General features: G+C 45.0%; 5 protein-coding genes across 17 annotated transcripts; 4 read left to right on the forward strand and 1 right to left on the reverse strand.

Annotated features, from left to right (window-relative positions):
* Window positions 1–9,525: 9,525 nt before the first annotated feature.
* LOC117962357 (rho-related BTB domain-containing protein 2-like) lies at window positions 9,526–33,217 on the reverse strand. 5 transcript variants are annotated; one of them, XR_009319796.1, is made up of 12 exons: window positions 32,938–33,217; window positions 32,085–32,182; window positions 23,740–23,941; window positions 22,689–22,792; window positions 22,049–22,234; window positions 20,676–21,649; window positions 19,611–19,729; window positions 18,451–18,601; window positions 18,223–18,311; window positions 17,666–17,771; window positions 15,685–16,745; window positions 9,526–15,637 (listed from the first exon to the last, which is right to left on the reverse strand). XR_009319796.1 is itself a non-coding variant. In XM_033996762.3 (11 exons), exons 1-11 carry the CDS (start codon window positions 33,133–33,135, stop codon window positions 16,531–16,533), a joined length of 2,442 nt encoding a protein of 813 aa, XP_033852653.3. In that variant the 5' UTR covers window positions 33,136–33,217; the 3' UTR covers window positions 9,526–16,530. The 5 variants fall into 5 exon arrangements, 4 of the variants coding, with proteins under 4 accessions (XP_033852653.3, XP_058869643.1, XP_034768312.2 ...); XM_033996762.3 differs by having other exon boundaries at window positions 9,526–16,745; XM_059013660.1 differs by lacking the exons at window positions 32,085–32,182; window positions 32,938–33,217 and adding exons at window positions 30,215–30,397; window positions 30,784–30,898 and having other exon boundaries at window positions 9,526–16,745.
* Window positions 33,218–36,616: 3,399 nt separating this feature from the next.
* Window positions 36,617–75,777, forward strand: LOC131720968 (vinexin-like). 3 transcript variants are annotated; one of them, XM_059013564.1, is made up of 22 exons: window positions 36,617–36,815; window positions 40,178–40,245; window positions 45,387–45,504; window positions 48,661–48,740; window positions 51,134–51,424; window positions 51,532–51,637; window positions 51,992–52,224; window positions 53,495–53,558; window positions 54,423–54,461; window positions 54,900–55,026; window positions 56,635–56,758; window positions 58,358–58,411; window positions 58,913–59,020; window positions 60,363–60,418; window positions 63,031–63,208; window positions 64,749–64,795; window positions 65,290–65,404; window positions 65,850–65,975; window positions 66,545–67,273; window positions 67,953–68,056; window positions 71,536–71,642; window positions 72,517–75,777. In XM_059013564.1, exons 4-22 carry the CDS (start codon window positions 48,699–48,701, stop codon window positions 72,576–72,578), a joined length of 2,712 nt encoding a protein of 903 aa, XP_058869547.1. In that variant the 5' UTR covers window positions 36,617–36,815; window positions 40,178–40,245; window positions 45,387–45,504; window positions 48,661–48,698; the 3' UTR covers window positions 72,579–75,777. The 3 variants fall into 3 exon arrangements, with proteins under 3 accessions (XP_058869547.1, XP_058869549.1, XP_058869548.1); XM_059013566.1 differs by lacking the exons at window positions 40,178–40,245; window positions 45,387–45,504; XM_059013565.1 differs by lacking the exons at window positions 36,617–36,815; window positions 45,387–45,504 and having other exon boundaries at window positions 40,045–40,245.
* Window positions 75,778–77,908: 2,131 nt separating this feature from the next.
* On the forward strand, window positions 77,909–107,827 carry LOC117397826 (PDZ and LIM domain protein 2). 2 transcript variants are annotated; one of them, XM_059013647.1, is made up of 10 exons: window positions 77,909–78,398; window positions 84,388–84,543; window positions 86,105–86,256; window positions 92,281–92,350; window positions 92,469–92,605; window positions 93,085–93,163; window positions 102,564–102,691; window positions 105,759–105,898; window positions 106,176–106,287; window positions 106,934–107,827. In XM_059013647.1, exons 2-10 carry the CDS (start codon window positions 84,451–84,453, stop codon window positions 107,124–107,126), a joined length of 1,104 nt encoding a protein of 367 aa, XP_058869630.1. In that variant the 5' UTR covers window positions 77,909–78,398; window positions 84,388–84,450; the 3' UTR covers window positions 107,127–107,827. The 2 variants fall into 2 exon arrangements, with proteins under 2 accessions (XP_058869630.1, XP_058869631.1); XM_059013648.1 differs by having other exon boundaries at window positions 93,088–93,163.
* Window positions 107,828–110,430: 2,603 nt separating this feature from the next.
* LOC117397825 (charged multivesicular body protein 7) lies at window positions 110,431–119,228 on the forward strand. Of its 4 annotated transcripts, none has more exons than XM_034912444.2 (11): window positions 110,537–110,708; window positions 111,403–111,695; window positions 112,524–112,695; window positions 112,965–113,150; window positions 113,765–113,898; window positions 114,621–114,669; window positions 115,396–115,515; window positions 115,931–116,029; window positions 116,292–116,346; window positions 118,353–118,469; window positions 118,654–119,228. In XM_034912444.2, exons 2-11 carry the CDS (start codon window positions 111,406–111,408, stop codon window positions 118,719–118,721), a joined length of 1,290 nt encoding a protein of 429 aa, XP_034768335.2. In that variant the 5' UTR covers window positions 110,537–110,708; window positions 111,403–111,405; the 3' UTR covers window positions 118,722–119,228. The 4 variants fall into 4 exon arrangements, with proteins under 4 accessions (XP_034768336.2, XP_034768335.2, XP_034768334.2 ...); XM_034912443.2 differs by having other exon boundaries at window positions 110,555–110,708; window positions 118,651–119,228; XM_059013675.1 differs by lacking the exon at window positions 110,537–110,708 and adding an exon at window positions 110,967–111,226 and having other exon boundaries at window positions 118,651–119,228.
* Window positions 119,229–121,058: 1,830 nt separating this feature from the next.
* Window positions 121,059–128,676, forward strand: LOC117962349 (D(1) dopamine receptor-like). 3 transcript variants are annotated; one of them, XR_009319805.1, is made up of 2 exons: window positions 121,059–121,483; window positions 127,557–128,676. XR_009319805.1 is itself a non-coding variant. In XM_059013761.1 (2 exons), the coding sequence occupies exon 2, from the start codon at window positions 122,275–122,277 to the stop codon at window positions 123,691–123,693; it is 1,419 nt and encodes a 472-aa protein (XP_058869744.1). In that variant the 5' UTR covers window positions 121,059–121,483; window positions 122,252–122,274; the 3' UTR covers window positions 123,694–124,575. The 3 variants fall into 3 exon arrangements, 1 of the variants encoding a protein (XP_058869744.1); XR_009319806.1 differs by lacking the exon at window positions 127,557–128,676 and adding an exon at window positions 122,199–122,231; XM_059013761.1 differs by lacking the exon at window positions 127,557–128,676 and adding an exon at window positions 122,252–124,575.
* Window positions 128,677–142,070: the final 13,394 nt, after the last annotated feature.

The following is a 142,070-nucleotide window of genomic DNA, read 5'->3' on the forward strand; positions in this document are numbered from 1 at the left end:
CTCTATACTGTAACAGAACCCCCAACTCTCCCTCAATCTGTACCCTTATATAGCTCACTGTAACACTGTTTTAAAATTGCTAAACTTTTTTTTTCTGTCAGTGTAGAAATCCTTACAAATATTTAAAAGAAAGAAAAGTAATGGAGAATACTCCTCTATGAATATGAAGGCTTGGGTTAATCTTGTGCAAATTTTTGAGGTTGGATTTGAGTTGTAATAAAGTGGTTGGAGACTGCTGTGCACCCAGTCCAATATCCAGACACACACACACGCACACGCACGCACACGCCTTAATAAAACAGACTGCACCATCTTCACTGCCCCCTATTCCTAAACCACAGCGTGACGAAGTTTAATTTCTGTGGCTGTTTTTATCCCTTAGCAGTCTCCTGCGTGGCCCTCCTTGGATGAGCATTTCAGCTCGCTTTTATGAGCTGGGACTATGCCAGGGAGAACATGGCTACATTTTTAATGAATATTATAATTGACAGTGTTCTGTGATAATCAGGATTTCTTTTGATTCTTGCAATTTCATTGTAATCTTCAGAGTGCAGAGTGCAATGCAGTGAAAGAGAGATACACATAGATCCCAAGTTTCATCAAATTGAATGCTGGTCCAGTCTGCAGTCCTTTATTGATGCATCTGTTTTTCTTCTCCAGGATAGATCTCTTGTGTAGAAGACCCATGAGAGATGCAGACAGTTTGTTACACATTCAGGATGTTTGTTGAACAGCTCTGGCCAACATTTTTGCATTACATAAGAACATACGAAAGTTTACAAACGAGAGGAGGCCATTCGGCCCATCTTGCTCGTTTGGTTGTTAGTAGCTTATTGATCCCAGAATCTCATCAAGCAGCTTCTTGAAGGATCCCAGGGTGTCAGCTTCAACAACATTACTGGGGAGTTGGTTCCAGACCCTCACAATTCTCTGTGTAAAAAAAAGGTGCCTCCTATTTTCTGTTCTGAATGCCCCTTTATCTAATCTCCATTTGCGACCCCTGGTCCTTGTTTCTTTTTTCAGGTCGAAAAAGTCCCCTGGGTCGACATTGTCAGTACCTTTTAGGATTTTGAATGCTTGAATCAAATTACCTAAAATTTTAGGATTGAGACACCATTAAAAAAGAAAACTATATGAATATAATTGAGATATTTTAATCAAAGAAACTACAAAATGACGTCGCTAAAATTCTACCGGAAGCCATAATAGCAGTACAGTACTATTCAGTGTTAGATTTCGAATGGTCACATTGTCCGTTTAGTATATGGAAAACTACAAAGCGGTGTGCAATTCAATATGTTAACATAGTCAGATCTCTTTACAGCTAACATCACTCTCAGTGTCTCTTAACTATTACACCTGTGTCGTGCATTAGGGAGCTGATGAAATATCCATGGTGTAAACAGTTAGGTGATCTATTTGTCTCACGTTTGGGCCAAAGCCTGTCTTCCAAAGAGCCCAGTTTTCTCAGCATGCCACGATAATCTCGTTGAACACATCAGAGCAAATCTGAAGAAGAGATTGGTTAATAACACCTGCAACTTATTTAAAAGAGTACCTGATCCTGTCTTCAACCGGACGTTACCCAAAAGTCAAACAATCGCCCAAATGCATCTTTTTTTTTCAATTCCTGTTTTCACTGACCCCCATTATTTCCTTGACAGTATAAATAATTCTACAGACTGACTCCAGCGATCCTCGGACAGGACACTCATTAAGATTCTCGATCAGCGCGACTTGGACAGACGATCTAACCGTGATCTTAACAAAATAATAACTGGTATAAAAAATAATAACAAGGCGATTTCAAAGACAAAGAAAAAAAATGCAAATCATTCTGAATTAAGTGTGAGAAGACTGAATGAATTACATTTTGATCAAGTGCTTGCATTTTTTTTTGCATATCAAATTTGTGCTTTTCATGTCCCGTTTCTGAAAATATTTTGAATTTTTCACATCTTTGTCTCTTTTGCAATTAATCGCTTGCTTTGTTTTTGTCAACTGTATCTAAACCTTCAAACGGTGTTTCCATGGTAGCAGTGTGCAACATAGAGGGCTTGAGTAGCTCAGTGGTTAGAGTGCTGGGCTGCAGTGTGGAAGGCAGTGGGTTTGAGTAGCTCAGTGGTTAGAGTCCTGGGCTGCAGTGTGGAAGGCAGTAGGTTTGAGTAGCTCAGTGGTTAGAGTGCTGGGCTGCAGCATGGAAGGCAGTGGGTTTGAGTAGCTCAGTAGTTAGAGTGCTGGGCTGCAGTGTGGAAGGCAGTGGGTTTGAGTAGCTCAGTAGTTAGAGTGCTGGGCTGCAGTGTGGAAGGCAGTGGGTTTGAGTAGCTCAGTGGTTAGAGTGCTGGGCTGCAGTGTGGAAGGCAGTGGGTTTGATTAGCTCAGTGGTTAGAGTGTTGGGCTGCAGCGTGGAAGGCAGTGGGTTTGAGTAGCTCAGTAGTTAGAGTGCTGGGCTGCAGTGTGGAAGGCAGTGGGTTTGAGTAGCTCAGTGGTTAGAGTGCTGGGCTGCAGTGTGGAAGACAGTGGGTTTGAGTAGCTCAGTGGTTAGAGTGCTGGGCTGCAGTGTGGAAGGCAGTGGGTTTGAGTAGCTCAGTGGTTAGAGTGCTGGGCTGCAGTGTGGAAGGCAGTGGGTTTGAGTAGCTCAGTAGTTAGAGTGCTGGGCTGCAGTGTGGAAGGCAGTGGGTTTGAGTAGCTCAGTGGTTAGTGTGCTGGGCTGCAGTGTGGAAGGCAGTGGGTTTGATTAGCTCAGTGGTTAGAGTGTTGGGCTGCAGCGTGGAAGGCAGTGGGTTTGAGTAGCTCAGTAGTTAGAGTGCTGGGCTGCAGTGTGGAAGGCAGTGGGTTTGAGTAGCTCAGTGGTTAGAGTGCTGGGCTGCAGTGTGGAAGACAGTGGGTTTGAGTAGCTCAGTGGTTAGAGTGCTGGGCTGCAGTGTGGAAGGCAGTGGGTTTGAGTAGCTCAGTGGTTAGAGTGCTGGGCTGCAGTGTGGAAGGCAGTGGGTTTGAGTAGCTCAGTGGTTAGAGTGCTGGGCTGCAGTGTGGAAGGCAGTGGGTTCAAGTAGCTCAGTGGTTAATTCCAGGACAGCAAAGATATCGCAAAAGTCTACCGGAAGCCATAATATAGTATTTCATGTTAGATTTTTAAATGTCACATTTTTCAATTTTTGTCAGGTTTTTGTGAAGTATATGGAAAACTACAAAACGGTGTGTAATTCAATATTTTTCTCAGCATATTCAATATTCAAGGTAACACACACACACACAATCTCTCTCTCACACACACACACACAATCTCTCTCTCTCACACACACACACAGACGCTCATGGGAAAACAGACTGCAGTAAATTGAAACAGGAGAGCGTCGAACCCAGGCCCCTCCCTCAGGGGGCGCAGGGAATCCCCTCAGAGACTCCAGGGTGAGAGCGCCACCAAAGAGATTTCATTCCAGCTCTCGAAGCCTCCGAGATTCATCAGACATCTATCAAGCTTCCAATACTCCTGCCTGCCTACGTCCCGCCCCGGAGCCGGTGAGACTGGCTGGCTATCTCCTTCTATCAATAATAACCCCCTTACTGCTGATAAAATATATTTTCACGGTAATTGAACCCATATTTCACTCTCCCACGGCAGCACTCGTCACCGGTTTTATATCCTGAGCTCTTCCCACTCCTGTGAGCGTGATCCTTCAGGCTTATAACTGCTTGTTTAGTGTCTTTGTGTGGAGGGTTTTTCCCTCTCATGACAGCTTTCCTTTTAAACACTGGTTACTTTATAAAGCCAGCTTGTCTTGCAGGCTTCATGAAACACTGGGACCTGCTCACAAGACATTTAACTCTGGAGTTATTTAAATCTTTTTTTTTTTTTTACGAAATTAAGACATTTACCTTGGCCAAAAATCGCTCTGCATGTCATTTTCAGTTTCAGTCGTCGCATTCTGACTTTATCAGAAGTTTAAAACACCTTTAAACGCACGGTACAGCTGGCACACCAGCGTGTACCCGTTAACCCGTCCCCCTGCAACACTCTCCCAGTATGTAGTGTTCCTTCCTGAAGTATTTCTTCCATCCTGTTTCATTGTCACTGTAGCTCATGTATTAGAACGCCCCTTTGGTTCTGTAGTTCTGATTTGTTGTGCGTATGAAATCAAACCGCTGGAACTGGAAGATCTTGGAAGATTGTCAAAATAGGCAAATTAGTGCGATTGTCTAATTTAATCAACGACTTTAATAGGCCACACATGCAATTAATTTAAAATAGTCAGAGAAAGGGAACACACAGCCTACACATGGTAAAATGGAGGAGACTCTTTAGAAATTGTTTAAGACGCCTGATTGAAGCACAAAGCGGTCGAACATTTTCACACGAGGCCCTATTGTTTCTACATAACTGATTACTGAGCAGAAATTGAAATTCTCCCACCCAGAGGTTTTCATGCAGGCGGGTATATAAAGGATATCAATGACACATCTTGAGATGTTTTAATAGATGTGCACACTGCTGGAAATCTGTGTGTTCAATTGTATATAAATTAACTTAGAAAAGGGGATATTACTGTGTGATAAAGGCTTTGTAATGTGGTTTAATCACCTAGTTGATGACCCAATTGGTTGCATATGTCACAATGTTTGTAATTAATGTTAATGAATTAAGTAATGAAGTAATTAGGCAAGTCGGTTTGGTAAATCGCTTGTGTAACGTTGTTTAGGGGGGAAAAGGCAGTTTGTCTCCAAGTCTGACTCCGTTTGTCTTTGTTAAATGAAAGTATGACTGGATGAAACGCAGGCAGTGTGTGAATTTTATTGATGTGTTTGTTTATTTATTGATGTATTTATTGTTCGTTTTGTTTTGTTTTTGTTTGTGGCTTGGACTTCAGGCCCCGCTGGCCGGATTATCATTTGTATTTTTTCTCCAGGATTTAGGAAATAAGGACAGATTTTATAAAAAAAAAATTTAAAAAATCCTCCAGATGGTAAGTTCTGCCCATGTGTTTTACGTTTTTTTTTCCATGTTTGAAATTCTAAGAGAAGAACTAAAAACAGTACCTGAGAGTCATTTGGTTTGAGTTTAGTAAAGATTCAATTATTTTGACAGAAATGTTCAGTTCTGTTGGGTTCTCAGTTAGTCATCTCTCAGCCATGCTTTATTTGCAGATTTATAAATCCCTGTTGTGTTTTTTTAATGTCAGGTTAGGTCCTGGTTTAGTGGCCGCTGCTAATCTTTTTCTGTATTGCTCTGTTGTGGAGTTGCATGCGAGGTGGAGCCCTCTCACTAGCGATATTTCATTCAGAAAGTCACCTGGGAGGCTGCCTCTCACACAGTGACTGTGTGAGACCACTCAAAGTGAACATACTAGAAATGATGAGCTGAACCACACAAGGGGTGAAACGACTGGATAACATCTTATAAAAACAACCCAACACTGGAGGCAGATTGGGTCTTTGTCGACCGGAGTGCATCTGCATTTACCATTGTTTTTAAAATATGCTTTACCATACTGTGTTGACTCTCTGCTCTACCATGCGTTCCCTTTGCTTCATCAGATTGCTGTGCTCTGACTATGATTATTTATTTCTTAGTAGACGCCCTTATCCAGGGCGACTTACAATTGTTACAAGAAATCACATTATTTTTACATACAATTACACATTTATACAGTTGGGTTTTTTACTGGAGCAATCTAGGTAAAGTACCTTGCTCAAGGGTACAGCAGCAGTGTCCCCCACCTGGGATTGAACCCACGACCCTCCAGTCAAGAGTCCAGAGCCCTAACCACTACTCCACACTGCTGCCCCTGCTGCTGTGATAAACTACCATGCGTTCCCTTTGCTTCAATAGTGCTGTGCTTTGACACTGGTAAACTTGTACAAGTAAATAAATACTCAAGTCTTGGTGGAGCCTCCTTAAGAGCTTTCTGAGGGAAACGTTTCAGCCTCACGGTGTCTCTTTGTTGAATCTCCCTCCGCCTCGGCGAAACTGGCTGCGGAGACACTCCGTGGGAGAAAACCTGGAGGCTTCCCTCAAAGTGACAGGGCCGATCCGGCTCGAAATCTCTTCCCCCGTAAGGAGAGGCAGCTCGGTACAAACAAAGGCAAGGAGCGCTCTGCCCAGAGAGAGTGGGTTGCAGAGAGAGCCCTTGCTCCCGTGGGCTGTGCTAGCTTATCAACGCTGTTTCATCAGCAGCCGCTCGTAGGAAGGGAAAAGGGGTCACATTTAAATCTCTCTCTCTCTCTCTCGCGCTCTCTCTCTCTCTCTCTCTCTCCACCCCCAGACGTTTCACTAAACCATACAAATCACTGAAAGAGAGTGAGGCACAGAGAGAGAGAGAGAAAGCTATTAGCAGCCTTTATCTGTGCAGCGTAGAAGAGTTTGACAGAGATCAAGGTAATAGATCTAATCTCAATAATGGTTTAATCCCCTCTCCCCTTGCCCACAGGCTCATCACCGCTTTAGACAAACGCTGCGGCTTATTCCTAATCCGATAGGAATATCTGAGGAGGTGTTTCAACAGGTCCGGGATCCAAACTTCCCGTGGCTTATAATTCTGCTGCAGGATATTGATTGATTTCCAGGACTGCCACCCTCACAGCAAACCCCTGTTCATTGCAACAATAGCAAAGCAAGGCAAGGCCAATTAGACATTGCATTTGTATTCTGACAAACTGTTCCTGTTTAAAAAGCAGCTAGGAAACTCCAGCTATTTGAACTATACTATAACTTTGTTATTTTCTTCTTCTTTAGAAACACTCGGTTATATTATTTTCTGTTTCAGTCATCCCGTAAACATTCAGAAGTTTCCCAGATTTCTAACATGTGATCTCTCTAGGTACAGCTGGCACACCGGAGTGTAACCGCTAAACTGCTCCCCCCTGCAACACTCTGCCCCCAGCGGATGGAAGAAATACGTCAGTAAGTAAGACCACGTAGAGCAGTGGTGATATTTTCATGCATTCTCGGAGTTGCAGGGGGGGAGCAGTTTAGCGGTTACACTCTGGTGTGCCAGCTGTACCGCGAGAGAAGACGTGTTTGAGATCACTGTTTATTTATTTATTTATTTCTTAGCAGACGCCCTTATCCAGGGCAACTTACAATTGTTACAAGATATCACATTATTTTTACATACAATCACCCATTTATACAGTTGGTTTTTTACTGGAGCAATCTAGGTAAAGTACCTTGCTCAAGGGTACAGCAGCAGTGTCCCCCACTTGGGATTGAACCCACGACCCTCCGGTCAAGCTTGGATACCGCAACCCCCGCTGCATGTGGTCACTGCTGGTCAGAAGCAAGGAATACATTGCAATTGATTGCTTTGGATAGCAGTTAACAGGTTTCAACAGAGAACTCAGTTGGCTCAAAGATATTTCCCACACAGCTGGAAAGGAAGTGGAGAGTGGATATAGTGTAGGAGACACTTCTTCACACACAGAGTGGTGAGGGGCTGGAACCTGGTTAGGAGGCTCACGCTGAATCACTGGGATCCTTTAAGATTCGACTCAGCTACTCAGAACCGGACGAGGGCAGATGGGCTGAAGGACTTCCTCTTGCTGGGAAAGGTTCTTCTGCTTCTACAGGATGTTTGTGTAAATCAGGGGTGTAAGTGGTCCACTTGAGCTGCAGTGACGTGGTTTGTAACCTGAAAAGCCCCAACGTGACTAATATTCAGCCAGGGAGGAAAGCTTTTTATTAAGATATCAAAGGCACTTACAAAGCAAAATGATGCAACGCTCGTTAACAAGACATTGTAAAAAAGAAAATCATTGTCACAATACAGTGGAAATATGTAAATCAGAAGGCTATGAACCACAAGCAACAAAAACACGGCAGCCATTCCTCTGGGGAATTCGCTCTGCTATACAAACGTGTCTTCACAGGAATTCATAGAGAGAGGTTCATAACACAAGCCAGAGCTAATCTGCAGGTTTAAACGGGATTCAAAGAACAAACGAATGGCCGTGTAACTGTTTAGCAATGACTAACACAGGTGTTGCCTCAGTGACACGAGCAGCCTTATCGCTGGACCCCCTTTCGCTGTGATGCGTTGAAATTGTATCGTGGTTTGAACTGGATAGGTGCCGTGATAACCTTCTGTATATAAAGGCAAAGGAGTTTTTCAGCCAAGCCGTACTGACAGAGAGACGGACTCCGTATACCTTGAGAGGAATCATTTGTGCTAAAAAACAAAACAAAAACGGTCACACAGATGCAGTGGCAGGCCTGCCCCAAATATGATCTCTTTACTACCAGTGAAAAACGACTGTATATTTTATGATAGTATTGTAAAGTAACATGCAGCAGTATAATAAAAGCCAATTAAAATGCCCTAATAATAATAATAATAATAATAATAATAATAATAATAATAATAATAATAATAATAATAATGCATCATGTATTTGATCACGTCTGGTGCTTACCAATGCTGTTACAGTAACAGTTTTGTGTTTTGGACTTTTAAATAAAATCTGAATTCATGTTCTAAAATGTTATTTATGGACCGTTCTGTCCACCTGAAAAGCCCACGCTTCACGGTGACCCCACAATCGCGTGACGTGCGATTAGTCGACTGTCAGTTTCTGAGGTCGGTTGTCACTTTTCTATCGGACTGGTCGACAGTTCAGTGTTTCTCTTAATGGACAGCGAACAGAACCTGAGAGAGAGAGAGAGAGAGAGAGAGAGAGAGAGAGAGAGAGAGAGAGAGAGAGAGAGAGAGAGAGAGAGAGGGGGGGGGGGATAATAATAAAACTACTTTGATCGGAACGAATGCATCGCCTCAGCAATACCTATGTTGTTAGAAACCGCAATGTTGTTTGAAACTCCAAATATATAAGTCCCATTGTGTTTCAGAGGCGAGTAAATAAAGTTCCTATTGATTTTGATCCGAAGCGTAATCTGTTTTTCTGTCTGCCAACAGCTTTGGCAATAACAGAGGATAATGCGCGACGGCACTGCAGATAATTCGACTATATATCACGCCACGGTTAGGACTGGAAGCCTCCAAAGCGATAGATCATGTTTCACCCAGATTGCTTAGCGATGGAATTCAGAGACCGGCTCCCAAATTCAACTAGCTTTCAATTTTGGTTTTCATTTTTATATACAGTATATATATTATTATTTTTTAGTTTACTGAAGCAATTTTAAGGGCCACTGTTGGCCGATCTTTCTCTCATTTTAAAGGGTTTCTACACCGCTTATCGGCCGTGCTTCTCGCATTGAATTCATCCAAGGCTTAATGGAATCCATCCTGCTGTTCTGTTTCTGGAACTGAAGTAGCTGACTAATTGGTTCCATGCATTTACTGAAAATACACGTGTTAAGAAGCGGATAGATGAGAGACCTGTGCGGGCTAATGGAGGTGTAAAATGGGTCAGGTTTACATAAAGACTGTGTTTGAAAGACCACACTGGGGATTAAAAAAATAAATAAATCAATCAAAAATATATATATTTTTCTTTTAGATTATCAACCGCACAATATATATATATATATATATATATATATATATATATATATATATATATATATATCCGTTATTTGTAACACATAAATAAATGTTATTGATTACGCTGTTAAGTTACAGAACATTATAACATAATAAGACTACCATGATACACTTTTGCCATTGTTTGTAATCAGTTATAACGGATATAGTCGGTCTGCCTGTCTCTGTCTGTCTCACGGTACACACTCTTGCCATTAAATTAAATGTTAAATTCGCGGAAAACGTAGTGCAATGGCGCCATCTTGTGGCTAGTCTGAAGTGCAACAGCCACTGCGTTCAGCGCTAGTTAATAGAATGACTCTGTCAGTGATGCAGTGCGTGGTCCGGTGCTTGAGGTCTGGTCCCCACGGCTTTGTAGATATTATAGAATTAACTCCCAATTCTGCATTACAGATAATTGAGACAATAACAATAATAATAACAATAATAATAATAATAATAATAATAATAATAATAATAATAATAATAATAATAATAATAATAATAATACTGCGAACATGCGAAAACTACAAAGAGGCTGTAATTCAATATGTTAACAGAACATTATTCAGCAGGTTTCATTCATAAGAAGAACATAAGAAAGTTTACAAACGAGAGGAGGCCATTCAGCCCATCTTGCTCGTTTGGTTGTTAGTAGCTTATTGATCCCAGAATCTCATCAAGCAGCTTCTCGAAGGATCCCAGGGTGTCAGCTTCAACAACTGAGACCCTGGGAAGCAGAATTAATTCATTCTATCGGGCGACACAAATCTAATGATTGCTGCTGATGGGCTTTTTTTGAATGCAAATGCTCCAGGCTTCAGCGGTCAGAGCTCTGTGTTTGCTGGGATAGCGAGTAAACCTGGGGAGGAACAATCTGTGCGGAAACCACAGCAGACCGTGCTGAAGAAAAACACGCAAGATAATATTAAGCAGGAGAGTCAAGACATCTTACGAGCATGCAGATGTGTTAAAGTCGATCTTTAACTAGCCTTTCGTTGCATGGTGTTGCTGTGTGCGCTCTGAGTTGTTAAATGTAAATATTATTTGCAAATTTGCAGCAGGATTTGCAATGGCTGTGTCAGCCTGTTCTCTCTGGCTGCTAACCTTTTGTAAAACCAGTGAACTGTGCGAAATCATTTTACAAGGAACACATCTTGAGACGCTACACAGATGCGCAGTACTGGAGCGCCCTCTCGTGGTGTTTAAGTTACAGTGGTTTGTTTTTTTAGCATCAAAATCTGATTGCAAACATTTTAAATATTGCATAACTAATTGCATATAAATCATAATAAGGTAAGGGGCATAAAAAAACAAATTGAACCTAGTTAGTCTTTAAAAAAAAAAAAATCCTAGGGTGGCAGTATTAAGATCCGCCACTGTTTAGAGCATTAAAATAGAGCCCAGTGCAGCATGTGTACAGTGTAAGACTTTTGGAAATCATGGTGCACGTGAACACATCAGCATTGTACTAATTTATAGAGTAACAGTGCTTTATGGGACGGCTTCTCAAGATGTCTGCTAAATAAAAATATAAAAGAAATGCATTTAATTTAGACAGAATCTACAAGCAATCAAACCCATCCGTGTTTTTGTGCGCGCGTGCGGTTAGAATCGAGCTTGACTCTGAATAAGCGGGACGTCTAGTGAAAAATAATGAAAACGCTGCTTAAAAATGTAATGAGCCGCCTTGATAAACGACTGGACCAAAACCATGCAAGGAAAACCAACGCACCAGCGAGGTCTCAAATAAGCGCACTTTGCAGGTGATGGGGATCTCGCGTTTATGTCACTCCTGAGAGATTACTGTAATGCTGAAATGAAAGGATATTCCCTCCCATTTGGACAGAATTTTCAACCATGAAAAGCTCACTGCGTCAATAAAACAGCCAGGCAGACAGTTTCTCTCTAACCCTATTTATTACATAAACATTACAACTCCAGTACAACGCAGACAAAACATTCCATTTTTTTTGTAGTTTTTAATTTGAATTCACAGTTCATTTATCATCACAATGTTAATACAGTATTGTGACTGTTTAGCTAAAGCGTGTCCCGTCTCTCTGCGTATCTGTTTTCTCTACAGCAGTGTACCGTGAATCTTTAACACACACACACTGATCATAGACACGCAGAACCAGCTCCTAAGCTTCTGAGCGTCTTATTTTTTTTGCAGTTATATACCTGGATACGAGACCTGGTTTGTGGTTTGCACTGAAAGTTGCCCTGTCTAGCTAAAAATCCTACCTCTAACGCATCTCAGAAGAAGGAGCTACCAAACAGGTAACATATCATGCTTAAAACACTGACAGGAAATGCAGCGTTTTCCTATACCTGAGCGAGAGAGCACCCAAAAACGAACAGATAACTAAATAAATAAGCTCAAGTTGTCTGTTTTGATGTCGTCATTAGGTGACTTGTTTATTTTTTTTAATAAGAATGTTATGTGCTTCCTGTGCTCTGGGTCTGATCACGGAATCGGTCGTCCAGGCGGTGCGGTGCTGTGCATGGGAGCCTTGGTGATGTTTATCCAAACCGTACCAGGGGTGGTTTATCGCGGGGTAACAGGATTTGGAAAGAGAATGGGAGAGATTCCTCTCTTTCAGTAATAAACTCTAATAAGTTTTACCCCAAACCCCCTTTTTTATACAAAGCTTCTATTCATGGCAATGTTTGTCATTGTGTTTTTACATATTTCTTTTAGTGTTTCTGAATCACTATTAAAGTCAGCGGGTGGGTTTGTTGGCTGTTTTGGGTGACCAGTTTGTTACATAAATCTACGACCCTGTCTGTCTGTTTTCCCTACCGTTGCGAAGCTCTGTATACGTTTTCAGATCAGTCCGACAGCGTTTAGGAGTTAGAAGCCTCACAAGCGTTCACTGAAGCAAAGATCCACACAAGAAAACGTATATAAAAACAGCACAAGAGCAACACAAGCAAGTCTGAGCTGCACTGCACCCTGAGGAGGGCGTTCTCAAAGCATGGGACCTTACGCTGTCCACGAAATCAAGATCTGGACCTCAATGAAGCAGATCACACCCTGCTCATAATCAAAGCATATCTTCAAGTAAAACATGAAATACATTCAAATAAAAAGCAGATTTATACTTTTGAAATTTGTAAAAGCGAGTACATTTACTCAAAAAACATTTTGAAAACAACATTGTGACAGACTGACACATCTGACTACCATGTTATTTTACAGTACCACTGTACAGTATAGCACGACTCTGGTTAGCTAAAATAATAATAATAATAATAATAATAATAATAATAATAATAATCATCATTTTATAAAGCACCTTTCATGACAAGTCATCACAAAGCACTATAGATAAGAACACAAATAAAAATAGACAATCAGAAAATATCAAACATTAAATTAAAAAAAGCCAGTTTAAACAAACACGTTTTTAAGGCGAGATTTAAAAACACCCCAGGATTGAGAGTCCCTCATTTCATTGGGAAAGGCGTGCCACAACCTCAGGGCACCGGAACAGAAGCCCGATCACCCACAGTTCAGAGTCGGGTCGTGGGGGGGCACATAAGAGTCCGACATCAGTGGACCGCAAGTTGAGCCAATGAAAGGATCCCAGAACAGGGGTCATAGTGAAAACCCTGGCCGACACTGTGCTCCAATCACAGCAGGGGTCATAGTGAAAACCCTGGCCGACGCTGTGCTCCAATCACAGCAGGGGTCATAGTGAAAACCCTGGCCGACACTGTGCTCCAATCACAGCAGGGGTCATAGTGAAAACCCTGGCCGACGCTGTGCTCCAATCACAGCAGGGGTCATAGTGAAAACCCTGGCCGACGCTGTGCTCCAATCACAGCACTGACAGCACTGGGTCCATTCAGTGAACTCTTTCGGAATCCGTGCATTCCGACTGAGCATTCTGTCACATGTCTGGGGGGTGTGATGTAGAAATGGCATAAGCATGCTGCTCTGGAAAGGCTCCTGAGAGTTACTGGACCTGTAATAACTCTGAGCAAACATTTCTAACTGATACTGGTGGCGCACATGTTCAAGTTCACTCTTAACAGACTTCAGAAATGTTTGGTTGAAGCAACATTAAATGGATACTCTATACAATCTAAATGTTTCTGATATTGAATTTCTTACCTGTGTAATATTCAATGATATGTGTTCTGTGTAAATATCTAGTGTGGATTTTGCTTATTTGCCATGCATATTAACCAGTCCAAAAAATGAGCCAAGGTGCTGCTTCTGAAAAGACTCCTTAAGGGTGCATGGGGAAGCATACCAGTGCTGCACAGGATTTAGGGGACAGTGCTTCACCTATGGGGTTCAGCGTAAAGCGCAACGCTAATATTCTTCCCCAATCTCACCTCAGAAAATCAGCTTTGAGGAGTTTTTATTTTTTTCTGAAACAGAACCAGCGGCTGAAAAAAAGGAAAATGTTTTCTGGAATAGTCCGAAAGCATGCAAAATACCGACGTCCCAAAACGTGAGTGTAATTCTCTTTCGCTGTTTCTCCTTAGATTGTGTGCCAAGTTCACGAATGTCCTTTCTCCATTTCTGTCCAACCACCTCACTTCAGTTTTAAAAACAGCCTCGCTGGTTAAAAAAAAAACCTCCCAGGGATTGCTAGTAAGCCTGGTCAGCAAAGAACTACAATAAAGAAGCGTGGAGAACACACACATGTGTGTGAAATGAATTAGGACGTGCAGTGCCCTGTAACTGCAATTCAAGATGCTTAAAAACATGGCATAAAGCCACCATTAAATACAAGATTTCAGTGTTTGATGCGCTACACACTGTGGGAAACACCAGAAAACACCTAAACTCGCATGCAAGCCACACAAGACCTGACTTAGCAGACAACCCTGACTTCTCACGGGCACAGAAAGTGTACCGACATCGTGCTGCACGTCAACAGGATTCGAAATACAAAGCTGCGCAACTACCGTGAATTTACAATGCAGGTGACAGTCCCCAAGCCGAGATAATATTTCAGTTCACTGCCCCAGGTATCTCATCTTCATTTAGCACTTCAGTTTAATTAAGGCTTTCAAATTGAGCGTGGTACTGTGTAGTCAAAACATTTGCAAAAGATAGCAGGTGCTGTCCAAGTCTGGCATTTTAATGAAATCTCATTCGTTTCAGAATCTCCCGCTGCCTTGTCCTTAACTCTAACAGCTGAGCTAGGTTCAGGTGGCTCAGTTTTTCACATTCACAGCTTTGTAAACATGAACTTCAATACCCTGTAAAGTCTAGATATATTCACACTTTTCCACTGGGGCTGGCCGTTCCATGAACATTTTACATTTGGTTAAATTGTTTAAGTCAATATCAGCCCACTGGTAAGACTTTCTGATGATCAAACTTCAGAGCCCTCGCCACAAAGATCTTTAGCAAGATACTCACAATATATCACCAACTGCCTAGCATAGACAGGAAACTGAACAATTCTACACGCAGTGATAAATAGGGGATGAGGCTTCCCTTCCCAAACGATGTTCAGTGGCAAGGCAGTATTGACCTAACGACAGCTCCAGCACTGGGGCAGCTACTGTGGGATGATGCTGCCATTGGTGGAATGGCTTCCTATTGTAACATGCTACTGCTCTCACAATAGCATGAACACAAACACACTCCAGTCTACTCCATGCCACCTCTGCAGGAGCCCCGCCCATTGTGTCGCCATGGTAGTATTTGAAATTCTAATGGCCACGCCTCCACACTGTGATGTTCCATGTGACTCCATGGCTTGTATTTTGGCTGGCGGCGTTGGAGCAAGGCAGCGGTGACTGCGTACGGCTAGACAGGAAACGGCAAACAACCCAGAATCCGGGGGAATACATCCAGCGAGGGTCAGCCATCCAGCTGTGTTCAAATCCAGCGCGTGATAATTCAGATCAAACGTTACTGTGGGCGGTCCCATAGCTTGCCCCCTTCAGGGTGGTGCAGAAGGCAGTGGACCATGAGAAGGGGCAGCTTGGCGTGGGTATGAACTATCCCAGTGATCTCAACTAACGCATTATTTTTCTTGTTTAGAATCACTCTGGATCTCATTTTCTGTTTAATCGCATCCCGGTGACTTTGTTTTAAAACCTAAAGCTTCCCTTGTTTGGCCTCTATGGTGCTCTGAAACCTGTATCCTGTCTTGGTTCAGCCGGCACACCAGAGTGTAACCATTAACCTGTCCCCCTCCCGCCTGCGACACTCTGCCCCTAGATGATGTAAGACGTGATATTTCTTACTGACTGATTTGGGGGTCAACTCAAGGCTGCGCCCCCTGATAAAAGGAGCAAACTGATCCCTACTATCCTCTTCCCCGTAGTCTACTAACACTGCATAACTGGCAAAGAGTTCTTCCAATTGTCCAACGCGCCAGCACTGTCTAAATAGAGGCCCTGGAGTAGAATGGAACTAGCTGGCCTTCTGAAAGATATTGGTTTGGAAAATCGAATTACTAGCAAACTGTTAATATAATTACAATCACAACAACCCCCTTCCTAGAATTGAACTGATATAATTAAACAGTTAAGAATGCCCTTTCTCTATGACAAAGGGGGAGCCAATGAGTATTTCGCACAAAAGGACAGGTCACCAGAAGCTGTCGACGGAAACGCTTAGAGAAATAATGGTCGTGCTGTAATCCCAACACTGGCTGACACACTGACACTGGCACAGTGGGACCCAGATACAAATGTTTCAGGCTTGGGGGTCCAAAGGGTGTCGCTGTGGAGGTGGGATGGGGGGGTTTGGGGGGTATGGGAAGGCTTGGAGTTTTATTATGATGTATCTCCACAACTTGGAAAGCACTGTACATTATCAGGATGTCATTCTTGAAGAAATCCTTTCCAGTAACCAGGGCTCCTGTTACCCCAGTACACAGACCTCCAACAACACAGACCAGCTGCACGGACTCTCTGAAGAGTGAGAAACACCGGCCACAGTCACGCATTCGCCACAGATCTCAAAGCCCAGGCCCTGTGAGTGGCATTATCGCCATGGCTACCAACACGCCCCCCCCATCCCCCACCCCCTTTGGAACGTCTACCAGGAGAAGGCGGAGCTTCTGAGAGCCAATCAAACGACGGCAGAGGAGCTGTGGGAGGAGGAGGAGGAGGAGGAGGAGGAGGCGGGGGAAGGAGAGCTCCAGAAGAGCCACTTGCGCTTGGACTGCCGTTTCTGACAGAGGTAGTCCTCTTTCTCGCGCTCCCGGCGGGCGCGCTGGTAATGGTCATCTTCCTTCAGGTACCAGACCGGCGGCCAGCGGTGCTTCTCAAAGTGCTCCTGGTTCTCTGGAAGACACAGACGTAGAGATGTGCTATGAAAACGACCAGGCTAGGCGTCCGAGTCGTGATGGGTCTATCCTTATACAGTGTGATCATCACACAAGTCCTGAGCTTGCTGCCAGCCTTATACTTGGACCAAGGAATATGAAATAGTTATTCCCCTGTCATACCATATCTATACATTTTGAATTTTAGGGTTTTAGGTAATAAAGCAAGATTTCTTCCACTATTATTATCTGTTTCTTTAGCAGACGCCCTTATCCAGGGCGACTTACAATTGTTACAAGATCTCACATTATTTTTACATACAATTACCCCTTTATACAGTTGGGTTTTTACTGGAGCAATCTAGGTAAAGTACCTTGCTCAAGGGTACAGCAGCAGTGTCCCCCACCTGGGATTGAACCCACAACCCTCCGGTCCAGAGTCCAGAGCCCTGACCACTACTCCACACCGCTGCCCCTGCTATATAAGGATTTCCACCTAAACCTATTAAAACCAACAGATCTCTTTGGTAATGCCTTTCAGCTATTATAAACCTATTAGCTGATGATTACAGTAGCTTAAAAGTTGTGCCAACTTGAAATAGGAATTAAGAATAATTAAAACCGATTAAAAATCACATGCAATTCTCTTGGTTGTTCAAATAAAGCCTGGTTTGAACGTCAGCTTAAAAATGACAAACTCTCACACAGTAAGCATTACCACAAATCAACCTTACCTTATTTACAATATAACCCAAAAAGGCAACTATATGAACTATTTACAGTGAGAAATCCTGAATCGTGTAATCTGCACTGACCTGACAGCTCCACAAAGTTCAAATAATGCCTTTATATTTGTGCTTCGAAACCCATTTCCCACGTTGCACCCACAATCGCAGTCCAAGCCGCTCCGCAGCGCACAGTGCAAAGCGCGGTACGTACCGGACGATTTGGCCTTCATCTCTCTTGGAAACTTGCGGCAGACGTTGTTGTAGTTGGTGCAGATGTGATGGAGGCACCAGTCTGTGAGCTGGTGGGCACAGTGAAACTGATGAGACAGAGAAAGAGAGGGCGGGATGAAACGACTACAACTGTTGAATCGCCCCCCCAAAAAAACGAACAATCCCACTAGTCATGTGACAGCCGGTCACGCAAATAAATAAAAACAACACATCAAGGCACAGGCACGTTCCACGTACCCAAAATAGCATGCCTGGACATTTTAGTGTATGTATAGCAAATAAGGGCTGTGCTTCAGTGCATATACCGGTTCAAATCATTTTGCTCGATGCATCTTGAGAAAGTTGGTTGCAGCAGGAGCCCTGTGATTGAATTCAGTTCAATGTAGTTTCTCGTCCTGACGATGGGATGAAATATGCTGCACTCCTATCTAAACTGCATGCGTGTCCCTTAACGTTTCCCCCAGGATCAACCCCACTGTGCTGATACAGGCCGAGCCCCTCCACCCGCTCCCTCCCCCGAGACACAGCACCCCCTACCTGTGCCATCTCCAGGTACACCAGCACATCTCCATCAACGTCGGCTCCCATCAGCGCTGACTCCATCAGCACTGTCACTGTGTACAGCTCTGCAACATTACAAAAAACACTGTGAGGCTGCGCACAGGTCTCCAGCACAAATCACACACCATCACGAGACAAGCACAGCACAGAGATCTGCAACACAAGACCCGCACACATCACACACGCCACCACAAGACGCTGTACCTGTGAGCGCAACGAGGTGCGGCAGACACAGGCGGTTTGCCAGCACTATGAGCTCCATGGCATCGAGGTCGGGCCGCGAGCAGAACTGCCCCGTGTAAAGATACTCCAGCACGGCCCGCATGCAGCTCTGAGTGGTGTTGGGGAACAGCACCTGCAACACAAACAACAGCATCGCACTGTCCCTCTATCACAGACTCACACTTTTAGCGGAACACAACTTTAATGAACAGTTGTGAATACAATTGACGATGGGAAAATGTTGAAATGACCGCAGTGGACGGATTCGATTTGTGGCGTCTTGCCCACCGGGCTTAGTGAGACGGTCGCCTAAGAGATATTTTAGGGGCAACAGGAATTTATACCATGAGAGAAGTGACATAGCCCTGGGGCTCTCTCCTCCACCTCTATTATTATTATTATTATTATTATTATTATTATTATTATTATTATTATTTATTTCTTAGCAGATGCCCTTATCCAGAGCGACTTACAATTGTTACAAGTTATCACATTATTTTTACATACAATTACCCATTTATACAGTTGGGTTTTTTACTGGAGCAATCCAGGTAAAGTACCTTGCTCAAGGGTACAGCAGCAGTGTCCCCTACCTGGGACTGAACCCACGACCCTCCGGTCAACAGTCCAGAGCCCTAACCACTACTGTGTTATTTCTTAGGACCGGGTGTATTATCGTATAGAGTCAGTGACCCGCCACAATAGAGAACAAACTGTACTGAAAACCTTTAGATAGAAGAAAAAGGCTTAACACAAGAAATGTATTGAAATGGCAGCAGTGTGGAGAAGTGGTTAGGGCTTGGGACTCTTGACCGGAGGGGTGTGGGTTCAATCCCAGGGTGGGGGACACTGCTGCTGTACCCTTGAGCAAGGTACTTTACCTAGATTGCTCCAGTAAAAACCCAACTGTATAAATGGGTAATTGTATGTAAAAAAATAATGTGATATCTTGTAACAATTCTAAGTCGTCCTGGATAAGGGCGTCTGCTAAGAAATAAATTATAAATGCAAGCCTGGTGGTTATTATTGAACTGTTAATACATAACCATTGATGCATTAGTTTCCTTTCTTTTTGATACAGTCGTTTATAAATTCTGGAAATGCTGAAAAGAAAGTTATTGAGTTTGGGGGTTGGGACTCACCTCCTTCGTGGAGCTCTCCATGAAGGGACCCCCGAACATGGCAGCCATCCAATCGCAGCTGGAGATTAACAGGGGTTTGTGAGCGAGGATCGTCCCGTCATCCAACTTGAACACCACGTCTGAGGAGAGGGGAGCAGCGAATCAATGCTGCCATTCCACAACACACAACGAGCGCCAGGGCTGCTGGTTTGAGTTTAATTTCAACGTTTTAAATGTTTTAAACTGTTTAAGGAATGTCTGTAACCAATCAGAAAAATCATTTTAAGAAGCCTTTTTGCAGCATGTATCTGTGTGTGTAAGACTATACAGCTCTGGCCAAAAGTTTTGCATCCCCCTCTACATAGAATGAACTCATTTTGCTTCATAAAGTCGAATGAAACCTGCTGAATAATGTTAACATATTGAATCACACACCGCTTTGTAGTTTTCCATATACTTTAAAATTTGACATTTCGAAACCTAACATGAAATACTGTACTACTATTATGGCTTCCGGTAGACTTTTGCAAAATCATTTTGTAGTTTCTTTGTTTACATAATGTTTAATAAAAGACCGAAATGATGTTCATATTGTTGTTAAATGTTCTCAATCCTAAAGTTGTAGGTGATGCTAAACTTCTGATCATAGCTGTACATACCCCCACCAAGGATTTATATATAACAGTTCCAGCAATGAGCATCAAGCAGCTCTCTAGCTATGCATGTAAAATGTAACCACCTCCATACATGTCAAGCAGACAATGTGCTATCTATGTATCCATCACAGTAATGACTTTCCTAGACCGCAATTTAAATACAACAAGGATTTTTCTGTTTGTTTGTTTTAAGCAAAGTAAGCGTCGCTTCTGTATAAATTGTGATTGGTAGCCCAAGGGGCAGCTACAATGGCACAATTGTACCACAGTGGTAGCATTCACATATTTTGACATGGCATCAGAATTGTAGCAGTGCCCGTGTTCTGCAATATTTCTCCTAAACCCACTGCATTGCCTTTGCTGGCAAGGTCTGCTGGTGGGCGTGCTAGCTAGGGTTTCTCCAGCGATCCCGGTGGGGTTGCTGCCTCACCGGAGAAGGTTCCCTTGGCCAGGCACTCCTTGACCCGGTTGGTGCGGCGCACGTGGAAGGCCTTGGTGATCTCCTGGTTCATGAAGCCCTCGTTGTTGAGGATGTTGGCCACCATCATGCGCAGGTCAAACACCTCCAGCAGCTCTGCGATGTGCGCGATGTGCATCAGCCTCTTCTCGCGCTCGTCCAGCTGGCCCGTGTACAGGTAGCGCAGGACGGCACGGAACGGGGCCAGCTGCACCGAGGGGTCCATCTTCACCACAGTCATCAGACGCGGGCTGTAGGTCATGGGGTCATCCACCAGCTCCTCCTGGATGCTCACGAAAGCCCGGCTCCAGGAGGAAAGCAGCCGGCCCCTCCTGCCGCTCTCGCGGCCGTCCCCGATCAGCGTCCCATCGCTGGTGGAAATCCTCAGGTTGGAGCGGTCTCCTTCGTCGCTGCTCTCGCACACGTCGAAGCTGGCGGCCCTCATGAGAAGATCCCTGCCAGTCAGGGTTTGGTTCTGCAGCTGGGTTTGGAGACACCCCCTATTGGGAGAGCTCGCGGCCCCTGGGCTCAGGTCCATGAGGAACAGGTCATAGAACTTGGAGGAGGAGGTGGAGAGGTAGATCTTGTGTGCGAAGATGCGCTGCTGGTCCTGCAGGATGAGGATGACGTCGGCGCAGAGAGGGTCTTCCAGCAGCCTGGCCGGGTGCTCCTCGCTGGTGGAGGGAGGCTTGGGCACGGTGATCACGGGCGGAGGGGGCTTGGGCGGCAGGAAGGGGGCTTGCAGCAGGGGCCGCTGGACGTTGCGCAGGTGGGACTTCCAGAACTGCAGGTGGCGGCGGGAGATGAGAGCGGCGCGGATGGCGTTATCGAAAACGTCCTTCACCCCAAACTGTGCCACCACGCTGGTCTCGTAGTAGGGCACCCCCAGCTCCTTCGCCACCTCTCGTCCCTTCTCCGGGGCTAGGATCTCGTTGGACTTGATGGGTCTGGGGTGGGGCGACACACCCGATTTCATTATAAGAATACATTTACACAACACATCCATATTACAACCGAGCATCATTTTTTGCAGTAAAGAATAGGAGGAACAGAGAATCTGTTTTAAGACTGGACGACGTTTCAAATTCCATTCAGTGCATATGCTGTCATTGTTTTGTGAGTGGGAATGTGCAGTGGAGGGTTGGCATGTGGTAAAGATGTGATAGTCGTAGCTTAACGCCATGTGCGACTAGCTCAGGTGACCCTTTACAGGTGCACCTTCTATTGCGTTTGGCCAATGCACTTGGAACGGTTTTTATCAGATTTGTTCAGGTCTGTCCACTCTCATGAAACAACGACTTTAGCGGCTCCCAGGGAACCCATGACTGAATGCAATACCAGCCCACCTGGCTAGGGGGCGTCGTGCCCGGTTGACGGCCTCCAGGTCTGCGTAGCGGAGATCCAGTTGGCAGCCCACCAGGATGACAGGCGCTCGGGGGCAGAAGTGTTTGATCTCGGGGTACCACATGGTCTTGACGTGGTGTAGGGAGTTGGGGTTCGCGATTGAGAAACACAACACCACAACATCAGACCTGGGGGGAGACGGAGCTAGATGAATGGGAAGCTCAAGAGCTCTTACAACCCCTTCATTTTTATAGACTTTTAAAACTATTATTTAAAATCTTACAGCAAAATATGAGCAATGGGAGTTCTCCATTAAAATGTCAAAAGCACAACATGCAAATGCAACATTCATAACAAAATACTCCCAGTGGAAATTAGAGACTTATTTCTTTAGTTTAACCGTTTCAATACTCTCCCGAATTCCCAGTACTTAATCCTTTATCATTTGTAATATATTGAGTGGGCTTCAAAACTCCAAGAAAAGAAAAAAAAATGTAGTTCTCAACACATCATTTACTTCCCGGACCACGTCAAAATATAATTTAAGAGCTGCTTACAATTTGAATCACCCCCCCCCACCCCCCCCTCCTTTATTCTCACTCCATCACCACCCCAAAAACATTTTCGGAGAGCCGGCAATACCTTCCGTAAGCGAAGCGCCGGTCCTTGTGGTGATCCCCGAACGTGTCCCAGAGACGTAGGGACACGCTGACTTCATCAACCACGTCACGGGACCGCTCCAGGACCTGGCGAACGCAAAAAAAAAAAACGATTTAACATCCCCAGTTCGAATGTCATTGAAAGTCACCCCAATTTGATCGAAGGTCACCTCTTTACACCTAACTTTACCAGGCTCCTCGACGCTGGAGTCAAGGCCCAGGCTGGACTCGATGGGCATTTCACCAGCAGGGGTCGCTGTAGTGAACAATCCCCAGCCGGTTCTCCTCCCTAACCCTCAGAGCGTACCAGGCCAACGCAGAGCCAAGATTGTCAACTTGTATCTGTTTATTTGTTTTCAGATGTACGGACTTCAAAGATATACATCTTTTTAATGGCTTATAAACTTTTTCTAATCCCTGATCCATAACTATGAAACACTCAATAGTGCTGAATTTAGAAATACCTGACGGACGTTTCAACTAGATTGAGGGACTACAGTGACGGACTCCGCCCGATTGAGAAAGTGTGACAGGTCTCTTAATGGTCACATTAGGATAGGTGGGCAGCAGTGTGGAGTAGTGGTTAAGGCTCTGGACTCTTGACCGGAGGGTCGTGGGTTCAATCCCAGGTGTGGGACACTGCTGCTGTACCCTTGAGCAAGGTACTTTACCTAGATTGCTCCAGTAAAAACCCAACTGTATAAATGGGTAATTGTATGTAAAAATAATGTGAGATCTTGTAACAATTGTAAGTTGCCCTGGATAAGGGCGTCTGCTAAGAAATAAAAAATAATAATAGGTGAGCATGTGCTAATTATCAAGGAATGGGACATTAAGCTTTCAGAGGTGTGAGGGGCTAATCAGTTAAGTTCTTGGTACATGTAATGAGTCTCAAACCATTCCAACATTTGAAGACATTGAAAACGCCTTCTAGTCAAAATGTTTGTCATTATTTTTTAGCCTACAGATCAGTGCCACAGTCTGTGAGGTAACAAGCAGGCGACCAATGGGAGGGTTGTGGGCGGGATACTGACCTCTTGGCAGACGCGGTATTGGTCGATGGCCCAGACCGTGGGCACGTGCGTGGCGAGCATTTGGTACTGAGTCAGCGTGGCGTTACACGCCCGGGCACAGATGAGGCGGGTCTTTCCGACGGCGTTGTCTCCGACCACCACGCACTTGATAGTTTCAACGTTTGGCCTTTCATAGTCCATGTTAGAATCCATCAATTGGGACCTGAAGGTTGAAAAACAGGAGTGGAAACCGTCAACAGCAGCAGAAACGCCCTCTGAAGAACTATAAAGAAAACAGACATCCGTGACACTCTTCTGTGCCGTTAGTGGCTTCACTAACAAGCGTCTTGGGGATATTAAAGTCAAAGAAAACCCGAAGTAAAATTTAAGAAAGGCTTTTGAATATTGATGGTAAAAGGTAAGAGAAGATTTTCTGTAATAGTGGTCTTTCTGTCTTTCTCCCTGTCTGTCTCACTCTACATGGTGCTCACAATAACTGCCTTGATTTTCCAGGCTTCACCGCACCTTGATCGCCCCTCCTAGCCTCGGACCGACATTGCGGACGCGTTTGGCTTTAATCTGCAAAACTGTTGCTTTTCTACACCCGGTGTATTTGTACCTTTCACATACCGTGCGATTGTTACACGGTTTCGAGAGCCCGCTGCATGGGCGTGCTTTGTTTTTTTTTAATTCTGTGTCTGATGTCTGAGTTTAGTTCTCTCTAGCCTTTTCAGTTTAGCGAGAGGGAAAAAAAAAAAATCCAATCTTCAGTGTCCGTTTTGGTTTCTATTGCTGCAGTTAAACTGCTGCTGCTATCTCTCTGTGCGCTCTGCAGGGATAAACTGAAATCCCTCGTGCCTCCTCCCACTCACTGCAGTTCAGTGCTGTGTCTCCCGGAAGGGAAGAGCCATGCATTATTCAGCAGGCTTGAACAGTCTGTGCTCAACGCTGAGCAGTGCTGCCAACCGCAAAGGGGAACCGAAAAAATAAAAACCATGCACTTCCAATGCTGCCTAGCAACAGCGTGCCATTGGCCGGAATTAAAAGCAGGCTCGTTCCCATCACAGGAGGCCTTTTTATTGTATTTCAGGTGTCACCCTGGCAACTGTCCTTTCTATTCTCAGGGACAAAAGCCCCTGCATAATTATAATGATCCTGATTCCCAGGTATCCATAAAGCAAACACCGTCCCTCAAAAGAATGGTAGGGTGTGGCGGCCTGTTGGTTATGAACCTCTCTCTACAGTAATGAAGATACCAAGACGTGGGGTAGACCCTTATCACAGCGGCAGCCCATTCAGACTCGAAACACATTGTTCTCGTTCGAAAGTAACGTCTGCGTGGGTTTGCAAGGACCGCCAGCCTGACCAAGCTGAAGCTTCATTGCTTTGCAGCACTGTGAAACTTTTACATGACTGTATTCTGGACAGACACATTCTTTAAATGATTTCCTTCTGAATCTCGTTGTGAAACATCAGTAACTTGCGTCGGATTAGATTACGGGCAGCAGTGCGGAGTAGTGGTCAGGGCTCTGGACTCTTGACTGGAGGGTTGTGGGTTCAATCCCAGGTGGGCTGTACCCTTGAGCAAGGTACTTTACCTACATTGCTCCAGTAAAAACCCAACTGTATAAATGGGTAATTGTATGTGATATCTTATAACAATTGTAAGTTGCCCTGGATAAGGGCGTCTGCTAAGAAATAAATAATAATGTGGAAACACCTGCCAGCCAAGCACCTGCTATCGAAGTCTGTCAGATTTACAGTTGTGATTAAAACAGGGAGATTTGTCCATCAGGGTTTCCGACTAACAGAAGACTCAAAATGCTGCTTGTTCAGGTTTGCCAGACTTCATTACTGAGCCCTGCTTACTTGGTTCTTAAGAATTATCTTGAGGATGCTGTTTGAAAGAGGAAGGTTCAGCTAATGGTTTCTCCGCTCGGGGCAGTTGTTTTAATAATCACCCGCTTTTAATTAACACCCGTTCTACTGTCCTTTCTTTAACTGGGAATTTGGTGGGTAATTTCTCGTGTAATAGAGTAGGAATTATACTTTTGCTTTCCAGCTAATTCAAAATGAAATAATATTTCACTATTTAATTTTGAAATCCAATCTAAAAAGCCATGCTTGTCCCAGCACTGTTCATTTAATGGGTGCAGGTAGGAATTTAACCCCTGGATAAGCCATGCAATGGGATAACTGACACCTGCACAAGAAGTCACTACAGATGTGTTCAAGGGGATTATAAACCCAGACTGGCATTTACCAAGCCCATGTGCCAATCCAGTTTACTGCTGATTTTAAATTATTAAAATGTATTTATTGACTGGACCTTTCTTGCACCCCAATGGAACTGGATAAGGGTGTCTGCTAAGAAATAAATAATAATACAAATAATAGTACTGGTATTTAGCACTGAACTCACACGTGGAAAGAAAATACTTTTTTTTTTTTTTTTTTAGAAATATATTTTAAAGATAAATGCGTACGTTATGCAGAATATATATGTTTATGTTGATTTCACATTGTTTAAATTCACCTATTGTAAAGCTATAAATATATAGACCCTATAAAACATAATGAAAATATATTTTCTTTTAAAAAAATAATAGGTCAACAATACAATATTGTCCTTCTGGACGTTTCCCTTAGTAAAAGCATTGCACAGAGAATAAATAAATCACAGAGAAAGCAAGAGCAAGGGGTAGGTAAGCATTGTAAAGCACAGTGAGGTATGGTTAAGCATATTACCTGGCAGATCAGTGTAAACTAAATGCATACTATAAGCATCCACGTACGTAAATACTGCGGTAAACCTGCAGAAACGTCATTCCGTTGTTATATAAGGAGGCTGTGTGGTCCAGTGGTTAAAGAAAGGGGCTTGTAACCAGGAGGACCCGGGTTCAAATCCCACCTCAGCCACTCATTGTGTGACCCTAAACAAGTCACTTAATCTCCTTGTGCTCCGTCTTTCGGGTGAGACGTAATTGTAAGTCGTCTTGGATAAAGGCGTCTGCTAAATAAACAAATAATATATACAAAATTCTATTGCTCTTTTTTTAAACCCGGGTTTAATAGATAAGAAAACTGAGCAATACTTGAGTCTATAGCCCTAATAATTTATGTGCCGACTATGCTGTAGTTTTCACTCCACTACAGAATTATGACGCCGGCTTTATATAACACCGCCTTATTTATTCTCTGCTAATTTAATTATATTGTTGTTGTTTTTAAATAAAATGGCAGACTGAAAAAAAAAACAACAAACGGCGTTTGCTTACCTCGTCCCGGTGAAGAAAATGGTGGTGGTTTTCTGTTCGTTTTTGATGTCAATATTATTCCAATATCTGGAGTTTCCAAGGAAACGGATTTTATTTCCTTTCTTTAGATGGTCGCTTAGCAACCACGAATAAACCGCTGTATTATAATATTTAGCATTCTGTGAACAGCGGCGGGATAATCTGAGTCAAAGAACAAAGATTGCTGCTTCCTTCAGCCAGTTAAAATAGTTATTTCTATAATTTGCAAAATTTAAACACAAGCCACTACCTATAATAATAATAATAATAATAATAATAATAATAATAAGCTATGTGCTATGAGCCTCTTTTTTTTAATCCAATCTGTAATCGATATTGCTATAGATCAGCGGCCAAAAATCCAAACATGCATTTGCAAAGTGATCCTCTGGTGTTTGTTGAGAGCGAGTCTGTTTGCCAAGGTGACAAACGCCATTCTGTTATTTAAAATAATTGTATCTGAAGCAACCCTGTTCCCGACAACTATCTATAATAGCGCAATTCATAAAACCACGACAGTAAACCAAATGCCGTCCGAGCAGACACAGTAATAATTTAATTGGTTATTAATAACTGTCGCGTTCTGGTCTTTGAACGGAAGGATTTAGAATAATAATTGTTTTTCAGTAAATCATACATCTTATTTTTATTTATTTTAGCGAAAATAAATAAAATAATTTCTGAATCTCCCTCCGTCTACCTCGCCTAGCTGCTGTAAAAGCTCTATTGCTGCAGAGGGACGCCACAGTTCATTCATAAAATATATATATACATATTCCCCGCCCCTTTAGAATCCAAGCGCACCGATTAGTTGAAATGAGCCCCCAGTCTGCCACTGATTGGCTTCCGTGGTTGTCCGTCACGGGCGGTGTGACAGGTGTAAGTGAAGGTGACGCGGGCTGGTCAGTTCAGCTGCAGATGATGTCGTTTTAAAATGAAATCATTCGGTGACCATCATCGTGTCGGATATTTTTGGTCAATGCAGAATCGTTTCCGATGCTGTTATTAGATACTTTAAAACGCACTATTTATTATATAGAATATAATTAGAAAGGAGACAGAGCTTAGACTAGTGATCACTATTAAAATAATTGAGTACTCTATTATTATTATTATTATTATTATTATTATTATTATTATTATTATTATTATTATTATTATGTGCTTTGATTAAAAAGATGTGTTGTTTTTTTTTTACTATACACTGGGACCAAGGTGATGTCTGTGGTTCTAGCTGTCAGTCTGTCCGTCCTGTTTGTCCCCCGAGCCAGCCTTTAGTGCAGACAGCAGCAATTTCCAACGGCAAGCACTTGGACTTAATGTGACAGGAAAATCCTTTCCCACAACAACTCCGTCTTCGTACTAGCCGGCTGACTCAGCGTTTCCCATCACGCGTGATCTTCAGTGCCCGTGTATTTGAAGAGCCATTTTTACCCTCCTTCTTCAGTCTCTCTCCGCGCTGCCGCTTAAAGTATTCGCTTAGACTTGAACGCTTCTTTACTGTAAAGACCCACTGCCGTCAGCGCTGTGTTCTAATTCTGCTGTTGCTGGGTTACTGGTGAGCTAACGTCACCTCTGAAACCCTTTTTAAATTGGGGTGGCTGGTCAATAGGGGTGCATTGATTCCTTGCTGTTGGGATGAGTGGAGATGCTTTCTTTACAAGACACGTGGTCTCATCAGAGCGGTCTGTATCGCGGAAAATAAGTGTGAACACTCTTCTCTCACTCATTAAATACGGTCTAGTAACAAAATAATCCTGCATTAAACGATCATTTGATCTAATTATGCATCATTTTACCGCATTTAATCCTGTACTTTAGAGTACTGTAATCTGTCAAGTGTTATTTAATCTGTAGTATTTTGTATTTAATTATATCCTGGTGTAACTATCACTGACACTGTTATCTGCTCCGATATTGAATCGTATTTTGTCATATTCTTGTACTTGCTAGAACCAAAGTCATTGTATTTATCTTGCTCTTAATTGTATTATTACTTGTACTGTGATTCTTGAAATGTATTTTTGTTTACGACTTTAAGTCGCCCTGGATAAGGGCGTCTGCTAAGAAATAAATAATAATAATAATAATAATAATAATAATAATAATCATGCTAGCAGCCCATCAGCGCCCTCTCCTGTATAGTGACACATATTGCACCTCAACCTGCATATCGCGATGCACATCGAATCGGGACAGAAACGTATCGCTCCAGCCCTATTGCTCAATATAAGGAAGAGACTGGCCCTCCATACTGTGTCTCCACCCCAGCTCTCTGTGTTGTGTTCTTTACCCCAGCAGCTGCACACAGACATCAAATAAGCCAGTGGAGCTGTCTAATCTCCTGACCACAGCAGAACGCATTCCCCCGTCAATCGATACTGGCTGAAGCTGCAGGCAGCCTTGCCCATTTCCTGAAGTCCGCAGTCTCACCCTTATCATAGAATAACAGCTGCAGCACAATTCAGGAGCTCAGGGAATGCATCACTTTTAATGGGAAATAATCATGTGACTGTTACAAGATGAAAAACTAAACACCGTCAGCGTGCTCAAGAGAACTCGAAATACTTAGTTGTGGTTTTGTGAAATGGACAACAACAAAAAAAAGAGTTTAAACTGAAGAAAACACTTTGGAAATACAGTATCCAGGCGTGTTACCATTACCAGCAATGAGAACAAAATGTTGCATTGCCCAGACAGCGGTTCTGGTCCGTCAGCACACTGAGATTGAACAGCGGGTAGAAGTCTGTCTGGCTTGCTTGTGGCACTGTGTTTCAGCCTGGCCTCCCGTATACACGCCCCTGACCCAGGTGAGTAGTGAGAGAGAGGACGCTGTCAGAGTGATCCCTCCAAAAACATTAATGTGTAGCGTCTTCATAAGGTCAAATGAAACCTGCTGAAAATCTCTCACATACACACCTGTACATACATGCATATAGCTACAGAGAGGCCCCCACTCCTGGACTGTAAACCTTTCCAATCTATCCTTCACACAAAGACCTCTGGAAAGCCCTCTTTGTGAGGACTCATTCACAGCATACTGCTTGCAGCCCTGTATGCTTTGCATAGCGCATTTTCATAATGCTAATAAATCTGGCACTCTAAACACCGACACAGGCCAGGGTTTCCAGGTGCTACCCGAGAGAGATCCCCAAGATGAAGCAAAGCCGATGGAGAGGAGAGATATGAGCATCACGTACCGTGCCGTTGTGAAGGGCTGCATTGGGCTGACTGGAGAAGCGAAGCGAGACAGACCCCTCCGGCGCGGCGCGGGGATCAACACAGAGCCTCGTTTCCCCGGCAGGCGGTTATATAAGCAGGAAGTGACTGATGTCAGGACCGAGGTTACAGATTAACAGCAGCTCATGTCAAACTGCTGAGGCCTGTGAAAGAGCAGAGAGCCACACAGCTTTGTGCTGTGCAGAGCAGAGTCTCTCTCTCTCTCTCTCTCTCTCCGTCTCTCTCACACTCTCACTCTCTGTGTCTCTCTCCCTCTCGCACTCTCTCTCTCTCTCTGTGTCTCTCTCTCTCCCCCTCTCACTCCCCCTCTCTCTCTCACCCCCCTTCTCTCCCCCTCTGTCTCTCTCTCTCTCTCCCTCTCTCTCTCGCACTCTCACTCTCTCTCTGTCTCTCTCTCTCCCCCTCTCACTTCCCCTCTCTCTCTCTCCCCCTCTCTCTCTCACACACACACCCACCCACCCCCCCCCTCTCTCTCTCTCTCTCTCTCTCTCTCTCTCTCTCTCTCACACACACACACACACACACACACCTTGTGGAATCACACTGGTTTGATGCAGTACAGGAAAGCAAAGCCGGAACCAGCCTACTCCATAGAGACAGCCCAGACGGATTCAGAACAGGTATGATCATCTTAGGGGTTTCTTTAAAGACGCAGGGATAGACACAAAGAGAGCATGACACCCGAATGCTTAACTTGAAATCAGTGTGAATAGGAGATAGTGCATGCATGTGGATACATAACTGGTTAAAACTTAGAAAGCAGAGAGCAGGGTGAGGTCAAATTCGAGGTGGGTATTTCAAATATTTTAAAAAAAAGTTACAAGTAAATAGCATGTGGCTATAAGGGGTTCAGGACTTTACTAAAAGACTGATTAGATGCCATCTTAACTGAATGTCTCTTAGCTCAGAGTATTGATCCAGTAAGAGCCTTACAGTTTCCTGGCTTGATCTGCCAAGAAAAGCATTTTCAATTGGATTGATATCAGGTGAATTGGGGTGGCCGAACCTTCACTGAATTCGAGTGAGTCTGCCAAGAAATCCCTTGATGGTGGTAATACCATCTCCTCCCAAGCAAAACTATCTACCGCTATTTAAACAGGACAACCCTGCACTCTCCAGACGAGCGCCTCAACCACAGAAGAGCCAAACAGCAATAGAGCTTTTACCGTCACTGAGGACATGCAAACATGTACACGACTCCTCTGATAGATTCGCATAGTCCAGCCAGCCTCTCCAAGCCCAGTGACTGTTCATTCGACTCATCAAACAGTTAAACCGAGGAGGCAGATCGGTCTAGACTAACTATAATCATTTATTTGTGACTTGCCATCACGCAGCGTTGCGATCTTGTGAACCTATAAACTGTAAATCCAATAAGCAGGAGTTAACAGGTCTTAGTGAGCTCACAGTTCCATTATATCAGGAACTCCCGCTGTGTCTGTAAATCAGTTACCTCTCAGCTTTGACACACACCAGCCAGCGCGTAAATGTCACACGATGAAGGACCCTCGGTTTGTATAAAGATTAACCCCGAGTAAAGCCCTGCTCCTCTCCCTCCCTCGCTCTCATCTCCACCTCCCTCAGTTAATGACGCAATGCACAAAGTCTGACACATGGAGATAGCCCACTTCTGTGCTCCGTCCTTTTAAAGAAATCAGCAACATTATCACTGACCTTTACCCCCTCGTGACTGTCATCTTGCTTTTTGCTTCCTGATCTCCAGAAATCACGTGACCGCATAGAGTCGAGTTGAAAGGTCATAACATCACGTGATTTCTCAAAATCAGGAAGCGATCAAAAAAAAAAAGTTCCAGGTGTATTTGGACTTACCTGAGCAAGCCAGTGGCCAGGAACATGACTGATCTGCTTTCAAAAGCCCAGTCGATGTGATTAATCAGTGGCTGGGTGGTCTGCCTGCGTTCAGGGCTCTGAAAAACCAAATGCATGCAGCCATTTCACAAACTGAACAGTACGTTATGAACAGAGGCTTTCCTTTATCACCGGCACAGCCTTAAAACACAATACCTGCTGATATTTACTGTAAACAAACAGCAGATTAAAAAGAATACCAAACACAGTGTGGGGAACAAAGACCAAACTAATCACATCACCAGTGTGCATAACTAACCCTTGCTGAAGATTACTGTGGTAAAGTGTAGTACAGCCTGGGCAGGTCAAAACCACGATAAAGGAACAGCTGCATAGCAAGGGAACAGCGCAATGAAAACTCAAACTAGGTCACAACACACTTTGAATTGGAAAGCTGCAGTTTCCCACAATCCTGTGCAAGTGCACGCTGTGGGCTGGTTTCACAGGCCCCCGGTTGACACTGATCTGGGATGGCCCAATGTTATTTTAGGTTTAACCAGTCATGAATTAGAATTCCCTTCTCCCTCCCCTCCCTTTTGTGAAACTGCTTTGTATTGCAAAGCTGAGATTTTCATCACAGGCTTATAAGGTTACAACCTTCTCAAGTCTGTGAAATATTTTAACCTTTTCAACAGCTCACCTGCTCCCTGTAAAATGTTGTCAAAAAAACACCTTGTGAAAAACAAGTTTCACTTTAATACCCTTTTAAAGTTTACCAGCGTAAAAAAAAAAATAACATGGCACACCAAGTTAAAAGAAAAAACTAGGGAACGCTGCAAAATGTGCAAATTTAGCATGGTAAACTTTTACCAACCTTTTCAGAGTTGAAATCTTGCCTGCAGTTGTTCTCTACAGGATTCGTTGTTGAGCAGCAAGCTGGTCTTTCTATGTTTCCATGTACAGCAGGTGCATTCCTGTACTGTTCATGTGACCTGGGCAGCTCAGCCACCCTATGCACACTCACACACACACACACAGGCACGCACACACACGCAGGCACGCACAACCACATTGCCTTAAGGATGTGAAACTCAGAAGCTGCTGATGGAAATGCTGCTGCCTGTGAGGTAACAAACCACACCTACTGCATCAGCAAACACAAGTTGTTTAACTCGTTAGTTATTATTATTATTATTTATTTCTTAGCAGACGCCCTTATCCAGGGCGACTTACAATTGTTACAAGATATCACATTATTTTTACATACAATTACATTATTTTTTACATACAATTACCCATTTATACAGTTGGGTTTTTACTGGAGCAATCTAGGTAAAGTACCTTGCTCAAGGGTACAGCAGCAGTGTCTCCCACATGGGATTGAACCCACGACCCTCCGGTCAAGAGTCCAGAGCCCTAACCACTACTCCACACTGCTGCCCTTAGTTAGTGCAGATAATTATATATATAAAACACATACCTATAATGACATTAATATTCTTTATATATATTATATTAATGTCGTTATAGGCATGTGTTGTTACCTTACCTAGGCATTGCAGCCTAGACTGAAGTCTGTTTGCAAAATGCTCAAGCCGTTTCTAGTTGTGGCTTACAAGACATTTTTTTACAGAATAGGAGATTAAGATTGTACAAATGAATTAGGCTATACCAAGTCTGCACTACGTAGACCTACACTGGCAATTTTCAAAAAGAAATTAAAAACATACGTTTTATATCTTTATAATATTTTTTTTATATAGTTTTATTCCTATTTAGTCGGTTTGAGTTCCTCATGTGTTGCTTTTCTTTGCTTTTGTCCCCCCATGGTTATAGTTTATCTTTCGTGAGATTCAGATAGCTACAGGCGCTGTGGTATTTATACAACTTGTCAGCCTATAAAACTGATGTGATAACTCATGCAATCTCAAGCTATGGAGATAACAGCATGTCCAAGGTAAACTTGCACAGGGGTTTCACAGCTTTCCCAGAGGTTTTACGATGCATATTCTCTACCATGGTTTGCCCTGTTTTGTTTATTTTTTAATATGCTATACCACACCTCTCTGGGCTTTACTGCCTGCCTGTGCTTTACCATGCTTTTACTACACTTAAATAAGGGAAATGATGAGTGCATGGACAAGGCAGCAGTGTGGAGTAGTGGTTAGGGCTCTGGACTCGTGACCGGAGGGTCGTGGGTTCAATCCCAGGTGGGGGGCACTGCTACTGTACCCTTGAGCAAGGTACTTTACCTAGATTGCTCCAGTAAAAACCCAACTGTATAAATGGGTAATTGTATGTAAAAATAATGTGGTATCTTGTAACAGTTGTAAGTCGCCCTGGATAAGGGCGTCTGCTAAGAAATTAATAATATTCTGGGGAGCGGATTTCAAAGTCCTCTTTCAGATGATCGTTGACACTGTTATGGCAGGTGTTTTATTCCAACCCCTCTGTGTTCTAGTGAACTGAAGCACAGATCTGCGCATTTATTAGCTCCCATGACTGTTAAGTAACTCTTTGTTTTGATGAATATTTCAGTGAGCTCTTTCTGAGTTACGAAACAGTGTCTCTGCATGCTCCTAGTGTTCACTCCAATGCAGTGGAAGAGAGGTCGTTTTGGAAGTTTCCACGGCAACACAACACCGAGAGAAGAAAGATCTCTCACCGCCTTATTAGTGGAATGGCCTTAATGCTGACGGGACATAGTCAAAAACTTTGTTTAAGAATGTTATTTATTTTAGTTTTGCTCTATATAATTTATTTTAATATATTGTTTTGGTTTCTAATATATAAATATTGAAATGATTGCAAAATTCATATAGTAAGCTGATCCATAAAGAAACAGGTGTATTAAAAATGAATTGTCAAGCTCTCCGGTAACTGTCTGGCGTCCACACAAATTTAATCTATTTGTTGTGCGTCTTGTCTGGGATTTGATACAGAAGCAGCAGATTGCCCAGTAAGAGGCTAATCAATATCTGATCCAATTCCCAGCTGGTCACCGGCTCACTGGGGCTGTCAGCGAGGAGGTGTTGATTTCCAGGGCCAGTGAGCGAGTCAGCCACGGCACTCAGCGCTCCTGGTGTCCGTGTCCGTGTGCAGGTGTGTGTTATTAAGGGAAAAGCAGTCGTGCGCAAAGTCTTCAGTCACATGCTTTAGTTTCTGCAGGGTCAGTTTTTTTTTTTTTTTTTGCATGCCGAAGAACAGTTACTCAGTTACTGCAGAAAGCCTGCTGAAGCATTTAACCAGGACAGGAGAACTGAAGAGAAGTTTGTGTGTTTGAGATTGATCCGCTGTAAGGGGGGGTCACGGTGGTTTAAAGGGGGTACTCTCTTGCTAAAACCTCCGCTGATTAAACCCCATTTTCTACTTCGAAAGCGTTGCCTGGGATGCAGTGTCTCCAGTTTAGTATCGGATCTCAAGGGCAATGGGTTGTGAATGGAGGGTTTCCGTTATTTCAGATGCAGGGTTACCCCTGTTGATTTTTCCTATGATCGTTATGGTGGTATAAACATTTTCCACAATAAAAGCATAGCGCAATAATAAGTCGCAGTGAAAGCATGATAAAGCATAGATAAGCCTTGTAAAGCCCAGAGAGCTACGGGAAAGCATATTAAAACATGACAAACCGGGGTAAACTATGGTAAATACATAGTATATCTACGGGAAAACGCATTTAATGTGGGGTGGTGACAAAGAGATAGTGCTTGAATATATATTTCGCATCTAAATCCATTCCAAAAAGATGTTTAATTTTGTACTGCAGAACCCTTCTCTCCCACTAGGTGGCACTGCAGGCAACAGTACAGTAAATGGATCAGACAATAAATCTATGGAACTTAGCCCCGCTGAAGGGCCTGATTAATGCTGCTGTTTTTTCGTTTGTATCCCTTAAATTGTTGATAGTTTTGAATGACTTTATATTCACTAGACTATTGAATTTAGACAGTGCCACAGACTCACCCTCAGGGGTAGCGAGTGGTCCCCTGACATGTAATACAGCGGCAGTGTGTATATTTCACAAGACCTCTAATGTTTTGCTGTCGGTTGACCAAGTGTAGCCCAGTTTGCTCACGATTTATTTAAAGGGGCTCGATTGTAATTTGCTGTTAACACCTAACTAACACATCAGCGGAGAACACCTGTACAATTCTGGTTCCCGCAATATAGACATGGATTTGGATGACGGTAGTTTGAGGGCACACACTGAGCCTAGAAACAAATAAGGATCACGAGGTGACTTTTGAAGTTGTTCAAATCCTAAAAGGACTCGACAAACTAAGTTTACTCTAGCGCAATATTATAAGCGCAGAGGCGGAGACCGGAGAGACGGTTCTTTACACAGAATTTGATACCGTTTTAGGATCAGTCAGCTACTAGGAACCGGGACGAGCGCTGATGGTCCGAATGCCCGCCTCTCGTTCGTAAATGCTCCTGCAGTGTGTTCACAGGTTGAGTACAGGAATATAAATCTGTAATATCAAAACAGGTTTGATCCCGCCCTGTAATTCAAACACAACGAAATAGCAGCGCACGGTGCGTTAACGTGGCAGTTATTTTATGCTGCTGTTGTAAAAAGAGCTGAACTTTGTCTGTTGATGGCACAGCGAAGTAGATCAATATTGGTCTTGGACGTGAGGACAGTGTGCGCTCTCCCGTCTGACTGGGACGTGAACGCGGGGATTTCTTCACATCGCTCCACTGCCACGGGAGACCCTCTATAGAGGTGTTCCTTAAATCAACCGAGACTCTGTAAGTACACTCATCTGACTGCTGATTTCTCTGGGGTTCAGTAACAGAACGTTTTATGGTGCTGAGAACGGTAGAATTATAGTCATAAGTGTTTTGCTTTAATAGTGCGTGTGTGTGGGGACAGTACATTATTTTTTTAATGTATTTCTTAGCAGACGCCCTTATCCAGGGCGACTTACAATTGTTGCAAGATATCACATTATTTTTACATACAATTACCCATTTATACAGTTGGGTTTTTACTGGAGCAATCTAGGTAAAGCACCTTGCTCAAGGGTACAGCAGCAGCAGTGTCCCCTACCTGGGATTGAACCCACGACCCCCCGGTCAAGAGTCCAGAGCCCTAACCACTACTCCACACTGCTGCCCTATTACAAAGGCAATGGTTATATATTTTCATTGAAAAGGTGGATGAAGAGAATGCCATTAACGGCTGAGAGAGGTCTCCGGTTGTGATGTTTTGCACTGTCTTTGCAGTTGAACCTGTGCACTGCCGTTCTGCTAATGGTCTTGTGACACGCAGGTGTTTTGATAAGCAGGACGGTTATCTGAAGATAAGATTAAATTGCTTTACAGCTAAGGCGTTGCAGCCTAGCTCCTTATGCAATTACCCTCCCTCATCATCTTGAAATTACCAGGAAGTATACTTCTGAAGATGAAAATAATTACTAAGATGTTGGGTTCCTTAGCCAGATGTTATGTCATTACCAGCACCTTAATAATAATGAGCGCTAATCTACACACTCCACTCTCAGCTCTGCAGCACTGTCATTACCAGCACCTTAATAATAATGAGCACTAGTCTACACACTCCACTCTCAGCTCTGCAGCGCTGTCATCTTACACGCTGATGGGCTCTGGAGCACAAAACCAGAAGTTTACTGAACGATCTCTAATTTCATATTTGGGACCGGCTGAGTTTAATTTAAAGAGGGGGGATGAGAGCGTGTGGTTCCCAGTTACATATACAGTGTAAGCACTCTTCATCCTCTTCAGTGCACTGATGCAATCTCCTGCGTCTTTCATCTGCGGATAGTCTACAGTCTGCAATCCGCGTCTCATTTCTCTTCCACCCTCTTCTCTCTATCTTCTCTTTCTCCTCTCAGTCCATCCACAACACTTTTCTTCATGCTTTCCACCTGCCCTTCCCAAATGATCTTCAGTGGCAATGCAGGCAGACAGGGGCACTGCAATAGCAATGCAGACAGACAGGGGCACTGCAATGGCAATGCAGGCAGACAGGGGCACTGCAATGGCAATGCAGACAGACAGGGGCACTACAATGGCAATACAATGGTTATGTACTAAGTGATGTCAGGCAGCTGCAATAGGCTGCCATTGACAGAATGCTATAGAATTCTACAGGACCTATTTGCTGACATACTGAACCATGATTATAAGTATTCTTAACATGTTGTCATTATTATTGTTACTAGAACTGATATAAAATGCCAGCTGAAATCAATAACACGCATTTCACTGTACAGGAGAGGTAACAGGTTAATTTTACTCCTGCCAGATCCTTGTTTTAAAATCCAGTATTCTGTGGCCTTCATCATGCTGTTATGAATACTGCACAGAATCCAATTGAAACGCCCTTTCCTCTAGTTCACTGCACCAGTCTGCTGATCAGCGTGTTTCTGGGGTCCTCCTGCCTTGTTCTTGTGCAATCGCGGCTCTGGCTTAATGCCTGCAGTTCTGGCTCCCGCGTCTGATTTCAGTCTGGTTCCACTCTGAGACCGGAGCGGGCTGTGGACCGAGTGAGCGCTGTCAGGATACGAGGTCCAGAAGCTGGGCTGCAAGTCTGCGCTGCGCTGCGGCACATTAACCCCACGCGAGGCTCTGCTGCAGGACTCTGTACTGGATAATAAAGCGCTTTATTATCATCTCAACGCGATAAGATCCCCTCTAAAAAAATTATAAAGTAAATAAAACTGTAAGGAAACACTGTGTACTCACGATAGTGTGCAGTAAAGGAGGCTGTGTGGTGCAGTGGTTAAAGAAAGGGATTTATAACCAGGAGGTCTCTGGTTCAAATCCCACCTCAGCCACTGACTTATTGTGTGACCCTGAGCAAGTCACTTCACCTCCTTGTGCTCCGTCTTTCGGGTGAGACGTAGTTTTAAGTGACTCTGCAGCTGATGCATAGTTCACACACCCTAGTCTCTGTAAGTCGCCTTGGATAAAGCAGGCGTCTGCTAAATAATAATAATAATACTGCTGCCATTGTAATTATTAATCTCCAGAGAGTATAATAATAATGTACTCACTATATCACATGGCTGAATCTTTTTGGTCTAATTGACTCCCTTATTATCCTCAGTAAATACAGGAAAGAAACTACAACATCATATTGCAAAAGTCTCCCGGAAGCCATAATAGTAGTACAGTATTTCATGTTAAATTCACGTTACATTATTCTTTTTTCGTTTTTCGTTAAGTATATATAAAGCGGTATGTAATTGAATATGTAAAATGAGTCAGCAGGTTTCACTTTATCAAGCACAATGTGTTCATGCTATAGGGTGCTGCAAAGCGTTTGTCCCGCGCTGTACAACCACAAGCCGCTCAGCGTTCCTGCAGCTATCCTGCCGCGCTGAGCCAGGCTCGCAGTGCAATCGCCAGAACTGGCTGCGTCTCCTCACCCCACGAACTCCACCCCCACTCCCACACTGTGAGAGCCTGCAGGGACTTGGAGCGTGTGTGCGTGTCCGTGTGAGTGTGTGCGTGTCTCAGGACTCTCCAGGACGTGTGTGCACCAACTTATCGATTTCAGACAGCTTGACAATGTCCTTTAATATCATTTTCTTGTTTTTTCTGAAAAAGTTAGATTCGGAAATTTCCAAAAAAAAACCGTTTTGCTTCGCCCAGCGAGGAGTTTGCTTTTTTTGGCTCTGTGTTAGAAGCTGTTAGAATGAGTCATCGCGAAAGTCCTTAAATTGATGGAAACACGTGTCTTAATCACGAGACGATAATGTTATTGCTTCGTGCACGGTTTCCCTTTTCTTTGTTAACTTCAGAAATCCAAACTCAAAGAAGAAGAAAAAAAAACTGTGCACTGTAAAGCACAGCGAAGATGAATAAGATAACAAAACCAGGCATTACAAGCATGGGAAACACCGTGATAAACCATGAGGAGATCCCCCTTCCCTCCTATGCTCTCCTTCCCCTCTCACACAGCGCCCTGGGTGAGGTGGGCAGCACTAATTGAACACAGCGCTGTGTTTTTCCGGCAGTGTCTATTATTTCCAGCTGCAGGATGGAAACTATTAGACTGATCCCTATACAAGCTGCCCAGTGACTGACTAGTGGGTGTAACACTCTCAGACTCACACAGCCTGACTCTCCCTCCCTTTCCTCAGTGCACAGCTGAGCCTCTGGATTCTACAAAGCAGAGTTACCAGCCGCTGAATCAAGACGTACCACACCCGTAAGTACTGTACAGATGTGTCTCTTCTAGTTATTTCCAGGGCAGCGCGTTGCCTCCTTGTTTTTGTGGTGCTCTGGCTGTGACGGTGTGTGATGGAGTTTCTTAACTTCATCAGCACTGAGCAGATAAATTAGTTTCGATCATAGCTTTCTCTGTGGGGAAACACAGGCTGGGCCACGCCCCCTCCTGGTCAGTCAGAGACTCACAGACTGGACCTCGCCCCCTACTGGTCAGTTACACAGATAGTAAGTGTGTTGTGTTGAAGCAGAGCACAGGATAGGCAGGTTGCAGGAGTTGCCACAACTGTAGGGGGCGCTACTGCTGCATGACATGACAAGCTCAGCTTCAACTTCTGAATAGCCATGTCCAGATACATGAGGTATATATCCTTTATATATAGTGATGTGATATAGAAACACTAGGCGCTCATGCGTGAAAATGTTAGACCACTTTGTGTTAAGATGCTTCCACATGAGTTCAGGGGACTTTTACAAACTATAAAGAGAGTTGCTGTTGTTTGAACTATGTCCTGTGGTCTACGCAAAGGATTTAGACAACATCCATGATTTCTACCTTTCCAGCAGTCCTTGCGCTGCCCATGTGGAGAGTAGATTTGGCTGAAGCTTCCTGTTAGTTATAGCTGATGATCTCAAACTCACACTGCTGGTATATATTTATCTTTCGTGAGATTCAGATAGCTACAGGCGCAGTGCTTCCCTGTGCTTTACCACGCTTAGAAACCAGATCAAAACTGCTCTCTGAAAACAAAGCGTTCACCACGCAGCAAGGGGACTGAAGTTTACAAGCAGTTACTAGCCTCGCTCAATCCTCTGTACTTGTGATGATGTTCCACCAGCATGGCCTGCGGCTGCATCCTCACTCGAAACAGTGATTCATTAACCCTTTCAGCGCTGCAGACCTGGCATGACAGGTTGAGAGGGATCCTTTAATTGGCAGATTACACCTTTAAGAGAGTAAGCAATCAGATCCACTCCCTATGAGTCAGACTGTGCACACGCGCGGTAAGTGAGCAGCACGGCTGAAGCAGGGAATATGTCATCGCTTTGACTGATATCAAAAAAAAAAAGTGTTACCTCTGTTCCTCTGTAACCAGCCCCCCCCCCCAATCAGAGCACGAGCGAGACAAAGGGAAAGATGGGATAGCGAACAACAGCCCAGCCTTCCCTGCAATCGCTTACAAATGATGTAATCCTTCCGAAAAACAACGAGATTTGTTTGCGTAAAGTCAAGTGGTATGCAGTAAAAAAAACAAAAATAAACTTTTGACTTCTTGAGTGGAGTTTATTTGGCACAGTTTTGTAGACTTACTGTGATCGCTGCGTGTCTTTCGAAGAAGCAGGAGACAGGCTGCCCAGCTCACAGACATTTTCAGAGAGAGAGAGGAAAGCTTCTGTGTCTTAGGTTATGTAAACAAACTGGCAAGCCAACAATGTCTGAACCGCTTCTGCATATTTATTCAAGGTTAAAAGTAGCGAGCATGTATGTTCAGCATGTGTTAGAGATATCACAAGGAAGTAGGTCAGGCATGCACACTGTATCTTAGTGGAAGGTCACATGGATACTGTGCTGAAGTACTGATAGCAGACTCTTAAGCTGTGTTTGCGCTGCCATTAACCCCTGTTCTGAACCCCATTCTCAATGCGCTGTTCCAATGGTTGCCCTGGCAGCAGGTTCATTCAGCTTTCAACAGTAGCTCAGTGGTTAGAGTGCTGGGCTGCAGCGTGGAAGGCAGTGGGTTTGAGTAGCTCAGTGGTTAGAGTCCTGGGCTGCAGTGTGGAAGGCAGTGGGTTTGAGTAGCTCAGTGGTTAGAGTCCTGGGCTGCAGCGTGGAAGGCAGTGGGTTTGAGTAGCTCAGTGGTTTGAGAAAGAAAGCGCTGGGCTGCAGTGTGAAAAGTGAGATCTGGATAGCTGTACACTGACAAAAAATAAACCATGAAGTTATTCAGACTGTTATATATATATGGGCAGCAGTGTGGAGTAGTGGTTAAGGCTCTGGACTCTTGACCGGAGGGTCGTGGGTTCAATCCCAGGTGGGGGACACTGCTGCTGTACCCTTGAGCAAGGTACTTTACCTAGATTGCTCCAGTAAAAACCCAAGTGTATAAATGGGTAATTGTATGTAAAAATAATGTGATATCTTGTAACAACTGTAAGTCACCCTAGATAAGGGCGTCTGCTAAGAAATAAATAATAATATATATAAATCTTTTTTCTTCACTGCCAACAGTATGTGAAACAAACACAGTGACAGCAGCTCAAAAACAAAAGCAAAAGTATTTGTGTAAGAGGGCAGGGAGGTATTTGCATTGTGCTCCCGATACGGCTAAACCCTGCCCTGTGAAATATCACCTTATCACACAAAGAGCTTTCTTCATGGCAAGGGCAGGCAGAACGGGATGTGTTTAGCAGTGGCCCTTGGGTTGCCATGGAGATTCCTGTCAGCGTCTCTGAAGTTCAGGGAGTGAGGCGAGTTAGTGCACTGTCCTGTGCAGAGCCCTGCGGAACACTGACTGACCAAGGAGAATGAGAGGAAACAGGTACTTATTATATTTCGTTTTTGAATGGCGCTAACACAGCCTAATCATTTACTCTGCTGTTAATTTGTGGAGCACACTGCTAGTTTTGCATCTTAAAAGGAAAGGATTGTAAATACAATAGCAGAGCCGGGACCAGTTTTACTGTTTCTGACCAAGACAAAATAATAAGTCTGACACCTGGGACGACCCTTCATGGCTAAACATGTCGTTTAGGAGGAGGTTTGTCTTTCAAATGTACATTTCCTTTTGCTGGCAGGTCTTGGATTTACTGGTTATGCTGGTTCAAGCGAAACTGTAATACTTTCTTGAGATCTGGTTTTGCTGCCTTAATTAAAAAAACAAACAAACAATCCTCTGATGAAATCTGTTTCTTCTTAGTTTCACTGGAAATGTACCTGGCTAGAGCCCTTCCATGAAGTGTCTCTAATCACTGTGTATTTACAGAGTACTTACTTAGTAAATACATGTGCGCTTACACAGAATTACAATGATATTATGCACAGTTACAATGTACTTATCATGGAAATATTTTTGCAGGATAAATGCAACTACACAATTGTATCAATTGAGGATGGGTTGGGGTTGGGGTTGGGGTTGGGGTTAGGGACAGGTTGGACTTGGGGTTGGGGTTGGGGTTGGGGTTGGGGACGGGTTGGGGTTGGTGTTTAGGTTGTGGACGGGTTGGGTTTGGGTTTGGGTTTGGGTTTGGGTTGGGCTGGGGTTGGGGTTGGGGGTTGGGGTTGAGGACAGGTTGGGGTTGGAGTTGGGGACAGGTTGGGGTTGAGGATGGGTTGGGGTTGGGGTTGGGGTTGGGGTTGGAGTTGGGGACAGGTTGGGGTTGGTGTTGGGGCAGGTTGGGGTTGAGGACGGGTTGGGGTTGGTGTTTAGGTTGTGGACGGGTTGGGGTTGGGGCTGGGGCTGGGGTTGGGGGTTGGGGTTGGGTTGGGGTTGGGGAATGGGGATGGGGATGGGTTAGGGGTTGGGGTTGGGGTTGGGAATGGGGATGGGTTGGGGTTGGGGTTTGGATGTTGGGGGTTGGGGTTGGGGTTGCTGTTAGGGTTAGGGTTAGATACACATGTATTTAGATATAATTACTTCACACGTAAATGAAATTTGAAACCTGGGCCGTATCATATTTCAGTAACTTACCAATAGTGCTGTAGCCTGCAAGTAGAGCAGGTATTTTACCACGCAAATGTGCCGGGGTAAATTTCTAAATGGAGCGGCACTTAAAAAATCAATAAAGTATCTATGCACTAAACAGCACAGACGTTTTAGTGGCCCCTCGGAGCAGTGGGATTCTCCGTATGGAAACTGCCTTGTAGGAGCGCCCGCCCTGTATAAATATATGAAAACAAATACATGTCTACAATCAGGCAGGGCACGTTATTGCCAGCTGTTTAAATAAAAGTAGGCACTTCACATGCGCAGTGTTTGTTTAGTTACTTGTTTTATTCAACACAAACCATGCTTCTTGCTGTTTTTAGTATGTCCACAGTATACAAGAAAGCAACAGCACGCTGCATAGCTCTGGGAAGCATTCCCAGTGAACCAGCCTATACTGAATATATCTATTACTGGCTGCTCTGACCTGTGGTGTGGGAAAAATCTTGGGTGACACTTTCCATGCAGTGTCTCTAATCACTGTGTATTTACATGGCAGTGTCTTAGTAAATGCAAGTGTGCTTACACATCATTACAATGTGATTATGCACAGTTACAATGCACTGAAGTCTTTTTGCACGACGTAACCCTAACCCTTTTCTGATACAGTTGTGTACTTGCATGCAGTATCTCATGCAAAAAGATTCCCACGTTCAGTGTATTGTAACTATGCATAACAGCATTGAAATTATGTGCAAGGTCTTGCCACATTCTCTTCAGTGGCATTGCAGTGGCTCTGTACCTGGCAGCAGTAATAGAAAGGGAGCATTGAGACGTTGCTTGAATGGTCCCATTGTCATACCAATGGTAGCATGAACAATCTCCCACAATGCACTGCAGTCCCACCATCTCCGCACCAGACAGACAGTGTGCTGCCGTATCAGCACCGCTGTACTGTGCAGTATCTGCTCTCAATGCACTGTGTTTGCCATGGCTGGTTTCTCCAGGGTAAGACAGTAAATGATCATCCAGTTTAGTATGTTTGTTCTGATTTGCAATCTGCGTCCTGTCATACATGCCTTTGTAACTGTTTTCCGCTCTCATCACGGAAGTTTCTGCAGCTCCTACCTGCCTGCACTGCGCTGTGATAGGTGTCAGTTCGGACTAGTCTGCTGTGCGCCGGGATATTCAGTTACCTGGTGTTCTCCACTGCAGCTGTGAAGGCCGTGCTTTCTCTGGTGTTGAAGCAACATGACCGCAGAGAGAACAAGGACCAGGCTGTCACTTTACCTAGAGAGGAGGGAGGGGACTTGTTTATGATGCTCAGAACCCTACATCATTCCGAGAACTTGTCAGGACACAGACACACACACACACACACTCACACACACACACACTCACACACACACACACACACACACAGACTCCGCCTACCTCTGTGACAGGGAACTCTCTCTCTCTCTCTCTCTCTCGCTCTCAGTCTTCAAAGACACTCCGACCAAAACCCTCAAGCTGAAAGCTGGTATTCACCCAAGCGACTGCACACAGACACCCAGGCAGGCGAGTGTTAGAGCTGGCGATCTTCTGAACACGACATGGTAAGAATTGTCTTTCTGCTGATTAGAAACTATTTGCAAAGTGTATTTTTTCTTAACTGGTACTGGGAAGTAAGGTGGTCAGATAGGAGAAGTGCCAAAATGATGGTGTTTTATGAAGTGGTCTTTAGTTTGAGGTTTAAAGCATGCCTTTTATAAACACATGCCAGTGCAGAAGGGGTGTAACTGCATTGCTTCTTCTATTCAGATTTCCTGTCTCCGCATGCTTGTAAACAAACTGCAGTGTAAACAAAGCCTGCCTCCTCAGAGCACAGCATCCTTAACCACAATGTAGTAAACACACGCCAAAGAATTTCAGTCGTCTTGAAATAGCTTATTATCCCATCTTAAAAGAGCACAAAAGCGGAGTCAATCTATCCATTCGCACCCGTGTCTCGCGACACCCTTGCCAGCCTAGTTTCAGAAACAGGTCCGTCTTTTGATGCCATTGGGTAGAGGATCAGAGCGTTAGGATCCTGTTTTTGTGTGGCGCACCGAAGCAAGGCTGTTCTGGTATTTGACTTCGCTGGCGTGACATTCACAATGCTATGAGCCTGGAAAGTTATGACTGCGTTGCAGACACTGCTGGTGGAGGGTAACATGATAAATAAAGCCCTCCCAGCCATTCTCCATTCGTATTACGTTATGGATTAAAAACCATCTGTGTTAAATCAGCCAATCGCTGTTCAGGATTTCACAAGAACAACAACGGCACTTTTTATGTTTAATAGTACATCATAAATACAGTCTTTCCATGCAGTGTCTCTAATTACTGTATAGTTACTTAGTAAATACATGTGCGCTTACACAGCGTGCCAATGCTATTATGTACAGTTACAATGTGCTTAATGAATTGTCAGCTGGCGCGCAGGAGACAAGCTAGGATGTGCTGGGATGTGTGCGTTTTGATTGGCTGAACATGATTTATAAACAGGCAGGCGAGGTGTGCTCTCTCCGCGCTCAGACTGGGAAACGGTTCATGATGTTAATTTAGCTGCTCTGCGTTGCACACTTGGAAACCAGCCTGACTTAAGACCTGGTGAGAGTTTTTGCTTCTTCAAAGGAGTGCTGCGTAATGAACTGAGCGAGTCAAGGTTTTTACCTTATTTGGTTCGACATCGCTGCTGCTGCTCAGGAGATCCCTGGGAAAGAGCAGCGTTCTCGCTTTATTTGAAAATGTTTCGCTTATTAGCTGCAAAAAATTTAAAAAAGACAGCCCCTGCCCTCCAGGTATCAGCCCCAGAGTCACTCATATTAATTGAAACAAATTTAATTCTTTAAACACACTTTTAAAAGTTACTGTAGTGTAAAAAATGATGATGCCTTTCTTATTGTTTGTAATGAGGGGCACGAAACCGGGTTTCAAATGTACTGACCGGTTGGATCCGGTCATTCAAATGGTCCGTTTCCTCCTCGTGAGACCTGAGTCGCTCTGAAATGTGTTTTAAGATGAAGAAGTCGCTTGAACAAGCGTTCAGTTCCTCGTGCACCTTAAGGGGTAAACTTGTCAAGAACAAACCTGATCTTGTTGTCTCCGGACAACAGGACCAGAACGACCCAAACAGAAGTCCTGCCTTCCCGTCTGCAGCCTCATATCATAGTACAGAACCACTGGCACTGTCGCCGTAGCGATTGGAGATCTTTCGGGAAGGGGTCTGAATGTGATCCCGTTTGGTCTGGTGTTGTGCCAGACCACCCTGTCTGTTCTGTTGGAATATCTGGCACATCCCTCGTTTGGAATAGATTCTTCTTTGTGCAGTTTTGTTTTTTTGTCTCTTTTTGCAAAGTGCTGCAAACTTGCCAGCTTAGCGTCAAAAATCGCACATGGGCTGGAGCCCCAGTTATGGTACAGCGATCCCAAACTGCGCTCCTGTAATAGTGACTGTCTCAGGTCCCTGATTGTTTTGATGGAGATTTGATTTGTTTTCCAGGCTTTATTACTTACATTGATTCCAAGCCAGTGTTTCCCTGCCACAACACTATAAATTCACTTCCTGTGTGACAGGAAAGAGTCTCCTTACTGCGCCTGGAGTCTCAATTTATTTTATTTGATTTTAATCTAGGTGGTGCTAAACTTCTGGCCAGAGCTGTAGTTTGCAGTCCCGCGAAGGCTAATCTCAGAGCTTAAAGAAGAGCTTTAAGATGACTGATCTCAAGCAGGACATGATTGAATTTTTTAATACTGTAAAAGACAACACATGAAGAGCTCTCCGAACTGGCCCACCCTGATCCCCAGGCTCTGTTCCATGGTTTATCATGCTGCGTTCTGCCCTTCGTTTGTCATGTTATATAACAGTACGCTTTCACAAGGCCTGTGTGAATCTGTCATCTCAGAGCGAGCTGATTCACCCCGCTGGTGACTCACATCCCTCCTCCCTCCTCCCTCACCCTGGTACTGCGGCCAGGAACTCGCTGGAGAGAAGGGCAGGCCACTGGCTGGAGGGGCAGGCAGCTGCTCTGGTGGTCAGCTTGCGACAGAAAAGTTTCTGAGAAAACCAAAACTTTTCTACAGCTGTGGCCAAAAGTTTAGCATCACCTGGGATTTTAGGGTTGAGACATCATTTTCAAAAACAAACTATATGAACATAATTTAGGTATTTTATTTAAGTCATGGTAATCCAAGAAACTACAAAATGATATCGCAAGAAAAAGTCTACCAGAAGCCATAACAGCAGTACAGTATTTCATGTTAGATTTCGAAATATCACATTTTTCAGCTTTTGACAGTTAAGTATATGGAAAACTACAAAGCGGTGTGTAATTCAATATGTTAACGTAACATTATTCAGCAGGTTTCATTTTATAGGGGGTGCAAAACTTTTTCCCATAGCAACAGAGTATGAGGAGTCTTCCAAGTGGATAAAATCTGAGACGGGAGTCAACCGTTTTATTCCAGTAAGGGGAGAGCTGTCTCCAAATACTCTCGATGCAGCCTCTAGTAACATCCTCGAGACCAGATCTTTGGACTTTATTAAAACATTCAGTTATGAGCCGCTTCCCCTCCGAGTCGGACCTGAATGGACTCGGTGGTTCCGCGGCAGGCTGTGCTGTGCCTTGGACCCTTTGTGACGTTTGTTAGTTGGAACTGCACTGTGTGATGTCATTGCAGGATAACAGGATTTGGAAGTGACCAGGACCTGCTTTTGTTGTCTGGTACAGGTTTATACCCATGGAGCTGTGCTGAACACCTGAACTGGATGAGTTTTGAGAGGAGACAGCCAGGTGACATGCAACCACAGGTAACGCATCAACTCACTAGCACTGTGATAGCATATCACAGTGCTAGCATCGCCTGTAAAGCATAGGGTAGCGTTGTGAAGCCTGCAGAGGGATAGTCATGCATATTAAACGTGGTAAACTACTGTAAAAAATAGGTTTAAAATGGGTATAGTATAGAGAAAGCATGGGAAACGACAAAATCACTGTGATAAAGTTTTGTCCTGGAGTGTACCCATGCAACAAATTAACTCTTTGCTGCCCAGTGTCCAATATATTTGACATTGAGAAAACAGGCATTGAATAGGTATGGGGACAGTAAAGGGTTAAACAGTTATAAAACCATCAACTATGTTAACTAGTGAATTTAATTATTTTGACGTGTGTGCTCTCTCATTACACCAAACAATCGATCTTGGTATTTTGTAATACAAGACTGCCATCTTGTGGTTGTAAGTGAGAACTGCATTCAAAGCCACGGAACTCTGAGTTGATCCTGATCCAAGCTTCTGGAATACCTAAGCCTTAGAGATAAGGTGAGTTCAGCACTAGGAAGGAGCCTGCTTAGGTTTAATTAGGTCTTTTAAAAACATTTTTTGAACACTAGATACGATTCCAGTCATTCACGCTTAACCATCTTCAAAAGACCTTTAAAATTCTTCACAGCTTTGCGATGGAGGCTCGTCATTGGCCGATTAATTCAGCAGGCCGTCCATTCAAAAATAATAGTTGGAGGGTGATGCTGTGGCAAATGCATGAATGGTAATCCCCACCTCCTCCCTCCCTCCCTCCCACCCCCCCAGACCCTGCCCCAACTGCCTCCGTGGTTCCCATGGCGACCCCTCCTAGCAGCTCTGCGTGCGTGTGTGTGTGTGTGTGTGGGATTCTCTCTCTGTGTTTGTACACTGAGGTCATGGGAATGAGCTTTTTCACAGCCTGTGAAACCGTCTACAGATAAATCAGTGCCAGTATTGTACAGCAGAGGACGGAGTCTATTTTCATGGAAATTCAAACCTGACCAGATTGGCTTGTTTTGTGTGTGTGTGTGTGTGTGTGTGTGTGTGTGTGTGTGTGTGTGTGTGTGTGTGTGTGTGTGTGTGTGTGTGTGTTTTCACACGTATTTTAGATTACAATTAAATCCAATCACAGTCCAGGAATAATGACCTGAGTGTTTTTATAGGAGTTTCGATCACTGCGTGCATAATCGCACCGTGCTCAGTTGCATGTTATCTATTTTATAATCAAGAGTTTGTTTTTGCAAAGTTTTTGGCAGGGTAACTTCTTGAGCCCCATAGAATTCAAACAAACTGTTTAAAAAAATTAAAAAAGAGGAAATATTTAAGTGAACCCTCAAAAAAAAAAAAAGATCTGGCTTTTCATCGAAAACTATAAATCACTCAACTGTAGTATTATAATGATTTATTTCTTAGCAGACGCCCTTATCCAGGGCAACTTACAGTTGTTACAAGATATCACATTATTTTTACATACAATTACCCATTTATACAGTTGGGTTTTTACTGGAGCAATCTAGGTAAAGTACCTTGCTCAAGGGTACAGCAGCAGTGTCCCCCACCTGGGATTGAACCCACGACCCTCCGGTCAAGAGTCCAGAGCCCTGACCACTACTCCACACTGCTGCCCTAGTAATAATAAAAGAAACAATCCTATGTCAGATATTGACAAGACTTCTAGTAGATTCATTTGCCACCTTCAGGGAGGTACACAGGGACGTGCACCAAAATTTAATGTTGACTATTAAAAAACAAAAGCGTCTGGTGTTTTCTACCCCGTTTCATTAATGTAACTGTGTGCTACATTTCTATACAGCGTCTGAGACTTCAGTACGAGATCCAGCCCAATCATTCTACTTCAAAACAAATTCAGAAAAGAGACACGTGTCATTCAGACGGAAGCTATGAATTTAAGCAACAACTGATTAAAAAACAAAACACACGCACTAGGTCATAACTGGGAGGACAGTTACTCCCCTTCTGATCTGCTCCCACTCTGTGCACACTCCCGTTGCTATAGAAACTCGATTTGTTTTGGTTTATTGGTGCCAGTGGGGGGGAATTCACTTTAAATGCAATCAAATTGTTTCTGAAGCAATGCTGGACGAGGAACAGATTCAATCTGCACAACAGCGATAGCATTAAGTCTGTGTCTTGTTTTAGTCACTTCTCTATTACATGCATTACAGTTGTTTTGCATCGACCTTGGGCCCTTTTGTAAGTATCTTTACCTGGTGGCTGGTATCTTTCTGCTAACTCTGTGTTTTTGTACAGTTTTAAATGTTATCTCCACTCTATCCTTGCTGCTGTTTGCCTGTCCCTATGTGTAGAATAGCTACATGTCATAAAGCTTCATTGTGTTCATGTCTCCTGGCTGTGAGAGCTCTGGTGTGTCCCAGCAGCGCCGAGTGGAGGAGCTGGGTTATCAGAACGGCTCGCGGATCATGTTCTCTGGCGATGGACCGGGCGAGCGACACCAATACGCCTCCCCCCCGGCCCCGCTGCGCGTCACTCAAACCTCCCCCCTGGAAACAAACACCCCGGGCATCCCTTCCCTGGATGACTTCATTCCAGCCCACCTGCAGAGGGAAGCAGGCCAAAGAGGGCTCGCCTCTCCCGGACTGCTCACCCCTCCTCCCAGTCCCTGCTCATCGAGCCAGGGCTTCGGGTTCAAGACACGGCCCGCACAGAAGGCAAGGGCTCTTCCAGTTCCTTTCCAGAATGAAATGCAGGGGTAATGTTAGCTTCATGAATAAAAACAAACCAATGAGCACATTGGCTGATCTTCTTTTTCTCTTAGATCATGGTGATCAATGGCGATGGCTCCCACACCCTGAATTTCGATTCCTACGAACCCACGTTTCGATCACCTGCTAGGGGGGCGCCCCCCCACAATCTACACGAGGGTAAGAGCCGGGGGCCACTTGTGATAATGATAATATTATTCAAGGGGCTGCAGCCGACAAAATAATTCTGTACATCTGTTTTGCACTTGCGTGACCTACATCCAGCAGGGCTCTCATGAAAAGCACCGTGCCATACAAACGCCGAACAAAGAATGTTTCCACACGTCTCACCTCTTGCTGTCTGAAAGCATTTCAGTGACTAAGAGAAGCAGCTGGCTGCTTACTGGCCTGGGTGAATGAAGTGCAACACAGTCTGAAAGCATGGCTTGCGAATAGAGTTGACTTTAACCAAGTGTACTAGAACAAGTTTCTTTCAAAAACTGCACAATTGAGGCCTCGCTCGTCTCTCGACAGGCTGGCAGGTGAACGGATCCGGCCCTGCCAGTGTGTGGCCCCTGCACACAGGCGGGGCCCCTGGTGCGGGGCCCCCCAGGAGAAGCCTGTCTCCTACCAGGAGGGGAGACAGTCCTGTGGAACACTCTCCGAGCACAGCGCCCCCTTCCTCGGAGACAGGGCAATCAAAGCTGATCAAGTTCGCTGGGATCGGACCCGTGGATGAGACGGGAATGCCCATAGCCTCCAGATCAGTAAGTACAGCCATTAACATCTCCAGCCCCAGAAATACAGATAAAAAACCTATTGAAATACAAATTCTAATCATTATAAATCGCAAAAAAACAAAGACACCATTCATTGACCACTAATTAAAAAGTGCCGTGGTTATTTGAGCTCTGTGGCTATGCTGTGGTCTATGCACAGGATGCCTTCTGTACACAGGATTAAAGGGACTGGAATTCCTGTTTCTCATTGGTGAATTATAACGAGCAATCTAGAGGAAAAGTCAAGCTTAAAGGATGCATGAAACAAAATATATTGGACTTTGTGCAGAAGTGACGTCAGGCAGTTCCTTATTATTTTGACCCCTGCTCGCAGCATGGTTTATAAATGAGGTGCATGCAATGAAACGGTTCTCACACCTCCCCATCATTCATGGCGTTTGGTTTCCAGTTCTTCTTTTGATTCAGTTTTTCATACCGGATTAGTGTTCTCACCTTGAACACAGCACAGGAATGCTGGAAGAACTGGAAACCAAATACCACGAGAGAAAACAGATCGCTTTGCACAGCCTAGCGTTCTACTTGTAGTAGGGCTATGTATTTGAAATGTTCTTTTTTTCCTTCTTTCCTTACATTTTCTTTCCTTCCTTCTTTTTTCCATCTTTCCTTTTCCTTATTTTCTTTCCTTGTCTGTCTTTCTTTCTGTCTCCCTTTCTTCTTTCCCTATTTCTTTCTTTCTTTCTCTCCTCTTTCTTTCCTTCCTTCTTTGTCTCCCTTCTTTCCCTTCTTTTTCTTTCCTTGTCTCTTTCTCTCCTTCTTTCTTTCCTTCCTTCTTTCCTTGTCTCCCTTGCTTCTTTTTCTTTCCTTGTCTTTCTCTCTCCTTTCTTTCCTTGTCTTTCTCTCTCCTTTCTTTCCTTGTCTTTCTCTCTCCTTTCTTTCCTTGACTTTCTCTCTCCTTTCATTGTCTTTCTCTTCTTTCTTTCCTTCCTTCTTTCCTTGTGTCCCTTCTTTTTCTTTCCTTGTCTTTCTCTCTCCTTTCTTTCCTTGTCTTTCTCTCTCCTTTCTTTCCTTGTCTTTCTCTCTCCTTTCTTTCCTTGTCTTTCTCTCTCCTTTCTTTCCTTGACTTTCTCTCTCCTTTCATTGTCTTTCTCTTCTTTCTTTCCTTCTTTCCTTCGGTCTCCCTTCTTTCCCTTTTTCTTTCCTTGTCTCTTTCTTTCTCTCTCCTTTCTTCTTTCTGTCTTTCATTTTCTTCCTGTCTCTCATGGTTCTCTCTCCGTCTCTCTCTCTGTGTGTGTGCTAGAGTGTACACAAGCCCAGGGACTGGTACAGGAGCATGTTCAAACAGATCCACAAGAAGACTCCAGGTAACAAACCCTTTCCCAGCCATTCTTTACAAAACATTCCTTTCGTCAGAGTCAGCCCTGAAACAACAAAGCACGCTGCAGGGTCAAACAAGCAGCAAGGAAGCTTCAGATTACAGAACGAGACACACTGTACTTTAACAAAGACACCCAGGAAGAAGTCCAAGAGCCTCTGCTTCGGGGCTTCGGAGATTTCACCCTGGTATGCTGTAGTAAACGCTCCAGTACGTTTCAACTTCCCAACGTTGCAGTGTGTTTAACACGCCTTTGTCAAGGGAAACACAACAGTGGAGGTACTTACAGGCTTATGATGCCATGGCAACCACACTCACTTATTTCAATTGAATTCTATTAATGTGTTTGTGATGTAATTTACTACAGTTAATGATGTAACAATCTCCTATTACTCCTCTATTTAACTCTCTATATATATGCAGGTAATATATATTTGTTATTATTATTATTATTATTATTATTTATTTCTTAGCAGACGCCCTTATCCAGGGCGACTTACAATTGTTACAAGGTATGACATTATACATTATTTCACATTATACAGATATCACATTATTTTTACATACAATTACCCATTTATACAGTTGGGTTTTTACTGGAGCAATCTAGGTAAAGTACCTTGCTCAAGGGTACAACAGCAGTGTCCCCCACTGGGGATTGAACCCACGACCCTCCGGTCAAGAGTCCAGAGCCCTAACCACTACTCCACACTGCTGTTCTTTGATACAGAGATCATCCATTTCTTTCAGTCCTAATTCGGATTGCTGGCTGGCAGAACTCGCATCTCTCCAGCGCGTGTGTCGTTTGTTTGAGTGGCTCATACCTTAATAACTGGTTTATTGTTCTTTTTAGAATTTGACTTTGACTGTGGTGGACTCAGCGCTTCAGATGGTAAGCTGCTGTGACTTCTTAACAATAAATCGAATTTCAGGTGAGAAAACGCTGCTGTGTAGCCCCGTTTAGGAATGGGGATAAATAAATAAAAAAAACAGGTGGAGATTCTGCAGCTCGGTGGATCAGGGCTGCCTGAATGTCTTCCGATCATCGTCTCTGTCTGCAGTCCAGCAGAAGCTTCTGTCTTTGTACTGCAGGACCCCTCATGCCCCTCTGGAGAGGCTTAAACAAAGGGAACTGGGAGCTTCATTTTTCGGCTGAATCTCTCGCCGTTCATTAAACTGTTGCGTGCCATTAAACAAATTAAGAGCCGTGGCGCTGTGACAGCGTGCGAGCTAGAGAAGGGGCACAGTTAGGGTTTCATTGCACGCTGAATTGAGTTATTATGTAACAGACTGCAAGTGGAGTTTTGAATGACGTTCCCATCACTGGCAGCTTGGTGTCCCCCGGTCCGAGGTGAAGACTCGTCTCCTAGCCGCCCTGCTGAGCTGGACGTCGTGGACGGAGTCTTACCTGATGGAAATCTCTTTGGGCTCTCCCCTTACAGAGCTCTGCCTGATTGGTAAGTATCATATATGATGTCATCATCACCAACCAATTAGATCACAGCATTTCCCACAGGTGCAGACTTCTGTTTCTGTGTATGGCTCCTTTTGATGCTAAACCACAGTGGCTCATAATGGGTGCGGATTAATCCTCTCTGATCCTGCAAGCCGCGGACTTCAGGAAGCTTGTGAATCAGAGGGATTATTTGACTCACCTGCCCCTCCCTGTCCTGTAGCTGCTTGGAGCTCAAACAGGTCAGAGGAGAGAATTCTACAAGGGGCATCTGGACCATCTGTAGCTACCAGCTCCCCATGCGTGTGTGAGCCTACATACACTGCCTAGACATATCGGACACCCTTTTTTAATGATCCAAGCACCGTTTTTTTTCAGTGGAAATTAGCCCTATTAGAACGATCACTTTTACAAAATCTACCTGGATAAAATAAGCTCGCTAGTGACTGACGCTGAACTTTCTCCAGTGTGAATGTGGCATTCTTCATTATTCTAATACAACAAATTGCTAAACCCTATCACAATGAAAAACCTGACATAATGAACATTTCTCCAGCTCCCAGGGGTTATACTGAAGTTAGACTGAGATCTGATTCAAGCATTCAAAATCCTAAAAGGTATAGACAATGTCGACCCTGGGGACTTTTTTGACCTGAAAAAAGAAACAAGGACCAGGGGTCACAAATGGAGATTAGATAAAGGGGCATTCAGAACAGAAACTAGGAGGCACTTTTTTACACAGAGAATTGTGAGGGTCTGGAACCAACTCCCCAGTAATGTTGTTGAAGCTGACAGCCTGGGATCCTTCAAGAAGCTGCTTGATGAGATTCTGGGATCAATAAGCTACTAACAACCAAACGAGGAAGATGGGCTGAATGGCCTCCTCTCGTTTGTAAGCTTGCTTATACTCTTATGTACCTCTTAGGTAATCCTAACTTGATTTAGATTTTAGTTGTGTGATATTAGCAGGTGTTTTTTCTCCTTCAGCAAACATCCTGCCAATAAAAATGCAGATGAAAAGGGTTTGTGAGTTCACCCACCGGGGCCCTTTGCAAAGTTATTTCAAGAATGTTTCTTTATGAGTAGCTTTAGTATTCACAAAACAGGGAGCAGCCAACAAAAAAAAAACAAGTTCAAACTTGATTCAAACTTGTTTATATCGTTTTTATAATGATCAGGCAAAAGCTATAACACGACAAAATGCTTATTTTTGTCTTTCTAAATGAATTTAAAAAAAAAAAAAAAAAACAGAGCCTGACAGAAATAGTGCAGAACGCAAGATATTCAGGGTTTGCATCTAGAGCTCTCAGCTGCATTTTAAAGGAAGCTGATGAAAGGAGATTCGTGAGGTGGTGATTCTGGTTAATAAACCAAGCAGTAAAGTTTGATAAAGAACAGTGGCAGATGAGATTTGGCGACGCCCCTGCGCTGAAAAGAAAACAGGAGAAAAGAGCGTGAAGCAGTTTCCCCTTCAGATCCCCAGTGAGGTGGGACTGCCAGGGCCTTCTCAACGAAGGAATACAAGACAGCAACACACCGACAAGTCTGGATCTGTTCAGGCAGGGGTTGGTTTCCGTGGAAATAAATCAGCTAATCGCGCTGGCTGTTGCAGGAGTGAGCTGGGGCCTGGAGACACAGAGTGTGACCGGGGGAGGGCAGGCAGGCAGCACCCAGAACCAAGGAGCATATTCGACTACGAGCCAGGCAAGACCACCGCTCTGGAGCAGGAGAATCAGGTAGGACAGCCAGGCCGCTCTCCTGAGGCACCTTTACCAGAGTGACAGCACCGCACAGAGAGGCATGGTAGAGCACAGAGAGGTATGGTAGAGCACAGAGAGGCATGGTAAAGCACAGAGAGGTCTGGTAAAGCATAGGAAAGTATTGTAAAGCACAGAGAGGCATGGTAAAGCATAGGGGAGCATTGTAAAGCACAGAGAGGTCTGGTAACGGACAGGGAAGCATTGTAAAGCATACAGAGGTATGGTAAAGCATAGGGAAGCATTGTAAAGCACAGAGAGGTATGAGAAAGCATAGGGAAGCATTGTAAAGCACAGAGAGGTCTGGGAAAGCATAGGGAAGCATTGTAAAGCACAGAGAGGTATGGTAAAGCATAGGGAAGCATTGTAATGGACAGAGAGGTCTGGTAAAGCATAGGGAAGCATTGTAAAGCACAGAGAGGTATAGTAAAGCATAGGGAAGCATGGTAAAGCACAGAGAGGTCTGGTAAAGCATAGGGAAGCATTGTAAAGTACAGAGAGGTCTGGGAAAGCATAGGGAAGCATTGTAAAGCACAGAGAGGTATGGTAAAGCATAGGGAAGCATTGTAAAGCACAGAGAGGTCTGGTAAAGCATAGGGAAGCATTGTAAAGCACAGAGAGGTATGGTAAAGCATAGGGAAGCATTGTAATGGACAGAGAGGTCTGGTAAAGCATAGGGAAGCATTGTAAAGCACAGAGAGGTATGGTAAAGCATAGGGAAGCATGGTAAAGCACAGAGAGGTCTGGTAAAGCATAGGGAAGCATGGTAAAGCACAGAGGCATGGTAAAGCACAGAGAGGAATGGTAAAGCACAGTGAGGGGTTGTAAAGCACAGGGAAGCATTGTAAAGCACAGAGAGGTCTGGTAAAGCACAGAGAGGGATTGTAAAGCACAGAGAGGTATTGTAAAGCACAGAGAGGGATTGTAAAGCACAGTTTACTGTGGTCAACTTTTAAAAGTGGTCTTCTGTGAGCGTTTAAAGGGAAGGTTTGGATGTGAAGATGTCAGCCCTGTTTTTTTCCTTGGCCAGTAGTTTGAATTTACCACACATACAGGTAGAGCTAGAAGAAACACAGTGAGCTGTACTAAAAAAAGAGACTCAAACTAGATTCACATTTTTAAGTATTTTTTATATAATGTTGTTTTAATTCAATTTATGCATAGCCCATCAGTGTGGGTTTGTTGTTGTGAATCACAGACTAGCTGCTATATACTGTAAAGGTTTTGTGACAGTCCGGACTAGTCTCTACTTGCACTGATTCACAGATCTGCCAAAAAGTGATTCAACTGGTTTATCCTGCAAGAGCCTGTATTTAAAGGCTGCGCTTGTCCTGGGATCAGTGCTTTTTCACAGATTCAAATACAAATAAAAATGTGTGACTCAAACGCATAGAGTAAGGAAGCCCACTTGCTTCAGGAGAGGTCTTAGCTGTGAATTTAGTGATTTGACTCTGTCTAGATGGATTGAAAGTGGAGAGAATGGTAAACTGCAGGGGCAGCGTGCAGATATACTGTAGCATGGTAAACTTTTACAAGGGTTAGCTGACTCACCTCCATGTTTCCCATCATGCCTTTCAGATCCAGAGGCCCCTGACAGAGTCTCCACCAGGGCGGCGCTCTCCGCCCATTGAGGTGAGCAACACACCGGGCTTCCTGCCCTCCTGTGTGTGTGTGTGTGTGAGTGTGTGTGTGACTAGTTTCTCATTGTGATAAATCAACTATTGTGCAACGTTTGCTGTGCTGTGTTGCGTTGTATTGTTGTGTTGCATTGTGTTGTATTGTTGTGCTGTTGTGTAGTGCTTGTTGTGTTGTGTTAGTTGTGCAGTGTGTAGTGTTGCATTGTATTGTTGTGTAGTGTGTTGTGTTGCATTGTGTTGTATTGTTGTGTTGTATTGTTGTGCTGTTGTGTTGTTAGTTGTGTAGTGTGTGTGGTGTTGCATTGTGTTGTATTGTTGTGTTAGTTGTGTAGTGTGTAGTGTGTAGTGTGTTGTGTTGCATTGTGTTGTATTGTATTGTTGTGTAGTGTGTTGCATTGTGTTGTATTGTTGTGCAGTGTTAGTTGTGTAGTATGTGTTATTTAGCAGTGTCACGCCTGTAATCTCTCTCCTGCTCTCCCTGGCCGGCCTCTCTCAGGAGGTTCTTGCCAAAGAGCTGAGTCAGTTTCAGGCAGAGCTGGACTCGGATATTGAGGGCATGCAGAGGCGCCTGTCTCAGAAACAGCACCCCCAGAGCCCGGGTGAGGTACTGACCTGTTTGTGTCTCTCCACGCGCCTGCATGCCTGCATGCTGCCCCCAAATCAAACCTCGCCACGCAGGAAAGACGCCTGCGTGAAACTGCAGGGAATCTGAAGGCAGAGACTGTATACAGAAAGAAAGATGTAAAGACGTATCAGACCAAACGGGATGTGTGTCTTTCGCAAGGACAGCTTCTTAAAGTGTAAAAAGCTTCAAATGCCATTAAATTGCTGCTAATAATAATAATAATAATAATAATAATAATAATAATAATAATAATAATAATAATAATATACTTTCATCTTTTTAAAATCCATTTTTGACAAGCAGATAACAGAGACAATTCGAACTGTGATGCAAGAACAATACACGTGTGTACAGTTTTCAAATGAACCGTATGAAAAAAATCTAAAACCTTTTTTTTGTGGTGTTGTTGCAAAAAAGAACACTAGGTACATAACGTGCAATAAAAAAACACTTCCGTATTCCGTGAACTGAATGACACATGTGTACTGTAATAGATGCGACGTCTATGACTCAGAAAATGACTCGTTTTTGCTTTGTTTCGTTTTAAACCCCCCCAAAAAACTAGCGTTCTTTGCATCAACAGCATCGTCGCTGCCGCTCATCAGACTAGTCGACACATTGGGTGCGTTCACGGAGATCATTCTGCGCAGAATCTGAACAATTTATCCAATGATCTTCTATGAACTGGTCAGATTCTGCACAGAATCTGCGCATAATGATCTCCGTGAACTCACCCACTATATTAAAACAAAACCAGTCAAAGGTCGGCATGCACCTACCGACACCACCAATAAGACACGAGATACCCGGCCTGATCCAGCAGATGACAAGCGTATAGGGAAGTAAATCAAGGGCAGGACATGAGCTCTATAAACCAAAATGCTATCCCTATGGATAACTAAAATCAATCATTAATGAGCCCCACTGCTCCGAAGCTTACAGCAGTGTAGCAACACGTACGAAACGGAGGAAGGTGCAGAAAGACTTGGTGTTGCAAGCTTTTTACTGTGTCATTCTTACTAAAATCACCCCTGAGCTGCTTCTGGTTTTGCATGCTTTGAAATCCAAGCTTCTCTAACCCGTTTAATTCCAGACAGGAAACTAGTTAATTGAACCAGTTAGCGAGCCAGCTGATGTGAGGCTGCTTGGAATCTGAGGGAGTTTAGGACCCAGGGTGCTGTCTTTCTGCCTACCTGCCCCACCCAGCACTCCTGACTGGGAGACGGGATCTCGCTGTTCCTGTCATGTCACCGCTTTACCAGTGGGTTTGGCTAGTGAGCTATTATTTATTAAAGCAGGTTTCAATGCAATCTCTTTTCAGAGTACACAGAGTACGCCGGTGAGAACACATTTCTTTGCCGACTCACGGGACACCAGGTGAGTCAGAAACTGCTTCCTAACTTTATATTATTGTTCGGTTATTTAGAATTGAGAACGAGTTCTTAACAAAAACTGTGGAAGGTAACGTTTTCAAATGTGATCTGATGCAGTGTCAACAGTGATGAATTTAGAAACGCTGAAATAAACTTCAATAAGTGAAGAGACAGACGTTTCGGCTTTATTTCTGAAGTTAAAACGACATTAATCGCACAGGTATAGGATATGATTTATAGACTGCATGTGTTTCTTATGGACAGGGAGTTGGACGCAGTGATGGTGATTCGTGCAGGAAACGTTCAGATTTGATTTGAATCCAGCAGATGCTTTGAGTTAATGGAGCGTGGTCTGATACCTCAAGCAAACTGTTTTAAACATCTGAGTTAAAATATTAGAGAGAAGGACACGGGTGTGTTTTTATTTCAACTTGTTTCAATGGCAATTCCAAGTTCTGGTCGCATCTCCCACGGTTCACGCTTCTCTGCTGCGTTGTTTTAAGTGCAATAATCTAATTGGATGTCGGTACGCTAAGCTACAGTATACCACCTCCAATCAGATCACTAACTGTACTACTCCCTGAAGTTTTTAATGTTGTAACAGAAAGAAATGCAGTAAATGAACTTGCACTGTGTGTCGGTGATCGCCTGAAGACTTTTTGAATGATAAATTCCAATGACAACCAGTTACAGACTGGAAGTCTTTCTCAAACTTCACTAAAACTTTTTTTGTATATAAAAAAAAAAAAAATCGTTTGCAAACCTTGCTGGGTTCCGGATCATTCGGAGTTCATTTGTTTTCGTTATGAGTTATTTATATCCTCGGCCAGGAACAGTATTTTACTTTAATTCTAAACTGTTTATTTTTGCATAGCACACAGTGCCACCCGGTGGTCTCAATTGTAATTCTCTGAATGTGTGTCTGCATGCTGTAATCACAGCAAATGGGAAAAGGCTTTACAGTCCCACCTGAACAGCCTATGGGTGGAATGAGAATCCAGAATCGCAGCTGCCTGCTTGCCAGGGAGTTTGTGTTTTACAAGGTGTGTAACAAGCCTGGAGAATGCTAGGAATGCTCAACACTGCCTCTTGGGACTGCGCAAGGGGTCTGCTGTGGAATTAGATGCCTATTGGCAGTGTGTGTTGGTATGAGCCTGATAGATGATCTCCGGCATCCTTGTGGACTGTGCTGAAGTGGCTCAGGCAGGTTTCTGAAGGTGCACTTTAGTCGGAAAAGCACACGCTGCAGTGTGGCTGTTTCCTGCTGGGAATGTCTGTACATCGAGACTGAGATCCTTCTGACTGTCTGCCCCGAGGATGAGAGGGAGAGGGAGAGGGAGGTTTTAAATCCTCATAGCTTCTCCTAGGGGCTCCAGTGCTCACTGATAAGCTTCACCCACCTCGCTCCCCCACGATCAGCCTCGGGGAGTCTTTTCAGAAGCGTGTTTTGCTGGAATAGTTATCAGGCATGGCAGAACATGTTCTTAGCAGACACGACAATAGAGGCTTATACAGAACACACACCGGGTCTATTTTAATGATCTAAACTGTGGCGGATCTTAATACCACTGCTCTTTAACTGTGTTAATCCAGCTGGGAGTGATTAACTGGTCCATTTATTAATATTACTACATATAATGCAAATACAGTAAAATGGGGGGATCTAGTTTATAAATGTTAGGGTGGCAGTAATAAGATCATTAAAATAGACCCTTTAACATGATATTAAACAGATACAGTAAGAAATTAAATATCTCGACAACGCAGATACATGAAGCATCCTTTTAAGTTTTGGGTTTGTTAGGAGTGAGACTCATTTTTTTTTTCATGGCGTAGAATTTAGCAGCCTCGCTCCTAAAGGAAAAGTAATGATGTTTTAGTGGAGTAATCTCAAGCCTCATTTCTTTATTTCTTTCAAATCTCACTCACATGGAGGCTGGCCGTTGGCATCTCTCTGCGTCCCGTCGTGAATCAGTTTTGAGAAAGCAGAGACGGGCAACTGTTTTAATAAAAATCATTTTCAGTTATTTTTGTACTGCTGTTAAGCTCTGTCTGCTTTTGAAAATAACAAATGCATTTCCTCAAACTCTGCATACCAGGGTTTGACAGACTCGATGTAGTTGTGCTAGGCTGTCGGACCCCGGCATGTTTTTGTGGCAGCAACAATCCGAATGAGGATGAGCTGCAGCTGGAGAGCCCCACAGCCCGTCTGGTGCACCTTTCAAGAATTCTTACAAAAGTTAATCTTTGAGCTGTTGGCTGCTTCCCTGCATTCCTCCGCTCCAACGTTAATGTTAGCTCAAGACTCTTGGCGCTCGTTGCTTTTCAACCATTCCGGGAAACCAAAGTAAACAAGACCTTAGATTATATCTCCCGAGAAAGGGTTTCAGCAGCTCCTCAGCCCATGTAGGGGCTTATTATTATTATTATTATTATTATTATTATTATTATTATTATTATTTGTTTATTTAGCAGACGCTGATATTGTGCTTATTCCATGTATTTTCTATGGCGTTTTTGTTCCCTTGTTTTACATGTCCGATACCAGGAGTTCACTTTCATATTTCATATAGAAGTTCGCGCGCAGCTTTTGACGCAGCCCTGTTTCTCTTCCAGCTCTCTGACCTCGAACCATCCAGCTGCAAAGGGGTGTGGCCTGTCGTCTGTCAATCACCCGCACTTGAGCCCACGGAGTGCGAGAAGGGGAGGAGCTAGCCCCACGCACGGCAGGAGTGAGTTTCCCGAGTCCCGCAGTGAAACCATGGAGCTCCCTCCCAGACGAGCGGAGAAGAAGGTGAGGTCCTGCAGAGTCTCGGGCGCCACCCTGTCCGCTCGGGGCAGCGCTGTAGGGTTAGAGCTATCGCTTCTACAAATCTATAGATTCTTTGTTGTTTGTTTATTTAGCTGACGCCTTTATCCAAGGTGACTTACAGAGACTAGGGTGTGTAAACTATGCATCAGCTGCAGAGTCACTTACAATTACGTCTCACCCGAAAGACGGAGCACAAGGAGGTTAAGTGACTTGCTCAGGGTCACACAGTGAGTCAGTGGCTGAGGTGGGATTTGAACCGGGGACCTCCTGGTTACAAGCTCTTTTCTTTAACCACTGGACCACACAGCCTCCTTAGAAACGGGTGTGATCTACAGCTACAGGAGAGCGTATTGACAGTACTGCCAGGAATTGCGATTCCGGTATTCCTTAGAATTATTTTCAAACCATAAAGTCCTTGAGGTAGGTTTCCTTGTGGATTCTGGAGGGGATCGATGTTAGGTTTTTTTTTAGTTTTATAATTGTCTCTTTTAGACCTTGGTAGCATTTTAAAAATAAACGCAGTACAGTTTGTTTTTTCCTATAAAAACCTTTCCCCTCTAGACTTGGCAGCGAACCTGAAAAACAAAAGTCTTTCCAGACTCACAGACAGCATCACAGTGCAGTGTCAATAGTTCAGCATGCTGACTCCTGCATTGTTAATATGTGATTTATTACAGTCGTGCAGCAGGCTGACTCCTGCATTGTTAATATGTGATTTATTACAGTCGTGCAGCAGGCTGACTCCTGCATTGTTAATATGTGATTTATTACAGTCGTGCAGCAGGACGACTCCTGCATTGTTAATATGTGATTTATTACAGTCGTGCAGCAGGACGAATCCTGCATTGTTAATATGTGATTTATTACAGTCGTGCAGCAGGCTGACTCCTGCATTGTTAATATGTGATTTATTACAATCGTGCAGCAGGACGACTCCTGCATTGTTAATATGTGATTTATTACAGTCGTGCAGCAGGACGACTCCTGCATTGTTAATATGTGATTTATTACAGTCGTGCAGCAGGACGACTCCTGCATTGTTAATATGTGATTTATTACAGTCGTGCAGCAGGACGACTCCTGCATTGTTAATATGTGATTTATTACAGTCGTGCAGCAGGACGACTCCTGCATTGTTAATATGTGATTTATTACAGTCGTGCAGCAGGACGACTCCTGCATTGTTAATATGTGATTTATTACAGTCGTGCAGCAGGACGACTCCTGCATTGTTAATATGTGATTTATTACAGTCGTGCAGCAGGACGACTCCTGCATTGTTAATATGTGATTTATTACAGTCGTGCAGCAGGACGACTCCTGCATTGTTAATATGTGATTTATTACAGTCGTGCAGCAGGACGACTCCTGCATTGTTAATATGTGATTTATTACAGTCGTGCAGCAGGACGACTCCTGCATTGTTAATATGTGATTTATTACAGTCGTGCAGCAGGACGACTCCTGCATTGTTAATATGTGATTTTGTAATAGAATCCACTCACTTTGATTTTCTGTGCAGATGAAAGCAGCCCACGCCAAGTTTGATTTTCAAGCCCAGGCTCCAAAGTGAGTAAAGTGATCCTTTAACATTTGTGCTTTGAGTTTATTTATGTATATATTTATGAACTATTTTTTTTTAATGATGTTTACAGTTGTTGTGAGTGTTTCTGAGTTATTCCCTAAAGCTGTCTTAGCCATACCAGACCATTCCAGGCCATACCAGGCCATACCAGGCCATGCCATGCCATGCCAGGCCATGCCATGCCAGGCCATGCCAATTTAATTTATTTAGCATCCTTCACATGCAGGTATTGCCAGGGCGCTTTACAAAAATACACAGCAAGCCAAACAAGCTCCAAACTAGTCACTAGCGATAGGATCAGGACAGGATCAAATGAGAGATGTTTTGAGCTCAGATTTAAAATACTGACTAATTGGCTGGTTTGGTATCGCTTTGAACAAAAAAAAACCAAAAAAAAACCGCTTGGATGCTTGCACTGGCTTGTAAAAGTGTGATTGGCTGGGCCTGTCGGTGTAACCTTTGCCCCTTTGCCCCTCAGAGAGCTGACCCTGCAGAAGGGGGACGTCGTGTACATCCACAGGCAGGTGGACGCCAACTGGTACGAAGGAGAGCATCATGGGAGAACGGGCATCTTCCCAACCAGTTATGTGGAGGTGGGTCACGTGCACAAATCCATCCATGCGTCCCAATCAGTGTGTAAGCTCACATAATCAATCGCTTTGATTAATAATAATAATACTGATCAGTGTGTTCACAGAGCTAGTAAAATAATTCTTAGCTGATTTGTATAACCGTCACTCTTTCCTCTATGAAAGAGGCACGCATTATTTTTAAACGTATGATTTGGAATGGTATTTTCAGCACCATGTGTTTTAGGGGTCATTTTACCACGACACTTTCTCTGTTCCCTGAAGAAAGCGTGCATGCGAGTGTGGTACAGTAGTAAAAAAAGGAATTGAAAAAACCGTAATACCTGAAAGATGATGATTAAAAAAAAAAAAAAAAAAAAAACTGGTGTCAATTTACCAATGTTAAGAGTAGGGTGCCCTCTAGTGGCCGTTAATGGTATTGCCTTTAAAAAAATACTTTCCCTCCCAGATCATCCCCCCGAGCGAGAAGCCCACCCCAATCAAGACGCCCACGGTGCAGGTGCTGGAGCACGGGGAGGCCCTGGCCCTGTTCACCTATCAGGGGGACCTGCCAGTGGAGCTGTCCTTCCGCAAGGTGAGGGCGCAGAGAGGCCCTGGAGATGCAGAGATTTATTACTTTTATTTTAAAACATCTGGGTCCTGGGTCATTTCAACTTCCACAGCTCCTTTTCTGTCATTACCCAACCCTCCTCCTCCTCCTCCTCCACCTCCTCCTCTTCCTCTTCCTCCACCTCTTCCTCCTCCTCCTCTTCCTCCACCTCTTCCTCCTCCTCCTCTTCCTCCACCTCTTCCTCCTCCTCCTCCACCTCTTCCTCCTCCTCCTCCTCTTCTTCCTCCTCCTCCTTCTCTTCCTCCTCCTCCTCCCCTTCCTCCTCCTCCTCCTCCTCCTCCTCCTCCTCCTCTTCCTCTGATATGCTTTCAGCCAGACACAGACACTACCCTGGGAAGTGTGATTTCCTGCGTGTAATTAATGTAGCTGCAGATCTTTTTAAATGAAAGTAGATGCTTGCTATAACATTGAATGGAATTGATGGAGTGTTGGTGAAGTACCTTTTAATATAAACCTGCTCTGAGAGAGACCGCTCTGTTTCATCCACCCATAGCGTCAGCGGTAAGGGTTAACCCTCCTCCCCTCTGTCCCAGGGCGAGCGGATCTGCCTGTCCCGCAGAGTGGATGAGAACTGGCTGGAGGGGAAGATCTCGGGCACGGCTCGGCAGGGCATCTTCCCGGCCAGCTACGTCCAGGTGGTCAAGATGCCCCGCACCAAATCATGTGACGAGTACCCAGCATCCCCCAAGGCAGGCCGCCAAGCCCCCCTCAGCCCCTCCCAGCCTCCCCGGTCACCAGACCCCCCAGCAAAGCCCTGGAGCCACACAGAGCCTCTTCTCTCTCCCTCCCGGCTGCACCCTTCATCCACAGCCTGTCTCTCCCAGACCTCCCCCGGGTGTCCTTCCCCCCTCTCCCCCTCCTCTCCTCTCTCCCCCAGGCTCAAGCTAGCCCCTGCCTCCCCCCGATCTCCTTCCTTCAGCCCCGCCCCCACACAGCACAGCCCCTCCCAGCGGGCTGGGCAATCCTCTCCAGGCTCCGCCCAGTCGCAGCGGCAAGCGCCCGCTCCGTCCAATCACAAACCTGTCTCCTCCTACTCCCAATGGACAAGCCTCCCCGCTGAAAACGGGCAGGCGGAGTCTCCAGCATTTCTATCCAATCACAAGCCTGGCCCCTCCCCCCAGTGGACTGCTCCAGCCCCTTTTGGGCAGACCGCCTCCCATCGTCGACCTGACCCCCCGCCCACAACTACTCCAGACCCCTCCCCACCCGAGAAGCAGGCACCAGCACCCCTGACCAATAGCAGGCCACTCCAGTCACCCCAGGTGAGTGCTGCAGACAAGGACGTTTACTGTGTTTTATATTACTGCAGAGCATGTGGAGCTGGTGAAGTTAACCATGAAGTGCTGTATAGTGTGTTTAAACGGAACGAAACTACCGTTCTGCCAATGGTGAAGCCCTGGATTTCCTTGTCACGTGCCTGACTTGGGCCACACTTGGTGAAAATCAGTAAATACTGACCTACAGCTTTTATGGGGCAGCAGTGTGGAGTAGTGGTTAGGGCTCTGGACTCTTGACCGGAGGGGTTGTGGGTTCAATCCCAGGTGGGGGGGACACTGCTGCTGTACCCTTGAGCAAGGTACTTTACCTAGATTGCTCCAGTAAAAACCCAACTGTATAAATGGGTAATTGTATGTAAAAATAATGCGATATCTTGTAACAATTGTAAGTCGCCCTGGATAAGGGCGTCTGCTAAGAAATAAATAATAATATAAAACATGGGGATTTCTGTAAAAAATGTCTTAATACTGTAAAAAAAAAATAGCAAAATTTTTCGACACGTCAAAGTTTAATTTTAGTATTACCAAAATGTTTAGCAACATCTTCTGAGCAAGTTATTACGAAGCAAGATACAAAAATAATAAAAAATCTATCTGTCTATCTATCTCTCTCTCTATATATATATATATATAATTTTTTGATGTGTTTGTTTTGTCTTTCTAGGGCGGGGTTTCCTTAAACACTCTCCAGTCCAGGAATAACAAGACCACGCCCCCTCCACTGACACTGGCCAATCACAACGACGCGACACATTCCCGGCTGATGCTGTGAGTGTTGTGTTTTATCAGGCGATTCTCGCAGACGCCCTGTTAATACGGGAGTGCTTTGTGTTTTATCAGGCGATTCTCAGACTCTCTGTTAATACGGGAGTGCTTTGTGTTTTATCAGGCGATTCTCGCAGACGCCCTGTTAATACGGGAGTGCTTTGTGTTTTATCAGGCGATTCTCGCAGACGCCCTGTTAATACGGGAGTGCTTTGTGTTTTATCAGGCGATTCTCGCAGACGCCCTGTTAATACGGGAGTGCTTTGTGTTTTATCAGGCGATTCTCGCAGACGCCCTGTTAATACGGGAGTGCTTTGTGTTTTATCAGGCGATTCTCGCAGACGCCCTGTTAATACGGGAGTGCTTTGTGTTTTATCAGGCGATTCTCAGACGCCCTGTTAATACGGGAGTGCTTTGTGTTTTATCAGGCGATTCTCGCAGACGCCCTGTTAATACGGGAGTGCTTTGTGTTTTATCAGGCGATTCTCGCAGACGCCCTGTTAATACGGGAGTGCTTTGTGTTTTATCAGGCGATTCTCGCAGACGCCCTGTTAATACGGGAGTGCTTTGTGTTTTATCAGGCGATTCTCGCAGACGCCCTGTTAATACGGGAGTGCTTTGTGTTTTATCAGGCGATTCTCACAGACGCCCTGTTAATACGGGAGTGCTTTGTGTTTTATCAGGCGATTCTCACAGACGCCCTGTTAATACGGGAGTGCTTTGTGTTTTATCAGGCGAGTCTCAGACGCCCTGTTAATACGGGAGTGCTTTGTGTTTTATCAGGCGATTCTCGCAGACGCCCTGTTAATACGGGAGTGCTTTGTGTTTTATCAGGCGATTCTCGCAGACGCCCTGTTAATACGGGAGTGCTTTGTGTTTTATCAGGCGATTCTCACAGACGCCCTGTTAATACGGGAGTGCTTTGTGTTTTATCAGGCGATTCTCACAGACGCCCTGTTAATACGGGAGTGCTTTGTGTTTTATCAGGCGATTCTCACAGACGCCCTGTTAATACGGGAGTGCTTTGTGTTTTATCAGGCGATTCTCACAGACGCCCTGTTAATACGGGAGTGCTTTGTGTTTTATCAGGCGATTCTCACAGACGCCCTGTTAATACGGGAGTGCTTTGTGTTTTATCAGGCGATTCTCACAGACGCCCTGTTAATACGGGAGTGCTTTGTGTTTTATCAGGCGATTCTCGCAGACGCCCTGTTAATACGGGAGTGCTTTGTGTTTTATCAGGCGATTCTCGCAGACGCCCTGTTAATACGGGAGTGCTTTGTGTTTTATCAGGCGATTCTCACAGACGCCCTGTTAATACGGGAGTGCTTTGTGTTTTATCAGGTGATTCTCACAGACGCCCTGTTAATACGGGAGTGCTTTGTGTTTTATCAGGCGATTCTCACAGACGCCCTGTTAATACGGGAGTGCTTTGTGTTTTATCAGGCGATTCTCACAGACGCCCTGTTAATACGGGAGTGCTTTGTGTTTTATCAGGCGATTCTCAGACGCCCTGTTAATACGGGAGTGCTTTGTGTTTTATCAGGCGATTCTCGCAGACGCTCTGTTAATACGGGAGTGCTTTGTGTTTTATCAGGCGATTCTCACAGACGCCCTGTTAATACGGGAGTGCTTTGTGTTTTATCAGGCGAGTCTCACAGACGCCCTGTTAATACGGGAGTGCTTTGTGTTTTATCAGGCGATTCTCACAGACGCCCTGTTAATACGGGAGTGCTTTGTGTTTTATCAGGCGATTCTCACAGACGCCCTGTTAATACGGGAGTGCTTTGTGTTTTATCAGGCGATTCTCACAGACGCCCTGTTAATACGGGAGTGCTTTGTGTTTTATCAGGTGATTCTCGCAGACGCCCTGTTAATACGGGAGTGCTTTGTGTTTTATCAGGCGATTCTCGCAGACGCCCTGTTAATACGGGAGTGCTTTGTGTTTTATCAGGCGATTCTCGCAGACGCCCTGTTAATACGGGAGTGCTTTGTGTTTTATCAGGCGATTCTCACAGACGCCCTGTTAATACGGGAGTGCTTTGTGTTTTATCAGGCGATTCTCACAGACGCCCTGTTAATACGGGAGTGCTTTGTGTTTTATCAGGCGATTCTCACAGACGCCCTGTTAATACGGGAGTGCTTTGTGTTTTATCAGGCGATTCTCACAGACGCCCTGTTAATACGGGAGTGCTTTGTGTTTTATCAGGCGATTCTCGCAGACGCCCTGTTAATACGGGAGTGCTTTGTGTTTTATCAGGCGATTCTCGCAGACGCCCTGTTAATACGGGAGTGCTTTGTGTTTTATCAGGCGATTCTCGCAGACGCTCTGTTAATACGGGAGTGCTTTGTGTTTTATCAGGCGATTCTCGCAGACGCCCTGTTAATACGGGAGTGCTTTGTGTTTTATCAGGCGATTCTCGCAGACGCCCTGTTAATACGGGAGTGCTTTGTGTTTTATCAGGCGATTCTCGCAGACGCCCTGTTAATACGGGAGTGCTTTGTGTTTTATCAGGCGATTCTCGCAGACGCCCTGTTAATACGGGAGTGCTTTGTGTTTTATCAGGCGATTCTCACAGACGCCCTGTTAATACGGGAGTGCTTTGTGTTTTATCAGGCGATTCTCGCAGACGCCCTGTTAATACGGGAGTGCTTTGTGTTTTATCAGGCGATTCTCGCAGACGCCCTGTTAATACGGGAGTGCTTTGTGTTTTATCAGGCGATTCTCACAGACGCCCTGTTAATACGGGAGTGCTTTGTGTTTTATCAGGCGATTCTCGCAGACGCCCTGTTAATACGGGAGTGCTTTGTGTTTTATCAGGCGATTCTCACAGACGCCCTGTTAATACGGGAGTGCTTTGTGTTTTATCAGGCGATTCTCACAGACGCCCTGTTAATACGGGAGTGCTTTGTGTTTTATCAGGCGATTCTCACAGACGCCCTGTTAATACGGGAGTGCTTTGTGTTTTATCAGGCGATTCTCAGACGCCCTGTTAATACGGGAGTGCTTTGTGTTTTATCAGGTGATTCTCACAGACGCCCTGTTAATACGGGAGTGCTTTGTGTTTTATCAGGCGATTCTCACAGACGCCCTGTTAATACGGGAGTGCTTTGTGTTTTATCAGGTGATTCTCACAGACGCCCTGTTAATACGGGAGTGCTTTGTGTTTTATCAGGCGATTCTCGCAGACGCCCTGTTAATACGGGAGTGCTTTGTGTTTTATCAGGCGATTCTCACAGACGCCCTGTTAATACGGGAGTGCTTTGTGTTTTATCAGGCGATTCTCAGACGCCCTGTTAATACGGGAGTGCTTTGTGTTTTATCAGGCGATTCTCACAGACGCCCTGTTAATACGGGAGTGCTTTGTGTTTTATCAGGCGATTCTCGCAGACGCCCTGTTAATACGGGAGTGCTTTGTGTTTTATCAGGCGATTCTCGCAGACGTCCTGTTAAAGGTCTTGCCTGTCCCGCTGTGTTGCAGGTACAGAGCTGTTTATAACTACGCTCCTCAGAACAGCGATGAGCTGGAGCTGCAGGAGGGGGACATCGTGCAGGTGATGGAGATGTGCGATGACGGCTGGTTTGTAGGTAAGACCAGCACTGTGTGGGTGGGTGTGGGTGTGGGTGTGGGTGTGGGTGTGTGTGTGTGTCAGGGAGTCTGTGTCTCTGTGTGTGTGTCAGGGAGTCTGTGTGTGTGGGGGGGTGTTAAGGAGTCTGTGTGTGTCAGTGACTCTCTGTGTCGATTTGTCTGTCTGTGTGTGTGTCAGTGACTGTGTCAATTTGTCTGTCTGTCTGTGTGTGTCAGTGACTCTCTGTGTCAATTTGTCTGTCTGTCTGTGTGTGTCAGTGACTCTCTGTGTCAATTTGTCTGTCTGTGTGTGTGTCAGTGACTCTGTGTCGATTTGTCTGTGTGTGTGTGTGTGTGTGTGTGTGTGTGTACATGTCAGCGAGTCTCTGTGTCAGCGAGTCAGTGTGTGTGGGGGGGGGTGTTAAGGAGTCTGTGTGTGTCAGTGACTCTCTGTGTCAATTTGTCTGTCTGTCTGTGTGTGTCAGTGACTCTCTGTGTCAATTTGTCTGTCTGTGTGTGTGTCAGTGACTCTGTGTCGATTTGTCTGTGTGTGTGTGTGTGTGTGTGTGTGTGTGCATGTCAGCGAGTCTCTGTGTCAGCGAGTCAGTGTGTGTGCGCTTGCTGACTGTATTGTAACAAAAATCTTCACTGGTAAAAAAAAAAAGTTAAAAGAGATTAATACACTGGTAACATGTCAAAACTCTACAAGAGTACTTTTGGAAACAAAGAAATTACTAGAATAAATAACTAAATAACTAAAATAACCAGGAGATTCACTTCACTGCTGTATAAACAATTCTATCCTCGTTCCCAAAAATCCAGTTCTGAATTTTCAGCTCTGAAGATATAAAATCATTCCTCTTTGTGTGTGTTTTTTTTTTTTTTCTTTGCTAGGGGCTTCCGAAAGAACTCGCGCCTTCGGGACGTTCCCAGGAAACTACGTGGCGCCCGTCTGAGGACACGCGGGCACGACACCACCCTGGAGCCCTGGCACCTACACTACCCCCCCCCCCCCCCCCCGAACCTCCAAACCTGGACAAGCACCTGGATAAAGAGGACCGGCCATTCTACCATTCCCGATTACATACGACCCCCCCCCTCCACAAACTCCTTGGAACAGCCAGCCACCAAACCAGCCGTCTTAACAAATACAAGCCTTGCTACTGGATGTGATCCAGCTCCCCAGCATTGTATATAGAAGCACCATACTAACAGGGCTCTACTACATCAGCAAGGGTGTGGGGACTCTGTGCTGGTTAATCTGCACCTACCGTATTGACCAGAGCATCGCTGTGGTGTGGTACAGGGAGAGCTCTCGTGCTGGAGTCTTTGATGGGAATGTTTTTGCCTTTATTACGGAATTCCTTGGAGATCTGGAGCAGTAAACTACATTCCCCCAAACCCAGCATGGGGGGCTTGGTGTAAGAGTCATGGCTGTCTTTGCTGTTCAAGCACATGGATTATTTCAAACCCTTCTTCTGCTTTGATTCTCTACCAGACCGTGGGACTGCAGTGGATTACCAGCGGTGTGGCTTGTGTGTGAGATTCCCTTTGATGCATTGAAGTAGGTTTTTTCGCTGTACTTTCTGCCAGTGTCGCTTGCAGGTCAGGACCGTTGAATGACCCTTGCCATTGACCATCCCTTCATTTCTGCCCACTGGGACTGCCTGCTCTTGATTGGTCACAGTGGTCGAGTCTGTTGGGCGGGCTCTGAGACGAGCCAATCGGAACTGGCGGATTGGGAGTGAGCTTTCGAATCCTGTATTGCGAGAAGGTTTTGGATAAACTGAACTGAATGAAATGCGTGTTGGCTGTGTTTTAAAAGCTTAAAAAGGGTCCTGCCTTTCATTAGGGGTGGTGCCATTTTCATTATCCAGTTACTGTGCAGTTATCCACCAGCACAGAGCAGAGGGAGGCTGTTCAGAGAGTAGAAGAGCCTCCCTTTCTCTTTCACTACTCCACCAGCACAGAGCAGAGGGAGGCTGTTCAGAGTATAAGAGCCGCCCTTTCTCTTTCTCTGCTCCACCAGCACAGAGCAGAGGGAGGCTGTTCAGAGTATAAGAGCCTCTGCTCCACCAGCACAGAGCAGAGGGAGGCTGTTCAGAGAGTATAAGAGCCTCCCTATCTCATTCTCTGCTCCACCAACACAGAGCAGAGGGAGGCTGTTCAGGGACTATAAGAGCCTCCCTTTCACTTTCACTTTCTTTCTCTGCTCCGCCAGCACAGAGCAGAGGGAGGCTGTTCAGAGAGTAGAAGAGCCTAGCTTTCCCTTTCCACCCAGCTATGCTACTGCAAAACAATTGCACAATCTCAGAAGCTGCTGGTGTGGTGCAACAATTCTGAAAGTACGAGGGCCTTGAGATGCATGAAGCTTGACCTGTGAGTCACTGAAAGACTAACCGAGCATTCCTTTCCAAAAAGCATTGCTTCATTTATTTTGCAATGACAAATAGCGTTACCCAGTGCAGTGAAAACTCCGTTATGGCGGGGTCAAGCGGCCAATCAAATGTGGCCTTATCCGGGGGGGGTCTTACTACTGAAGTCAAAAACATTTGTCAAAGAATTTCACTGAGATGTTATTTATTTTAGTTCTGTGTAATCTTTCCTAATTTGCTGTTGTAGTTTCTAAGAGTTCTTATTCTAAGTGATTACATCATGATCATTCATTATAGTAATTCTTTAGAACTTTTTGGCCTTAATACTGAATACAGGGGCAGCCTTAATATTGAGGGTGTTTAAACAGTGACAGCAATAGGATGGAAATTGGGACTGAAAAAAAATAAAAAATCAAGTGTCCTTAACTATGCAGCGGCCTTATTGCATTGTATTATTGTGATAATGATGTTATTATGAGATCTATTTTAATAATCTAAACCGTGGCGGATGTTCATATCACCGCAATGAAACTGTGTTTTTATTTGTACTTGATATTAATAGAGAACACAACGAACACAATGTAAAATTAAAGGACAGCAATGCTTTCCTTGACTGTCGGGTTTGTATTTTGGAGGTTGCTTCTAGGAGGCTGTGTGGTCCAGTGGTTAAAGAAAAGGGCGTGTAACCAGGAGGTCCCCGGTTCAAATCCCACCTCAGCCACTGACTCATTGTGTGACCCTGAGCAAGTCGCTTAACCTCCTTGTGCTCCGTCTTTCGGGTGAGACGTAGTTGTAAGTGACTCTGCAGCTGATGCATAGTTCACACACCCTCGTCTCTGTAAGTCGCCTTGGATAAAGACGTCTGCTAAATAAACAAATAATAATAATAATACTAAAATCAGGATCCTCTCTTATAAAAGTGAAAGCAAGGTGTGGGGTAGGTAAGCATTGCCCAGCATATATATATATATATAAACATTGCAAACCCTGGGAAAGTGTTGGTAAATTACTGTGCAAATTTACTGCAGTAAACTTTTAGAAGGGCTATATAACACTGTGCAACAGCCTTTATTCTGCATGGTTAATTATATATACTCTGTGTAGCCACTTTGTTAGGACCGGTGCCTCATCTTGAGTTGGGCCACCATTTGCCCTGATCACAGCCTTGGCATGGCACAGCATGGCATAGACGCCACAAGGTGTCGGGAGGTATCTCGCACAGTTCTGGCATGGCGGATTGGTGCATGGTAGTCTTCCAATTTGCCATCAGGGAATGGCATTGTGCTCTAGGCTTGCCCTGCAGAGTGATGCTTAAGTAAACTATTGGTTTGGCTTTCGGGGTAAGGGCGGGACCCAGGGTATAGCGGGAGAACACGTCCCACACCAGGGCGGTGCCCGCTCCAATCGGGTGCAGACAGGTCCTAATGAAGTGGCCAGGCAGGTATAGATCACACAGGAAGGGAAGATGGGTTTTAGTATTCTCCTGCAATGTATTTCACTTGTACACGAGGTGCTGTGCTCACATGTTTCGATGGCTAATAAATAAATGCAAATATATCGCTTTTTAGAACATGGTGTAGAAATGTCTCTAAAGAAAAGGACAGTCTGGCAAACACTACCTCGGAGAGAGTCCAACAAAGGGTCCTCAGACTAATCCCTGGGATTGAAGGAATGAGCTGTGAAAATAGCTTCAAGAAACTGGCTTTATTTAGCCCAGAACAAAAAATAATTGGGGGGGCCATGACTGATGTACATGATGTTAAATAAAAGAGCAAAAATATGTTTTTTTAATGATGTCTCAATCCTAAAATTCTAAAACGTTTGGCCAGAGCTGTACAGTACTGGAGGGAGGCTGTTTTATAAGTGAATCTTTCAGTCGGTGAAAACGATAATGAATCATTTCTAAAACATTTAAAGGGAGGGGTGATACTCTTTAGAAAGCGCATTGCTCTGGGCTCCGGGGCGAGCGTCAGGAAACCAGTATTGACGGACTTGGTTTACCGTTTCCGTGGTAACGGGAGCGGGGTGACGTTATCGGTCCATCACTGCCTAATTCCGATGAAGCCGGTTCAAGGAGGCAGGTGCACACCTGAATGCGTTTCCACTGGATCACTTCCAACACGGGACAGAATGCAGGCATGGCGGCGCCCAAACATGCACCCAGCTCTCGTAAAGGAAAAGTGACGGACAAAAATGACATCCTTACACTTATATAAAATTTCTGTACTTTTTAAATCGCACAGTATGTGTCAGGAATGACATAAGTCATGTGTGTGCTACAGATTGCAGGTGTTTCCATGTTTTTGTCCCTCTCCTGTATGTCTTGTATTTTTTTCCTTACTGTGCTCAAATGTTTTTCGATGGACTGGGAATTGGTTTCAAACGAACCAGAAAGAGGGACTCCCTCTGATTCACCACTAGGGGGCACTTAACTTACTACTAAGACTTCGGCAATAATCTATTAGATATAATATAGAGCAGACCCTGATACTGATGCGATAATGCCATCTGAAATGTCTTTATAATATATAGCACTAGACCCTGATATTGATGAGATCCAGCCCTCTGAAATGTCTTTATAATATATAGCACTAGACCCTAATACTGATGTGATAATGCCATCTGAAATGTCTTTATAATATACAGCACTAGACCCTGATATTGATGCGATCCAGCCCTCTGAAATGTCTTTATAATATATAGTGCTAGACCCTGATATTGATGCGATCCAGCCCTCTGAAATGTCTTTATAATATACAGCACTAGACCCTGATATTGATGAGATCCAGCCCTCTGAAATGTCTTTGTAATATACAGCACTAGACCCTGATATCGATGAGATCCAGCCCTCTGAAATGTCTTTATAATATATAGCACTAGACCCTGATATTGATGAGAGCCAGCCCTCTGAAATGTCTTTATAATATATAGCACTAGACCCTGATATTGATGAGAGCCAGCCCTCTGAAATGTCTTTATAATATATAGCACTAGACCCTGATATTGATGCGATCCAGCCCTCTGAAATGTCTTTATAATACACAGCACTAGACCCTGATATTGATGCGATCCAGCCCTCTGAAATGTCTTTATAATATATAGCACTAGACACTGATATTGATGCGATCCAGCTCTCTGAAATGTCTTTATAATATACAGCACTAGACCCTGATATTGATGCGATCCAGCCCTCTGAAATGTCTTTATAATATACAGCACTAGACCCTGATATTGATGAGATCCAGCCCTCTGAAATGTCTTTATAATATACAGCACTAGACCCTGATATTGATGAGATACAGCCCTCTGAAATGTCTTTATAATATACAGCAGACCCTGATATTAATGAGATGCAGCCATCTGAAATTTCTAAGCTACAAGCTGAATTTTGTACCCATTGAAGGCTACTGAAGGCTATGTAGTGGACACCAGCTTGTATTGTCCAGCTCCCTGTACGATTCTGTCTGTATGTGAAAGCACTCAGCACCACAGTAACGTGCTACATAGTAAACCATTGCAAAAGATTGCTAGACCGCACCTTGCAATAACTGTTCATAGTCCTGTCAGTAGCCTGATAGAGCCATCGGGGTCTCGTGGTTTTTGCTTGTTTTGATGGGAAATGTAGTTCTTCAATACAACGGCATAGATTAAAAGTTATTGCTGTTTCCTTGTAACAAATCAAATCCTTTGCTGTAGATGACAGTGGTATCAATGCTAAAGTCATCATACAGTTAATTTTAAAAGCAATACATTTCCGTTGTAATACAGTAGTTTGAAATGTGTCTCAAGGGCATAGGTGCAGTACACGCGTTGTACCAGCAGATGGCGCTGGTCACACACTCGCCACCTCACAGTTCTTTCCAATCCGTGTCATTTAAATGCAGCCTCACATCTCAATTAAATCACCCCCCCGGACTCACCCACTCCACCCTGCTGAAGAAGCACAAGAACTTTTGTATTTTGATTAACACGTGGCACAAGTTAGCGATCTCATCTCTTTTTATTTTATTCGCACACTCCATTAACCCCCGATGCCTGTACGCGTCTCTCTCTCTCTCTCTCTTTAACTCGGTTAACACAGGAAACAAAACTATGAACGTTGGTGAATAACTTATTTCAGACTGCAACAGCACGGTCACAGGGAACACGTATCTAAAACACCAGCGACTGGGTGTGACAGGTTTTTTTTGAAGCCAGAAAAAAAACAACTTCTTTTTTTTTTTAGAAAGCGCAACAGCGTATGCCAACTGTCCCGCTGCTATTCAGAAGCCGCAGGCGCTGGTCCGGGAGCGCCGCTCAGGTGTGTCGAGCTGTATAACTGTGCAACCCTGGTCTCTCTGTCATTTAAGACGGGTTTATTGTACTTGTGGAAAGGAGAGCACGATACCTCCCGGTTTTTTGGTAAGTCTCCTGTTTTTGTATTCGCCTCCGTTTTCTATATTTTCAAACTGCCCCGAAGAAATTCGGAAGCTGTACGTGAAAAGAAAATCGTTCATGACGTGAATTTCTTTTTTAGTTGCAAAAACTTGTGGCCTTCTTGTACTGCAGTTAGACAGTTAATCGTTTATTTATTTATATTTTTATATAGGCTACTCTTTTAATAACATCAAATGCGTGTAGGCGAAATCATATTTTAATGAACTAATATTTTGGTGAAGTTTCTACCCATGTGTCAGAACTCTTGAGTTTTTGTCAAAACGGGACACTTTTTGACTTTTTTGGTCTCTTTTATATAGATTTAAAGCTATGCACGTGTTTATTTTCCTGGCGAAATGGACTTTGCAGTTTAACCCTAGCCCTGCAGTAAATCTGAAACCGTGCCCGTTGAAAATGTTGATGCTCTTTGACCAGCAGTATTATTGTGGTTAATACTTGTCATTCCGGTGCGGTGATTATAACGTTAATACTCTTTCACCCATTCAGCTGCTTTCTGCATGTCCTCCCTGCTTCAATAAACACCACCTGGCGCCCTGGTATTTAACTCTGGTTTCTGAATGTATAGCGCGTTACATTGTTTTGTATTACATTGTAATTTAATACCGTGCCGCGCAAAAACAACGCGCAGACTTTTGGCCGCTGTATCATTTTCGGTTCGCGCTGTGTGATGAAAGCGCGGTCAAGTCTGTTTGTGTAAAGCGTCCGGTTTCCGGACACGGTTTTTATTTTTTATCACTGATTCGTTTAAAAAAAATTGCCATGCTCTCTTTGGCTGCTGTCGCGACATGCGTGTGTCGTGGGATACTTTTTTCCCCGAGACACCTTTTTAATATGTAGCGTTTAATGCAGCTGTCAATGTAGGAAATTAAACTCGACCAGGGACCAGCTCCCGTAGCGTTAGAAAAACACAGTCGTTAATCCATGCTTATTGAATGGTTATATACTGAGCATCAAAAGAAACGTATCACTTATATCTGAGCATCAAAAGAAACTTATCACTTATATTTGGATAAAATTCACTAGATGTGATCGAAAAATGACACACTCTGTTTTAGAGCAGGTGCGGTGACTTTTATTGTGCTGTTTAACAATTGACATCACGAAGATGCTGCTGAATGATCTGCGGATCTCGGGCAGGTGTTGTGACTCTTGGTCTCCCAGTTGGTGGCGCTGTCATTGACAGAGTGTGTCTGGTTATACCGTCTCGCCAGGTTTGAAATCGCTGGCTGTGAGCACCCAAGACGGCGAGCCACAGCACGCTGCCCTAGTCCAGTCTCCGACACGCCGATCGCACGAAGGCGCTGCTCTCTTGACAGACGTGGCATGTTGTTGTTTTTCTGTGATTTTCTTTAATTGCTTGCAATTCAGCAGCTGAAATCGCTCCCTATCCAGCGTCCAATCAACTGTCACACTAATTAGGTGATTAAGTGCATATGCTTCAGTCACAGTCACTCAAGCATGTCATGGTCAAGGATGAATGATCGAGTGATTAAAAAGAAACCAAAAACATTTCGTCACTGTCCATCATTTATATACCTTATTTTTTTCGAAAATAAACGTGTTATAATAGTTTCTTTTGATGCTCTGTATATTATGCAAGTGCCATAGTGAGCCATGGTTTGCTTTATCATACCTACCTCTCTCTGTGCTTGCCTATGCTTTACTGTGCTTGCACCATGCAGTATATCACTTCACTAAGCCTTTACTGTGGGCACACTTTGTATAAAGCGCTGGGGTTCAGAGCTCCCCTTGTTCGGGGGAATACAATCACTCTCAGTTCCTCCCAGTCTGCAGGTTTACCTACAGGAGTTATTCATGCAGCTACAAGAAGGAGCGGTTCATATAACAGGGAGCTGATTGTTCTAAGACCTGGCTGCTGGTCTTTGAAATAATTTTCTTAATTGAGGGCAGTTCTTAAACCCAGGGGTGGGTGCAGCACGGTCTAGTGTGAGTTTGTGACCCTGCTCAAACCCCACTTTTCCGCAGGTCTGGGATGAGATAGTAGACAACAGTACAGCAGTTGTAGTTGTTACAATATTGAACAGTGGCACATGTAAGGGCCTGATTGAAATCAAGGCAGTACTGATGGCTGTGGAGGCATGAAGGGGGCTGTGTGGTCCAGTGGTTAAAGGAAAGGGCTTGTAAGCAGGAGGTCCCCAGTTCAAATCCCACCTCAGCCACTGACTCATTGTGTGACCCTGAGCAAGTCACTTAACCTCCTTGTGCTCCGTCTTTCGGGTGAGACGTAGTTGTAAGTGACTCTGCAGCTGATGCATAGTTCACACACCCTAGTCTCTGTAAGTTGCCTTGGATAAAGGCATCTGCTAAATAAACAAATAATAATAATAATAATGATCACACATCTCATGTGTTCTACCCACACAGGCACGGGCAGGACTAGCCCAGCACCTAGTCCTGGGGTTTTTAAAACTACCTTCGATGAGGTATTTTATTTGAATGATCAAGAACGAGGAGAGCAATGTGTAGCTGCGTGAACTGTTCTTAAACCACTCTGTGTGTGTGTGTGCGTGTGCGTGTGTGTGTGCGTGTGTGTGTCTGTGTGTGTGTGTGTTTCTCAGTGTCTCTGTGTCTGTGCGTGTGTGTGTGTGTGTGTGTGTGTGACTTCTTCATGCTGTGATAAGCAGTACAGGTTTCCGGGGAACGTTTCAATATCCAAACATTTTCTGAAACCCTGCACTGCCCTGCTATTTGCCAGCAAAACAGAATTCTGCAGCTATTTAAAAAAAAAAATCTGCTCTAGATGACATTAAACAGGCTTTAGCTTAAGCTACTAAACACAGAAAAAAAAAAAACAGCTCCTTGAAGCACATCTAACTCCCCTCGTTCAACAGGGAACCAGGAATGAGAAACTGAGCCTGCGATAATGAGAGGTCTGTTGCATACCAGCGTTGCACAGCGTTGCACAGAGGCAGCTGTGAGTCACTCAGCGTTCAGCCCGGTGCAAGGCTTCCATCATCAGAACACTGAGATCCGATCAGCGCGTAAGCGTCCCTGTGCAAACAGTGCAAGAGGCAAATGGCGCTGCCTCTATGGTTGTAAATTAAGATTGTTTCAAAATAATACCTCACTCTTAGCTACTGTCAATGCTCAGCACATTACAGTACAATACAGGAACTGAGCAGATCATTCTTGGACACAAGAGGGGGGGCAGACAGGAATGTCTGTGAATTCCCTTGGCTTGATATGAAGTGAGTTTATAAATAGTTTACCTGCTGAAACATTAAAAAGAAACACCCAAAACGAATTGCTGTTTTCCCATGGTAAAAACCATATTCCAGAAATAACGAGCCGATCTGAGAGCTGGAATAAATGGTTCAGTTCAAGGATTCGGGGGGCGTGGTTGAAAAAAACATACCTGGGCTAGAATGGGACTAGCTGTGGTACTTCCTGGAACTTGATCACTTCCTGTGGTGTGATTTCAAGCTTGACCATTTGAAACGGTGACCTACAGCACAGGGATTAAAATAATCTTCAACACAAAATAAAGCAAGGCTAGCGGTTTCAAAGGGAAATGTAAGACAGCGGGTATGTGAATCGCATGTGAACGTGACACTGCTTCCAGTCATTTCATGAGCTCTAGATGAACAGAAGAGACGCGCGCAGGGGGTTCATGGTTAAGTAAACGGATATGGTTTATGGTTCCTTGTGCATGATTGCAACGCTTTCTCTTTGATGTGCCGAGTCTCTGCTGCTGGGAAATGCGAGCTGGGGTTTGTGCTGGCCTTGTGCTACTTCTCTGTTCAGCTTCCAGATTCACTCGCAGGCACAGCGAAGGGTGTAATCGCACAGGGCAGGGGGGTTTGATGTTCAGCATGAACAGCTCCTATGAGTTAACCTACAGACTCGGATGTTCGTGGTCTTGAATTTAAATCCTGGGCAAAGTGCTGGCATGAAAAGTATCTAGACAGACAGGCCAAAACCAAGTCAAAGCCGTGTATCTGTGTTCCTGTGCATCGCCATTCAATACCTCCCTGTAAACTTGAAATTAATAAACCCCCAGCTGTTCTGTAGTGCTCTGTATGTCCTGTGGGGGCAGCTTGGATGAATCGCCAGCATACTGGGCTAGGGATGGGTTCTGTACAAATGTTTTAGATACTACTAGAAGAGACCCTTTCTGTGTCATTCTGATAGTTCCTCTCTGAAAATGGGCTGACGTTTTTCCTAGAGAGTCAGGTTGAGTGTTTGTGTTCTATTCCGGTCTGAATCTGGTTAGACTGGAGCTGGTGAACGCACCCTTGCACCTCCCTGTATTGTCCATTGTACTGTAATGTGGTGCGGCTGTGGTGCCCACGCAGGGATAACGGCGAGGCTGTGTCTCTCGTCTCACCCAGGGCAGGGCACTAACCTGGGCAGCTGAGGTGTGTGTGCGTGCGAGTCAGTGAGCGAGCGTGGGAGTGCTTACCAGCTTTAAGAACTGCTAATCGCCCTTAATGGGCAGTGGTGAGGTTAACAAGCCTAAGGTGTCTCCCACGTTGAAATTCTGCAGATTCTTTTGAAGCATTCTTTCGAGATTCATGAATGGATGCCGAGGATTCTTGTGGTGTTAAGGATGAATGCCTGGGCAGATTGGCATCAGTAAATGTTTCATGAATGCAGTGTTTCGTTTCCTGGACTTCACTGCGCTCTTGAGAATCTGGGTCCTTTCACAGTAACTGTAGCATCAGTGTTTTGCAGTACTATCAAAGATAAAAAGCGTCTGCTTGAGAAACCACCTAGCTGCCTTTTACAGGTCCAGATGTTTAATACCAGAGATCTGTGACGAAATGTTCTGTGTGATTTCCATGCCAAACTGACTGATCGCCACGTGCGCGGTGTCTCTTACTAAAAGATACTTTTTTAAACTTGGCTTCACAGACCTCTCACCCAAGCGAGAGACATCCTTAACTATTAAACACTTAGAGGGGGCTGAATTTCAGAAATGCTAAAACTCCAAACACCTGTCATTGCATTTTAGTTTCTATTGCACCTTACATGCAGGGTATTAACTTTGTATATAAAAAAGCAATACCTCCAAACCCAGTACAAATTCTGAGCCAAACAGCAGCTCTAGAGAGCCCTTACTACATCATGAATCTAGAAAGAATGATATATATAATTATATATGCTCAGGTGATAGCAGGTGCATTAAACAGACTTGCCTGTTTCAGATAGGCACACCTGCATCCCAGGTGCGGTCCGGCAGTGACTGGCACAGCTAACGCAAGGCACCAATAAAAACAAGTCATAAAAGAACAACTGTTCACCTTGGAATTATCTTGAGTTTGAAACAAATTGCCGAGGGACCTGGGCAGAGGACCCATTTCAAAACGTGTCCTTTTGCAGGATGTGGTGCAACAGCCTTTCTCGTTCCATTCAAAGTCGTGTGACCTTTGAACTCTGCCAGCCCCACGGCTCTCTGGTCTATATGAATGTAGTTTGGGCTGTCAGAGTGCGACGGCGAGCTAGCGAGTTTTACTTTCTCTGGTTTTAATAAAACCCTTGTATTCTGCTGTATCACTAGCAGGTTTCTCTCTCCTTCCAGTGTCTTTTCTTTATTTGTCTTTTTTCACTTTCGTTACCTTGTACCGCCGCGATCGTTTTTTCATGCCAAGTCTGTTTTCACAGATGCTGGCATTTCAACAGTGATGTCACCCAGTTTGCTTCGCCTCGTGACATTTCCTGTCAATATCCGAAAACGTGTCACCATGGCAAAGCTGTTTATAATAATAACAACAGTAATAATATTACGTGTTCAAGACCATTTTTATTTTTAGCTGGTGAGTCTGCAGTGAAGAATGCTGGACGAACCGTTTTTAACTCCCCCTGGGGGCTAAAGAGCCTTCAGGTGGTTTCATGTACTGTCTGTTTACATACAACCGCTGGGATACTGTTGTTGCCTGGGATACTGTTGTTGCCTGGGATACGAGGACCGACCGCTTTCTTTGTGTTGCAGGTATCTGGTTCCCAGACTGCCCTTGAAGACAGACAGCAGTGGGCGTCGGCCTGTTGCTAAGGGATGTCGCTGAAAGTGAATTTGATTGGCCCGTCTCCCTGGGGCTTCAGGATATCTGGAGGGCGGGACTTTAAGAAGCCCATCGCTGTTTCCAAGGTAACGGTCACCTGAGGTTGCCTCCAGCTTTTAAAAAACAAACACACGTATCTGTGTAAAATTTGAGCTTCACACACAACTTTGTTATTGTTTATTATAAGTAATAATTTTGACCTTGAAATTACCATGCCTCTGAGGAGCGGAGGAAGAAGATAATGGGGTGGAAAACATTTGAGCGTCATCATGCCATACCCACATCGCAGTGTCCTGGAGCTTGATCTTCTTACAAGACGCCCTTTTAACAGATGAATCGCACTGAGCTGCTGAAACACGAAGACGTGACCTGTCTTAACAAGCTTCGTTCACACCTGCGCAAGGTTAATATCTAATCCGTGCCAAACCAACACACAAGCGTTTCTCATAATGGGACCGTTAAGAGTTCGTTCACGCTTTGCCAATTCCCAGTTCACCTCACCCAGTGATATAAGCATGTGAATTAAATCTAACTTCAACACTGAGTATATGTCTGAAACGAATAGATGAAGAGGTTATGATTGTTGTGTGTGTGTGTCTGTGTGACTGTGTGTGTGCGTGTGTCTGTGACTGTGTGTGTGTGTGTGTGTGTCTCTGTGTGTGCGTGTGTGTGTGACTGTGTGTGTGTCTGTGTGACTGTGTGTGTGCGTGTGTGTGCTGAAGTAGTTTTAAGTTGTTTTTTTCTGTGTTCCATGTTGTGTTTTGTTTTTCTGCCTGGAATTCAGCCTCATTTCCTTTGCTATTGAAGACCTGTCTGGTGTATTTTAATGAACGGTGCTCTTTTGAAGGAAGTGGGTGATGGCAGTAATGGGGCCTGAGAGCGGCTCCATTGTTGTATATTTATTTGGGTTGTAAGTCACTGAGAGACAGGAAGATCGGAGCGGTGTTCATGAGTGTAGAGAGAGGGGCCGGGCAGGAGGGCTTTCCAAGAACCTCTGGAGAGTTTGAGGCAAGTTATCAAGCAGTCAGGACTTAGAGAAAGAGCCCAGACTGCACTCCTACCCAGGACAGGGCTGTGCTTAGAAATGCAAACAGAACCTGGAAAAAAGACTCGCTTGTCATTCAACTTAAGTTTCTTGAATGCAAAATCGTTGCAACATGAAGGAAACGTAGGGCGGCTGGCAAATTTCTTTGCATTTGCAATGCCTGCCTGCACGTCTTTAATGACTGCACAGAATCCATGTGTATAAACTACAGCTTTGTTCCCCGAATACACAAGGCAGTCTAGTCCCTGTGACATGAGTTATGCCTCGGATTGCAAAGGACGGATTATATATATATTCTAATTCAATATACTGCCTGTGACTTTCTCACCAGTTTCTTAGTTTTTGTTCATTTGAGGTGTGTCCTGATTTGAAGAGACTCTACTGTTGTGGGTCGCCATGGCAACCCTTAATCAGCATCTGAATGGACCCACAACATGGCACCCCCTGCCCTCTGGTATTGGAGACCCTGTACTTGGGGAGGGAAATAAAGTTTTCCCTTGGAGCTGTGATTTGAGTGCTTTTGAGGTTCTTTTTGAGTTATTGTGACTTGTTTGAATCGCTGCTCGTGTTTCACCCTGTCCGTTTTGTAACTGCTTTTCCAGGTGAATGTCGGCAGCAAGGCTGAGGTCGCTGACCTTCGACCCGGCGATGTCATCCTGGAGATTAATGGTCAGGGCACAGCGGACATGCTCAACGTGGAGGCCCAGAACAAGATCAAGACCAGCAAGGCACAGCTGCTTCTCACCGTGGACAGGCAGGTTCACAGGAGCCTGTCTCCTTGTTTTCAAAGAGTGTTTCAAAATTCATTATTAGGGTGCTGGTGATGCCAGCGCTGCAGAGCTGAGAGTGGAGTGTTTAGAGGGTGCATTACAGAGGGAGATCCTAGGCTCCAGATGAAGGGGTTTGCAGACTTCCGAGTCGTCCTCACCCAGTGAAAGGAACAGCCCACTGATTTTAATTTTCTGAGCAGTATCCTTATGGGGGGGGGGGGGGATGGAAACAAACAAAAAAAATCTATTTTGTTTGTATCGCCTGGTGAATTGCATGACTCCGCGGGCCCGCGGTAGCTGCAGTGTTTGTTTGCAGATTGCCTGCAGTGTGTCATCTGTTTCTTGAGACAGTTGCAGACCGAGTAAAGACTTGCAGAGGCATGCTAATTAGACTCATAAACATTCTTATAAAAACATGGGAGAAAATGATTCATGTTGCGAGTGCCGGATCAGCGGTCGGAATGCTAAATCATTTCAGCATGTTTGTCTTCTTGAGAGAGCAGAGATCTGACGTCTCGTTTGTCTAGGCATCTGGAGCAGTGTTGGTGGGATCTAGTCTCGGTCTTATTACAAATCCCAGCGGAAGTTTGAAACATGTTCTTGGTTTTCAGACACGCAGGACAGTTGACTATCACCCTGTGTGAATATCTACGGCTCACACGCAGTCGGGGGATCGCTGGAGAACTGACAGCAGTGACTTTGCAGCTGGAAAGGCAGGACAGTTTGAAGTGACTCTAGCCACATGCCAGAGACCTTTACTCCCCCTCTGCCCTACTGGTAGCTAAGGGCATTGCCCTGTCTTGGGTAGAGAGGCTTGTTTAGCTACCTTGCACCTCGAGCCCAGGGGTATTGAGATTGCTGCCACTCTTCCCATTATTTTATTCTCCGTCAGACCAGGACTGTCCAATGCATGGCTCCAATGCATGGCTCCAATGCATGGCTCCAATGCATGGCTCCAATGCATGGCTCCAATGCATGGCTCTCTACGTCGCATTGATCTCCACAGTATGGCTCTTGAGTTAGAGATGAGGGCTGGACAGTCTATCGTTATGCAAGTCTTTAACCGTACGTTTTAATAAGCACAGGCATTGATTTATTGTTTATTATTATTATTATTAATGTTCAGCTATGGCCAGAAGTTTTGCATCACCCTATGGAATGAACAAAAGAGGCTTGAAACCTGCTTACAAAAATTGAAAACATTCCGAAATATAACATGAAGTACTGTACTACTGTCACGGCTTCCGGTAGACTTTTGCAAAATCATATTGTAGTTTCTGTTAAATAAAATATCTAAATTATGTTCCTATAAACTTAATAATAATACTACTAATAATAAGCAGAAATCTATATCTTAACTTTTGAACCTTCGCCTATTAAATTAACAAGATTAAGAGCTTATTTCTCCTCTTAAAAAGCTGCTGAAGGGTTAAGTGTAAAACTCTCCAGTGGCCAGACAGGAATGCTGTTTCCTGCGCTGGTCCCAGCGAGTGTGGTGTCTCCTGCATGTGTCATGCATCCAGGCTGAGATTCTGCTGCAGGTTCACATTCCCTCCCTGTTATTTATTTACAAGCCCGCGTCCTGCTTCACAGAGATCCAGCGAGTGGCACCTGGAGCCCTTCCAAAAACGACACGGCAGTCGTTTGAGTTTGTCCCGTTTGTCTCGCGGGCAGCATTCCTCCTGCTCTCTGTCAGCATTCCTTCCACTGTGTGTTACAGTGCTTAGCAAAGAGGGGCATTTCTTCATGGTCATTGTTGAAGGGCAGGATAATGCCAGCGCTGCAGAGCTGAGAGTGGAGTGTGTAGACTAGTGCTCATTATTATTAAGGTGCTGGTAATGACAGCGCTGCAGAGCTGAGAGTGGAGTGTGTAGACTAGTGCTCATTATTATTAAGGTGCTGGTAATGACAGCGCTGCAGAGCTGAGAGTGGAGTGTGTAGACTAGTGCTCATTATTATAAAGGTGCTGGTAATGACAGAGCTGAGAGTGGAGTGTGTAGACTAGTGCTCATTATTATTAAGGTGCTGGTAATGCCAGTGCTGCAGAGCTGAGAGTGGAGTGTGTAGACTAGTGCTCATTATTATAAAGGTGCTGGTAATGACAGAGCTGAGAGTGGAGTGTGTAGACTAGTGCTCATTATTATTAAGGTGCTGGTAATGCCAGTGCTGCAGAGCTGAGAGTGGAGTGTTTAAGTGAATTGGAGTTCTTGGAGCAGCACAGTGACTGTGTGCGATGGCTTTCTGGTTTTGCTGATGTTGGTAGAAATGTAATAACAGAATCCCAGGCATCATCACATGGGGGCCTGTTGTCAGCAGAATGAATGTTTAGAAAGGGTGCCCCCCCCCCCCCCCCCCCCCCCCCGCCCCCGCACACACACACACACACACCCACCCCTGTTCTCTGCTCCGGTCCATGTGAGTGGATTTTTCCCCACTGACCTCATGTCTCCCAGCTGGCCAGAAACAAACACACTGGCCTCATTACTGGACAATGCTACAGTGTAGCTGCTGCTGCTGGCCTGTCCAATTTAAGCTTCCAGCAACCGGGTACAATAACACGCCGGGCAACGCGCCAAGCCTGGCACGGCTGAGAGAAGCCTGGCACCCCCGCAGCTAGCAGAGTGGGGTGGGGGAGCTCTTCAGCTATGTGCACATGCAAGTCAACCCAACAGTGCAGTGCAACTTGGTATTGCAGTGAAACAGCAGAGTTATCCGGACCAATATATTCTTAGTATTGATTCACTTTGTATCATTTTCAGCTTCCTCGCCCAGCTGTGAAAGTTTAATAGGAGGCACATTTTTACACAGAGAATTGTGAGGGTCTGGAACCAACTCCCCAGTAATGTTGTTGAAGCTGACACCCTGGGATCCTTCAAGAAGCTGCTTGATGAGATTCTGGGATCAATAAGCTACTAACAACCAAACGAGCAAGATGGGCTGAATGGCCTCCTCTCGTTTGTAAACTTTCATATGTTCTTAAGTCTGTGAAGCACATTTCTGAGAGGAGGGTTTAACTGGAGCTCAGAGCAGTAATAAACCCAGATTATCTGATTTTTATAGACTCATTAAAACGGTGCTTGGCAGAGACCTGGGTTGAGTAGGTGTGTCTCTTTTTTTTCTTTAAAAGAGGCTAATAAAATTGGTTTAACGGACTGCAATTTTATAGCCCAGACTTATTAAAAGACAGCTGATTTACGACAGTAAAAGCTCCCGTTTTTCCTCATTTACCAAGAGCAGGCTGTGGGCGTGTTGGGGCTCCCAATGCCTGCTGGGTAGACTGCAGTAGCCTTTGTGGAGTCTGTAAGGGCGCTTTTAGTGTTCCCACATGCCTTCAATTTGCGGCTATGCCAGATTTATATAAAAACCAAACTCATCTTTCTGTTTTATTTTTGAGCCAAAATGTTTTAAATGAAGTTTGATGTTTAGGACTGTTGGTGGCACTGGCGACCAGAAGTCTCCCATTTACCCACCCAGCGGCGCGCAGAACAGCGTCTCTGGAACACAGACTGCTGAGGATTTCAGAATCCAGCAGGATCACATCAAAGTCTCGCATCAAAGAGAACAGCGATGTTGCATCACTATTAAACATTTCAGCCCTTCAAGTTTTTTTTTTTAATAGAAGTGTGAGACTGGGGCAGTCGATTTGTTTGGTCGTTGTCTGAACTAAAAGTTTGACTCAATCTCGTACAAAACGGCAGTCCTGTATCTTCGACTGCAGTGCCCATCGTTTTTTTTTTTTGTATATTTTTATTCATTAAAAGAATAGGAATGGGTGACAGAGCTGCCCTCTGTCTCGTAGCTGGTCTTGCCCATTACAGTGACATGTGCACTGATGCGAATGGGCTGTAGGTGCGGGCAGGCGAAACTTGACACCTGTAAGCTTCTTGCACTGTGATTGGCTGCACTCATGAGCTGCACCCAATCACAGGGCTGAACAGAACTCTCCTATTCCAGTAAACCATTTCAACTTTTAAAAGAACAGTCCCATCACAGCTTGTAATAACAAATACAATTATGCAGGGAATTTGGGGCATTAGTGTCCAAGTCCACTGGTGCAGTTGCTGCATCCCGTGCTGGATTTTGCATGCTCTGTAAAGCTCTTTGAAATGCTCCGTTGTACGGACAGCGGCGTGGTTCTTGTTGTTAATTATTAGGATCTCAGTTCCCCCCGGTTCTGTCTCCTTGCATCCCACAGTAAGCGCTGCAGCTTCTCAAAGCCTTCTGATCCAGTCTGGAATTGTTTTAATGAAACAGAACTGGCAATGCACCCCATTCACAAAGCTTGGTGACTGTGTGCTGAAGTGGATGTGTTTTAGAATCCGTGACACCTTTTCAAGGCTGTTAACAGCGACTCGCTGTACAACTGCATGGGCTTGCTGCTGTTTGAGTGTCTGATTCGTGGTTTTTAAAGGACGGCATTCTCAGAGATGTCGTTCCTGTCTCCTGTTTTGGATCCCCACGCTGGCACCCTGTCCTGAGAGAATGGCCCTCATTGAGCAGTCAGTGTAGCAACCCTAACCCTCCACCGCTTTGCTCAGGCTTGTCGTACTGAAAGCAATTCTGAGCAAACCAGCCTTTCAGATCATATCTTCATCTGCCAGCTGCTGTTCTGCATCATTTCAACACCCTGATGCTCCTGAATCGCGTTCCTCCAACTGCTGTGTCAGTAACAGAGCTGTCTGCCCAATTAACCCTCACAACTGGATCCGCCCCGTGAGGGTGTGTATGTATACAATATAGCTACCATATGGTTGAATAAAGTTAAAGCACTTCATATCTGCCAATTTTTTGTGCTTGTCTTAGTAATACTGCCAGCTGCACAGAAATCAAACCGCAGAATTTTTCCCAGCCTATGCAGGTCAAATATAGAGTGTCAGACTTGATTTTAAACAGTTGCAAAAATAATCCTTCATTGTTATATATATATATATATATATATATATATATAGGGGTTGTAGGGAGATATGCAAATGAAGCATTACAAGAGCCAATCAAATCGCATGAAAGTTGCCAAACAGCTTCTACATTCACAGCGTTCTAAAAGTCAAAATACAGTATCTGCAGACATGTTTCGCCCTTTTTGGGGCTCATCAGTACAGCGCAACTGTATTTTGACTTCAGAAAGGCTCAGGAGAGTAAGTAAAAACAAGTAGCTTTCGAGTTAAGGTGAGTGAAAGCAATTGATTAAAAAACAAATGGGTTGTAGGGGGATATGCAAATAAAGCATTACAAGAGCCAATCAAATCGCGTGAAATATATATATATATATATATATATATATAAAAATAAATTACATGTTGCAGTCCATTATAAAAAGCAATGGGTTGTGATGGCTTTTCTAATTGGTTACAACCAGTCCCAATATGTTCAAGTTCAAGTTTAAACGCATTTTAATCCTAAAGGAAATTAAAGAAACTCTCCCCTCAAGTCAGTTCTAATTATTATTATTCTTCTTATTTATTTCTTGGCAGACGCCCTTACCCAGGGCGACTTACAGTTGTCTACAAAATAAAATACAGATCAAGAACTACAGCACAATTAAGAGTAAGATACAAAATACAATGACTTCAGTCCTAATAAAATACAAAACCCAGTACGATTTGATATCGGGGCAGTTCAAGAGCAGATAACAGTGTTGATAGATACATCAGGGTTAGATACGAGGGCAGGTGAAATACAAGATACTACAGATTGGGTTCAGTGCAGGATTAAATACAGTAAAATAGGGAGCAGATAAGTGGAAGTTAAAGTGCATTAAAGGCAGATTGCAATGTAGTCGAGAAGGGAAGAGTTGAGTTTCACAGGTGTTGTCTGAAGAGGTGAGTCTTGAGGAGGCGCCGGAAGGTGGTCAGGGACCTTCCTGATATCTGTAGGAAGGTCGTTCCACCGCTGCGGGGCGAGGGTGGAGAAGGAGCGGGCCCTGGAGGCAGGGGAGCGTAGAGGAGGCACAGCCAGTCTTCTAGTGCAAGCTGTTGTGCTAACTTACCCTTGTGTTTCCTCTCTGCCAGGTCGGAGCCTGCTTCTCCCGGACAGACGAACGGGATCCTGTCCCCGGAACCCTTATCCTCGCAGTTCCAGGTCTGCTCTCTCTTCTTTTTTTTTCTAGTTTCTGTTCAGTTCTCAAGCACCCGTTACCTGGGATTGAGGATCTTTCTTTTTTTGCTCATGTGCCGTTGTTCTTCCTCCGCGGCTCCAGGAGGCGCTGCAGGTCAGCCGAGACGAGAACCAGAACTACAGCAAGCCCTCGTACCGGAGCCCCTACTCCCCCGAGCCTCTCGCCCCCCGACACTCCCCTGGCTACGGCAAGCCAGACACGCCCCCCAGCACCGGGAGGTGAGGGCACGGCCTGGGAGCAGATCTCTATCTCTGATCCCCGGCTCTCTTTACAAGCTTGCAGACTCTTAGCGATTTAAAACATCGGGAGCTTTGCATTGTGTTATACCTGTATTAATACCTGTGTGTTAAAAACGGAATGCTTTTACTAACAAAAGTCAAGTTTCTTGATTTTTAATACAACACAAGTAGCGTTACGAGTTTGTAGGCCACTGTGGGCAAGTTGCTCACTTCATTTGCAAAAGACCTGCAAGTTTCCCATAGTGGAAAATACAGACCCAAAACTTTCATGGATTATTTTAAGGCAGGGGTGTCAAACTCCAGTCCTCTATGGCCCGCAGGGTCTTCTGGTTTTCATTCCAACTTAAGCTCTCAATGAACTTAATCGATCTAGTTGTTCAGTATTTTTTCCAGATCTTTCACAGCTGATATTTTAAAAAAGGAACTTGATTCAATGTGTTTGTGTTGCTTTTCGTCAGCAGCTTCCAGTCTCGCTCCTGGTCTCCTGTAGACAAGCGTTTCAGCCCCAAAGTGTCCTTGGACTCCCCAGGTCCCCAGGTAAGAGAACAGCAACGAGGAAGGGGGAAGGGGCACGCAGCTCGATGCTGCCACCTAGTGAGGGCCCAGGGAAGTGCTTTTGACCCATTTCCCTGCATCAGCACTCCCATTATCTGTCTCTTTCTAAACACTTGTCTCATTTAAACTTGGGATGGCAGGCACAGTAGATGCAGCCTGGTGACAGTGTGCTGTGCTTTCAACTTGACAGACCAGAGGTGAAAGATGGAACCTGCCCGTTCACCTGGTACCTGTGACATTGCCCTTGCAGTCCTTTCAAAGCTGACCAGGTCACTTCCCCTCTAAATCCAAAGAGAATACATTAGTCTCAGCCCTGACCTGGAACGCTCGGTAGTCTCTGAGCCTCTGTTTGCTCGCTGGCCCCTCTGCCCTGGTCTCTGGCAGCGCGTCTCTGAGATGCACTGGATTCTGATTCCAGTGTCTCGGATTTCGCTCGGAGCAGGTGTTGTTTGCTATCGGTGTGATGTTTTATCTGCCACCGGCTCTATCTCTGTTGAAAAGGTTAACGATGTGAGAAATAGCTTCTGTCGACATGCTGGGACTCTCCGCTGATCTCCACTGCTGATAATCCAGGATTCCTCTGCCTGGGGGGAGGAGCTTCTGTCCAGCAGCCAGCTTGTTTAGACCCAACCCTGGGCTGCGTTCCTGTGCACTTTGCGTCCATTTGGACCCCTGGGGCTGCAAATGGGTTGACACTTCATACAGTACTGAAAAGGACATAAGCTTTTATGATTGATTATTTTGCATGTTAGAATATAATTTGGAAGGTTTAGCCTTGGTGTTTGGTAGGGCTGTTTCTTGTAATACAAGTGTCTGTCAATGTAGAAGTGAGTGGAGAGCGGATCAAAGCACATTCCTACAGCTGTTATATACGGCTTTATAATAATCAAGTACAAAAATCTGGCCATATCTTCCAATTATAATCAACCTTTATTTAGTGCATTGCCATTTTCATTGCAAAGAGGCAATAGGTTGAAGAGAATGCCCTTAAATGGCTGAGGTACCTGGCCCATTGTGATGTCATCGAACATTTTAATGAATTGCGTTCCGAGTGATGTCATGAATTGGCTTTCTCTGTGATGCGTCGTGGAATGCAGCAGGCAGCACCTGCGCTCTGATTGGCTGAATGATCCTCAGCGGTCTATGACATGTGTTTGCTGGCTCTTGGATCTCTGCACTGAACCGAATAGCATCGCTGATACTCAGTAATATTTATGTTATTACCACTTCAACAAACTCCTTTGAATTTGCTGGCAATCTGATCCCCATTACACGCTCTAGCTCTTCATGTGATTTATACTTCTGTTTTTATATAAAACATGTTAAGAGAGAGATTTTTATAGCTCCCTTTATTTGGAACATATTTAGAGCTATCTGCAGGACGTCCCGAAAACCGAAACGGAGACGTCTTGGAATGGTTTAAGGAATGCTGTGAAGTATCAACAGGTGTCTTAAATTAGTTTTTGAAAGATATTTTAAAAGAAAATGCATCTGGTCCCATGTTGCCAGGCGATGGCGGAGCAAATGTTTGAAATATTTTTTTCAAATAATAATTAAACCCGATATTCAAATAATCCTTAATATGAATTTATATATATATATACTTTAATCAAACATTGCACAGTACAGCTCTGGCTTTTGGCTCACCCTAAAGAATGAACTCATTTTGTTTTTGGTCACAGCTTGCTACTGTATAAACCCTAATGTTTATATATGATCTGCGTGTTTTTGACAACACCATCATGTCGCTGGATTAGCTTCGTGATGATTGGGGCGTGCAGTGAAAATGCCCTTTTTTAAGAGTCTCCAGGGCCTGGCTCTGCTCTCCAGAGAGATCCTACAGGTATCAGGTGTGTCTCTCAAACCTATCAAGCCATCAGCGGCAGTGAGAGCTGAATGAGAGCCCTGTGACTGTGGAGACAGTGGGAACCGAATCCTCACGCTGTCCCTCAATAGAGCCTGGGGTGTCAGGTGTCCTGAGAAACAGAGCACTACAATAGCAGCTCTGATGAGACGGGCCGGGGCGGCAGACAAAGCCCTGGCTTGTGTGTGTTTGCAGCCTGGCGAGGGGCGAAGGCAGAGAGGACTGCATTGCGTTCCCAGAGAGCTCCGTGACTCTCCCGGTAGACCTCCGAGTGGTTTCATCTGGCAAAAACCCTTTTGTCCGAGAGCACTTCCCACTCAGCGAGCGCTTTGTTAAAATCGCCGACTGAAAGGTCTGGTCGGTCCAGGCAGGTTTTAAAATCCATCCGCCTGCCCTATTTCAGGGGCTCCCTCTCGTCTTACCGTTTTGTTTATACAGAAGATTTACTGCCAAACTAACAGAATCCTGAGAGTGTAAACTAGAGCCAGTGTGAATCCTCTCCACCAGAACATTCAGCGAAGGAGGTGCCAAACATTTAAGAGCTTTCAGAACAGAACGGTACCAATGAGAAAGCCTACGATGTGTTTAATGAGAGCCAGCCTAGCTTTATGTACATGTGACAATGGTGTTTCAAAGAGGGACAATCTGGAACAAATATGAATGATATATTAGATCAGGTTTGTGGAAGGACTGCTTGTAAGCAAACTGGTAGATCTAGTCGCCATAATCTAGGCTAGGAAGAACATTAGCAGTCACTGACTTTAGTTGTCTTATCCATCTTCAAGTGCCAGCAAACAAAAAAAAATACAGAAAAAAACTAGGCAGTGCTTTGGACTGTTTGGCTGGCTGCAGGGCAAGGCTTGTAAATGAACTTGTGCAGAATTCCTGCATGATTGCGAGTCAAGCTCGCTGACGTTGCTTTTCGAAAAAAAACAAACTGTGATCTGTTTTGTAGCTTAATAGGCGGATTATTCTGAAGCATTTCCACTCTTGGAAGGCATTCAGGTTTGATACTGTGTTTAAAATCTTTGGTCTACTAGGAAAAGCCCATCTGGTTTTCTGTAACTTGGACCGTGTGCAGGATTTGTCTCGCAAGGCTTTTTTAGTTCGCCATCAGCATTGCGTTACGTGAATGTGTCGCACTACATCTTGGAATTATTCACTTAAACCTTTATACTTTGAAAAGCTCCAACGTTTTTGTTACAAAGTAGAGTTGATCAGATTATAACAAAATGCAGGCTTGGTGTGTGTGATAAAAGCTTCTACGCCAGCATGAAAGCATTATCCTGTCTCCCGGCAACGCCCTGCCCCTCACAGATGTAAGAAGTCCCACAGTTGTTCTTCATTTGATATGAGCATTTTTGACAAGCTCTTGGCGTTATCAGATTCTAGATCCTGGTGATCTAGTGGTTAGGAAAATTCTACATACTTGTAACTAAAGGCTACACTGTCCTTGATTGATGAAACTATGCAAGATGGTTATATTTTTGGAGGGATGTTATTCTGCTGTGGATGTAGGTCAAGGGTGCTTGCTTTGGTATTGGCATGTAGTTTGTTTTCTATCCTTGGTTTGGGAGGGGTGATGCATGCACATATATCCCAGTCTCGATTTCCTTTTAGATTTTTCAGAGACAGGAAATGCTGTGTTTAGCTGGGCTGTGCCTCTTGGATTCATCCTCGCAGCTCATCATTTCCCCTTCTGTTTCTTTCCCCGACGGATGGAGTCCATTAGCTGCGGCCGCGGAACCTTTTCCATCGGAGCGGAGAGGCAAGGAGTTTTATTTTTCCGTTCGGAGGGCTCCAGTGTTTTCCGTTAGGAGCTGCTGTGGGAGGTCTGTGGAGAGAGCAGCTCCCTCTGTACAGCACGTGTGCAGAACAGGCTGGGGATTGGGAAGGGAGAGGAGAGGTAGAGGGGGTGATGTTCTGCCCCAACACCTTGAAATTAAAGGGGGCTTGAGGCTGGGAGCGCAGTGGATATCTAAATTCTTTTGGGAGCGAATACCCAACATTATCATTTCTGCAAGATTTATCCATTTTTTTTTTAAAAGCCCTTTTAGGTTGAACCTCTATGTCTGTATTCTCAAGTTCATGTTCAGATAAGGTAATCCCCTCTTCCTTTGGAAAATGTTTCCCATACCTGTTAGGAAGTGTTAACCCCTTTTTATACTCCTCAGGGGAGGCTGGCTTTGCTCTGAAAGACACCAGGCAGGTTGTCCCTCTCAAAAGTTTGCTTTAAAGAGCTTATGAATGACTCTGCAAGCTGTTCTAACTCCAGAATTAGTAGGGCAGCAGTGTGGAGTAGTGGTGAGGGCTCTGGACTCTTGACCGGAGGGTCGTGGGTTCAATCCCAGGTGGGGGACGCTGCTGCTGTACCCTTGAGCAAGGTACTTTACCTAGATTGCTCCAGTAAAAACCCAACTGTATAAATTGGTAATTTGTATGAAAAAATAATGCAATATCTTGTAACAATTGTAAGTCGCCCTGGATAAGGGCGTCTGCTAAGAAATAAATAATTCAAATCCCAAATAAAATTCTTTCTACGATAACATGCAACAGGAACTCAAAGCTGTCACAAAGGTGTACAAGCTGCAGCTACGGGACGTCCTGTATTAGGGAGAACCTGAACCAAAACTCGCACCAGCCCTGGGTTTCAGAACTACCTTCAGTTCTACTATTGCAACGATCAGGAGCCAGGAGTTTGATGTTGCATGAAGAACTCCTTTTAGTAACCCTACAGACTCAGGTGTGACGTATTCATACTGTGATGAGGTCAGTGTGCTACTAATTTAGTGCCTGACAGTCCCAATAAACCTGGACAACAGCATTCCACAAACCCAGCCAGGCTCGCCCGAATCAATTTCTCACACTCGGGTGATCCGGACAATAGAAAAAGCCGATTCATTAGCAGGGAGTTGCTGATGAGGGCTTGAAATTCCTGTCTTTCTGTTTTTCGTATTAGCTTGTAACCAGTTTCTCCAGCTTCGACTGTGCTGCGCTCCACCCTCAGTGATGGGCTTGCTGGCATTGCCTAAAGCTGGAGCACCTTTTTAAAACCTGGATAAACTTGCTGAACTGGCTTCCTGTTTATTTACATACGTTAGCACAGGTTCCTCCCTGAAGAATAAATGACAAACGTGTGAATTCAACACAGGACTGTACGCTGCAGAAGGATCCTGCCCCAGTTTGATACTGGGAACGAGATGAGGTTGAGTTTCACAGACTGGAGTCATGGTGCAAATGGAAATGTGGCTTCAGTAACAGACTCTAGTTGGAATTGAAATGAGGCCACAATTAGGAATGCAATTCGCCATCACTACAGCCTAGAGCATTACAGTACTGTACATGCTTGACAAACGTGGACCGAGATGACCTTGTGAGAGTCCAGACAGACTGGCCAGCATTTCAAAACTCGCATTGCTTCCTAATGGCTTGCATAGAACACTGAGAGGTTATGCTTCCAAATTCCTATTGGATCATTTGAATAGCGGTCATGCCAGGACTGAAGAGCAGCTTGACATGGGTATACAATATAACGAATGCCATCTGGAGCTATCCAACACACCCCCTGGGCACAACTGGTACACCAGAGTGTATCCATGACCAGCTCCCACTGCAGCTCCCTGTCCCTTGTGGAAGTAAGAAATCTTCCATGTCTGCTGGGTGCATCCAGAAAGACCTTCCTACGTTCTGACTGCATCACTTCAGACAATGTCAGCTCAGGATCATTCTAGTTTCCGGCCTCGTAAACCTCAACACCCGAAGAGAATTAAACCCAGCATTTTTCCAAAAGCCACATGCATGCTAAGACTGCTTTAGGTTTTGATTTGTTCTGCACGCTACGTGGTATTTTAAATAGTTGGTTGTTAATTGTGCATGCTGGGGGGGTTGGAAAGGAGACATCCTCCAAGGAAGGCCGGCTTTGCATCATTAGGGGGCGCTCTCTTCCCCTTGGAATAGCACCAACTGAGTCCTAACCGTCGCTTTCGATTCTATTTTGTTACCTTTCTGTTCGCTTTCTTAAAAATTATTGTACGGAGAATCTGTTTTGGTTCTTCACTACTTTTTTTAAAATGTATTTTTACATCAATTCAGGCGATGCAAACATTTCAAACACAAAGCTGTAGAAGACTGGTCCATCCTTTGCTGTAGGTCACATCTAGACCAACGCATGAGGAGATCCCAAGAAGCATAAGAAACTTCATCTCTGGAGTTGTATTTCAAATCCCTGCAGATCTGAAGGAAGATGATTGTCAGTCATGATTATTTAAAGTTCAACTCCCTTTTAGTTATGATTTTCCTCCCTGGGTGACCTATTTAACATTCGATAATGTATTAAATCGAATGCTGATTTGGTACACAGCTGTATTCTATGACTTGTATATATTTTTTTCTTCTCAATTAAGTTCCATTACCGGTGTTGTCCAGCAGAAATCAGCGTGCCTTGCCAAATAAAGGCACAACTAGAGACCAGCATTTCCTCTGAGCACAAGCATAAGGAATGAGGAATAATTGCGTTCTCGCAGCCCATGCTCGTTATCCAAGACAATCTGCCGGCGTGTGCGGCACTAACCGAGACATCCAGACCCGCCTGCCCTCCAGCCAGCCAGCGGGCAGCCCGTCTCCCGCACTGCCAGGGCTCTCAAAGTATTTCAGGGGATGCAAACGCTTCTATAAAAGGGAAGGGAATGAGGAAAGAAAAACAGGGAACGCAGAACTCCGTGGAATGCCTCGTTGTTCTAATCCTTGCAGCCCTTGTAAGGATTCAGACAGCCTGATTCCTGCAGTCTTATCCCAGTCCTGTGAGGAGCGAATCCAGGAACTCTGCAGCTTGGAGTGCAGGTCTGTCCAGACCATTCTGAATGCAAGGAGTTTTAAATCTCCTTTTTTAAATACTGTCATTTCTATAACTGCAGCTGCAGTTCTGTGGTGACAGTGGTATGTGCTTTGGTGCTTACAGTGTGGTTTAACTAGTCTATTAAAGCACGAGTAAATCTCATCATTGCAAGCCAGTTTTAATTGACTAACGGTGACTTCAATTTAAGTGATGTGGCGAGGAGCTCATTTTAACAGAATACTGCCGATTTTTTGATCAGCAAATGGAATGGATGATTTAAAAGGGAATCTGAATTTGGTTTAGATTTATTAAAATAAATAAATAAATAAGGATTTGGAAATAGAATTCTAATTGAAAAACACGAAATGACCCGAACCTGTTTTGAGACCTACATAATAAATGCAAATACACAACAGGTGAGATACATCGCTGCATCAAAAGGGCAGCAGTGTGGAATAGTGGTTAGGGCTGTGGACTCTTGACCGGAGGGTTGTGGGTTCAATCCCAGGTGGGGGACACTGCTGCTGTACCCTTGAGCAAGGTACTTTACCTAGATTGCTCCAGTAAAAACCCAACTGTATAAATGGGTAATTGTATGTAGAATAATGTGATATAATGTATAATATGATATCTTGTAACAATTGTAAGTCGCCCTGGATAAGGGCGTCTGCTAAGAAATAAATAATAATAATAATAACCACTTAGTAATCAGGTCACGTGTCAGAATGCTCCATGTCCCGTCCCCCCCCCCCCCCCCGGTGTTGCCAACAGACCGCAGGCTAAAGGCGGAAAGACATCCCCATGGCAACAACAGCCTGGCGCTTCCTGTGGCTTTCTCTGCGGCAGAATTGGAGAGGCAAGAATCACGTGACGCGTGCACGCAACTTGCCCGCAGCAGAGACAAAACAGAGCTTGCTGTCTGTCCTCGATATGAAGTTTGAGGATCACATCGGCCACAGATTGTGAAACGCACAGGATGTCTGGTTTTACACATTAGTTTGCAAAAACAAAACACAAAAACACTACATTTTAACTTCCAAACTTGAATGTCCAAGATGGCATGTTTAACTGTTAACTGCATTTTCCCCATAGTCTATAGCTTTCCTCGGTGCTTTTTTTTTATCAGCAATGCTGTTACAAGTTAAAATATTGTCCCGCCATGCTGATGAGATTTCAACGCCGGTGCTGTGAGCTGCTGAGTGGTTGCAGGTGTGGAGAGACGCACAGGATCACACTGATCAGATATGAGGATTTGATACGACAACCCGTGCGATTATATCTATCATCAAATACCTTGTTTCATATTTGACGGTCCTGAGTGACTATCTTCGTTACCGCGTCTCATTTTAGAATCCCGCATTCATTGACAGAATGACCGGGCGAATCGCGTTGCTAATCCGAGTTTGATCCAGACAAATCTCCCGTGCCAGCTGTTAAATATAGGTTTAAAACCACATTTGTCGTATCCATGTGGTTTCGTCACTCGACGGTATAGCTGTAGAAACCCACGCGGCTTATTCGGCTATTCTCATTGGTGGAATAACTACCGCGAACGTTCCAGGTGTATTATAGAATCCGTCGGCTCTGAAGCCCAGGTTCAAATGAATGCACAGCACAGCCCGGTTCATTTTGCATGTGTGTTTTTACACAAGTCGGTTTGCTGAAGTGTTTATCCGGTGCTCCGAAGCCCTACGGTCCATCAGTTTGAAGATGAAGCTGGGCATGTGGCTGAGGGTGCACGCAGCGCTGGATCAAAATGCGGCGCCGATTTAAAATGTTGATTTTACCAAATGCAAGGCGCGCAGTTGTCTTTAACCGGGAGGGGGTGGAAGAAATGCTGCTTCCCGTCACAGACATTCGTATTGCGCTCTGATTATGTCAAGCAGCGGCAGGCTGGGGGTTTAATGTAAAGGTCTCCTTTGGGCACCTTTTTAAAATCCTGTAGAAATCTTCAGATGTTCACAGAAATCTGCAGTACAGCTCCGATATGGGACCTGAATGGGAGTGCTGGTTCACTGTGCCTCGCAGCACAGCAGCGCTCTCTAGCGTTCATTACTTGTTTTTTTTTTTAAATCAATAACTGTTAATGGTTTGCAGTCTTGTATTGTCTTGCCTGGTTTTACATTTATAAAGTCACAGAGACAGACACTCGCTCGCAGCCATCCCAGTCCCTTCTGATGGTCGAAGATGTCTAGCGAGTGGATAATGCAAAGGATGCGAGAGCCGGCTTTTAAATCTCAAGGGGGGGGGGGAAATATAGGCAGAATTAATGACACCACCACAGAAAAACTGCTGCTAGGTGACAGACAGAAATGCAATACATGTAGGGTTAACCACACACACACACACACACACACAGGGTGCTCGGCTGGGTTAGCCCCAGGGCTACTGGCTGTGCGTATCAGCAATCAGATGAGAGATGAGATGCGTTGATAGGTGTGGTGTTTTCATGTTTGTTTTTCTAACAAATATTTCCTAGCTGTCTCTGCCCAGAAATTCCTGGGGTGGGAGTCGGGTTCTCTCAGCCCTGCTTCAGTCTCCGCACAGCGGCAGGGAAGCGTGGCAGAGTGGCAGGCAGTTAAAGGGTTACCCCTGAGGGAGGGGGGATCGTAACCTCGTCACTGCTGGAATGGGTGACCGTTGTGAAAGGGAAATGCATTGTTCTTTCCTCTGGTTGGTTTCAGGAGCCCGTGGCAGATGTGCGAAGGAACTCCCTACCCAGGACCCCCACCCCCCCAGGCTGGACCCCCCCTCGCAGCCCCAGAGAGCGCCCCCTGGATTCCTGGGAGACCAGGGCCTCCCCCAGCAGGAGGTCAGTGCGGACAGTACTTCATACTGTGAGGTACAGACAGAGAGATGCTTCCACGTCCCAGTCTAAAACTTACAGCAACAGCCAAGAGGTGCGCCTCGCCCTATAGAACGAACACATTTTGCTTCGATTTGAAACAGGCTGAATAATGTTAAGTTAAAATTGCATAGCGCTTGACTTTTGCGATATCGTTGTGTCGATTCTTTGATTTTTACAACATGATTTTTAATAAAAGATCTTTTTTTTTATGTCTAAAACCTAAAATTCTAGGGGATGCAATACTTCTGGCCACAGCTGTAGCTAAAAAAAATTTCATACCAGGTACCAGGATTCATCCCGGTTTGATCAGCGGTTCACCAGATGTGTGGTCAGGGGTGATGCATGAATGACTGCTTCCACTATGTCCTCGGGGGATAATAATAATTAAAAAATAAAAAACAGAAAGATTTATATCCTTGATTTTAGGGCTCTTTAAGTTAAAACAGAGTACCGCTTTCCAATGGAAATCCTTCAATCGGTTTTCCTGTATCGCCCTGAACTGAAAACAGAGCCGATTGTCCCGTGGAGCCGTGCTGCAAATTGAGCTTGATTTGAGGGGTCAGGAGTCGCAATTACAGAGGCAAGCGGTGGGGGGGGGGGGGGGGCTAAACCAATTTCAGAAAAAGAGCTTTAATAAAACACACATGGCTGGAGCTGGCCTCCCTTCGCTGTGGTGTTCCTGTGTTTTTGTAAGCCTCGTTTAGCAGAAGGGAAAGTGCGTGACGGTGGTGTCTGATGCCGCGGCTCTCTGATCCCTCTCTGCTAGTGCCTCCCCTGGGAGTGACGGAGCCTGGCCTGCACAGATGTTGCTGGTTGAGTTTATATAACAAGGGTGGTGATGAAAATAAAGCCTCGCGTCTGCTGAGCAGCGTCACTTGGAACGGTCCAATGTGCCCCATCATTCCAACAGTACAGGGTCAAAGGGAGAGTTGGGGGCTCTGTTACAGTATAGAGGGGTACAGATTGAGGGAGAGTTGGGGGCTCTGTTACAGTATAGAGGGGTACAGATTGAGGGAGAGTTGGGGGTTCTGTTACAGTATAGAGGGGTACAGATTGAGGGAGAGTTGGGGGCTCTGTTACAGTATAGAGGGGTACAGATTGAGGGAGAGTTGGGGGCTCTGTTACAGTAACAATTCTACAAGCACCACATTGGAGCGAATGCAATACACAGCCGTACACAGGTGGATCGTTCTATTGATCCCCAGCGTGCCTCTCAATGCAGACGCTGGGTCTCTGGCACTGAGCCAGCTTTGCCTCAGTTGTTAGTGAGGTTAGCCCTTAATTGGGACCCGCCCACCTCTGCATGCCCAAGCTTGCACAAGAGATTCCAAGCCAATCAGGGGCCTCCTACTTTGCATAAAGAACACGCCCTGTGTTTCCCCCGCACCAATACCGTGCAGTCACTCTCGACACACCTCAAAGGTCTAACTCCTCTCTGAGACGGTGACCCCTCGCTCTAGTCTGCACTGCACTGTCAGCCTCCTGCACTGTTTCTAGCAGAAAGAGAGACTTCATTGCTTGTTTTGTTTCATAACCAGGACTTGGGGTAAGTGGAGATCCTTCTGTAGTTCTTTGGGGTGAGAGATATTTTTATAATCCATCTGTCAATGTTGTGTTCTAAAACAAGTAGCTAACGCATAACAAGGAAAAAATGAGTTACTTGAAGACTTCTACTCGCAGTGCATCATTTTAAAATGATCTTGGAATAAACTATTATCTACAATGTTAGTCCTTTTGAAAGATCCATCAGGTGCCACTTCACTCTGTCAATGGGACCCTTTGTGCCGTTTGTTTATTCCAACTGCACCATGCTGTGTATTGCAGTGTGGAGAGTGGAGTTCTCTTTCCTATACTGCTAGAGCGCTCTGCAGTGTGGAGAGTGGAGTTCTCTTTCCTATACTGCTAGAGCGCTCTGCAGTGTTGAGAGTGGAGTTCTCTTTCCTATACTGCTAGAGCACTCTGCAGTGTGGAGAGTGGAGTTCTCTTTCCTATACTGCTAGAGCGCTCTGCAGTGTTGAGAGTGGAGCTCTCTTTCCTATACTGCTAGAGCGCTCTGCAGTGTGGAGAGTGGAGCTCTCTTTCCTATACTGCTAGAGCGCTCTGCAGTGTTGAGAGTGGAGCTCTCTTTCCTATACTGCTAGAGCGCTCTGCAGTGTGGAGAGTGGAGTTCTCTTTCCTGTACTGCTAGAGCACTCTGCAGTGTTGAGAGTGGAGTTCTCTTTGCCTTTTTTTATTTTTTTTTTCAAATTCAAATCCTCTTTCGAAAATCGTGTTTTTATTTCTGTGTGTTTTTTTTATCTGAAATAAGTCTGGCTTATTCTGTCCAAATGAATGACTCCTTCTGATATCGGGGGTTCAGTGTTCTTCCCCAGAAGTGTGGCTGAAATGTTAAAGGAGCCACCTGAATGTATTTCTGTTTCATATCCGGGTTTATTTCTCTGAACTTGAACTGACCCTGTCGTTTTGACCCCTCACTGTGGAGTATCTCTTCTACATTCCCAGATGAACTGATAACTCATTGATTTTATCTTTCGAAAGCAAAGGGTTATTGAAAGAAGATTCTAACTTGGAATGAAAATACAGTTTCCTTGAGAAGGGCAAACAGACCCAATAAATAGAGACTGTCAGCTCGGCTTGCTATATTTATTAATACACTTTACTATACCCTGATTTTATAGTTTTACTACGAATAGGCTGGAGACGCACAGATTTCGACAGATTCCGTGTCGTTGTGTTTCTAATCAGATCTCAAGGAGTCTCTCCTGCTGTTTCTCTGTCTCGGGTGTTCTCGTACGGATTCTTTTTTGTTTTGAAAACATACACCTTGCGAGTCTGGTCTAAACCACATTCCTGGGCTGTTTTATAAATCTGATAAGTTATTTTTGTGTTTTGTTTGGTACGTGTGGTTAACGAAATCCCAAGACGCTATTTTCCCCTCCATGTATTTGGAAAGCCATTACCCAGTTGTGATGAAACTTGGTCTGAACACGTTCCCCTGAGTGTGTCTGCCTGTGTCTCCCCTGCCCTGCAGCTCGGACGCAGCCATGCAGAAGTTTGACCGGGACTCTGAGGTGTACAAGATGATCCAGGAGAACAAGGAATCGCGCGCAGCCCCCCGGCAATCCAACACCTTCCGCGTGCTGCAGGAGGTACTGGAGTCGGACGAGCAAGGTGCGCAGCACGGCCCTGAACCACAGGCACACTCACTCAATCAGACGCTAACACACACACACACACACATGCACACACTCCCACACACACTCCCACTCACACACAGCCGTTTAGCTTATGTCCTGCGATCCCCACATTCAGATCTGTGTCCCAGCACTATATTATCAAATTGCAGATGATGTACGAAGCAGCGTTTTAATCCCTGGTGTTGATTTGAAGGTCTTTTCTTTCTCTTTCTCTTTCTCTCTCTCTCTCTCTCTCTCCTCTTCTTTCCCAGTGGCGACAGTCCGATTCCCAGGAGCGTTCTCTCCGAGCCCCCAGAAAGCCGTCAGTTCTGTCGCTGGGGTTACCAGATTCCACATCTGTGAGAAATGCAACACCAGCATTGTGTAAGCGTCCTGGGGAATTTCCTTGTGCTGCAGAATGCTCTAAAATAGCCTCGCGGTGGCGGAAACCAAGTTGGCAAACGCTCGGCTACACCGATGAGGCCCGAGCTGAACAGCTGGGTCATTATTATTTATTTCTTAGCAGACGCCCTTATCCAGGGCGACTACAATTGCATTATTTTTACACATTTATTTTTACATACAGTTACTCATTTATACAGTTGGGTTTTTACTGGAGCAATCTAGGTAAAGTACCTTGCTCAAGGGTACAGCAGCAGTGTCCCCCCACCTAGGATTGAACCCACGACTCTCCGGTCAAGAGTCCAGAGCCCTGACCACTACTCCACACTGGGTCATCTTTCTTCTGTTGCACCTGCTAATTCCTGATTGGGTGAAGTGGGAGGAAGGCGGGCGTGGGGTGAAGGGAGCGGGAGGCGGGCGCGGGTTGGAGGGAGCGGGAGGCGGGCGTGGGGTGAAGGGAGCGGGAGGCGGGCGTGGGGTGGAGGGAGCGGGAGGCGGGCGTGGGGTGGAGGGAGCGGGAGGCGGGCGTGGGGTGGAGGGAGCGGGAGGCGGGCGTGGGGTGGAGGGAGCGGGAGGCGGGCGTGGGGTGCAGGGATAGTAACAGGGTGCTGTGTGTGTGTGTTTGCAGGACGCAGGCGGTGCGCATCGTGGAGGATCGATACAGACACCCCGAATGCTACACCTGCACGCAGTGCGGACTCAACCTCAAGATGAGGGGACACTTCTGGGTGGGGGAGGAGATGTTCTGCGAGAAGCACGCCCGTGAGCGCTACCAGGGGCCCCCGGGGGCCACCCTCACAACCGTCTACCCCAAATCCTAGAAAACATCCACAAACAAACTCTGCAGCATGTTGAATCTCCACACCCTGGCCTGGGTCACGCAGGACTAAAGCTGGGCAGCAAACAGCCCTTACATACCCCACTGACCCCCAGCTCCACCGAGGGAGGGAGACCAAGCAAGCGTGTGTGTTTTGGGTGCACAGTCCCAGGGAGAAACCGACCAGCTCTCTTGGCTTGTTAAATTATATGTGGCCGACAGTGTTTTTGTGTAGGGCGCCTGTCCTCGATTTCTCTTAACAAAGTTTCCCATCGTAAAAGCACAGCAAAGTGTAATAAAGCAGAGAGAGGTATGGTAAAGCATATTAAAAAATATGGCAAATGCATAATATATAACCATGGAAGAAGAAAAAGCATGAGGAATTATCAAGCACATTTTCCATGCTCAACTTTAAGGGTGTTTTATAGCACTGCCTAGCTCTTAGCTGCTTTATTAGTGCCTCTGATGTGATTAGTTATTGTGAGCAGGGGCCACTTAGTGAGTCAATGGAGTGCGATGGTCTTCACACACGCACGCACACACACACACACACACTTGCTCCTAATTCCTGTTCTCCTCCCATGCTGGTTTTCGTTCATATTTGAGTTTATATACAGCATATGTATACTTTCTATAGGCAAACATTTGTTGCATAATTAAATGCGTCCGTAGTGGGACATCCACAAGGAGCAGCTGCCCTCAACATGCCCTGCATTGCAGTACTGCAAGAAGCCAGCAGCCTTTATCAGTGTCTTTATACAGTATTGTATAGCGTGATTCTCTATTATTTTGAGCAAAATAACAAAGTTAAGGACCCCAGGGCTTTCCTGTGTATCTCCAGGTATCTCAATAATTGTATAAATGCCTTTTTAAGTTAAATATCTTGAGGTTTTATTTTAAATCACCCTCCTAAGAGGCTGTAGTCTTTGTGTTGATCCCTTCCATCAAACCCGTTTATTCGGCACCGCTCCAGTGAAGGTGCACGAACAGTCTGAAGATACTGAACTGGAGCATTCTCCCGGTTCATTTTCAAACCCGCACGCATGGCGCTGGGTTGTGTAATGAGCTGCTATGAGTTCACGGCGGGCAGGTTCATTGGGAGCGACGTGTCAGATTTTGCGGGTTGCCCTTTTTGTAAAGTTGAGTTTGTAAACCCTGTTTGCACCAGCAGGCTGTGCTGCTGAATCTCAACAGACTGTACTTCATTGACAACATAAAGAAAGCATTCGTGTAAATAAGAGCTTTGTGAAGAACTCAAATCATATTACTTATGAGCTATCCTATTTTCCTATTGCATTCAAATGAACAATGTTGGTTAGCATGTCACTGTTTAACTAGCTATAATATATATATATATATATATATATATATATATATATATATATATAAATAATTAGTGCTGGATTGCACTGGATCTCAGATCCAGTACCCTTTGGTCTGCCAGGTAAGAATTATATACAATTTGCATATGATGAACTGTATGGGGGTGGGGGTGGGGGTTGGGGGGGGAAGGGAAGGATATATCTATATATATATATATTATTATTATTTTTGCTTGGAAAAAAAAATTGTACAATAAAAACAAAACAAAAAACCGCTTTCCTGTTCCATTAATTGAATGACAAAAAATGTACTGTAACAATATAGTGTAATTATTATTCATTTCTTAGCAGGCGCCCTTATCCTGGAGGACTTACAATTGTTACAAGATATCACATTATTTTTACATACAATTACATTATTTTTTACACATTATATTTACCTGCAATTCCCCATTTATACAGTTGGGTTTTTACTGGAGCAATCTAGGTAAAGTACCTTGCTCAAGGGTACAGCAGCAGTGTCCCCCCCACCTGGGATTGAACCCACGACCCTCCGGTGAAGAGTCCAGAGCCCCTAACCACTACTCCACACTGCTGTAGGATGCATCGCGACATCTGTGTCAAATGTATTTATGTATTTATTTTTTAACAACCCAAATGGCAAAACGCCAAAACACTAGGTGCGTGTTGTTCCTGTACGTCAGATTAGTACCGCTGTTGTTCACATCTGAAGATGATGTTAACACACGGCTAGGCAGAGATCAGCATGCAGCTACCAACACCAGCAATAAGACATGAAACCAACAAGCAGAGGAGAGCCTGAAGCATGTGAGGGAGCTGCTGCAAATCAGGGTCAGTATGTGAGTCTACAAACTAAAATGCAATACCTCTTCCTTAATGGTGTGTGTGTGTGTGTGTGTGTGTGTGTGTGTTTTTAAAGAAAAGGGCTTGTAACCAGGAGGTCCCCGGTTCAAATCCCATCTCAGCCACTGACTCATTGTGTGACCCTGAGCAAGTCACTTCACCTCCTTGTGCTTCGGGTGAGACGTAGTTGTAAGTGACTCTGCAGCTGATGCATAGTTCACACAAAGTAGTCTCTGTAAGTCGCCTTGGATAAAGGCGTCTGCTAAATAAACAAATAATAATTATATATAATGCATGTCCCCTCTCAACTGCAGATTATGCTGCAACCCTGAAAATAGTGTGTAGGGTTTCAAACTGTAATGCTGAATCACATCTTCAGAATCATACAGCTCAAGAACAAAAAACGAAATTGATTTTTTTTTTTTTCAAACATGACAAATATTGAAGTTACGAGTCGTTTTGACCTGGATATTGTTAACATCGCTTTTGATTTCTGTTTTCAGATCATTGTTTTGTATTGAAAAGTCAGGCCGGTCTAAATGAATGCTGTTGATCACTGTTTACAGAGTGATTTTTTTTGTATAGAAAAACTTCACCACAGTCTTTTTTAGTCTTTCTTTCGCTTTTTAATACCACTGAATATCTGATACAGCTCCGGACCCGCTGTGAATGTTTATCAATGCTGTCCCACAAGACAGCAGACTATGTATTTTTATAGGGGGGGGTCACCATGAAACCACGTGACAACAAGCTACCAAAACGCGAGAGGCGGTGCCACACGGAGAGACACGCCTCTTAATCCTCAAACCCCGCCCTTGTCTCGTCTGATTGGCCGTAGGCGAGCCTCAGGTGCGCTACGAAGGGCTAGGCTCCCTCTCTATTGGCTGCAGAGGGAAGAGTCAGATTGAGAAACGCAGTGATGAACCTGGGACTACATAAAGAAGGATAGGACAGTCCATCCCGTGATGCAGTTCAGTACTCAATTACAGGAGCCATTTGTGGAGCCCACTCAGTACTGAATACATTGCGGAGATGCTGTGTTGCAGCGCCGGGATATACCGGCATTTTTTAAATAACAACACACAATATCGTTAATATAAAGTGACCCACTTATTTATGCGAATTAATGCTTGATTATGTCCAGAAACATTTTGTCAGGGCGAGCGTGAACAGGTTAAAAGCATTGCGATTGCGCTTGAAAGAGCTCTACGGGCTCCAGCAATGCTGTTTACTAACCCCGCCCACTTGTGACATCATTTTCCCATCCTGCAGTCTTTAACCCGGGTGTATCAATCTACGGCGTCTCTAGTAGTTCATATTTATATTTGACGGGAAGCGCAATGTTTTTGTGCGTCATTTAAAAAGAGAATGTGTCGCCGGAGAAGCTGAGAAGCTGAGAGGTACACTTGCGAAATGTTAACATAGCTAGAACTTTATCCGGTTTAGACAAAAAAAAATAAAGCCGTTTGCTTAAAATGCCGTCGATTTTAAATGTAATTCAGAGACTAATCACTTCAGTGTCCCTGGCATTCACACAAAATAATGCAATACACCTGACCGGGCATTTTGATCAATTTGAACTCGCAGTTAATTATTAATTTACTGTCTGATACATTTTACTTTCAAGTTTATCTCTTAAAGTACCTTAAATATAACTTCTGTAGTTGTGTTTGCACGTACTTCTTTGATCCAGAGAAAGACTGTAAGGTTGTTGCACGATATTGTGAACTCGTGTGTCGACACAGCTGTCTTCAGATTCAATTACTTAACGTGCAAAATATGCAGGAGGCTGTGCGGTGCAGTGGTTAAAGAAAAGGGCTTGTAACCAGGAGGTCCCGGGTTCAAATCCCACCTCAGCCACTGACTCATTGTGTGACCCTGAGCAAGTCACTTCACCTCCTTGTGCTCCGTCTTTCGGGTGAGACGTAGTTGTAAGTGACTCTGCAGCTGATGCATAGTTCACACACCCTAGTCTAGCATAGATAAAGGCATCTGCTAAATAAACAAATAATAATAACACAATTCGCCTTTTACGCTTCGAGTGGACAGGTACAGACTGCATGTATTTATCTTATTTTTTTGTTGTTCCGGTAGAATATGTCTGCCTCCGCTCCAACCGCACCGCAGCAGGCGGGCAGCCCCTCAGCATTGCCCCCCGAATGGGCAGACGACGAGCGGATGGCTTTCCTGTTTTCGGCGTTCAAACTGAACCGGGAGGTGAACTGCACGGACTGGGACGGGAAGATGAATTTCTGGGCGCCGCTGATCGTGAGCTGCTGCCGGCGGCGGGGAGCTGTCAGCGTCACCCTGCAGGAGCTGAGCGAGAGCTTCAGGAGAAACGGCACCGTGCCGCTGGGCCTGCCCACTGTCGTCCAGGATATGATCAGGTGGTTATTTTCAACCCAGAGCAACGTGGGGTACCCATATCCATAAATGCAATGCTTTTTTTATTTGTGTTTTATTTTTAGGGGCAGCTGCGGTGTCCCACCACGGTCTATCTGTGCAGGTCCTTGCTTAGTCTTCTGTGGGTGCGTTTATTAAGAAAGACTAACTGTAGCTCACGCATTATTATTATTATTATTATTATTATTATTATTATTATTATTATTATTATTATTATTTATTGACGCCCTTATCCAGGGAGACTTACAATTGTTACAAGGTATCACATTATTTTTACATACAATCACCCATTTATACAGTTGGGTTTTTACGGGAGCAATCTAGGTAAAGTACCTTGCTCAAGGGTACAGCAGCAGTGTCCCCCCACCTGGGATTGAACCCACGACCCTCCGGTCAAGAGTCCAGAGCCCTGACCACTACTCCACACTGCTGTCATCAGCTGTCGTGCACCAGCATTCAGGGTCAATTCTTATTCCCTTTCCAATTTTTAAAATCAATTCCCAATACCCTTTTAGTCAATTCCAACACAGTGCTGGTCAAATTTAAAAAAATTAAAACAAGCTTCTCACAGTGGGAACTTGCATTAAAGTCACTGTTTGTTATTCAATCACACTGACTGCAAATGAAGACAGCTGATCAATCACAGCAGTTTGTCTCTAAAATCTCAATTTGGAATTGATTTTGAAAAGGAACTGGATTGAAAGGCAGGTCTTGGGGCTGCGTTGTGGAAGTGGTAGGCTCCCCAGCCCCCCCTGCAGGTGTGTTGAAGCCCTGCGGCCTCTCCTCTGTGACGGCTGTATCGTGTCCGGCAGGCGCGGGAAGCTGCAGAAGGAGTCTGAATTTGCAGCTCTTGTGGATCCAGGGTGGCTCTCGTGGGGCGTGGGGCTGCTGCTGGTCAAGCCACTGAAATGGACCCTGACCACCGTCCTGGGCAGCAACCGCGTGCCACCGGAGGAGCCCTACGTGGTGACGGAGCTCGTCAAGGTACGTCGTGCTGCGTTTAGACATACTTCAAGAAACGGAAGATGTTCACTGACAAACCATTGAAACAGACTTCTACTGTAGTTAACTAAGTTTCTTTTAGTATTTAAAAAAAAAATAAAAACAAAGGCACAGTTGCTAGCCCGTTGTGTTGAATCTTCAGTCCGCTCCTTGTAGAAAGCCGCGTGCCTGCACGTGTTTTTCTTGTCTCTGTGCACGCTGTCCTAACGAGCGTGTGAGTCTGTAGTGACTGTGTGTCTGCCTCCCCCCAGGAGAAGGCTTCAGAGCTGCTGCGTGTGTATCGAAGCTCCCCCGCGGCCGAGCGCACCCTGCTCCCCTTCCAGGAGCTGCGGGGGTTGGCGGCTCACATCTGCCCTGACGAGACCACCCTGTGCCTGGCTCTGCTGCAGCTGCAAAGGGAGAAGCAGGTCACTGTGGCCGTGCACGAGGGGGAGAAGGTGAGGCCACTGGCACTCTCTCACTATAGTCCAGTGCAGTCCGGTCCAGTGGAATCCGGTCAAGGGATTGAGAAAAGGCTGATTTCTTATTTAAACCTGGATCGGGCAAATCTAGTCCCGTTTGCCTTGCAGCATAGCCAGTTGTGTCCAAGGGTGACAGCTGTCAAGGGTATTATTTACAGGTGTTATTTTACATGTATTTAATAGCAGTGTAATTACAGGAGTAGTAAACGTTTACAGGTGTGTAAACTACAGGAATTGACAGCCTTATTATTTACAGTCGTGGCCCTACCCCTGTAAGACGATGCGACTACGCTGTGCCACCTGTTAATAAAACGCCAGCGTTTTTCACCTCCTGTACAAACCAGCCGGCGAAATCAGCCAATCACAACCGCATCCGCATTTTCAGATTATTTAGATTTTATGAGGAGGAAGTTGTGTGAACCGTATTCCTTATGTTGCTGATAAAGATCAAAGACCTCAAACAGCCTCTAGGTCTCCCGTTGGGGATCAGTACTGACACTAACCCTACTGAAGGCTGTCTGGGACGCAGTCTTCACCTCTTCATGCCTGTGTGAGGTTCCCTGACCTCGATTTGTCCGCTTGCTCCCCAGATTGTGAAGTTCACCCAGGCAGGGCAGAGCCGCGTGTCCCCGGTCGGGGAGGTGGACCTGGGCATCTACCAGCTGCAGAGGAGCGAGCGTCTCCTAGGGGAGAGAGTGGAGGCGCTGGCTCAGGAGGCAGAGAGGTACGGACACCAGGAACGGGAATGCATGGAAGGGAATAAGACTCCTATTGCAGAACGGTTTCACCCACCCCAGGTTTTACTGTGAGCTTGATTAGTGTATAGATAACAAGCTCGGGTATGGGTTATTAAACTGGTAGTAAAACCAGGAATGGATCAAACTGCTATGCAGTGGGAGTTGTATTAATAGTTTTATATAGATAGTTGGATTTTTTCACGGTTTACTAAAAGAAAGTTTCTTTGACAAACGTTTTGAATTCAGTGCTATTGAGTTCTGGATGAATTGTTACAGGTTTTATGAAAAAAACGAATCCAATAGCAACCACTAGAGGGCGCTGACAGGGCAGTTTTGACACTGTGACCATCCGAGGTTTTGGAATGAATTGAATGAGCTACTTCTGGACGTTGGTTGTAAAGGCTGAAAAAAAATCAACGTTTAACAGATTGAAAGTTTAAACTGTTATACATATTTAAAAGCTGCAGTTTAGTATGTATAGCTGTCTTTATATTTAGTTTTATTTCAAACAATCCACTGTTTCGTTTCAGAGGTGTACAGTGCGTCCAGATACTAAAAAAATTTTAAAAATTAAACAAGGTGGAAAATCAAGAGGAGATTCTCAAACAGGACGTTTTCCATCCAAACGTTGAAGATACTCGTGGATTCGTGGTTTTGTGTTTTGGTGTCCAGCCTATTGATTGACACGGCGCGTCTTTGTGCTTCGCAGGTGCAGAGAGGAGGCCAGGACTCTCCTTGGCCAGGGGAAGAAGACGCAGGTAGGAGTCCCGTGACTGCGGGCAGCGCGTTCCACAGTAGGGGCGCACGCCGGTTTTGCTTTTTAATCGTCTTTCAGCTGTTTTTAGCATCCAATCTGTTTTCGGTAAATGGAAAACCGAACTGCGTTTGTGCGGCCAGGGGAACGGGTGATGGCATTATTACAAGCGTCTTAACTGACAGCAGATCGGCTCGCTGCGGCGTTGCTCCATCGCGCTGACGTAGAAAGAATAAAGTAATGCATTCGAATGATTTCACCCTCGCGCATCAAAGAGGAGACGCTTTGAATTTAAAACACCTCCAAGATTTCCATCAGCATGAAAACTAAAGCTAGAACTCGGGCAGGCCGCCAGCCCCTCCGAACACAGCTCGTTTAGTGTGCTGATTTATTACAGCTTGTTAATATAATACACATGACTTTGTGAATAAGGACCTTGCACTTGAATCCAATCAGTATGCCACAGTGACCTGCTCACAGAAGCACCTCATTAAACAGCGTTCGGGTATTTGCACTGACCACGCGGTGTGCTGCAATGCTCCTTTGAATCCAGCTGCTTGGTAAGCACGGTCTGCCTGGCATTGCTATCGGGTTAGTCCGTGCAGCATCTCTTTCACTGGTTTTGCAGCTTCACCCAGCTTACTGCTTATTGCAAGCTGGTTCCAGACCTTTGTGATCCGACGCTGTGGGGCTCCCTCCCTCCCTTCTCTCTCTCCCTCTCTTCCCCCAGGCGCTGCGGTGTCTCAGAGCCAGGAAGCGTGTGGAGAAGCGAGCGGACAGCCTGCACGCGCAGCTGGAGACGGTGCAGGGCATCCTGGAGAGGATTGCCAACTCACACACAGACCGCCTGGTGAGGACGGCCCGCGCCAAGATCCCTGCTATAGGGGCACTCGCTGGCTTTCGTTCTCTCTGTCTCTGCTTCAAAGTGAACATCCATGCGTGTTGTAAGAGAGTTTCTTTCCAAACTGCACATTGGAGATCAATAAAATGGAGAGCTGTGCACGGTGGAGATCTGTTTTGTTTGCTACAGTTAATTTTAAGCATCGGAAAGCCCATTGAGTTCTGGTAAAACATGTTTAAAATCTGGTAAAACAATATCAATCATTGCAAACAGTGGTACATTAAACGCATAACAGGAAAAACTGCAAAATGACCGTGCTGATGGTCTCTCTCTCTCTCTCTCGCTCTCCTCTCTCGCTCTCCTCCCTCTCTCTGCCTCTCCCTCTCTCGCTGTCTCTCTCTCGCGCTGTCTCTCTCTCTCTCAGGTGGTGCAGGCGTACCAGGCTGGCGTGTCGGCTCTCAGACTGTCTCTGAAGGACGTGACGGTGGAGAGAGCTGAGAACCTGGTCGACCAGATCCAGGAGGTGAGAGCGCCCCCCTCTGGTCAATGTCCACAGTGCAACAACCATCCACAATTATACAGTCGTGCTAAATTTAGAAACACAAAGAAACTTTAACAAGTCATGAGAAACGCTTTGAAATAAAAAAAAAATGAGAGTGAACATTTATTTAGGCTTTTAAAACGTGATAATCTGGTATCAGCGCTGTTGCATTCTTTCACATGTGTTTGCATTTGAGTGTTTCGCTGGCAGCTCACGTAACCCTCGTGTCTCTGTGTCTGTGCAGCTTTGTGACGCCCAGGACGAAGTGAACCAGACGCTGGCAGGACTCGACATCTCAAGTACGTCCCTGAGCTGTGGTGCTTCCTGCGCCTCCCAGATTCTCACCCGTGCCAGGAGAGCCACTTACCCAGAGAGCACCTCCAGCACACCTTACAGACAGTCTGAGGACAGACGCTCTCTCTAGCATGTAAAGGCGTTGCAGTATTCACAGACGCCCACGCCATTATTCCTGATCATTTTCTATCTTTTTTTAAAATTTTATTTAACCAGGAGATTTACCCATTGAGAGCCTTGTTTACAAAGGGGGTCCTTCAGGCACTGGCTGTATAATTGTGCCATGTAACGTTTCCTATCTACAGATCTGGCCAAAGGTTTTGCATCACCTAGAATTTTAGGATTGAGACAAAAAAAACTATATGAATATAATGTAGATCTTTTATTTAATGTCATGTAATCAAAGAAATTACAAAATGATGTTGCAAAAGTCTACCGGAAGCCATAATAGTAGCACAGTATTTCATGTTAGATTTCAAATTGTCCCATTTTTCAATATGTCGGTTTTTTCCTTCAGTATGTGGAAAAACTCCAAAGCGGTGTGCAATTCAATATGTTAAGGTAACATTGTTCAGCAGGTTTCATTCGCCTTCGTGAAGCAACATGAGTTTATTCTATAGGGGGATGCAAATCTGTTGGCCAGAGCTGTTCTGTATCTATTTTCAAAAGCATATATGTTTTGGCACCTCCGAAGAGTTCACACAAACTGTTTCAAAAACATCTAAACGGGGGGGGGATCTAGCAAATCCGTTTCGAAGGGAGATTCTCCCAGTTTCATTAATCTTTGCAGAAGGTGACACTCTTTAGGTCTCTTAAAGGTGCAAACGACAGCGTGCGCGTTCTCTTATTAGCTTTGAAATCCAGAATCCCTTGTGGAATGGTACGTCCTGCAAACGATAGACGCGCGATAACAGCAGAGTTATGCACTTCAAAACAACCAAAAGGGTGACAGTCACAGGAGATACAGAGACAGCAAAGATGCTTCTGAACACGGTACAGTTTTCTAAATATTTTTAAAAGCGGTGATTACCGTTAACCAGGGATGTTAGTTAAATTTCTGGAACGTTTTCTGTTGCGTTTCAGATCCGAAGCTGAGCTGTGCTGTCTGTACAGCAGGATGTCAGCAGCGTAACTTTATTTATTCAACATCAAAGGCTGATCCTGAAGTTTAGGAAACTGAGAAGAAAGCGTCCGTTAAAACATTGCGGATCATTTTATATAAGAATGTGTTTTTTGGCGTGGAAGCAGAGAGGGCAGGTGGCTCGACCTGCATGTCATGCATTTCCAATCAGAATCTCTCGGGGGGGGGGGGGGGCTCTGCTCAGACACCTGTCTGAATGGCAAGGCAGCCTGTATCGCTTCCCTCCCCCGCAGCAGAGCCGCACACAGAGGGCTGCAGACTCCCCAGCATCCAGTCAGAACAAGCATCGCAGCCGTTTCCTTCTTTAATAAGTGTAGTGAGCTGTTAACGCTCCTAACGAGTTGTGTGTTGAGAGCATGACAAAACAGAACTGAATTAAACCCGATTTCACCCCACGCTGGGCTCTGTTCGATCGTTATAAACGTCGCCGGAGTTAAACACCGCTGTCGTTTTGAAATGTTTTAAATAAATCCTGCACTGAAGAGACTTTCATAACCGTGACGCCACTGTTTCTATCAAAAACAGCAGTGATTTAAGTCAGATCTCAAATGGAGATTAGATAAAGGGGCATTCAGAATGGAAAATAGGAGGCACTTTTTTACACAGAGAATTGAGGGTCTGGAACTCAACTCCCCAGTAATGTTGTTGAAGCTGACACCCTGGGATCCTTCAAGAAGCTGCTTGATGAGATTCTGGGATCAATAAGCTACTAACAAACCAAACGAGCAAGATGGGCTGAATGGCCTCCTCTCGTTTGTAAACTTTCTTATGTTCTTAAATGGGCAGCAGGTTCAGTGCTTGATGGACAGCAGGCGCCTTCCTCTGCTGCCTGTGGCCCTGCATGCCTCACCGTTTCACTTCTCTTTCCAGTGGGCGGGGACACAGATGAGCTGGAGGCGGAGCTCAGGTCTATATTGGAAGACGCCACTCCGGACAGCCCGCCCCCTCTCCCAGAGGTTCCGACGAAGCCCCTCCCCTCAAATCTGGGTAAAATAATTGGGCAAACTTGTATTACCTGCGTGCCAGATAATATTAAAAAAAGTATATATTAATATTATAATGCATCAAAAGCCTGTAAGTAACTCCACTGTTTGTTTTCAAACACACTTTCCCTTGATAAAGGTGTGTGTAGATAGACAGCAAATCATCCTTGTGTTCTCTTCAATAGCAGCATCTCCAGGGTTGAAGCCCAGCAGCTCCACACTGAAGAGCACTCCTGCCCTTGAAGCAGCGCAGTGAAGACTGGAGCTGTCTGGAGAGAGGGACTGAAGGAGCATCCCAGCATGAAGCTGTCTGCAGAGAATTCCAACATGGAGCTGTCTGCAGAGAATTCCAGCACGGAGCTGTCTGCAGAGAATTCCAGCACGGAGCTGTCTGCAGAGAATTCCAGCATGAAACTGTCTGCAGAGAATTCCAGCATGGAGCTGTCTGCAGAGAATTCCAGCATGAAACTGTCTGCAGAGAATTCCAGCATGAAACTGTCTGCAGAGAATTCCAGCATGAAACTGTCTGCAGAGAATTCCAGCATGAAACTGTCTGGAGAGAGGGACTGAAGCATTAAAAACCATCCGGATCAAGAAAACTGCCTTTTTAAAATAAAGTAATCATCTGTGTCTGTAACTCAGTTTTAAAGAGGCCTTTACTTTCTGAATTGATTTTTTATGTTAAAAACACACACAGGCATTTATAGACACACACACATACTGTATACTACTTACATACAATATAAAAATGATATTGCTGTTACATTGTTTTTTGTATGATGTTTTATTCATCGTCATGGTGTTGTCTTTGTATTCTCTTCAGTAGCACGCTCTATTCTCAGCTCTGCCGTTACCTGAACAAAGCACTAGTCTAAACATTCCGCTCTCAGCTCTGCAGCGCTGTCATTACCAGCACCTTAATAATAATGAGCACTAGTCTACACACTCCACTCTCAGCTCTGCAGCGCTGTCATTACCAGCACCTTAATAATAATGAGCACTAGTCTAAACACTCCACTCTCAGCTCTGCAGCGCTGTCATTACCAGCACCTTAATAATAATGAGCACTAGTCTAAACACTCCACTGTCATCTCTCCAGCACTGTCATTGTGAACAGAGTTGAAGTAATATGATCATTTATCGATCTTTATCTATATAAGTATGAACCATATCATATTAGTTAGAGGGGAAAAAAACCCAAACGTATTGAATAGTGTAGGCGCTGGAAAGGCTGATGCGCTCGCTACGCATAGAGAATGCGTTGGAGCTGACCCTGTAATGAAAGCACGCTGGCACAGTATTCTGAACAAGAAGGTGACCCGCTGCAGAGATGCACGCTCAGCAGAACGATCTTTTACAACACAACGTTTATACTGTATCTGCCAAATCTGTGGGATTAGCTTTTCCCTTTGAAGTGTAGATCCAGTGCCTTTTACAAGTGGGGAAAGAACGCTAACCAGCATCTCCGGGGGGGAGGGGAGAGAAGACTTGTTGTTTTATTTTATTTTCTCATCACAGACTGAAGGCAATCTCCCTAATATAGATACCCAAAACGATGGCACTTTGTAAAGGAATTGTTACACTAGGTTTGTTTGATAATCTGGATTTCTTTGTTCACATGCATGGCGTGTATAGAAAAGCCCCCGGGGATCGGAGCAGTCATTTAGAGTAATCAGAGAAGATTGTATATTACTGGCGTGCTGTCTCATTCTAAGCAGAACTAACAGTGCAAATCATTGCAGGACGCAAACGCGGTTTAAAATGCCTTGCGCTCTGTCCCGTGAAGTGTGCTTTGATAATAGCAATAAGACGTAGACGCGCTGGCAATAGCAAAACAGGTCTACGAATAGACTGAATATGCGAGTGAATAACAGCAGTACAAACAGCCCATGAAAATCAGCATGCCTTTATTACCATGTGCATAGCATTGCATTTAATCACTGCAGCCTGCGGTGCGCGCGTGCGTTAATCATTTCTGTAGTTGGAACACCCGCGCGCTCAGAGGGGCTCGCGTTTTAAAATCTGTAGTCAGACTGCGCCAGATCAGTGCGGTAAAGCACGGAATGGTATTATATCGGGTTAGTTTTATATCGAGTTAAATTAAAATATGGGGAACAGTGTTACCAAGAAGAAGAGAAAAAAAAAACAGTCAACATACCTATAAAATCACGGTTAAAAAGTAGCAACGCCACATTGTTCAACACCCAATTGATCAATTAAGAGATTTTCCATTAACACGTCATCATAATTAAGATTTGTCAAAAACAGTCATTTTAAATCACCGACGTGCAAACCGCAACATTGCAATGTTTAGTGCATTAAGGAAGGGTAAGGTTCGTTAACCAGGCGTAAATACAGAAGACATACAAACATTGACCATTGTAATAATAATAATAATAATAATACCACAGGAAAGTCCGTGTGCAGGCTCGTTTCACTTCCCTCAGTTACTCTCCTTTCCAAACACTATAATTGTGTTCCCACGCCTGCACAAACCAAACTACAACAAAAGACCGACCGACAGACAGACCCCCTGGATGGCGCTGGAACTGGGGGTGCGGCAGCACGACTTCCATCGTAAGCAGGGGTTACAGTTTGGTTCAATGGCACCCCCACTTTAAAAACTGTTCCACCGCCAGTGCTGGGGACCCCCCTGTGTCTGCCGGTTTTCATTCCAATTGAGCTCTCAATTATTTAACTAGACCCTTCATTGAACTGATCATTCGCTTAATAGAAACCTTTTTAATTGTTTTCGGCTCGTAAACAGTCGCAGATTTCACGTTCGCTATCACGCTGTGTAAGCAACATTGGATTTGAAGAGGTACGCAGTTTTACTATTTTTAGACTAAACAATTACGCACACGTGTGTATTCATCAGTACACTCCGGCACAGCACAGTCTCGTGTTGTAGTTTGAACTGCGATTTCAATGCTCTGCTTTGCACAGTCTTATCCCCGAGTGCCGTGGATAAGGGACATACTGAATTCAGGCATGCGCGTTAAGCAGATTACTTTACAGGTAAGTGCAGTATATAGAGCAAAGAAATATATACGTGTAAACTGTACCCATTGACGGACACAGGCTAAAGTAACACAGTACTGAGACACTGAATGATTTAAGCAAGCAGGTGATGATAATAATAATAATAATAATAATGAGCAACAGACGATTTATAAGGATGCTGAGTGAAGATTTTTCTTCTTTGTATTATAACTTGCTACCTACAAGTTGTTTCTGAAACTTGCATCCTTTTCTTAACCTCTCTGCCCAGCGTGTAAAAATTTAAATACATTACAGCAGCTGCTGACGTTGGTGTGGGGGGAGAAGATCAGCTCTCAAAAAAGAGAGCAGTCAGCCACTGAGAGTAATCATTCTCTCTCTCTCTCTCTCTCTCTCTCTCTCTCTCTCTCTCTCTCTCTCTCTCTCTCTCTCTCTCTCTCTCTCTCTCTCTCTCTCTCTCTCTCTCTCTCTCTCTCTCTCCGTGCCCCTTCTCTCCTCGCTCCCTCTTCTGTTCAAAACGGCTTGGAGTTCATTAGCTGAGCTCAAGTGCTCCACACTCCTGATGGGTTTGCTAGGGGATGCAGGCAAACAGATTCAAACTGGGGTTGAAAAAAAAGACTGATCAAACATCAGACTAGAGAAAGTGGAAGATGTACTCACCTAGGAGAGTAGCAGAGGCAGACATGGACTGCTTGTTTTGAGAAGATTTTATTTTTTTTGTTATCAGTTCAAGCTATTTGGGGATCGCAGCCTACACGCAATGGCCGTTTACTATTTCTCTCTCAGCTCCTGAAGTTGGCCCAGAAGCTATGGAGAAAATGGAGCTCCGGTTCCCCAAGGGAAGCAGCTGGGAATCGGGACCACATCAGCGGCTGGGGGAGGAGAGCCTTCCCTGGAGCAACGTGACCAACGGCACGTGGTCCCGAGAGAGTTGGGACGAGGAGGAAGCCCCGGGACTCGCTCTCCGCACCCTGAGCGGCTGCCTCCTCTTCCTCCTCATCCTCAGCACGCTGCTGGGGAACACGCTGGTGTGCGCGGCAGTCGTCAAATTCCGCCATCTGCGTTCCAAGGTCACCAACTTCTTCGTCATCTCCCTGGCCGTTTCGGACCTGTTGGTGGCCATTCTGGTCATGCCCTGGAGGGCAGTCACCGAGGTGGCCGGATTCTGGCCGTTTGGCAGCTTCTGCGACATCTGGGTGGCGTTTGACATCATGTGCTCCACTGCCTCCATCCTCAACCTGTGCATTATCAGCTTGGACCGCTACTGGGCCATCGCCAGCCCATTCCGCTATGAGCGCAAGATGACCCAGCGAGTAGCTTTCGTCATGATCGGGGTGACCTGGACCTTGTCTGTTCTCATCTCCTTCATCCCGGTGCAGCTGAGTTGGCACAAAGCGGACGACATCCCTCCGGATCCCGGCTCCTCTCCAAATGCCACCCAGCCGGAGAACTGCGACTCCAGCCTGAACCGCACGTACGCCATCTCCTCGTCCCTCATCAGCTTCTACATCCCCGTGGCCATCATGATCGTCACCTACACCCGCATCTACCTCATCGCTCAGAGGCAGATCCGACGCATCTCCTCGCTGGAGCGGGCGGTGGAGCACGCCCAGAACTGCCAAGGCAGCGACTGCCCCCACGATGCCAGCCTCAAGAGCTCCTTCAAGAAGGAGACCAAGGTCCTCAAGACCCTCTCCATCATCATGGGCGTCTTTGTCTGCTGCTGGCTGCCCTTCTTCATCCTCAACTGCATGGTCCCCTTCTGTGATCCAGCCACCCACGGCCCTGGCCAGCCGCCCTGCGTGAGCGAGACCACCTTCAGCATCTTCGTGTGGTTCGGCTGGGCCAACTCCACCCTGAACCCCATCATCTACGCCTTCAACGCGGACTTCCGCAGGGCCTTCAGCACCATCCTGGGGTGCAGCCGCCTCTGCTCCAGCAACGCGGTGGAGACGGTCAACTTCAGCAACGAGCTGGTGTCCTACCACCACGACACCACCAACCCCCGGGACGTCATGACCCTCAGCTGCCCCCACTTGCTGCCCAACATGGTCAAGCAGTCCCCCAGGGAGAAGGAGCTCTCCTTCGACAAGGTCTCCCAGATCTCGCCGGCCTCCGTGTGCGGGTGCGAGAGCCCCAGCTGCCCCTCTGCTGTGGTGCACGCTGAGTGCGAGACGGGCATCTCTCTGGATAAAATCACCCCCTTCACACCCGACGGGCTGGCTTGAGGTGGGGCTGCAGGAGCTAGGACACTGAGGACAGAGACACTGCAGCTGTGATTCAGAGCGCTGGAAAACTGCGGATAGATTTCCTGAAACTGTGGAAGGAAAGCGTTACTAAGAAAGCTGTGGGGGGCAAAACTGGATAGATTCATAATATGGTCAGTAATGTGGACAGATTTGTACATAGGGGCTAACTACCGATGCATTCACTGGAACACGCTTACCAGGGTCTCTGCAACATTGGAATACAGTGTCTGGAGTTCTGTGGAATATCAGGGTCACGTTGCTGCTGGAATATTAAGGATACGATGATACCAGTGTTCGTACAGGCGGTTGTTTTAATAATGCCGTGATATTGAATGCGTTGGAATGCGTCCGGCTAGGCACTGGAGTTTGGGGTTTGTGGATCGTTCGGGTCATATGCAAAAAAAGAGAAATGGAATGTCTTGCAATACATCGGAACACCTGCGCTGTGGTCTCCCTCTGCCTCTGACACCGCATCCATCGGAACAGAGAGACAATGTTATGAAATGACTTGCAATCTCAAGGTCACATCACTACTGGGAATCCCAGCGTAGGAATACAGCGCCTGTCTGGATACTTTCACGCTAAAACCGATCTCGCTTTTTAGATTGACAAAACGTACCAGTGATTTAGTTTGCAAAGGATTGCAAACAATGCCAAATATATATATAAGACGTTTGAAGGTGTTTTGCTTTAAAGGGATGCTGCACATAGCTCATCCTATAACGCAAACTCTGTCTGTTGTATGTATACACGCTGTATTGTGTAGCCGACCTTCTCAAAGAGACCAATAAACACGCTGTATTGTGGTAGTCTTGTTTTGTGCATCGATACAGTGCATCCAGACCCAAAGAGAGAAACCATCTGCAGGTTATTAACATTTCATTTCCTACCTGATCAATACGCGATTGTGTGTATTCTGATCAATACGCGAGTGTGTGTATTCTGATCAATACGCGAGTGTGTGTACTCTGATCAATACGCGATTGTGTGTATTCTGATCAATACGCGATTGTGTGTATTCTGATCAATACGCGAGTGTGTGTATTCTGATCAATACGCGAGTGTGTGTATTCTGATCAATACGCGAGTGTGTGTATTCTGATCAATACGCATCATTCAACCCGGTTACTAATTTATGTCCTGAATCCTAAAGGCTATATTTCTGCATAAGGGTCTGCAGCTGTCATTACGTAACCACATACTCAAGACTGTTAACACGAATCTGCGTTTTCAGAACAGGTCGCATACAAATATTCACAGCGGCTTAATTAACTCGACAATTTGATTTCTTCTGATTGTGAAATCGCTTAAAGCAAAACAAAACCGCGAGACCCTGCTGAAATTGAGCTGCCATCGTCCTCTCTGTTAAGCACGTTTGCTCCGTGCTGAATTATTAAGTGAAAAAGTTAAGAAAAGAGAAGACTTTGAGTCTCAAAGTTTACAGACCTGTCTTGTGGTAAAAACTTTTCAAAATGTAGTGAAGTCCTGTGAGGATAACGAAGCATCCCTTTTTAAGAGCGTCCTGCTTCACCTCAAGGTCAAAGCGCAGAGAAGATAATGAACCAGCCCCTTCTCAGAGCACTATCCCCTGGCAAAAACACATCAAAGTGTACGAAAGTCCCGTGCAGGAAACGAACCAGCCCCGTTTAAAACTTGACTGCACTATCCCATGACTAAAATAGCAACAAACTAATTAATTCAACCAAGTCATTAGCTCCGGTTTCCTTTTGTTTAGCTGTGATGGTACATTCGGATATATTGTGAGAAGTGTTGAATTTAAATCAAGGGAAGTAATGTTAAAACTTTACAATGCATTAGTAAGACCTCACCTAGAATACTGTGTTCAGTTCTGGTCACCTCGTTACAAAAAGGATATTGCTGCTCTAGAAAGAGTGCAGAGAAGAGCAACCAGAATTATCCTGGGTTTAAAAGGCATGTCGTATGCAGACAGGTTAAAAGAATTGAATCTATTCAGTCTTGAACAAAGAAGACTACGCGGCGATCTGATTCAAACATTCAAAATCCTAAAAGGTATAGACAATGTCGACCCAGGGGACTTCTTTGACCTGAAAAAAGAAACAAGGACCAGTGGTCACAAATGGAGATTAGATAAAGGGGCATTCAGAACAGAAAATAGGAGGCACCTTTTTTTTACACAGAGAATTGTGAGGGTCTGGAACCAACTCCCCAGTAATGTTGTTGAAGCTGACACCCTGGGATCCTTCAAGAAGCTGCTTGATGAGATTCTGGGATCAATAAGCTACTAACAACCAAACGAGCAAGATGGGCTGAATGGCCTCCTCTCGTTTGTAAACTTTCTTATGTTCTTATGTATTCTACTAAAGACGGCCATTTGTCCTTGTATTCATTTTGAACCCAATAACAGCATTAAACTATCCCCACCTCTAAAATCAAACGAGACCGTGTTTACAGCTCGGTGAACCCTATACCACTCACAAGCCCGGTGCTGGGAGCCCTGAGAGTTAACGCAAATAATTGCGTCCCTAATCTGTTTTTATGATTACGTTCTCGTCTTCGCTTCATGGCGTACTGTTTTGGCAGCAGCACGAGCAGCAGAGTTTGTACATTTTGAAGCGTCAGTTTTCTGTACCGTGCCCACTGCCCGGCACGTTGTTTTTCACGGGATCTGATGAGACGCAAGACTCCCGTACGGGCCAGTGAACGCGACAGCAAGCGTCTCCTTCTGGCACCATTGCGTCCCATTCCAACTGTTCAATCAGCGTGACTGTAACAGAGGCGTCCGCGCAGTGATAGGGGTGGATCTGGTGTCAGCGGCTTCGAGTCATGCTGTTCTGTATGCTGTTCCTGGAACAAGATGCCGTGTCGAGTTTTAATCAAACCCAGCTTGTTTCTGTCTGTCCCGACTGTCAACCCCCCTCCCTCCCATCTTCGTGACCCATTTCAATGTCATGGCGGAGCGGGTTTCCTGTCTGGAAAGGAGAGGCTCTTGATGGGAGCTGCATGTGGAGAACACTTTGGTTCACAGCAGTCCGATTCAGCAGGCCCTGCAACACCTCGCAGAGCCTGCAGGAATGGACAGGCTGGCTGACTGGGGAGAGGGGAGGACATGAAACTGGAATGGATTATCCGTTGCCATGGTTATGTCAGAATATGAAAATGTTCCCACTGTGCCATTCTACCAATGTGTGCATCATCCCATTGTAACTGCCCTTGAGATACCCTTTGGTACATAACCATTGATTTGCCATTGCAGTGCCCCTGTCTGTCTGCATTGTCATTGCAGTGCCCCTGTCTGTCTACACTGCCATTGCAGTGCCCCTGTCTGTCTGCATTGCCATTGCAGTGCCCGTCTGTCTGCATTGCCATTGTCATGCCCCTGTCTGTCTGCATTGCCATTGCAGTGCCCCTGTCTGTCTGCATTGCCATTGCAATGCCTGTCTGTCTGTATTGCCATTGTAGTGTCCGTCTGTCTGCATTGCCATTGCAATGCCCCTGTCTGTCTGCATTGCCATTGCAATGCCTGTCTGTCTGCATTGCCATTGTAGTGTCCGTCTGTCTGCATTGCCATTGCAATGCCCGTCTGTCTGCATTGCCATTGCAGTGCCCCTGTCTGTCTGCATTGCCATTGCAGTGCCCCTGTCTGTCTGCACTGCCATTGCAGTGCCCCTGTCTGTCTGCATTGCCATTGCAGTGCCCCTGTCTGTCTACACTGCCATTGCAGTGCCCCTGTCTGTCTGCATTGCCATTGGAGTGCCCCTGTCTGTCTGCATTGCCATTGCAGTGCCCCTGTCTGTCTGCATTGCTATTGCAGTGCCCGTCTGTCTGCATTGCATTATAATTGGGTTTTTTTCTATTCATAGTGCCCAGTTCAAATGTCGACTGACCACTGCAACACACTTGCCAATCAGGAGAATTGAAGCTCAACTTGGTGACCCAAGCCAGCGTGAAAAGAAGTGACCTGAACTGGAGGGCGAGGCGCTGTCTGTCAGGCAGGCAGATGCAATCCATCATCCCTGATCTGACAGAGACCGCTATCAAATCCATCAATCCAGACAGCCCGGGACCTGACCGCTGATTCAAGGTGAACCCCTCCCTCTATCAGCCTGCACAGCATTACAGGAGAGGATTGGGAAGAGGAGCTCTCGGGAACCCTGTCGAAACTCTCAGTACACCAGTGTAGCCACGTGCCTCGTTTTTAGAGCAAAGGAGTTCACTCTATCACTTATTGAAGTTCCCCTAGGAAAAGCAAAGTCTAATAAAGCACAGTGAAAGCGAAGGTAAAGAACAGGCAAGCACGGGAAAGACCATTCGTGTTTAGAAATATCCTCCGAGATTAAACAGTGCTTTGACAAATGAGCATAAATTCGAACCCTCTCTAAAACAGTTTTCGTGAACTGCAAACTTGATTTAATTACTCAAAATGGGCTTTAAAAAAAAAAAAAAAAAAAAAAATCAGTCCTAATGTGTTGTGAATTGAGCCCTATATATTTCGATGAATCTGTGCAGGAGACTGTTCCTGCCCAGTTTGCAAAGCCATTGCAATTCAATCGCAGTGCCCCTGTCTGATGCAGCATATGGCACAGGTGGTGATTGGTGACCCATTAGCCAGTCTGTAGAGTCTAGACCTGATTTAGATTTTCGCAGCCTAGCATGTTTTTTTTCCAGAGGGCTTTTTAACTGATGGCATTGTGCAGACGGTTGAATTTCAATTCCGTGTCATTAATTTGAAGCCATGCACCTGTCATTCAAATAAGCATTACCTTAATAAAAAACACTTTGAAAAATCAACTCAGTTTGACATTCAGGAAACTGTTCTCGACTGTTGCTGGCTAGTCAGAAATCCAGGAAAACTACTTTTAAAAAGCATTAAAGATTTGAATCAATTAAGAATGCCCTGAAGAGGTGGGGATAATCTCACTCATGCAAGTTCTTTAATCTAATCTAAACAGCTCTGGCCAAAAGTTTTGCATCAGCTAGAATTTTAGGATGGAGACTGAATTAAAAAAACAAACAATATGATTTAGATATTTTATTCAACATCATGTAATCAAAGAAACTACAAAATGATATCGCAAAAGTCTACCAGAAGCCATAATAGTAGAACAGCAGTATTTCATATTAGATTGTGTCAGTTTTTTGTGAAGTATATGGAAAACTACAAAGCAGTGTGCAATTCAATATGTTAACATTATTCAGCAGGTTTCATTCGACTTTATGAAGCAAAATGAGTTCATTCTATAGGGGGATGCAAAACCTTTGGCCAGATCTGTGTTACTAGATATCGTGTTTTAAAATGAGAAACCATGCCTGTTAAAGCATGCGATTCTGCTGGTTTCAGATCCATAGAGAGAACTGAAGTGGATGACAAGTAAGGGTTACAAAAATTATTATGGAAGCTGCAATCACAGCATGATTGCAAAACAATGCAGCTTTCAAAAAAAAATAACAAGATTGCACTTCTGTTTGAACTGAGATAACAGCACCACAGACAAGTCATTGACAGCGTCATTGTGGAAGCCCTGCCAGGTAGGAATCATTTTCCTCTGCGCTGCAGTGAAAAATAAAAATAGCATCCGTTGTAGTGTTGTTTTTTTTTTTTTTTCCTGCAACTGATCTCCAACGGTGTTCTTTATCAGGAGATGAAAGGCCTGTGTTTCATTTTTATTCAGAGTGCAATGTGCTTTCAGTTTGAGACAGCGAGAGATTATTCCTTTCCCAGCAGGGGCATTGATTTTGAAAATCTTCACGCAGTGACGGGCGCTGCCACAGACCCTCCCTCTTTGAGAACGCACAGCCGACCCTGAGAGGGTATGATATGAACTGAGAGAATGACGAGATCAAACCCAGGGTGGGGTTCTACTGACGTGAGGGGCCCGTCAGAAGAACGCACAGCCGACCCTGAGAGGGTATGATATGAACTGAGAGAATGACGAGATCAAACCCAGGGTGGGGTTCTACTGACGTGAGAAGCATTGTAAAGCACAGCGAGGTCTGGTAAAGCATAGGGAAGCATTGTAAAGCACAGAGAGGTCTAGTAAAGCATAGGGAAGCATTGTAAAGCACAGAGAGGTCTGGTAAAGCATAGGGAAGCATTGTAAAGCAGAGAGAGGTCTGGTAAAGCATAGGTAAGCATTGTAAAGCACAGAGAGGTCTGGTAAAGCATAGGGAAGCATTGTAAAGCACAGAGAGGTCTGGTAAAGCATAGGTAAGCATTGTAAAGCAGAGAGAGGTCTGGTAAAGCATAGGTAAGCATTGTAAAGCACAGAGAGGTCTGGTAAAGCATAGGGAAGCATTGTAAAGCACAGAGAGGTCTGGTAAAGCATAGGGAAGCATTGTAAAGCACAGAGAGGTCTGGTAAAGCATAGGGAAGCATTGTAAAGCACAGAGGGGTCTGGTAAAGCATATGGAAGCATTGTAAAGCACAGAGAGGTGTGGTAAAGCATAGGGAAGCATTGTAAAGCACAGAGAGGTCTGGTAAAGCATGGGCAAGCACTGTAAAGCATAGAGAGGTCTGGTGAAGCATATACAAAAAGAATTGTGCCATGGTAAACTAATGCTACATGCATAGCATAACCATGAAAAAAGCATGCATAATATAAAAACACACACTATTAAGTGTATATCATTTTTCATAGTGATGTGACGTGCTTTGAATATAATGGATACGCACTGAATCTCTGTAAAATCCATCTTGGAGTTTCCGGAGGCATCCAAACCCTGATTCCAGTCCGTGTTTTTATCCCAGCCCGGCCCGAATGATTCACTCTGCATTGAATCCCAGGGGGGCCTATAATTAAATTCTGCGATTTGTTTTTTTAAAATCTCTCCTGCTGAGACTGCCGCGATTGCGATCTGAAAAAAAAAAAGAAAACTGACAGCATTTAATCACCGCGGATATCATTTTGGCGATTTCCATTTTTATTGAACGGCTCGTTGTGAGGTGTGGAGGCAGCGAGGCGGTTTGAGAAGGGGAAGTTTTCTTTCACTTTGTTAGCTCCGTCAACATCTTTTATATTAGCTTTCGTATTTTTTAAATACATTACAATGCTTCCGGACTGAGTCAAAATTGACTAGACGAGGCTCTAAAAAAAACGCGAAACGTCTTTAAAACTACAGCAAACGATTACTCTGTCTCTATGGTCCGAAAGGTCGGTTAAAGTGTAATTCGCGTCAGGCGCCGCAAGTACGGTGTTTTGAAGTCAGGGTCGCCATGGTAACCAGGCATCCTCGATCTGATATCCGCGGGAATCCGTTCTCGGTATGACGAAGCACTTCGTGACGAAACAGTTCTCGACCATGACGTAGGGCAGTGTGCAGATCCATTAGAACCCCCCGTTTGCTTCTGCAGTTTGGAAGATCTCTTGAAGATTGTCAAAACAGGCAAATTAGTGTGATTGTCTAATTTAAATTGCCGACTTTAATAGCCCACACGTGCGATTCATTTAAAATAGTGAGAGAAAGGGAACACACAGCCTGCACATGGTAAAACGCACACAGCGGTCTGACATTTTCACACACAGAGTGCCTGTTGTTTCTATATCTCTGATTGCTGAGCGGAAATTGAAATTCTCCCACCCAGAGGTTTTCATGCAGGCGGGTATATGAAGGATATAAATGATACATCTACAAAATGGTGTTTGACCTTGTTTCTCTGACAGGCTTCAAAAAGTGCTTGAGTGCTCTTGATAGGTGAATATGTGATGATATGATGGAAAGGAATAGTTTGGTTTTATTAATCTGCCCTGATCCTTTCAGATTCTGAAAACCATCCAAGGTGGCAGGAAAAATACAACACAATAAATCAATCAATAAAGTGCTACACCTTATCAAAACCTGAGGCTTTGTGCAGTGTGAGCTTGACAAGGAGGGCACTGTCCCAGGGAATGAGAGAGAGAGGGAGGGAGAGGGAGAGGGAGAGGGAGAGGGAGAGGGATGGAGAGAGGGAGCGAGAGAGGGAGAGGGATGGAGAGAGGGAGCGGGAGAGAGAGAGGGAGGGAGAGAGAGGAGAGGGAGCGGGAGAGAGAGGGAGAGAGGGAAGGAGAGGGAGGGAGAGAGGAGAGAGGGAGAGAGAGAAGGAGAGAGGGAGAGGTAGAGAGGAGAGGGAAGGAAGGAGAGGGAGGGGGAGAGGGAGCGGGAGAGAGAGGGAGGGAGAGAGGAGAGAGAGGGAGAGGGAGCGGGAGGGAGAGAGGGAAGGAGAGGGAGGGAGAGAGGAGAGAGGGAGAGGGAGCGGTAGAGAGGAGAGAGGGAAGGAAGGAGAGAGAGAGGGAGAGGGAGGGGGAGAGGGAGTGAGAGAGGGAGCGGGAGAGAGGGAGGGGATCCTATCAGAAGGGAAGAGGCACCTGCTGATTGTTAAACCGAGCGAGCGTCTGTTTTCACATCAGAGGAGAGTTGCTGCTCGCACATCAAAGCACGGCTCTCAGACACTGTCAGCACAGCAGGTGGCAGACGCTGGGGCAGTGTTTTCAAACTGTCACTTTCAGAAGAGAGAGTCGGTGCTGGGGTGGGGGGGTGGGGGGGTGGGGGGGTATGTTTCCTCAACACCGCACACACTTAGCAGGCCTTTTTGGAAGTGGAGAAAACTGAAGAGCACCTTTACTTAATAAATGATCCTCATGCTCTAATTCCCCGTGTTGGATGTGTGCAGGTACTCTGACTTCCCCTTTCAGTTGTTTTGGTGTTAAATCAAATAAAATCGAACCGTTTCAGAAAAGCGGTGACACTTTCTATGAAGTGTCTCTGGTTGCTGTGCGTTTGCATTTACTTAGTAAATCCACACGTGCTTCCACGCGATTGCAATGTTGTTATGCAGAGTACTTGCAGTTTTGCATGATATCACCCGAACTCTCAACCCAAATTAAGCATGACTTTTTATCTGTCCCTGAAATCGGAGCTGTCCAATGTTTTTGCCTGAAAGAGCCCCACCCATTGCCAGGGGGTCCTTAATGAGCCCCACAAACACAACCCTTACTTTACTGAACAGCAACAGTTACCGTGCACCAGCCACTGCGTCAGAGCTTTCTGCTCATTGGCTGTGCTTGCAGTCATTTAAAACCTGTTACAAACCTAAAATGGGATATTTCAAATAAGCCCCGCCCACCAGTGAGTCGTATATCCAGCCATAGGACAACCTTAATCTAAATAAGTGCCGCTCCTGCCATTTAAGAGCTTGCTAGCCATGATTGAGGGTCTCTACAGTGTCTGCCTGCCTGTTTTCAAACCTTGCCAAGCGTATTTTAAGTGGGATTGCTGCTCCGTTTCAAAAGGCCGCTGCACCCTGGCGTATATCTAGTTGCGTTTTTGCGCAGTGCAGTCCCATACAGAGGAGCTTGATCATGAAGCAAGTTTACCCAGCTCTGAATATAAAACCGCAGTGAGATCCTCAGGTTTGTAAAACTGGTTCTGATGTGACGTTCTGCTTGATCTGTGTGTTTTTTTTTTAGTATTTTCCTTTGCCAGTCCCTTGATCCCCACGCAATGTTTAAGTTTGATCCTCCCTTTCCCGGGAAGCTGTGCAGCGACACATGCAAGGTGTCAGATTCAAAAAAGAAACACTTACACGACTCTCTAATGTATTTTTAATGCGGCTCTTTGATTTGGAATTTGCTTTGAAATTTTTCGGCAGGCTTGATAATAATAAATATGAATATGAGAGAAGAGTAAACGGTTTGCCCTCGGTCGCGTGGCAGCCTCGCACAGAGCGGGGTGGCAGGGTGTCGTTATCGAGGGCTGAAACACATCCTCACGTAGGGTCACCACCTTTGCAAAATGCAAAAACGGGACACCTGCCCTTTTTCACCCACGCATCATTGTCAGTGTCGCTTCAATGTTTAGCGTCAGCCATTTCTCATAAATAAAGAAAACACCGAAATTAAAATATTCTACGAATTGTATTTTTGTTTGCTGTCTCCGAAGCAGATCAGTGTCAGGCTGTTGGGGACCATGTGATGTGAGTGTAAAAAGTCACATGATAGTGGGATTATACAGTTGTATGTCTTAGATTGGCTATCCAATGTGTCAATCATTCAAAATGACGCGGCAGGGGCGGGGCTTTGCCCCAAACAAATATGCTATGGATTGACTGTGGTGCTAAACTGTAAGATTGCATGTGTCTAGGAATCGGGGACAAATTCTGTCCCAGAGGCATTTAGACTGGGACTTGATCTTTACATTTAGGGACTGTCCCGTCCAATTGGGGACGAGCGGTCACCCTATCCTCACTCTGTGAACTGCGCTGCGCAAGACACCCAGGGCTGAAAGTGGAAATGCATTCAGAGTACATGCTGTACGATCCTACTGAATTTTAAAAAGGTTCCCTGCAGTGGCAAAGCTGAGAGATGAATTGCCTGCGGGCAACAAGCCTCCCCACTGATCTTTGGGTTACTAGCGTCAGGCTGTGAAGCAGTTAGGTAGTAAGAGTTGAGAGGTTGGAGCTGAGAGACCTGGAGGGAGGCAGTGTGGTCTAGTGGAGTGGAAGAGAGGGAGGCTGTGTGCTTTTCTAGTTTATCCCTTACACTTGCAAATTGCAGACAGCCTCGGACCCCAGCTACCCCCCAATAACTCCTCCCTTGGAAATGCCCGCTGCGCTTGGATGAAGAGAGTAATTCGGCCGGCACTCACGGCGTGAAAGACGTCAAGCATCTCTTCCTTGATAGCGGTCAGGCCCGGTCCGGTCTCTCTCCATCTCTCTCCTTGACGTCACGCTCATTAAACCCCCTTGGATTTGCTGCCTGAGAAGGCTTCGGTGCCCCCTCTTTATAAAGGGCTCCTCCGCTGTAGAGGAGCTGTCCTGGACTCTTCCCTGCTCTCAGAGATAGCTAAGCTTTCTCCGTTGTTTATGCAGCGTTTGATGTGTTACTAATCAAAAGGAGCTTTTAATCAACGAGCCTTGATTGATCAAGCAGTGGCAGCTACCACAAGTAGGCTGTCTGTAATGAACCATCTCATGTATTGCATCGCGAGCCGTGCATACATTTCGATGGGCAGGAAAAGTGTAGTGAACCTAGCAGGACCATCAGCAGACCGCAGCATTGCCAGCCATGGCAACACAGTGCATTGGGAGCAGATACTGCACAGTGCAGCGGTCCTGGTACGGCAGCACACTGTCTGGCTGGTGCTGATGTTTTACAGCAATGAAAACTAAATATGAGCTGCCTCTACCAATGGCTGCCTCATCCCAGTGTAGCCGCCTGCTTTCTGCACAGCGCAGGAACGCTGAGACGGTGCAATTCACCTGGGGATGAACACGTTGTGGAAAAGGTTTGATGAAGAGGGCTGGAGATAAATGAAATCTAGGGATCTATTCACAGAGCTTCCCAACCCCCCCCCCCCCCCCCCCCCCAAAAGATAAACTTGAAAACAGCGATCTGGGAAAGCGTGCTCATGCATGCGCTTTCTGAGAGCTTGAGTTTTTGTAAAGGAAATGAACTGCAGGCACTTTGAATGTTTTGAGTTTTGGTTTCTTTTCCCAGATTATTCTTGATAGATTCATAGAGGGGAAATGTCAGATGTACGACTAGCAAAACCATACACAGCAGTGTGAACCTGCACTAGAACGCCCCCCCACCCCCGTCGCTTCTCTGGTTGTGATCTTGGAGATTTTTTTTCAAAATAGGTAAACACTCTTCAGATCAGGGCTGCGTGCTTTGAAATATTTAAAGCAATGCAATTTGGAAGCTGAAATATTTATCAGAATGGAAATGACTAATTTACTGTGATAACATTAGCTGCCTCCGCGGGGAATCAGGACAGCAAACCCGCAGTGTTTTCAGACCGCTTTTGACGTCGCTTTGAGAGACAGGAAAAACTTTAAATAATGAATCAAAACAAATATTTGATTTTGGTTTTAATCCGTTAAGTCACTTCATAGCACAGAAATGCACTCAACGAGATTCGCATGCGCTGTAGACGTTTGATTTTCAAAGCCAATAGAACTGACGCCATTGAGTAAACACATCCATCAATTTCCCCGAGTCTGCAATTCCAGTCCTGGGTCCCTCTGTCAAGCAGACAGCCGTGTCAGACTGTTTGTTTTGTGATGTGAGTTATTCTAACGTTGACTGCGCCTGGTTCATTTCAGTTGAGACCTGATTAGCCAGATTCAAACCCAGGCCTCCAGTCGTCAAAGGCAGAGGAGGCCAGGGACGCAGGAACTAGGGGTGCTGGGGGCACCCCCTGGCTTTGCATGGCTTCCATCGTATACAGGGGTTACAGTTTTGTACAATGGCTTTCAGCACCCCCACTTTAAAAATGGTTCCAGTGCCACTGGAGGAGGCTGGTGAATTAGCCCCCTGCACCACATCGACACTCCCTCCACCCCCCTTCGGAGGACGGCTTAAAACAGCAACGAACGTCGGCAGCACTCGTCAACAGCCTGTCAGAGCGCATCGCAGTGTGAGCGCTTGAGAAAACTCGCTGTACTCAGTGACTGCTCTGCATATAATCTGACTTGGAAAGCACTTCAAAAAGACTTTGTTCTTTGATCTTGTTTCCTGTAATGAATAAAGCTATGCTCGCCGTTTTTTAGAACATGAGTTGACCCTTACAAATGTTACTGTAGTATTGTGACAGCATGGTGAGCAAACCACAGTCCCGACGTCATTATTATTATTATTATTATTATTATTATTATTAATCCAGAGTGACTTACAATTGTTACAAGATATCCCATTATTTTTAACATACAATTCCCCATTTATACAGTTGGGTTTTTACTGGAGCAATCTAGGTAAAGTACCTTGCTCAAGGGTACAGCAGCAGTGTCCCCCCCACCTGGGATTGAACCCACGACCCTCCGGTCAAGAGTCCAGAGCCCTAACCACTACTCCACACTGCTGCCCCTTCAGATACATACTAACTGGAAGACACAAATTTCTTAAACACTGTTGCTGAGATCGCCCCCCCCCCCCCCCCCCTCCCTCCCTCCAACCAGGAGACTCGCTTGCGGCCATCCGGAGACGCTGGTTGTGCTGCAGCAGAGTGAGCGAGGAGCTGCCAGGCTTCTGGGTCAGTCTCTCTGCCGGCAGCCAGACGGATTGATGGCAGCCCCTCGGCAGAGCAAAGAGAAGCCAAGACTCCAGAAGCAGAGCTGTCAGGAGCTGGGCAGGGAGGGAGGCAGACGTTCAGTCTTCATGCCTCGAGTCTGCCCTGGACTGGACGGGGGCACCCTTTCTCTTAGGGGGTTGAGGGAGGGAGAGAGCAGTTCAGCCTCCATGCCCATCCAGTCATTGGCCTTTATTTTGTTAATTGTGCCCAAATGGGTGGTGGTGGTGTTTTTTTTTTAATATGGATTATACTGCTGTCAACTGTGGGCAAGATCTTAATCCAGGCCTCTAATGGTTAAAGACAATCCTAATCTATTAAACCCACTGATCCACCTAGACCCCAGATTGGAACCCAGGCCTCCATAGAAAGGTGAAAGGCTGGTCTAGTGCACTGGCATTAACCCAGGCCTCCACATTGAAAGACTAGTTTGAAAACTTAACAGACGGCAGTTCCTTGAACCAGTAGCATGGTTGTGTGTGGCAATGTGTTCCTGACCTGCACCCAGCTGCTATCCTGTAATCAAGATGATTCATTATGACTCCATTATCACTTCCTCTGGTAAGTTCTCTCGAATGCATTGTCTGCCGAACTTCATTTTAAACGCTCCGGTGGCTGAGAAAGCAGCCCTCGAGGCGCAGGGTAATCTCGGAGGGGATGATGAGGAAGCGTCTGCCCTAAATGAACTCCTGATAACATTGGCCAACTTGTTTTTCCTTTTTCTTATCAATTACAAATCAAATTATTCAGTCTCGGAGGGGGAATACGATCCCTGCTTCGGCTGCCTCGTTCAGACAGTACTTCCAGACCCTTGTATGCTTTCAATCTATATGGTAATTCACAAGACAGCGGTGGGAAGGTTAACCCTGTGGTCCTGGAAGGTGACAGCAGAGCATCGGCCAGGTCTGTGGATTAAGCGTCTGCTGGGAGCTCGCTGCTGTTTCCTATATACTTTACGAGGACGTGATTCTAATATAAAAACGTTAATAATCACTTTAATTGCAATTGATTGGGTATCGTTAGGGAGTCTGATTCTGAGTCTTTTCAAATTGGGTCTGAACTTGATTTTTTTTTAAATCAGGTTTAGGATCCTCCAGTGGCTCACCCTGTAAAGGCATCACTGCTTGGAGTGCAGGGCGATCAGGAGCTCACTGGTTTGAGTCCTGGTGGTGCAGAGTTGTCTATCTGGAGGGCCCCTCCCCAGTGAGCAATGCACTGCTAACCCAGAAAAATAAGAACTTTGTCGGGTGCTATTAAACTCATCAGATGACTTGCTCCTCAAAACCGTTTTAAAGAGGAGACAATTATCTATTATTATTTATTTGTTAGCAGACACCCTTATTATTATTATTATTATTATTATTATTATTATTTATTTCTTAGCAGACGCCCTTATCCAGGGCGACTTACAATCGTAAGCAAATACATTTCAAGTGTTACAATACAAGTAATACAATAAGAGCAAGAAATACAATAACTTTTGTTCAAGCAAAGTACAAGTGTGACAAACCACAATTCAATAATACAGCAGATAATAGTGATAGTTACATCAGGATATGATTAAATAGTGATAGTTAGATCAGGATGTGATTAAATACAAAGTACTACAGGTTAAACACTTGGCAGTGTTTAACCAGGATGACTTACAATTGCTACAAGATATCACATTATTTTCACATACAATTACCCATTTATACAGTTGGGTTTTTACTGGAGCAATCTAGGTAAAGTACCTTGTTCAAGGGTACAGCAGCAGTGTCCCCCCACCTGGGACTGAACCCACGACCCTCCGGTCAAGAGTCCAGAGCCCTAACCACTACTCTACTCAGAGATACCAAGGTATTCAGGAGGTAAGGGATCTGAGTGAGGAACAGTAGGCAATAAACAGCCCTAGTCCTGCTGAAAATCATTGTTGTTTCCATAATCTGTGTCGGTGCTCTATGTAATCTGCACAAGCTATTTATAATACGACAGCTCCGATTCTAAAACTGACAAAAAGGTTTTTGCAAACGCCACACGATATCTCAAGAGAGCTAATCTGGTAAACCACAAGCTGTCGCCTGAAGCGGGTCCAGCCCCATGCTACCCCCCGCTCCTCTCCATCACACAGCGGTATCTGGTGCCTCTGACCTCTCTCCAGGGAAGCTAGGATGCACCTGTAACTTATTAAATCAAGGAGGTCAACTGTCACCTTTCCCCAGCATGAAAGGGAGCAGGCACTGGACAGCCAGCCAACTTTTCAAAGGCATGGCTAATGGAAGCTGCTCAAGCTATTTGTCGTTGCAGCCCCGTGCTGGGTGTGGAAGAAGCTGCCGGGGGGCTTGTCATTCTCTGGCAGGCGTGCTGGGCTGTGGCCCCGCTTTGCAGTCTCTCTCCGCGGGGGGGTGCAGCAGAGGCTAGCGCGGCTCTCTTTCTATTAATCTGCTGCTCACTGCTGCATGCAGGGCTTCTGCCTGCCCATATGCTCAGTCTCTGTGGCAGTGAAAAACTCCCAACTAATCTGATGATTCAAATCTGATAGGGGAGGACACGTGTTGCCTGTTTTTAACTGTTTTAACCCCTATGCTGAAGCCTTTCCTTCATTTTTTTGATATTATTATTATTATTATTATTATTATTATTATTATTATTATTATTATTATTATTATTATATATTTCTTAGCAGATGCCCTTATCCAGGGCGACTTACAATTGTTACAAGAGATCACATTATTTTTTACATACAGTTACCCATTTATACAGTTGGGTTTTTACTGGAGCAATCTAGGTAAAATACCTTGCTCAAGGGAACAGCGGCAGTGTCCCCCACCTGTGATTGGACCCACAACCCTCCGGTCAAGAGTCCGGAGCCCTAACCACTACTCCACACTGCTGCCCTAATAGGAGACATTTTACAAAACTGAGACAACTTTAGCGGGCATGGATTATTGAGAGACCATTGAATTATCATCTCGCCCTGGGGTTGCATATCCCCGCTGAGATACATACTTATCTAACCCTTAAAGAACCAGCTGTAATGGAGTTTATACATGTATCTAGTAGCAGCTATTGCTAGTATGACTGTGGGTATGCCTTGTGGAGTCATCCACTCGTGTGTGATACTTTGCCTGCAGTGGATATAGTCGTCTACGTGTTCGTGTCACTGATGGCTCGGATTTTGTATTCATGAGTGTCAGACTTGCTTGTATTATTGTAGTTATTTGGATCGTGTGTTTTTTTGTTTTCACAATGAATATGAGTTACTGTAATTAAAGAGGCTTTCTGTCTGTGTGTCTGTAGATCACACTTACATTTCCACCCATCTGTGCGATTGTGATGCTTTCTAAGGGCCTCTTCAGTGCAATGTATTGAATGGATGTCAATGGAGTTTGACTGGCTGAGTGTCTGTATGTCACACTTGCATTATGAATACCAGTCTTATCTAGATACAGTATGTAAAAGGAATGTTTGTTTTTTCATATGGGATTTAATGAAATATCGCCTCCGTGTGGCATGTGCTTGGATGAATATCCATTGGGAGCTGGGTCTAGACAGCCATACTCATTTTACACTTGTCCTTGCTATGGCATTGCAATGCCAGTTTTTGAACACTTATGGTCAAGCACACTCTGCAATGCTTTAACCCAGGTCCCCTCCAGCTCAAAGATGGAAGCTCAGCATTGTAAGATGTAAAGTGTAGTGCAGGGTGAGTGACTGCTTGGCCCAGGATCTCGCCTTCTGGACCAATAAGAGCCGCCCTCGTTTTGAGGTGCGACCTCCGACCTCGGTCAGAGGTCACCAAGGCCTGCTGACGGAGGACCACCGACCCCAAGAAGGGAGATACAGTTGCAAAGGAGGTGGTGGGGAGGTGGAGGAGAAAGACTTGCAGAGCAAGTAGTGGAAGGTGAGCCTGGACTATATAGGTTAATGAACCAATAGGATTAGCGTAGCGAGCTGAGCCCCGCCCCTAGAACTACAGCAAGCCTCTATTTAAAGCATGATTTATATTTACCCTGAGTTGTGTGGAGTTCTGTGTGCGGGTGAATATTGCCCTAAATGCTATATTTATAACAAGGACATCTTTCAGAGCAGAGCCCGTCTGGATGCAGGATGGCATGTCGGTATGCCAGTTTGATAGAGTACCAGCGACCAGCCAATTCAGCTCCCAGCTCCACCGAAATATCACAGACCACGATCTGGGCTGCAGCGCTGGAAAGACTGGAAGACTGATGCGGAGCGTCCATCCTCTCAGAATAGCCACAGCCCTCGGAGTCATCACTCCAACCTAATTGTGTCACTTTGTAAACCAAAATGAAGCCTCCAGTTATTACTTTGCCTTGTTTTATAGCTTCCCTCAAGTACCACAGACGAGAGGAAGGGGGGGAGCGGTCCAAGACGTTTGGAAACCACGGGCGATATCATTATCACTGCGTATCTGAGGGTCGACTTCAAAGGAAACATTTCAAAGCAAAAACTGCTTTGCAACCAAAAAAAAATCCTGACCTTCCTTCAAAAATGCTATTAAATTTTTAATGACGTGTTGAACAAAATAGCAGCGGAAGTTTTTCAAATATTCAAGATTATATGTTAACAGCATGGTAAAACATAGGAAGCTTTGTAAAGACCAGAGAGGTATGGTAAAGCATAGGAAGGTTTGTAAAGACCAGAGAGGTATGGTAAAGCATAGGAAGGTTTGTAAAGACCAGAGAGGTATGGTAAAGCATAGAAAGGTTTGTAAAGACCAGAGAGGTATGGTAAAGCATAGGAAGGTTTGTAAAGACCAGAGAGGTATGGTAAAGCATAGGAAGGTTTGTAAAGACCAGAGAGGTATGGTAAAGCATAGGAAGGTTTGTAAAGACCAGAGAGGTATGGTAAAGCATAGGAAGGTTTGTAAAGACCAGAGAGGTATGGTAAAGCATAGGAAGGTTTGTAAAGACCAGAGAGGTATGGTAAAGCCAACAATTGTAAATACATAGCACAGGATAAAACATGGAGAAATGACTGCAAAATCACAATGCATGCAAACTTACTGTGGTACACCTGCAGGAGGAAAGGGCGTGTGATTTTATTTTTAATTACATTGTTATTAGAGGGCTTGACTGAGTCCAAGCAAGTCCATGCATGATTAACCTTGACCTGATATCTGCGATGAAGACTGAACTGTGAAAGAATGGAGCTCGGAGACCCCAAACGAGTCGTATTGGAATGAAACTGCAGCCAAGTCTGTGTGAGCGCCATGGCAGCAACGTGATCTGTGTTAGGGGAGCGGTAAGCTGCAGAAACCCATTTCTCATACACCTGCTGCCTGTCCTCTGTTACCACATGGCCCCGTGCATAGACAGCAGGGCTATTCCCCG

The sequence above is a fragment of the Acipenser ruthenus genome, chromosome 46 (assembly GCF_902713425.1).
Source record: "Acipenser ruthenus chromosome 46, fAciRut3.2 maternal haplotype, whole genome shotgun sequence".
Taxonomy (NCBI): Eukaryota; Metazoa; Chordata; class Actinopteri; order Acipenseriformes; family Acipenseridae; genus Acipenser; species Acipenser ruthenus.

Coding starts and splice junctions, on each gene's coding strand:
- LOC117962357 (XM_033996762.3), bottom strand. CDS start 33,135: ATGTGGTTGTGCGTGCCTGCGTGTGTGTGCGTGCCTGTGTGTGTGTGT. Junction 22,793..23,739: donor AATACCGCGTCTGCCAAGAG/GTCAGTATCCCG, acceptor TGCGTTCGCCAG/GTCCTGGAGCGGTCCCGTGA. Junction 22,235..22,688: donor CGGCGCTTCGCTTACGGAAG/GTATTGCCGGCT, acceptor GTCTCCCCCCAG/GTCTGATGTTGTGGTGTTGT.
- LOC131720968 (XM_059013564.1), top strand. CDS start 48,699: ATGAGTTTTGAGAGGAGACAGCCAGGTGACATGCAACCACAG. Junction 52,225..53,494: donor TGCCCATAGCCTCCAGATCA/GTAAGTACAGCC, acceptor TGTGTGTGCTAG/AGTGTACACAAGCCCAGGGA. Junction 59,021..60,362: donor ACCCCCAGAGCCCGGGTGAG/GTACTGACCTGT, acceptor ATCTCTTTTCAG/AGTACACAGAGTACGCCGGT.
- LOC117397826 (XM_059013647.1), top strand. CDS start 84,451: ATGTCGCTGAAAGTGAATTTGATTGGCCCGTCTCCCTGGGGCTTCAGG. Junction 86,257..92,280: donor CTGCTTCTCACCGTGGACAG/GCAGGTTCACAG, acceptor CCTCTCTGCCAG/GTCGGAGCCTGCTTCTCCCG. Junction 102,692..105,758: donor AGGGCCTCCCCCAGCAGGAG/GTCAGTGCGGAC, acceptor CCTGCCCTGCAG/CTCGGACGCAGCCATGCAGA.
- LOC117397825 (XM_034912443.2), top strand. CDS start 111,406: ATGTCTGCCTCCGCTCCAACCGCACCGCAGCAGGCGGGCAGCCCCTCA. Junction 112,696..112,964: donor TGGTGACGGAGCTCGTCAAG/GTACGTCGTGCT, acceptor GCCTCCCCCCAG/GAGAAGGCTTCAGAGCTGCT. Junction 116,030..116,291: donor TGGTCGACCAGATCCAGGAG/GTGAGAGCGCCC, acceptor GTGTCTGTGCAG/CTTTGTGACGCCCAGGACGA.
- LOC117962349 (XM_059013761.1), top strand. CDS start 122,275: ATGGAGAAAATGGAGCTCCGGTTCCCCAAGGGAAGCAGCTGGGAATCG.